The sequence below is a fragment of the Candoia aspera genome, chromosome 3, assembly GCF_035149785.1.
Source record: "Candoia aspera isolate rCanAsp1 chromosome 3, rCanAsp1.hap2, whole genome shotgun sequence".
Taxonomy (NCBI): Eukaryota; Metazoa; Chordata; class Lepidosauria; order Squamata; family Boidae; genus Candoia; species Candoia aspera.
Window position 1 is genome coordinate 94,907,802 of NC_086155.1, and position 144,179 is coordinate 95,051,980.

General features: G+C 41.6%; 3 protein-coding genes and 1 pseudogene across 4 annotated transcripts; all 4 read left to right on the forward strand.

Moving 5' to 3' along the window:
• The first annotated feature begins 11,805 nt into the window (after positions 1 to 11,805).
• LOC134493672 (complement factor H-related protein 2-like) lies at positions 11,806 to 54,551 on the forward strand. 2 transcript variants are annotated; one of them, XM_063298392.1, is made up of 5 exons: positions 11,806 to 12,014; positions 14,350 to 14,532; positions 16,212 to 16,408; positions 16,737 to 16,791; positions 54,526 to 54,551. In XM_063298392.1, the coding sequence occupies exons 1-5, from the start codon at positions 11,948 to 11,950 to the stop codon at positions 54,534 to 54,536; spliced, it is 513 nt and encodes a 170-aa protein (XP_063154462.1). In that variant the 5' UTR covers positions 11,806 to 11,947; the 3' UTR covers positions 54,537 to 54,551. The 2 variants fall into 2 exon arrangements, with proteins under 2 accessions (XP_063154462.1, XP_063154463.1); XM_063298393.1 differs by lacking the exon at positions 54,526 to 54,551 and adding an exon at positions 17,972 to 18,689 and having other exon boundaries at positions 16,737 to 16,821.
• Positions 20,961 to 94,909, forward strand: LOC134493669 (complement factor H-related protein 5-like). Its single transcript, XM_063298389.1, has 12 exons — positions 20,961 to 21,108; positions 23,133 to 23,300; positions 24,643 to 24,828; positions 28,764 to 28,940; positions 30,890 to 31,063; positions 42,096 to 42,278; positions 43,173 to 43,352; positions 44,418 to 44,582; positions 45,520 to 45,690; positions 48,823 to 49,005; positions 88,620 to 88,816; positions 94,433 to 94,909. Exons 1-12 carry the CDS (start codon positions 21,045 to 21,047, stop codon positions 94,529 to 94,531), a joined length of 1,947 nt encoding a protein of 648 aa, XP_063154459.1. The 5' UTR covers positions 20,961 to 21,044; the 3' UTR covers positions 94,532 to 94,909.
• Positions 60,450 to 93,455, forward strand: LOC134493671 (complement factor H-related protein 1-like). Its single transcript, XM_063298391.1, has 10 exons — positions 60,450 to 61,000; positions 63,636 to 63,992; positions 64,353 to 64,526; positions 66,534 to 66,722; positions 71,189 to 71,371; positions 71,645 to 71,851; positions 79,536 to 79,715; positions 83,070 to 83,246; positions 87,429 to 87,611; positions 93,188 to 93,455. The coding sequence occupies exons 2-10, from the start codon at positions 63,929 to 63,931 to the stop codon at positions 93,322 to 93,324; spliced, it is 1,494 nt and encodes a 497-aa protein (XP_063154461.1). The 5' UTR covers positions 60,450 to 61,000; positions 63,636 to 63,928; the 3' UTR covers positions 93,325 to 93,455.
• Positions 94,910 to 117,658: 22,749 nt separating the features above from the next.
• On the forward strand, positions 117,659 to 133,163 carry LOC134494633 (complement factor H-related protein 5-like; annotated as a pseudogene).
• The last annotated feature ends 11,016 nt before the right edge of the window (positions 133,164 to 144,179 follow it).

The window sequence follows — 144,179 nt, forward strand, 5'->3', positions numbered from 1 at the left end:
TGAATTGAAGTATATTAAATGAGCAGACCCAAAAGATACTGTATCCCCTAGAGGGTAATAAAAGAAAAACAATTGAAGCCAAGAGACTCTAAGAGGAACAGCATGAAGCTGTCCAAAGTAAGTGTATTTGATCTCAGTGGGCCTGGGATTTTCTTGGGATGTGGGAAATTTGTGGCAGTTCGTAGGTATGCTTGTGTGTTCCATAGAGTTAATTAAGGAAGTTGGTGGAGAGAAACTTGGCATAAAGGAGTTGAGAGATGGAAGCATTTTAAAGTAGGAATACAGAAAAATAACTTGGAGAAAAAATTGCAGACCCATAGAGTGCTTGCAAATTAGTAGCTCCTAATGTGATTGATGAAAATTCTGTTTTGTCTTGTCCTCCATAATAGTTATGTGTGTGAAGTGAGAAGATGATGGAAGAAAGAGAAGAAAAACATAGCATGATGGTGTCTGAATTAAAAATGTTAATGGTGCAATTAAAGCCATGTCTGGAAACACTTACCAGGTAGTACAAAGTTAGAGAGAGAGAGAGAGAGAGAGAGAGAGAGAGAGGGAGAGAGGGAGAGAGGGAGAGAGGGAGAGATGATGGTTTTAAAGTGTCATCCCCTGAAATCAGGCATCTAGAAGCATCTAACATGATTGCTTTCATTAGAAATATTAGAATAAATATTCTGAGGAAAGCACCTAATCTTACCCCCATGATTCTGTATAATTATATATGCCTATAGCTCAGAGCAGTATAATATGGGCATTTAGCATTGCTTAAGATGCCTCTGCCTTGATTATTTTATTTTATTTTCTCTCGCGCCTTTATTATTTTTATAAATAACTCAAGGCGGGGAACATACCTAATACTCCTTCCTCCTCCTATTTTCCCCACAACAGCAACCCCGTCAGGTGAGTTGGGCTAAGAGAGAGTGACTGGCCCAAGGTCACCCAGACGGCTTTCATGCCTAAGGCAGGACTAGAACTCACAGACTCCTGGTTATGTAAGAGTCTTTGAGAATGAGTGACAAACAAACAAACAAACAAACAATATCACTCATGCCTTCACTCTTACTACCACTAATTAAAGCAAAAATAACCCTACCAATTTAGCAACAGTTTGTATAGGAGACATTAGTTACAATGCTTATTGTCTTGAACATGAGCACACAACAATTGTCTGCACAGAAAATAGCTAGTCAGTTCCTCCAACATATGAGAGGAAAGTTATGTTGTTCTTTATAAACATTATAAACTAAATGATCATTTTTCTTGAGCTTGGACACTATTGAATCCATCTGAGCTCTCTAAAAAAGAAAGGGACTGTCACATCATTTCTGAGATCAAAAGACTGATGAAATCTGCTGTTCTTACTTTTTGCTTCCTAATTAATTAATTGATTATAAGCTGTATTAATTAATTAAGCTTATAATTAATTTGTTTTACTTTAAAAAGTGTGTTTTTAACACTTTAACATTTTTAAGCAACCCCAAAGTAGTTGTAATAATTACAGCAAGATACTGATACCTGAAACTCTTTAAGACGCCCTACTGGTGATGGGGATACAATCGGATTGTGTAAACACTTTGAAAGAGGGGCTATGAATTGTGCAAGAGTACAGATAAAGCATCTCTTTCCAAATGGCCAAGGTAAATACATATTGTTCCAGGCTTGCATGGCTGCTTTGAATCAGCTCCAGGTGATTTCTGCCAAGGGAAGTGGCTGTTTACCCATAAATAAACCGCCCAGAGTCCCTCTTTTGGGGGAGACGGGTGGTGGCTAAATTTGATAAATAAATAAATAAATAAATATGCAGAGCAGACAGGAGAAGGTTCCCAAGCAATAGTGCAGGCCTGGAAAAAGACAGATTGACTCTTCTGACTTGAAAATAAGTGCTCTGCATGCACTCCCATGTATTCTAAAGTACGTCTTTCACAGGATTTGCACAGCCTTGGACTGTTTATAGTTTCGGCATATGCGGAGTAGGCCAGATAAGCACCAAAAGGGTAGGAAGATTGGTATTGCTAAGGCAGAATCCTGAATCCAACAGTGCCCTGTGTGAACAGGAAGGCACTTTCTTTTGTACAAAACTGAGGGACACTCCCATTTCTATGGATGTTTGCTTCTGACTATAGTTGACCGCCCTACAATTTATATTATTCCAGAGATTTGCAGTTTAGGAGTGTTGTGGGACGAGGTGAAGCTCAGATTCAGTCCAAGAATGGGAGCAATGCATACATGCTTCCATTTCCCATTAGCAGTGCCAGAGTGTAAAGCCACTGACATTGACCGAATTGTTATTGTGATGACTCTGTAGGTCCATTGCATCATGGTGCAGGACACGGGTCTGTCTTCATCTGTTCCCTATGTTCCAGGAAAGTCCCTGGCACCTGCTATTTTAACAGAAAGCAGATCATTATTCTTTTCTGTCTAACTACTTCCATTTCATCCCAGCCACTGTGAAGATTTGATCTGTGTTCAGAATGGAGAAAGGTAGGGGAATGCCAGGCAAATTAAATGGACATTCCACCACTTTGGTGCATTCATCAAATTGTCATGGTCCCTGTTCCAGTGTTCCTGGAAAACATCGTAACGGGTTCCCATGCCATGGGGCTGACACGAGTTGCTGTACGGGAGGAGGCTGCTCCTGTTCCTTGTACCAGGCTGCGATGCGAGGAGTGAAGAATGCATGTTTGGGTTATCTCGCCTTGTCAAGGACATTTTGCTCTTTCCTCCTTGGAATTACAGCCCCTTCTGTTGATAGATAGGTGTAGATGTAGATGTAGATGTAGATAGCATACTATCAAGTCAGTGTAAGTGGCAACTTAGATAGACCTTCCCCGGAACAATTGTTAACAGAAAGGTTCCTTTTTTATCATGAAAGTCTGCCATAGTATCCAACTAACTTAAGATATTTTATAACAATTAGCTTTGATATGAAAAAACTTGGGAGCATTAGGTTTTACTCTGGCCATGAAAAATGTGTAATAGTTTCAGTGCAAATGGAATGGAGAAGTGGCCAGAGAGATTATATATACAAACAATGTAGGAAAGCTTGGGCAATTTATTTTTTCCCCTTTATCATCTGCTTTTAGGAAGTGGTATTTCTTGTAAATTAATCAGTTTCTATTCTTCCACAGTTAGTGGGGATTTAGTTATTCTATACCTGATTTTTGGATTCTTTCATGTCAGTCTACTCAAAAGGATGGGAAAGAAAACTAGTAAATTATAAAATGAGCACATTAGTGCTAATTCTGATGGATATATACCATTTGAAAATGATTTTTCATGGAGTTCAATCTACCTGCATGAGATAATTCCTTCGGTATAATTTAGATTTGTTCATAAAGGATAAAATACAAGATATAGAAATATTTGTATTTTGCAAGCCTAGCAATTTAAAAACTAATCAAGAAAACTTATAACAGACATAGGATGTTGCTATTTTAATAGAAAGCAGATCATTATTCTTTTCTGTCTAACTACTTCCATTTCATCCCAGCCACTATGAGGATTTGATCTGTGTTCAAAATGGAGAAAGGTAGGGGAATGCCAGGCAAATTAAATGAATATCTTTAATAAATAATGGTGATCTGTTTGTAGTTTTGTTGTGATCATTTTTGCTGTACTTGAATTTATTATTTTTAAAATATAAAAAGTGAGACTGAATAAATAGGAATCTTGAAGAGCTGAAGCTCAACTCATCTGTCTTAAATAGTGAAATAGTATAAATAGTATTCATATTTAATGAATACTAGCTTTTCATCAGATTTCAGTTCCTTTCCATAAGATTTATAGATCAAATTTTCTTTTTTAATTTTAATATAATTTTTACTGAAGAAATTTTTAACAAGATAAAAACAATACAAATATTAGAAAAGAAACAAAGAAAATAAGGAAGAGTAGTGAATAAGTAAGAAAGAAAATTGAAAAAGAAAAAGAAAGAAAAAAGAAAACAAAAAGAAAACAAAAATGATTATAAGGATGTGGCTTCCGATCTTTTTGACAGTGGTTATAAATGCATTATATTTTACCCTCTCTAAGGTTACATCATAATTTCCTTCTTTTCATAAGCTACCCTTTCTCTAATCTTCAAACCCATATATCACAAGTTCATTTTTCTCTTTTTCCAGCAAAAAGTCCATATGGAGTTTCCAGTCACCAGATGATTCCTATAAACTGAAGCTACAGATATTTATCTATCTAAGCAGTTGTATTAATTATTAACCCAGAATTCTCACTAGCAGAGGCTAGTTTCCAGTCACTAATAAATGTAGTTGTTGATCAACAACTATAGATCAAATTTTCCAGTATTGTTTGCAAGAATTCTATAATTCAGCAAGTAGAAATTTTATGTATTGATCCTTCAATGACTTGTACTGAATGATTTTGAACAAAACCAACACACATGTAATATCCACAAATAAAAAGTTATATAAACATTCACAAAACTAAGCATTCAAAATAAAATAAAATTTATTATCAATTCTTAAGACATTTTATCTTCAAAATACTGCTAGAAAGTACTCTGATTTCAGAATTAAGAATTACAGGGTTGGAAGGGAATCTGAGGGTTAATTTTGATGAGTGCCTATATTATTATCTGTGTTTTGAGTTCTTTTTTCCCTTTCTTTATAGGTTGAAGATAGTTTAGAGCTCTCCTTCCAGGGAGGAGGAGATGATGTGAAGCTTGACATTTTTTTCTTCTATGAAGAGGATGACCACATGTGGAATGGAGGAACCCAGGCCAAATTGGGCAAAAAAATTAAGTATGACTCAGAGTTGGTGTCAGATTCCCTGATAAAAGGTTTCACAGAAACCCTTATCAGGGCATCTCCCATCATGTCATTCTCTAGGTTGCCGGATGGGACGGGGTGTGTGAAGTTGGAGTGTAAAGGGGTTGTTTTGGCTATGGAGCACATCAAGGACGTGAGGTTGAGATATGACAGGAATACCATCTGGATGGGAGGGGGAGTGACACGCTTCGTGGAAAAGGGAACTAGCTAAGGGAATGTAGTTTAAATTAGGTTTTGGCGGGAAGTCTTTATTCGCAGCTTGCCTTCTGTACCGTTCATTACGCTTCAATGAAACAGTTCAAAGAAATCCAGTTTCTTGACTGTGTGTGTGTGAATGCTTGAATGAGCAGGTGCTGACATTAAGCTGTGAATCCATAATTCGAAAACTCTTCCTGAAAAAGCAATCAGCTGAGAGTTAACAAACCATGCCTAAACACAGAAAATTCCGGGCTAAGCAGCCATCACCTCTGCCATCATCAGAGAGAACCATGCTGTATGCCAGAGTGGCAGAAGAAAAAATTGAGACAGAGGAGAGTTCAAGAAGTGGAGACAGCGAGTGTGAGGTGGAAACCCAGCTCAACCAGATGGAGTTGGAAAGTGCCCTCCACTCCCTAAATTTTGTGGCAGAACCCCAGATGCCGAGCGTTATTATTGAAGAACCACAGGCAGCACCTTCCCAGGTCAGTGCCAAGGAAGAAGAGGCAAGACCTTCTCTACCTGTGGATGCGCAAATAAGAGTGCGAAGCCCGGGGTTGCATGGAACCATTCCAGATCCTACTGGAACTCCCCAAGACATCTGCAATTTGGAAGCTAAGATGTCTGCCATGGAAGTGGTCTTGCAGCAGGTATTGAGAACTCTGGAGACCATGGCATACCCCTTGGCAGAAATCTTGACTCAGCTGTCGAGAGCAGAGTCGCCAATCGGGCGAGGGAGATGGCGTACCCTAACCCCAACCTGGGATTTCGAATCTCCAGTGAGACGCAGGCAGAATGCAGGCCACCCAGAGAGCCAAGGAGATGGGGGAAAGCACTAGCCAGCGGGGCAACCCAGGGTGCAGCCCCAAAGGATATACAGGTCAAGTTTGATGGCAACCCACGACAGTTGGCGTTTTTCCTGACCACAGTTTCCATATACATGAGAGAGTATGGTTCCTGTTTCCCCACGGAGTACAAGAAAGTTAACCAAGTGGGTGCCAGGCTCAGAGGGCCAGTGGTGAGTGGTTTGTGCAGTTGCACGATGCAAGTGCCCCAGAACTGGGTAGCTTGCAAGAGTTCATGAAAGCCCTGAGCGACCACTTCGAGGACCCACTGGATAAGATGAGAACAAAAACCACTTAGGCAAGGGGGCGAACTGTGGCAGAGTATGCCATGGAGTTCAAAGCCCTTGCTGGAAAAGTTATGGACTGGTCTGAAACCACTAAGATTGACTACTTTAAGGGGGGATTGCAGCCAGAAATTCTTAGGTGGGCACTCTGCCACAGAGACCCCCCCACTCTGAAAGATTGGATCTGCCTTGCAGGTGAGGTAGAGAATACCCAGTACCAATTCCACTGGCAGCTTCGAGCTTAAGCGATGGGAAAAAATACAGTGGCGCCAAGTCAATTTCCTTTTGCCCAGCAAAGACCTTTCTGTGAGAGGGATGATTGGAAGGACAAAACTGGAAAGAAAAGCACCTGCTTCAAGTGTGGGAAGGACACACACAGAGCAGCCGAATGCCCAGAAGCCATAAAAGGAGCAATTAAACCAACTAAAACCCCACCGCCCAGATGCAAGGCGGCAGCTGCAAGCATGCTGGCTCGAAAAGAACCCAAAATGGAAGCTCAGCTGGACTCCGGAGAAGACTCCGAACAAGAAGTTCTGGAGCCGGCGGGAAATGAGTTTCACCTGTTCTAAAGCAGGTGGCAACTCCAGGGCGCAACACACCTACTTCTGACATTGTTGACAAAGAAGACCCTTTGGTGAGTGATGATTGTCTCACCTTACTGTTGAAAGTAGAGTTAAAAAACTTAAGAACCAGGCACAAAGCCATTTTGATGGTAATGTTAGACTCTGGGTACACCAAATGTTTAATACACCCTGCCCTCCTTGACACTCTGAGTCTAAAAACCAAGAGACTAAAAAGTCCTATTATTTTCATGCAGATGGATGGGTCAGTTGCCCACGGGGATCCCTTGGAATTCAGGACAGAGACTTTAGCCATGCGCCTGGGGGGGCATAAGGAAACCTTGCAGTTCATTGTAGCCCCTATTGCCAACTACTCTATCATACTCGGACTCCTGAGGCTAAAAAGCAGAAAGCCACAGATCGATTGGGACTCAGGTGCTTTATTGTTTAACAAAGGAGTTGGCAACCTTTTTCGGTACTCCAACCAGGGGGGAGGTGGCTGGAACCCTTCTTAACCAATCCCCCTTGCCTGAAGTTTTGCCACAATCTGGCAATCCACCTGAATATGCAGACTTTATTGATGTCTTCGATGAGAAAGAGTGCGATCTCTTACCTCCTCATAGAAAAACTGACTGTGCCATTGAAATAGACCCAAAGGCTAAACTACCAAAGCCTAAAATGTATGCCATGTCAGAGACTGAAAAAAATGTCCTAAGAGAATTCATTGACAAAAACTTGGAGTGGGGGTTCATTGAGCCTGCCAATTCACCTTTGGCTGCCCCTGTGCTTTTTCGGGCGAAAAAAGATGGTTCTTTAAGACTTGCATGGACTACCGGGGAATAAATGCCACCTCAATTACCAATCAATAACCCCTCCCCCTAATGAAAGACATGCTTTCGCACCTGTCCAAGGAAAAATTGTTCATCAAACTTGACCTCAGAGAAGCCTATTTCCGAATTCGCATTCAGGAGGGGGATGAATGGAAAATGGCATTTAACTGCCCTCTTGGTTCCTATCAGTACAAAGTTCTCCCATTTGGGTTGGCAGGGGCTCCTGGCATCTTTATGCAATATATCAATGAAGTCCTTCATGAGCATTTGTACAAGGGAGTCCTGGTTTACCTAGACAACATTTTAATTTATTCTGACAATTTCAAGGACCGTGTTAAACTTGTGAAAAAGGTTTTGACCAAACTGAGAAATGCTAAACTGTATGCCAAACTTTCTAAATGTGAGTTCCATAAGTCACAACTGGACTATTTGGGCTACCATATATCCTCAAAAGGGCTTGAAATGGATCCTGCAAAGGTCCAAGACATCATGGGTTGGGAACCCCCACGCACCCACCACCAACTTTAAAGTTTTCTCAGTTTCACCAACTATTATCGAAATTTTATCCCCCAATTTGCTCAAATTGCTTTACCACTCACTGACTTATTAAAAACCAGGGGGAGGGGAGAAACCCACAAAGTTACCTCCCCTAGGGCCAAACTTACATGGACTTCTGACTGCCAAACTGCTTTTGACAATTTGAAACTGCTTTTTACTTGTGAACCTATTCTCGCCCACCCAGACCCAACTCGCCCTTTTTTTGTTCAAGCTGATGCAAAAGGATGACACAGGTTTTCCTTGTCCTTGTGCTACCTATCATGCAAGTTTTCTGACGCTGAGCGCAATTGGCCAATTTGGGAAAAAGAGGCTTATGCTGTAAAAACTGCTCTTACACACTGGAGGCATCTCTTGGAAGGTGCCCTTTGTCCCTTTGAAGTGTGGACTGATCATAAAAACCTCCAAGCCTTGCAAACTCCCAGAAAATTGAATGGGAAACAAACTCATTGGGCTCAATTTTTTAACTGTTTCAATTTTACCCTTAATTTCCTTCTGGGAAAAAGGAACTTTTTGGCTGATGCACTTTCTTGCCTCCCTCAATATCACACACCACAAACACAAATTGTAGACACTGTTTTCTCACAAAAGCAGCTTGGAATGGTGTGTGTAATGTGCAAACAAGCAGTAGCCGGGAAAGTGAAAGTGCAGGCTGACTTAAAAGAGGAACTGCTTCAGGTGCTGCCTAACGATCCCTGTGTCAGCACCTCCTCATTCAAGCATTCACACACACACAGTCAAGAAACTGGATTTCTTTGAACTGTTTTATTGAAGCGTAATGAACGGTACAGAAGGCAAGCTGCGAATAAAGACTTCCCGCCAAAACCTACTTTAAACTACATTCCCTTAGCTAGTTCCCTTTCCCACGAAACGTGTCACTCCCCCTCCCATCCAGATGGTATTCCTGTTGTATCTCAATCCCCTGTCCTTGAGGTGCTTATAGCCAAAACAACCTCTTACATTCCAACTTCACCCACCCCCTCCCATCTTCTTCCCATCCTGCAACTAATGAGAATGACACAATGGGAGATGCCCTGATAAGGGTTTCTGTGAAACCTTTGATCAGGGAATCTGACACCCTGGCTACAATGTACAAAGCTCAATTGACTGAAATTGACAACATCTGGTACTCTAACTGCAGAATCTACATTCCTGAGTCTCTTCGCAAAACCATTTTGCAGCATTCCCATGATAGTAAATCTGCAGGTCATTTTGCCTTTACTAAAACTCTGCACTTGGTGAGATGCCAATTTTGGTGGCCCTCCCTTCGGGCTGACGTGCAATCGTATGTCACATCATGCCACATCTGTGCCCAGACAAAGAGGAAGGGGGGGAAACGGCAAGGACTGCTCCAAACGGTAGCCTCCCTGAAGGCTCCCTGGAAGGAGATAGCCATGGATTTCATTGTGGATTTACCTGAGAGTAAGAATAAAACTGTAATTTGGACTGTCATTGACTTGTTTTCCAAGCAAGCTCATTTTATACCCTGCACTAAAATCCCAACAGTTCAGCAATTGGCCAAGCTCTTTCTCACTCACATCTACAAAATTCACAGGTGTCCCACGCGTGTAATTTCAGACAGAGGAGTCCAATTTACTTCTAAATTTTGGCACACATTTTTGAAATTAAATGGAGTCCAACAATCTCTCAGCTCATCTAGCTATCCAGCCACTGACGGGGCCGCTGAATGGGCTCAATCTACTCTAGAGCAATTCCTGTGCTGCTACATTAGTTTTCAGCAAGATGACTGGGTAGACCTTCTCCCTTTTGCTGAGGTTGCTTACAATAATGCTGTTCACCAAAGCACTGGGTTTTCTCCTTTCCACATTGTTTATGGCCAGGACTTTGTTCCTATATCTGAACTCCAGCTGCAGTCCTTGCCTGACTCCTCCATGGCAGACTGGGCTGCACAAATCTCCGCTAATTGGCGTGTCATCCGCCAGGCACTGGATCACACTCATGAGACTCAGAAAAGTTTCGCTGACCACCACAGACACCCTGAATGGAATTTCAAAGTGGGAGAGCTCATTTACTTCTCCACCAAATTCTTGCACTCCCAACAACTTTCGAAAAAGCTTGCTCCCAAGTTTGTTGGACCATTTCCCATTACTAAGATTATTAACTCTGTGACTGTTCAATTGCAATTACCCCCCCCCCTACAAAGACTTCACCCTGTTTTTCATTGCAGCTTGCTTAAACCTGCACCGGACCGTTCTAAGTGGCACCAGCCTGCAGTAACTCCTCCACCCATCATGATTGATGGCCACCAACATTTGGAAGTTAAAGACATTCTGGACTCTCGTTTCTTTCGCAAAACTTTACAGTATTTAATTCAATGGAAACATTTTCCAGATCCTGAGTGGGTTAATGCATGTCATGTTAATGCTCCTCTGTTAACCAAAAAGTTTCATGCTAAGTATCCTTCTAAGCCCTCTCCTGCTTAGTCTTATTATTTCATTTAATTAACAAAGTGCAAACTTTCAAAGTGTCTTTGAAAGATAAGCTGACTCACATTTATCAGCCTACCTCTGCAGATATTTAACTTCTGCAAAGTGTCTCCTTCTGCAGATACTTTGCAGAACTTCCTACAATATGTATGGTGCCTTCCTCACAGGTATGATTGTTTTTGGTTTTTGCATCATTTTTATATATTCATTTTAACTGTTTTATATGTTTAATGTTTGTTCATTTGGCCTTGAATTGTAAATTAATAATATCAATAACGACAATAATAATAAATACATAAAGTTTACTCTAATGTATATATTTCATTTGAGAGGACTATTCAAAGAAAGAAATTCTGCCCAAGTTCAGTGCAGTGTATGCTATAATAAAAAAGCAGTTATATTTATTTAGTTGTTTGTTTATTCATTGATTATTTAAATGTATATGGACACCCTCTGAATCAAATAACTCTGGGCAGTTAACAAGCATAAAAACAAGAACACACCTATAAAAATGATAGGGAAAATAAAACAATAAAGGATGCTGAGTAAAAAATCTCAACAATTAACTAAAAGCAAAACACAGACTGGGCTCCATTAACATCCTGGCCCTGAAGCTTGAGGGAAGAACCAGGTTTTTAAAACTTCCAGAAAGCCAAGTTATTTGAGGCTGTCTGAACTTCTGCAGGAAATTTATTCTACAAAGCTTGATTATCTGTTAATATTTCTAGATCAGTGTGCTATTAATGAACAACTACAGCAGTAGGTTTGCAAGCTAGCAATTTAGTTTCCCCACCCCTCCTGTGCTTCTGTACAGTGGGCAATTCTGAGTCTTAATACAGTTGTTCCTTCAACCAAGATCACAACACAAAATTCATACTCCTGTTGCAGGAATCTTAACTGAGTTGAACATAAGCCTCATCATAGTCATTCTTATCAGGTTGCTATAATGGAAAAAAATAAAAAAACAAACAAAAAACAAAAAAAGCAACTAAATTTTGCCGGAGGGAGAGAACTGGAACTTGCAATAATATGTTGCAGTATAGACTGTCCCTATTTAATGTTTTGGGCAATCATTCCCTTCCCTTGCCTTTATTTTCCTCCCTCTCTTGAGCCAGCATTCCACGCCCACACAGCATGCTCAGTCTTCAGTGAGCTGTTTCAGCATTTCATCCTTAAGGCTTTTCATTGCTATATTGTTAATTGTCTCAGTCATTACTGTACTTTTGCAAATAGTGGGGATTCCCTGGCCTTACTGATGCTTCCTTCTTGCTTGTGGGTGGGACCACTTTTTTTTCTATTTAAGAACCAGGACTCAAACACCTCAAACAAAAGATACTTGGTGTCAACAAAGCAAAAGGTTTTGCACTATTTGTTCTTAGAAAGTAACAATTAGGGCAATTAATTATTGACTATAAATATTCTGTATTACAGATCAACCCTTGAAACTGCAATGAAACAGGACTGTCTGCTCTGCCTTGTTTCATTTCTTTTATGGATATGCAGTTGTTCTCCAAATGGTAAGTGATGGAAATACAATTATACAATGTTAATTTTTAAAATTGTAAATTTTTAATAATGAACTAATTGTAACTGAGAGACAGAATATAACTTTTCCCCACATACTTAAGAAACTAAATTACCAGGAAAAGAGCTGTTAAGAGAGGAAGTAATAGCAATATCAGAATTCTTAAGTTCATTAGTTGTTGTTGTTGAAAGATTTTAAACTATATTTATTTATTTATTTATTTATTTATCCAATTTGTCCCTGCCCACCTCCTCCTATCGGGGGACTCTGGGTGGTTTACAATAATCAATTAAAACAACAATCACACAATAAATAAAATATACAGTATAAAATTACAGTAATAAATAATATAAATAAGAGTAAAAATAAGAGTAAAAAATAAAATAAAATATATATTAAATAATCTATATCTAGTTTATCAACCACAAAGATAGATTTTCTCCAGGAAAATCTGTCCTCAACCTGGTTCTTCAGATCTTCGAACTATATACTTGTTGCCACTCTAACCAAGTCCATCAACCTTGCTTCTGGTCATTCTTTTTTTTTTCCTTCCACCTTTCCCAGCATTGCAGATTTCTCCAGAGAGTTAGATCTTTGCCTAATGCGTACAGCAAATTACAGTAATCTAATTGGAAGATGAAAAGGGCATAAGTGACTGTCCTCAGAGCATCCTGTTCCAGGAAAAACCACAACTGGCATATCAACACTGGCAAATGCTTCCTTGGCCACAGCTTCCACCTATTCCTTGTGCAGGACCTGTCAGACCAGGAGAACCCCCGGGTTATGAAACTGTTCTCTCTGGGAAAGCAAAACCCATTAACAGTCAAATATGATACAATCCTGGAATAAGAAGGCTTCTGAATTGACAGCCATTCCATCTTGTCTGGGTTGAATCCAGACTCTGATTATGTCCAGGCCTCCTGCTGCATCTCCCATTAGACCCAGCATGGAGATGTGCAATTGAGGCATCATCAGCCCATTGATGGATGACCTGTCCCAGACATTTCAAGTAGATGTTAAACAGCATAGGGGAAAGGGCCGAACCATGGGGCACCCCATAACAAAGTATCTGAGGGTCTGACTTTTCTCCCACCACTCTCCCACTCAAGTAGGAGTGGAACCACTGCAACACGATCCCCTGATTCCCAACCCTTGCAGGTGGGGAATGATACTGTGATTGACAGTATCAAAAGTTGTTGAGCGATCTAGGAGGGCAAGGACAGTTTTGCTCCACCCAAGCCCCTCCACAAGTCTCCCATGAGAATAACCAATTCACTTTCCATCTCATACCTCAGGTCTGAAACCAGACTGTCTTGTGTCCAGATAGCCTGTTTCCTCCAGAGTTCTCTTTAATTGCACCTTACTGTTGGCAGGCTTATTTGCCCAAATGTTTGTTGGAATTAATTGGGTCTCTTTACAAAACAAACAAACAAGCAGACAAACCCTAAAGAAATTTATTCCTTTCACTATTGCTTAAAAGATAGCTGAATTAGAGTTAAATTCATATTGATGGTTTGAACTGGAGAGAAAATAAACACCCAGTCTTTCAAAAGCATTCTTTTGATAACCTAATTCTTTTATTACAAGTGTGAGTGATCTTACTCTAAGAATTCATTAAGGAAGTTTCTTCAAGTCTGCTGAACGGATGAAAAACTGACTTTCCACTTGCATAGGGTGGTCTAAGGGTCTATCATTTTTGGGTAATCTAGGTATCATCTAAGAGTTTCTTTGTTAGAAACAAACTATAACTCAGAGTAAGCATGAGCCCAAAGCAGATTCAAAGGGAATAGAGCTAACTTCCCATTGGAATCTGGTATCTTCCAATGGTGTCCTCTAGTCTTATCTGCTTTCTGCAGACTTTTTCTTTGGGGGATAACCTGCATCTCCCATTAAATCCCTATAGCTAAGAACCATTGAATCATAGCAGTGTCAAGCTGGAAGGTCCACAGGATTCAATGCTTTTATCAAAATGATGCAAACAGCAGCACACCATTATGATGTAAACTTCATAATGCATGGATATATGTTTGTATGGATATATGTTCATTTTTTTCACAGGTCTGACTGAAGTACTAAGAAAGTGCTGAAGGAATACGTCTCATAGTTGAAAGATAATACAAATGACAATTTTTTGATCGTTCTCTGTCCATCACTTAAACAAGGAATACAATACAACAAAGCTAATCTTTTTATCTGATGTAATTCCGTATTATTCTGCTGAACAAAATAAACCTGTAAATGTGTGTGTGTGTATCAGCATGCATTGATACACTGTAATATTAGTGATTGTGATAGGAATTTCTCAACAGATTCTCTATCTCATGTAGATCTTGGAGGAACTTGTGGACGCCCACCTTCTGTGGACAATGGAGACATCTTAGAGATAGCCAAGGTGCAATATTTCTCAGGTGAACTTGTGACTTATCAATGCCAAAGTTACCATAGAATGGAAGGATCTCCAAGAGTGACTTGTCAAAATGGCCACTGGACAGAAAAACCATCATGCAGAGGTATAAATAATTCCTGTAATTCTGTATCCATTTATACTGTAACTATTTATTCATTCTTTATCAATTTATCAAATATTATACTTCTAGAATTGTATAAATTTTGTGATGGCCCAGCTTTTGTGTCAATATGTTATTGTCAGAAGATATATTTATAGCCTTGTAAGGGAGCTAGGAGCTGCTAGGCAAAAAATTTTCACTAGTTGCAGATGAAGATTTTGAATGCCTCATAATGAAGCAGAGCCAAACAAGACATTTTCCCACATGCAGATCTTTTTCTGATTTTATGAAACTTCCTGTGAAATTCTTCTTTCCCTAAGCTGCACTTAATGCAACATTAGTTACGTTTTAATCAGTGACCTGATTTAAAAAGTGTGTCAACATTCAGATTTTGATTTATTAAATAAAAGAATATTTTACTACTAGTGATGCAGTCTATATTGTCTCCTTCTTAGTGTAATAGTATAAGAAGATTGTCACACTACAGCATAAGACAGGGCACTCTAACCATCATCCCCTCCCTCCTTCCCTCCCTGAATAGCCAACTTCTATGATTGAGTGACTACAAGTTGGGAACTATACAAACTCACTCAGAAATACGGGAGTAATGTTTATTTGCTTGAAAGATTCTGGGATGTTCAGAAATATGTTTGTAAGTCAAGAGAATTTGTAAGAAGCCCAGTTGGCTAACAACCACTGGGCTTTTTCGAAATTAATAAAATTTAAATCTATAGAGAGCAAAAATGGTTTGTGAAACCCAGAAATTTTAAATATGGATGGCAGACCTGCTACCTACTTTGGTCCAGTCACTGCTACCCTGATCAGTCTATGTTGAAAGAAAAGATTTACAATTACATCGCAGTAGCAGTTGACTGAACCTGGTCTTTGTATAATTCAGACTTTCCATTTCAACATGGCTCTGTTCCCAGGCCTGGGGTTAGGGTGTCTGTGGAGTCCCTGTCCAGTCATTTTTCTGAACATTGGGAATGCTATTTTGGTCCAGGCGGTCATGTTGCTTTAGCTGTGTTTTTTAAACTTATATATTGGATATATTGTAAGTAACCCAGAGTCTTTTAGGAGTTGGGTGGCCTTAACAAGTCTAATAAATACATAAGCAAATTAATTTTTAGTTCGGTCTAATGGTTAAAGGAATGGGCCAGAATCCAGGAGACTGAGAGTTCTAGTCCTGCCTTAGGCATGAAAGTTGGCTGGGTGACCTTGGGCCAGTCACTCTCTCTCAGCCCAACTCACCTCACCTCATGGTGTTGGTATTGTAGGGAAAATAGGAGGAGGAAGGAGTATTAGGTTTGTTCGCTGCCTTGAGTTATTTATAAAAGGTAATAATAAATAATAAAAATACATAAATATATAAACTGGAAGAAAAAGGCTAAAATCACTTTCTTCTTTATATATTTATAACATTGTCTTGCTTAAAAGAGGTTTGTGTGAGTTAGGCAGTTTAGTTAATGAATGATAACAGCTGAAAGAGAAAAAGAAAACGGGAGGGGAGGGGAGGGGAAGGGAAGGGGAAGGGGAAGAGAGAGCAAATTGATTTGCTCAAATCTAACAGCCTTCACCCTATTCCAACATAGACTTTTCATGTATAAACTTTTATCCCATTCTCCAACAAATTCTTTGTGTAAAATTAATCTAAATACCATCTGATTTGTGCCCTTCTGCAGTTCCTTGTACAGCAAATGAAGAAGATTTGAAGCGACACAATATAAGCCTGAGATGGAAGTCAGATGTTAAAATATATTCTGAGGATGGAAGTACAGTTGAATTTGTATGTAAAAGAGGCTATGGGCCACATCCAAATTCCAAACCATTTAGAGTTACTTGCATAAATGGGAAAATGGACTATCCACATTGCATTAATGTACGTATTTTTTCATAAAACCCATTTAATTCATAAATACTGACTTTTTTCCTTTTTCTTTTTCTAAACCTGTACAGAGACTTGTGCCTTAAAAAAGATATTATTACTTTTTGGTTATATATGTCTCAAATCTGGAAACTCTCTTGAACCTCAACCTGGAAAATAAAGCTAACTTTATAAAGTCATTATTTTCATTAGCTCCTTCTCTTTGTGTTCTTACAAGTCTCATTTATTTATTTATTACTCCATTCCTATCTCATCCTTTTCTCTCCATGTTTTCTTCCTATCTTTTATTAGCAGAATGTGAATAAACTATTCTGATTTTCAGGCAACTGCCAGTTGTCGTCACTGCCTAAGGAGTTGCCTTTCTGTATCCCACTCTGGATAGAATGGCTCATGTAGAAAGGTGAATGGTGAGTGATTCATGCCCAAACTAGCTCAGTTTCCTTAAATAACTTGGATAGAAGATTATTTTAGTGATAAGCCTCATAAGGGGAAGAAGATGGCTCCTCCTCAGTCTCCTTGAGCCAAGAGGTCTTCTTCAGATAAAAGAGAGGGAGAAAAGCTGGACGAACTCACACAGTTTTTATATATTATATGGGTATTTGTGGGTTGAAAAGCACCTGAAATATTTAAAAGACCCAAAAAGAGGTCTGTGGATAAAATGGATTCTAAGCCAACTTGGCCTTCTGCAGTTGTTCTAAACCAGGGAGCCCATGACGTAAAAAAGTTTCCTTCAATTCCGAACAACAGGAGGGAAGTGTGGGGAGGAGGTGGGTACATTTAAAAACAATTAGGAATGGGACAGAGAGATACAAAGAGCTGCCATAATTTCATCTCTACTAGGTTCTTGCTGAATCCTGGCAGATTCCAGACTGAAGACCAGGAGATTCCCCTGTCCTGGGACTGAAAAAAGTAGAAACTCTAATTTAGCCTCAATGGAATATTCTCGCTGATTTCAGTGGTCTCAGCGTAACAAATTTAGTCAGCGTACAGCCTGAATATTTCAGTATCAAGCAAGTAATTCTTGAGTTGGATCCAATAGTCCACTGAAATCAAAGGCATTTCAATTAGTAATAACTCAACTAACTTATCCAATTGATTTCAGAGGGTCTGCTCTGAGCAGGAGTAAATTTGGATTCAGTTCAGTTCCCCTACTCATCCTGAAGGTTGGGCTTCAGGTTCACTCTGCCTGCCAGAGTTTATATCCTAAATTATCAACAATGTCTGATTAGTGTCAATATTCTTAAAATATTTCCCCCTTTATTATATCAGAAGTGATTTTAGAGAGGAAGAAAAGAAGCAAGCAATTGCTTAGTGACAGTATAATCTAGAATCTGCTCTAGAATGAGTCACCATTTTAGCCATTTGGTTTAATGTACTGAGATAATGATAATGATATCTGATATTTCAGACATATTGCCCATATGTGGAATCAGTTTAATATTGTAAAATTATCAAGGGTGCATTCTGCTACAAATGAAAAGCTATCTGCTTAAGAAATAGTTATTTAAAATATAACTTGCAAATTCATCTCTTCATTCTTCACATTGTATTTTGTAGGTCTAAGTAAATGAATGACGGGAGCCTTTTTAAACCGGCATATGAATGTCAGTAATCATGGATCATTCCCCCCTAATAATGCTACATGAAACTTAATTGTGTTTGGAAAATGTATTTTCTCTGGATTGTCTGCAGCTGTTCACTTGAAGCTAAAAGCCTACTTTATAAAAGCCATATTTTAGCAATTGTTATCATTGTTAAAATGATAATGCAGTTATCAACAAATATATAGGCCATCTTTAAGTCAGTTAAAGTATTATAATGTAACATGATCTATTTTTTAAAAAATGTACCTGAAATCAAGCATGTATACCTTTTACGTATAAATTGTTAGCCAAAACATTTGATTAATGAGAATTACCAGTCAGCAGCACTTCTTATATAGTGGCAACAGATCATTGAAATTGATATTTTCAGCATGACGAAGTATTGAATTCATTAAATGAATAAAAGACCTCTGCAAAAATGATTTTCATATTTTATTTTCAAAAGAGATATAAATTCTCATAGATATTAGCCAAGATGAGTAGATGTCCTGATGCTGTTTGGGTTTAATGGTTTCATCATGGCTTATGCCTACAAAGCTCTTTCCGAAGTGCAACAATTTTATTCACAAGAAACATTCACTGTCATGTGTGATGATTTACACTTTCATGTATATCGCATAAACAGCCTTTTTCGCTAGTTCCTGGAAATAAACTTTGCAATGTTTACCAAAGCTGTGGCTTGAAGTCCAGCTCAGATGAATAATAGATGCTATTCTTGCAGGGGTAGGACTATGACTTACTTCATTGACCTTGCAAGAAATTATCCTGCTTTTCACTTTTCTAATCATCCTTATATTTGGGAATCTATTAAGTGTCCTACCACAGACAAAGGAGAAACACATGCATTCTTCTATTAGTAAAGCTGTGATAAAGATATATTGTTGGCTACCCAGAGAGCGTTATAGGAAAGGGGCTGATTTTTCTGGAAATAGTTGAAGGTATTCCTTCTCAGGACCAGCCACTTCTTCAGCCCTTCTACATGATGTAGGAATGGATGCTAACTGAGGCTCTTGGCACATTCTGTCTCTTTAGACATGAAAGGTGTAAAGAGACAGTAAAGAGTAATAAGGTACATGAAGAGAACTTCCAGTTGCTGATCATGGACAGTTTGGTCTAGTGGTTAAGGCAACACACTAGAAACCAGGAGACTGAGAGTTCTAGTCCTACCTTTGGCATGAAAGCCTTCTGGGTGACCTTGGGCCAGTCTTTCTCTCTCAGCCCAACTCACCTCACAGGGATGCTGTTGTGGGGAAAATAGGAGGAAGAAGGAATATTTGGTATGTTTGCCACCTTGAGTTATTTATAACAATAATAAAGGCAGGATAGAAAATAAATAAATGAATAAATAAACAAGGACAAAGAAGTAGATGGATATTTGCAGAGAGACAAGGGGTCTGGACATCAGGTGCACATCATTATGCAAACATTTGCAAATTATTCATTTCATCTGCACAATACCTTCATGGCACATGTAACGTAATTGTGGATTCTGCCAGATGCCCTTTGATATTGGATTGGCTAATTTTGTGAACGCTGGCCAAATGATCTATGGATGGGACTAGGGGAAAAGGAATGCAGACAAGACCATTTTAAAGGTGGTGGGGGAGAAGAACACTGTTTACACTAAGAGAAAGATGAAGGACTGTTTTTGACTCAGTTCAAATTGTATATGCTAGATAATATAACATACTGTTTCTTCAGAAAAGGTAAATGCTGTTGGCAGCAAGGAAGCCTTCTTATACAGAGCTGTACAAAAAGTGAGAATTTTGAATTTCAGACAAAATTATTTCAAATTGATAAAATGGGGACACAATGTTGTCTCTAGCAGCAACTGTAAAAGGAGGTTTTCCTGGTAATAAGGGAAGAAGGGCAGATGCTGTGTCCTTCTGATAGGGAGGCAATGCCTCTCTTATTTTTTCTGTTCTTCTAGCCTCTAGGGGTTGATGGGATTTTGAACTTCTGGATATTTGTAGAAGCGCAACCCAATTCTACACCTGCAATCTGAAAAAAAAACCCAGACTGTACAAACAGTCTCCCTGGTATGATTAGCTAATCATTAACTCCTGTTCACTGAAGATGGTATAACTTCAGAATAATTTAAGGAATGTATCAGATATCTGCATGGTCCCTATAACTATGGACACAATAAATGCCAAATAGTTATGTCAGATATCAAAAGTAATACCGTGTTAAGACCTGGAAGACTGAGAGGACTGAGTTGCCAGGAATCTTTCAGTGATGTCATGTCTAATGGCATGATTTGTTTTCTCTGCTGAGGGATGATTCCCCCTGTTGCAGGTTTAGTTACTTTGTGATTTAATCTTTTCAGAATCTTTGAACCTGGAATTTGACTTCTGGACGGAAACAGTTGAAGGTTACTTGCTTGAACAGAATCTTTGCTTCAGAGTTTATGCTGTGATGGTGATGAGGATGATGGTGACACTGGCAGCAGCAGCAGTGGTGATCACCACCACAACAGTTAGGCTTCCTAATTGGATCTTAGCAAGGTGCCAAATGAAAAAGCGCAGAACTCTTACAAGTAATGAAAGGCAGCCTCTTAGTAAAGGCTACTTTTCCTTGGATCCAGTGGTGGTCCTTCAGCAGCATCTGTAGCAGAATAGGGGCTCAGAAGCAGATGGGTGGAATACAGGGAGAGCCTGTAGGTGACATTTTCCAAGCCACAGAAACAGGATTTATGGCCTGCTCATAATTTTGCTGTTAGCTGCTGCTACTGAAGACCTGGAATGCAAGTGGTTATTTTTCCTTCAATTGGAAGCACTACCTGAAAAGTTGAACTATTGCTTTATTTGTTTGCCATTACCATTGCAACACAAAGCCCACAAAGCTCTTGTGGAGTCCTCGCTTAGCTTCCAAGGTCATATCCTTATTCTGGTAATACTTCCTCCTCTCAGGTTCTCTAAAACAAAAACTAAACAAACAAAAAGGGATCATTGCTGGGAGAAATCGGTTGAGATAGCAAAGCTGATGAACTGAGGTTTGGTGGTTCGGACATTGCCTGAAGAGCTATGAAGAACCCTCTGTTCCTGGTTGCTGCTTTTCTTCTCTGGCCATGTTGCTCTTCTCAAAATGGTGAGTTAAGAAGTAGAGAAATCAGGTGGTTACTAAAGGAAATGGTTTCTGCTGCATTCATTAAAGCAGCCTTTCTCAACCTTTTGACCCTGGAGGAACCCTTGAAATGTTTTTCAAGCCTCAGGGAACACATTCAGGCTCAAATTTAGGCCAGAGGTTACAAAATTTTTATATTCGTTTCATGTATAGGCCTGTATATATGCATTAACAGTATTCTTAAACTGAAAATAAAGACTGAAACTTACCACTTTAATGTGAAGTTGCCCGAATTTGAAATAATTTTTTAAATAAATCATGATCTCCCAAAGAACCCCTAGTGATCTCTCATGGAATCCTCGGGTTCCATGGAACCCAGGTTGAGAAACCCTGCATTAAAGGAACAGTTATTTTGGATCAGGTTTAATGCATTCCATTTTTTATTTTTCTCTATAAACATGTGGCTTTCTGGCAATTTGTAATGGCAGATTCTTCAAGAGCACCAGAGATGTATAATTCCAAATTCCTCATCAAATATTGCATTATTTGATGAGATTAGAATTGAATGAGATTATTAAAACACTTCCAGCTTTGTGAATTTGTACTAAATTTGAGTGACTTTGCTTCACTTAACCAAGGAACTAGATATCATAATATCCAAGTAGTTACTACACCATACTTCAATAATACTACCTGAAATTGATGCAGACATATGCTCTGTACAGGTAATCCTCACTTACTGCCCCCAATTAGGATCAACAGCTCCATCACTAAGCAATGTGGTCTTAAAGTGAAATGTCACGGGACTGCACCAATTTACAATGGCAGTTCTGGCTGTGTTCATTAAGCGTGACATCATGTGACCATGTCTTGTGACTTTCTGCCAGCTTCCCCATTGCCTTTGCTTGTTGGAAACTGGATCTGAAGGTCACAAATGGTGATCATGTGACTGCAGGATGCTGCAACAGCTTCAACTTCAAGAACTGGTCACACTGTAAATCTCCTTTTTCAGTGCTGCTATAACTTCAAATGGTTGCTGAATGAATGGGGTTAATGCCATTGAAATACTTGTTTTTAAAGTTTTCTAAAAAGCCTCCTAAGATATTCTTCCAAAAAAATATAAAACTAGGTAAAGTACTCTAGTACTGGAATATCTTACTGCTGAAAAACTAGTATGGTCAACAATATTTCATGGATTATATATTTGCTCTGTTTTTAGAGAGTGCACCCAATGCGCTTTGCCCAATGGGCAGCTGATTAGGAGATCTCTGCACTTTCTCCAGTTGGGAAGACAAAGGTCATTTCTAACTAAATCATTTGTGTGGGTTTTACATGGTGATGCACCCCATATTTCCTGCAGCTGCCACAGTCAGGGCAGGCACAGAGTGACTCCAATCACCTTCTTTTTAATATGTCTTTGCCCATTAGAAGAAGTGCATGGTAGACAATCTAGGGCAAGGAGGGGGGAATGTAGTATTCATCTACAGGGAGAAATGGATGAGGGATGAGGGATAATTCCCTGTGGCTGGGATTAGGATTTCCCCACTATACATCCCACCCCTTGGTATCATCTGGCCCACTACAGCATGTGGGGCTCGATTTGCAATCTGGAACAGGTGCAGCTCTCTGGCCCTGCTCTACATGTTGGTTAGAATAAAATCCCCTTGAATCCAGTGGGACTGAATAGGAAGTATCGGTGTATCAGATGGTAGCTTTACATTTCAATTCAAAACCAAGCTGCAGGGGAAGGATAATTATAACAAGTTGCTGAATTGATTTACAATCTTCCAAATAAGTACAAGTGTACTAAAATACTTTCAATCAAGATGTAATTCCACAATAGGTTTTACTGTAGATATTAACTGCCAGTTTTAAATTAGTTAGTGCCCATCAGAAGACATACCTGCTTCATAAAATGGTCTCACAGGGCTATATATAGTTTAAAAATAATAATGATATTGTTTTCTGTGCTAATAGGAAGCAATACCCATAATCTGATATGAGCACAAGCTTTTTAAAATATGAAATATATGATTTATTTTCTCTAGAAATTACATGCAACCCTCCAAGAATATCTAATGGTTCTTTCCGACCTCAAAGAACTATATACCATGATGGGGATCTACTTCGAATTCTGTGTAATTTTGAACCAGATAATGGAGAACAGGTGGTTGAATGCACAAGGAATGGCTGGTCACCTTCACCAAAATGTGTCGGTAAGAACCACATATCCAGAAAGAATCTTTTCAAGGTAAATGTGTGGATGCATTACTGTGATTACAGAAGGGCTGATCTATTTAATTCTGTACAAGTCTATTTTTTATGTTATTCTACACGAATTTCCAATTGTCTGCCTAAGGCACATATCTCACCCAGGATATTTTAGCAGAACTTGCACATACTGTATCTAAAGTACTTACTTAGTTGCAACAGGATACTGGGCAGACATGATAGGTGGGCATGCTGTTTCAAACAGAGAATAGACAAGATGCTATCACTGCATTTCTGCGCATTCACCTTGAAAAGATTCTCTCTAGATATGTGGGAAGTATACAAGAAATGTATATCAACAAAGCTTCTTGTCAAATGAAGAGGCATATATTATTTCTTTTTCACAGGCAGATAGGTACACATATTACAAGAGAGAAAAAGAACTTGGCCAGTATTCCTTTCTCTTAGCAAATGAATAGTCCTGCTGTAAACATAGATACAAATCATAGGTTGGTGAACTTAAGGTTCCCTACATTTTGAACAGAAGTAACAGCAGGGCAGAAGTTTCTAAGCAGCTGGAAATGTTGAATGTTACAGGTATCAAATGAATAGCTTTAGAGAGGGAAAAGAAAAGGCAAAGCATAATTTATGTATAACTGCTCTACAGCTATAGATACTTAAGCTTTCTTGAGACGTGCAGTATGTTGCTCAGAGGTTATTGATGGATAACATATCGAAAGATACCGAACAAAGATTCAGCCATTGAAGCCAACGTAGCTTGGTACAAAACTGAATCTTAAAAAAGGCTGTTTCTTTTTTAATATGCAACAAACGAGCATATTAACCCAAGAGAGGCAAGCAAACGAGAGAAAAGAGGCCATTAGTCACTCCAGAAAAAAAGTTAGCGTAAAGTTTTAAAACTTAGCTAAGCAGCTGAAGCTTGCTCACGTTATTTTGCAGCAGCTTTCCAAAGTCCTCTAAAGATCTTCTTTACCACTGGGGTATGACTTAAAATAGGCAACAGATCTCCAAAATGAGAAATTTCAAAGTAAACAGGACATGCCAATAATTCTTTTTTAAATGCTGTTTTCTTTCAAGTAAGGTTAAAAATACAGCAAATCACAGCAACCTCAGTCACACTTGGGCTCTCAGACTTCATGGTGTGAGGAACAATTAAAATTTTACTAGTTCAGCTACAATATCAAATTTATTGGCTACACTTCTGCTTAGAATTGGGTGGAAGTGATACAATTTAATGCTATTGTGATTGAAGCGTCTTTGCACCATGGTTAGAGGGCATGCAGAAGAGTTCATATTTTATACCAATGACTTCCTTTTTCCCCTTAGCAGTTCAAAATACCTGTGAGAAGGTTTCTGTACCTCAAGGGTTTTTTGTTCAGCGACAACAGCATTTTCTGATCAATGAAGCAGCAAGATATTTATGTCATAATGGCTATACAACTCCAGAAGGAGGGACTGAGGGACAGACACGGTGCCTTGAAGAGGGCTGGAACCCAGAGCCAAAGTGTATCAGTAAGTAGATACAATTCCATTGGAAGACAGATTGAAACTGACTGGCACAGACCAAGACATGGAAAGTTAGTAAGTGAAGTTTAAGACTAGTCTGATATAACATCCATTTGTAACCTGTATCCCTCTACAAAAGGACTGGACACTCAAACATAGCATATCTGACCAGGAATTGAAGAAATGACTTGCAACTTAAAATTTACACATTTTTATTGTGAATGGAAGACGTTGTAGAATTCACATATTCTTTACTACTTTCCAAAGAGCAAACACTGCAACACAGAAGATACTGAAAATGGGAATGGAAAACATGCAGTGCTGTCTATAGATCCTCTTTCTGTTCCAGAGCATGGGGAGGTTATGAAAAGCTGATGCTTCCAAATGCAGATAGGGCTGTAATGAAAGATGGCATAAAACAGTCACTCAGCACCAGGAGACCATATATTCTGGTTTCTCTTCAACCTTAAATTACAATCCAAAGGAGAAATGGCAAAATAGAAGAGATTGGAAGGGAGGAAGCAGCAGCAGCCTAGGTTCTTGATTACGAAGGTTGAAGTCAGAGGGCATACAGAGTCACATCATCCCACAGTTTCATTTAATTTATTTCCATATTACATGTATTAACAGCAAATCTAATTTCCCCTAAATGCTTTTGAGTTGCTATCATTGCCCAGTAAGCCCTTCAGAGATGTAAAATCTATGAGATGCTCCTAAATGTCCTGCCAGAAATCCAGAGAGACCAGCTCCATTTAGATCAGGAGCAAGTGATCTTTAGGCGGCTTTGAACTACAATATCTAATATCTCTGTTGGTATTTGAGGGTTGCAAGGGTTATGACAGGGACATAACATCACTGGAGGGGACAGACCTGGAATACTTGACCTCTTTCCACATTGGCGGGTATGTGTGTGTTAAGATTAAAACTGCATTAAGGCTGTAGGAACTTAATACACCATTGTAGCTTGTTTTCCACTGAAAATTAGCAGGAAATCATGTGGTTGTTATTCAGCTGCTGGACATTAAGCAGAGAAACTTTGGGGGTTCCTAAAGCCAAATGAAGGAGGTTGTGTGTGGCCACAATCCATAGCTTGTCTTAGAGAGTCCTGAGCAGTTTATTAATGTTCTGCATTTTTCACAAATTCCTCATGGTCAAAGTAGTTGACAGAGAGTAGAATTATACAATAGTCATATTAATATTCAGAAGGAAAATGGAAAAAGCTACTCCTAATTTTAAGCAGGAGTGTGTAAAGTGGTTTTTTTCGGGGGGGAGAGGGGAACTGCCACTTCATTAGCTCTGACTTTTTCAACAAACCTGGGTGGCAAAACAAGGTTTATTTAGTCAGAAATAACTTCTGTTGTTCTAAAATTATTTTGGGGATAAATAAATGCAGTTTAATAATTTTACTCCCGGTCCAAATGATAAAGCTAAGAGTTCTTATACTGACGTTACCCTCCTTTTTACCACCTTGTTTTCTGATAATATGGTACTTTAGGAACTATTACCATGTCTCTCATATACTTGGAGGACCCAAATTCTTTTAAAACAGTGCATGAACCAATTATATGGGTATATGGGGATTGTGTTTACAGGTATCAACGACTGTGCTTATTTATAGGACAAATGTTTTCTTTTTTGCAATGCCTACTGTTGTTTCTCTTTTATTTTTCAGATAAAAATGAACACTGATAATCTCTTTTTAAAATTTCCTTTCTGAACTTCCATCATCTGACAGTTCTTCTGTCCATGATCCAGTCTCTTCTATCTGCCGCTATATCTCTCCTTCAGTTCTCCAAGCTCTCCATTTTCCTTATAAAGGATGACTGAATGAACTCTTTATTTGCCTTTCACCCATGCAACCATCTACCATTCCATTTATAATATCTGCATTTTTCTTCTTTTTCTTAAGGATTTGGCAGATGGGCAACTCACAAGTCTTATTAGCATTCCAGCAATGATATACCAACAAAACCGTTCTTTCAGGGGACAGATTCTGTTTTGATCATAACCAGCAAAAATCCTTTGAACCATGGGAGATGCTCAGTACAAGGTTACTTGAATTGAAAACATCATCTCAGAGGCATGCCTGCGTTTGTGAAGCCTTTGTGGGCATTTGGCTGTACTTGTTAGTAGATTTCAGCTGCTGAGGAAGATAACCCATTTTAAATGGTAAAATCTAGGACTGATCCATTGCCCTTGTATTAAATTTCTAAAGAAGAACTTCAGATAAAGCATAACCATAAGAAGCCAACCCCATTACAGAACTTTCTAAAATTCTATAGTATTTAGAACATTCTAAAATACCATAGAAAATTATTAGTCAGTTCACTGTATTGTGATTTTGCTAGAAATTAAAGGTTCTATCATGATTATAAGAACATAAGAAAGACTGTTGAATACTGCATAACCATTCATGTCGTTTCCTATCAGATTCAGAAAGATTTTCAATTTAACTATACCAAGAGAAACTTTGTTATATAGGCTCAGTAAATGATGGATGGTGAACAAAAGTTTTATCAATGTCTTTGCATTGCATTAAGCATTAGAAAAAATGTCATCATTGCAAATTGCAACACTAAAAGAATCCTTTTCAAAAAGATGCCTATAGCTTGGGCTGGAAGAGATTCTTCTGCTTACACACTCAATATTGCAAGAAAAACTCTGAGGTTGAACAGCTGTGATTTCCTACCCAAATGGTATGACAGGGTGAGAGTTCGCTTCAGGTTGCTTTGGAACACGCAGGGTGCTCATGCACCACCTGTCTTCAATAACTTAAAGCAACCATACCTGCTCAGGATTGCACAGCAGTTCTTCACACCTGCAGCACTATCTTGAAGAAACATGCATCCGTGGTAAGGAGTCAAACCAAAGCAGCTTTTTGCCTTTGTATCTAAAGCAAAGGAAGTGGACAGGGCTCTGACAGCTATTAGTTTAGCCCCTCTATATTAGATCCATGTCCCTCCTGGTTGGCTAAGGCCTCCTGGGCGGTGATGTGTGGATGGGTCTTGGTGGTGGTTAATTCCTCTTTGAGAGAGGAGGTTGTTTCACCATCTCTCAAGGAGGCGGTAGTCTGCCCCCCTCCTCAAAAGGCCATCACTGACTCAATGTTCCTGGACAATTTTTATCCAGTTTCCAACCTTTCCTTTTTGAGAAAGTTTTTGTGCAACAACTTCAAAGGACTCTGGAAGAAGCAGATTATCTGGACCACTTTCAGTCAGGATTCAGGCCTGGGTATGGGATCTCCACAGCATTGATCACACTCTTGGATAATCTCTGGCATGAGTGGGACTGGAGTCGTGTGCCTGTCCTTGTTCTTCTTGACTTCTCAGCATCTTTCAATACCATTTATCATGATATCCTTCTGGACCAGCCCGGAAATTGGGAGTGTGTGGCATTGTATTCTGCTGGTTCTCTTCCTTCCTCTGGGGCCAGTTCCAGTTGGTGTTGATAAGGGGAGGAAAGGTCCATCCTGTGCCTAGAGTCATGTATTTGAGATGGGTGCCCATATACATTAATTAATTAATTAAATAAATAAATAAAATATTGTCCTCTATTCCTTGTCGAAGGATTTCAAAATCAGAATCTTGTGCATCATGATATAGAAGGAAACTCAGATATAAAATCAATGTGTTAATCAGATGCTCAGTATGGCCCTGTGGATATGCCAAGAGATGCTAGAATCATGAAAAGGGCAGTGAACCAGTCGGCAAGACCAAGTTGTTTATTGTCGCCTCCTGGCCCAGTTGAAGAACAACTAACCATGTTTGCCAAAATCACCAGCGTGAAGCAGTGGCAGCTTATTTATAGCAACTCACCAGTTACTTCCTGCACGTGCCTATGCCTGAGAGGTCACTCTTCGGTGGGAGTTTTTGAGCTTATGGCCGGCACTCATGAGAAAAGAACAGCGGGTCATTAATAATATCCACTCTTTGATTCCTCAGAGACGTGTCCAAAGCCATCTGCAGATCTGTTTATCCTCAACTCAACGAAGTCGGTTTTCTTCTCTGGGGATGAACTTCAGTATGAATGTAAAGAGGGGCTTGAAACCCTTAAAAAAACCACTGGTGACACCGTTGTGTGCAGTGAGGAGGGATGGCAGCCAACTCCTGCATGTCTGCGTAAGTTCCTAAAATGCCATTCTAATAATACAGTTGCCTAAGTCAGTTCCTCAAGAATGTTGTTCCTGATGATTTCCATAGTGCCACATTCACACTTAGGTATCCCTAATTCTAAATTAATTCCCAGAAATTGGCTTTTCAAATATAAACTAAAAAAAAAGTAGAATAATTAAATCATGTATTTAATTTTCTCCAATATGAACTTCCAGTAATTTCTAATTATTAGTTACAACTTCCTCAATAATAATCTGTTTGTCATATATTCACTGATTTAAAAAAAATGCTGAACAGTAGCTGGCAGAACATGTTTAACCAGAACTCGAATCTGTCTTCCAGCAGTTTTCATTAAAAAAAGCTGTTATTAATATGTTTATGTGTGAGTATGAGTATATATCTTATATGTATAAATGTTGATATAAAAGTTTCAATAAAGGATAATCATATCTCATTATAATCATTCATCCATAGTCTCTGTTGGGAGAGCCAGCATGGTTGCACCTTGCTGGACTAGGTGCAGGGAAACCTGGTTTCTAGTCTTCCCCTCAATGCAGAAAGCAGCTCGGTGTCCTTGGCCAGTCCCTCCCTCTCAGCCCCAATAAGCGTCAGCCTCTGGGACAAGCTGGCTGAAAAACAAAACCCCTCATTGCATCATGCATTGATGGCTTTACTGGGTGACTAGGTGAGCATGGTGCAAAAACAAGCAGACTTTGCAACCAAGTGGGGCAAACCCTAAAAAGAAAAACACCACCAGTAACATGGCCCATATCTGTAACCAATTCATGTATAAGTCACAAATAACATCAGCCCTTCAGGCTACTGAGTAATTGGGGCCATAAATGTATATCTCCAAATCTGAAGGAGGACTCTCTTGAGAAGGGCACGGAGAATCCGGTTCTGTGGTCTGGCCATCAAACCACTACATAGTTAAGTAATTCAAGAGAAAATGGACATCTAAAAATATTCAATTTGCCTCAAAGTCAAATTAATATATGTCATGATTTCTTCCTAGAATTTAATGATTCTAGGAATAATCATTGCAAAAACATGTTTAAACGAATACTCTGATTTAATCTCCAACAATAGGTTAATTTACCCATTCCTTTTCTATACAAATGCAATGGAGTCCAATAAATCCAAGGTATTATTTTTATTGAATAAATCAAAGTTTAATATCTGTTGAAATATTGGAATCCTTTGTTAAAACAGCTTCCCAAGTTTAGACAACATGGGGATCTCCAGTTCCTTATTCCACCCAGAATATTTGATATTAATATTTATATCAAATTGCTTTTTTTGAGAAGTATTTATAAAGATTAATCACAAGATTTTTAGTTTCTTAAGATTTGAGAATCACTTATAATAATTTAAGTGCCACTAAAGATGAAAATCCTGCTGGTCCGGATCAATGTATCAGTAGTTGTATATATTGCCAGTGGCCAGTGAAAAACAAATCATATTTACTGTATAACATAGGAAGTGATAAAAATCTATCACAATCATTCAGTAAATGACCTAAAGTAAAAAACAAAGAAACAAACAAACCACATTCCTCCATATCTTTCATATAACATGCTATTAATCAATTTTAAGGTCTGGGTTATCTCATAATATTCATTTAACATGAGAAAATATATCAAAGTGGGATTTTCCAGAAATGGTGTAATGCAATTTTCAAATTGGTTTGTTACATGGATTGTGTCTAGTCTGTTTTATTTTGGACTGCAGAATAATGACAGCTCATTAGAATTTAAATTTATTTACACTGGGAAAGTCAGAGGAAAACAGGACTCATGTTGCAGTTAAGGAATACAACATAATGTTTATTTTTATATCTTAGTGCCTCAAACTTGCAAAGACAGAATTTGTACAGTTGAGGAAACATTTTATAATTTTGACAAGCAGTTTCATTCTGAAAAACTCTTATTCTATTTTATTCAACATTTATTTAGCAATAGAATGTCAAACTCCATTTCTGGATAATGGCATGATTCACCCAAGAGAGGACAAATTCCTGCACAAAATGGTGGTGCATTTTAAATGCCATAGAGGATTCACAAGAGTTGGGTCTGAGTCTGCACAATGTTACCACTTTGGATGGTCTCCACAGCCTCCAATCTGTAAAGGTAAATATAGGCAATCACTGTAATTGAGGGGGGGGGGGAAGGAGGTGAGGGGCAGGTTTTTAAAAAAGCATTGTTTTCTAGATTGTGTGAGGAAAGCTAATCACTGGCCAGTACATAAATTTCTCTTAGCAATATGTGTTGAATGAGTCTCTCACATCTTCATTTAATTTGCCTAGACTAGTGGTTTTTACACTGAGGGTGATTACCCCTAATGGGATAATTTGGGCATATCCTGGGGGTAATGGAGCAATTTGTATTAGTTTGTGAGTTGAGAATCCAGTAAAGCAACAGACTGGTTTTTTTGGGGTGGTGGTGGTGGTAATGACTGTTGGCAGAGTGCTAGAAAGCATTTGGCCCAGGAGAGATCAGAAAAGTCACACACCAGGCATTTCTATAAAAATAAATTTATTTACAGAAAGCACAAAAACATCTTCAGCAAAGGATCGTTACCTTGTCGTGGTGCTGGAGCTTGAGCACTTCAATGATGCCATGAGCTAAACCGTGAAGGGCCACCCAAGATGGGAAGGTCATGACAGAGAGGTCAGACTAAATGCGATCCCTGGGGAAGGTAATGGCAACCCACCCCAGTATTCTTGCCATGAAGACTAAATGGATCGGTACAACCAGAGATATGTCGGTATACCATCGGAAGATGAGACCCCCAGGTCGGAAGATGGTCAAAATGCTACTGGGGAGGAACAGAGGATGAGTTCAACTAGCCCCAGATGTGATGACGCAGCTAGCTCAAAGCCGAAAGGACGGTTAGCAGCCAACGGTGCTGGTGGTGAACGGCGAATCCGATGTTCTAAGGATCAACGCGCCATTGAAACCTGGAATGTAAGATCTATGAGCCAGGGCAAATTGGATGTGGTTATTGGTGAGATGTCAAGATTAAAGATAGACATTTTGGGCATCAGCGAACTGAAATGGACTGGAATGGGCCACTTCACATCAAATGACCACCAGAGCTACTACTGTGGACAAGAGGACCACAGAAGAAATGGAGTAGCCTTCATAATTAATAGTAAAGTGGCTAAAGCAGTGCTTGGATACAATCCAAAAAACGATAGAATGATCTCAATTCGAATTCAGGGCAAGCCATCTAACATCACAGTGATCCAAATATACGCCCCAACCACAGATGCTGAAGAAGCTGAAGTAGATCAGTTCTATGAGGATCTGCAGCACCTACTGGACAACACGCCTAAAAGAGATGTTATTTTCATCACGGGAGACTGGAATGCTAAGGTGGGCAGTCAAATGACACCTGGAATTACAGGTAAGCATGGCCTGGGAAAACAAAATGAAGCATGACATAGGCCGATAGAATTTTGCCAAGTCAACTCACTCTGCATAACGAACACTCTCTTCCAACAACCAAAGAGACGGCTTTATACATGGACTCCCCCAGATGGACAACACCGAAATCAGATTGACTACATCCTTTGCAGCCAAAGGTGGCGGTCATCTATACAGTCGGTAAAAACAAGACCTGGAGCTGACTGTAGTTCTGATCACGAACTTCTTCTTGCACAATTTAGGATCAGACTCAAGAGATATGGGAAGACCCACAGATCAGCTAGATATGAGCTCATTAATATCCCTCAGGAATATGCAGTGGAGGTAAAGAATCGATTTAAGGGACTGGACTTAGTAGATAGGTTCCCGGAAGAACTCTGGACAGAAGTCTGCAACATTGTTCAGGAGGCGGCAACAAAATACATCCCAAAGAAAGAGAAAACCAAGAAGGCAAAGTGGCTGTCTGCTGAGACACTAAAAGTAGCCCAAGAAAGAAGGAAAGCAAAAGGCAAGAGTGATAGGGGGAGATATGCCCAATTAAATGCAAAATTCCAGAGGTTAGCCAGAAGAGATAAGGAATTATTTTTAAACAAGCAATGCGTGGAAGTGGAAGAAGACAATAGAATAGGAAGGACAAGAGACCTCTTCCAGAAAATTAGAAACATCGGAGGTAAATTCCAGGCCAAAATGGGTATGATCAAAAACAAAGATGGCAAGGACCTAACAGAAGAAGAAGAGATCAAGAAAAGGTGGTAAGGATATACAGAAGATCTGTATAGGAAGGATAACAATATGGGGGATAGCTTTGACGGTGTGGTCAGTGAGCTAGAGCCAGACATCCTGAAGAGTGAGGTTGAATGGGCCTTAAGAAGCATTGCTAATAACAAGGCAGCAGGAGATGACAGCATTCCAGCTGAACTGTTCAAAATCTTGCAAGATGATGCTGTCAAGGTAATGCATGCTATATGCCAGCAAATTTGGAAAACACAGGAATGGCCATCAGATTGGAAAAAATCAACTTATATCCCCATACCAAAAAAGGGAAACACTAAAGAATGTTCAAACTATCAAACAGTGGCACTCATTTCACATGCCATTAAGGTAATGCTCAAGGTCCTGCAAGGTAGACTTCAGCAATTCATGGAGCGAGAATTGCCAGATGTACAAGCTGGGTTTAGAAAAGGCAGAGGAACTAGGGACCAAATTGCCAATATCCGCTGGATAATGGAAAAAGCCAGGGAGTTTCAGAAAAACATCTATTTCTGTTTTCTTGACTATTCTAAAGCCTTTGACTGTGTGGACCATAACAAATTGTGGCAAGTTCTTAGCGGTATGGGGATACCAAGTCATCTTGTCTGCCTCCTGAAAAATCTGTATAATGACCAAGTAGCAACAGTAAGAACAGACCACGGAACAACGGACTGGTTTAAGATTGGGAAAGGAGTATGGCAGGGCTGTATACTCTCACCCTACCTATTCAACTTGTACGCAGAACACATCATGCGACATGCTAGGCTTGAGGAATCCAAGGCTGGAGTTAAAATCACTGGAAGAAACATTAACAATCTCAGATATGCAGATGATACCACTTTGATGGCTGAAAGCGAAGAGGAACTGAGGAGCCTTATAATGAAGGTGAAAGAAGAAAGTGCAAAAGCTGGCTTGCAACTAAACCTCAAAAAAACCAAGATTATGGCAACCAGCTTGATCGATAACTGGCAAATAGAGGGAGAAAATGTAGAAGCAGTGAAAGACTTTGTATTTCTAGGTGCGAAGATTACTGCAGATGCTGACTGCAGTCAGGAAATCAGAAGACGCTTAATCCTTGGGAGAAGAGCAATGACAAATATCGATAAAATAGTTAAGAGCAGAGACATCACACTGACAACAAAGGTCCGCATTGTTAAAGCAATGGTGTTCCCTGTAGTAACATATGGCTGCGAGAGCTGGACCATAAGGAAGGCTGAGAGAAGGAAGATCGATGCTTTTGAACTGTGGTGTTGGAGGAAAATTCTGAGAGTGCCTTGGACTGCCAGAAGATCCAACCAGTCCATCCTCCAGGAAATAAAGCCAGACTGCTCACTTGAGGGAATGATATTAAAGGCAAAACTGAAATACTTTGGCCACACAATGAGAAGACAGGACACCCTGGAGAAGATGCTGATGCTAGGAAGAGTGGAGGGCAAAAGGAAGAGGGGCCGACCAAGGGCAAGGTGGATGGATGATATTCTAGAGGTGACGGACTCGTCCCTGGGGGAGCTGGGGGTGTTGACGACCGACAGGAAGCTCTGGCGTGGGCTGGTCCATGAAGTCACGAAGAGTCGGAAGCGACTGAATGAATAAACAACAACACAAAAACATATTTACAGTCTTCTGCATTCTCATGGGCTCTGTGAGAGCTGTTTACTCTCTACATGCCCCCAAAAGAAGGAACCGAAAAGAAGCTAACTGCCCTTGCTTCAGGCTATTAACACCTGAAAAGAGGACAATTAAATTCAACCTCTTCACCCTGCCAGAGTGATTAGTTACCATAGTAACCTTAATCTGTAGCAGAAAGCAATATACCAAACACTCCCCTTTTTATGCTACAGAATGAGATGCAGACCAATTTGCTTTGTTAACTCTTTGTGTCTTGGTACAGCAAGAGGTTTGGTTAAAATATCAGCAATCATGTCTTTTGATTCACAATATTTCAACATTATTTCTCCTTTGGCTATCATATCTAATATCGATATGTTTTGTCCTATTCTTGCAGGCTTTCAGATTTTGCCATAGCAATGCAAGCTTGATTATCCTCATAAACAGTTATAGGCTGGTTCACTTCCATGCCTATGTCTTTTAACAAATGTTTAAACCATATAACCTCATTACAGGTTTGTGTTAGAGAATAAAACTCTGCTTCTGCAGTGGAAAGAGCAACAAGTGTTTGCTTTCTAGAATGCCAGCCTAAGCTTGACCCAGCAAATTGAATTAAAATCCCAGAAGTGGATTTCCTGTCACTGACATCTGCTCCCCAGTCAGCATTGGCAAAAGCCTGCAATTTCTCTGTTCCACAGGCATTTAGCTTCAGGCAATAATTCTTTGTTCCTTGCAAATACCTCATTAACCTCTTCAATGCTGCTTTTCCAGTAGATGTAGGCTTCTCTACCTGTCTACTTAAAATGGCCACAGAATTTGAGATATCTGGGCAAGAGTGATTTGCAATGTACAGTAAACTTCCAATTGCAGATCTATATTTCTCTGCCTCAGTTAATTGAGTTTCTCCTATATCTTGCTGAAAATCTGTTATCATCGGAGTAGAGACTGGTTTACAGTCTTGCATATTAAAATCCTCTAGGAGCTTTTGAATTTTACTATGTTGGTTTAACAAAAAGCTACCATCCTTCTCCCTGTGTATTTCTAAGCCTAGGTAATTTGTTACTGTTCCAAGGCTTTTTAATATGAAATGGCTTTTCATGCAGGCTTCAAAATCAAGCCTTTGTTTTTCTGTTGATGTGAACAGCAGCAAATCATCAACATAAACGCACAGATACATACAGCCTTGTTTGTCTTTCTTCATATATACACATGGATCTGCTTTTCCTTTTTCAAAACCAAAATTCTACAGTTTTTCATCTACTTTTTGGTTCCAGGATCTAGCAGCTTGTTTTAACCCATAGATTGACTTGTGCAGTTCACAGACTAGATTCTCCCCTTTTTCATAGCCAGGGGGTTGCTGCATGTATAATTTGTGGTCTAAATCACCATAGAGAAATGCAGTTTGAATGTCTTAGTGGTGAACTGACATTCCTTTGAGTGCAGCAGTTTTTAACAGTAATCTAATTGATTCACCTTTAGTAACTGGTGCAAAAGTCTTGTCAAAGTCTAAATCTTTCCTTTGAGTGAACCCTTTTGCAACTAACCTTGCTTTATATTTTTGGATTTTGCCATCAGCATCCCTTTTCAGTTTGAAAACCCACCTACAACCTAGACAGCGTTCATTGGGAGGTAGATTTACCAGTTACCATCTTTTATTTTCTGTCATGGATGCTAACTCCTGTTGCATGTCAGAATGCCAATTTTGTGCAATCTCAGGTGGTAAAGCATTCACTTGTTCTAAAGACTCAGGTTCTGTGAATACGTGAAAAGCCTTTACTGTTTCAGCCTGAAAACGTGATGGAGGAATGCCTTTATTACTCCTCTGAGATCTGCGAGGTAATACAGGGCTTAAATTTTGACTCCTATCACTTTCCTGAGAAGCATCTGTCTCATCAGACAGATCTTCAGTTTGCTATTCTGGTTTAACGTCCTCATCAGGCAAAAGATCACCATCAGCAAGTCCTTGCTGTTCTCTTGTGGTCAGATCAACTGGAGAGCTAGAGTTTAATCTCCCCCAGTTTTGTTCAGCAAAAGAAGCGCTTTTGCTAATTATCAATTTCTCTCCCATTATGAACCTGTAGCTCCTTTGGCTTTGTTCATAGCCAACAAAGATGGCTTTCTTTGTTGTGGGGACTCCTTTCCTTCTCTGTTGTTTTGGAATGTGAACCCATGCAGTGCTACCAAACACTCTAAGATGGTTTACCTTTGGTTTCACACCATAAAAAAAATGGAATGGAGTGTCCTGAATCACAAAGTTATACACTCTGTTTTGTACATAACTGTCATGAGCACTGATGGTGAGCAGGAGGGGGCCCCTATCCAGGGGGGAAAATGCATGCATAGTAGTGAGGAGTTGAGCAGTCATTCAAAGAGACACAGAACAGACCCGCCTTGACTTTTGGGGTTTATCTGTATGGGTTTTCTCACACTTCTTCAGTTTGTTACGATTTTCTGTCTAACATAGCAGTAATAAAACACTAGAGACTTATTCCTTGTCTCAGTGTGGTTCCTGACTATTAGGACAATAACAGGCAGTAGATATTGATTCTGCCCAATACTTAAAGGATAAATGTGAATCTTTAAGCATGCATTCCATTGCATTTTGCAAGATTCTGTTTGCAATTTCTTCTATCCCTTTTTCAGCTAGGAACCTTTTGAATTTGTGAGAAAGGTACTCTCCTCCTCTATCACATTGGAGTGCAGATACAGGCCTAGGGAATTTTCCATTTGCCCATGTCACAAAACCTTTAAATTTCTCAAATGCCTCATCTTTTTGTTTTAAGATGTAGATAAGTGTGTATCTTAAGAAATTATCAATGATGGTCATTGCATACCTTGGTTGTCCAAGACTTGGAGCAAAAGGACCAATAATGTCAGAGTGTACAATTTCCAAAGGTCTAGTTGTAACTCTGTCACTGTGCTTACTCACAGGAGCCCATAGTGTTTTGCATTCTTTGCAAACTACACAATCTAAGAATTTGCCACAGGGTTTTATCTTTAGGTCAGCACACAGCTGTGGCATTTGTGCTATATACTTGAAATTAGCATGACCAAATCTTCTATGCATCAGGTGTACACATTGGTCATGATATGGAGTGCTGCCAACTGCAGCCTTGCAGTTTGGCTTCCTTGCATTTTGCACAATGTATAAGGAGTCTTTTAACATACCAGTAGCACACAATTTTCTATTCTTACAGATCTCACAACCATTTTTCTTAAATGTTATGATATACCCTGATGCAGCCAATTGTGCCACAGACAAAAGGTTTGATTGTAAATTTGGCACATACAACACACCTTTTACAGTTTCTCCCAAGCAGGATAAATACAACTCACCTTGTCCCATAATTTTGGTCAGAAACCCATCAGCCAAAGATACACTTTGTCTTTCAGTTTTAGACAGTGACACAAAAGAGCTTTTACAATTACATAAATGACAATTGGCCCCAGAATCTAACACCCATACATCAGAATTACCCTTCTCAGCAACCTGTGCAATTTGGGTTGTCTGAAGAGCCTTCTTCTGTGTTGCCCTTGTGTTCTTCTTCTCTGTCTTTCTACTCTTGGGTCTCAAGGCACAGTCTTTCTGCAAATGTCCAGCTGAACCACAAGTGAAGCATCGCTGGCTGGCTGGTGCTGTGGCCTCAGCTTCCTTTCCCTTCATCTCCCTTGTTTTCTGGTACTGCAGCTTTCCAGGGGAGATGGGGGGGGGGATCTTTCCTCTCTCTTCTCCCATTCAGCAAGTAAGTGCTGTGTAACATACAATGAGGTGAGGTCTGCTTCAGGCATAGCCTCCAGGGTACAAATCAGTGTGTCCCACATTTCATTCAGTGAGGACAGGAGGATATAGGATTTTGTGAGGTGTAAATTCCATTCCTCTCTCCTGCAACTCAACAAACAGCTGCTGAATATAATGCAGGTGCTCAGGAAGGCTATCTCCTTCTGCAAGGTAGGCTTTGTACAGCTTTTTTGTCAGGGTAACTTTACTCCCTGCTGTTGCCTTTACATACAAGTCTCTCAAAGCATCCCAAAGTTGCTTTGCAGACTGCATGCCTCACACGTGGACTAGCTGATTGTCCTCAACTCCCAGGATAATGGTGGCTCTAGCCTGCTCATCCTGTCTAAGCCATTCAGCACTGGGATTTTGGAGGGTTTGCTCACCAATTGGCAGCCAAAGATTGGTATGCGAAGATACCTCTCCATCTTCAGGGCCCAATTCAAATAGTTGGTCTCTGATAGGTGCTCCAGAGGCATTGCTGAGGGCTGGGAGGTAGCCATGGCTTCTTCCTTCTTTTGCAAGTCACCTCAGCTGGCTTCTTTGTCCTGTAGACCGGCAGTTTCTGGAAAATCTCCAGGTGGCTCCAAAGAAAATCTTCACATGTCTTTGCTACCTGCCTTTAAATTGTGCATGAGGTGTGGAGCTGATCTCTCTATTCTCTCTGGGGTTTTACTGGGCTTACTGGGCCCATAACCTGTTGGCAGAGTGCTAGAAAGCCTTTGGCCCAGGAGAGATCAGAAAAGTCACACACCAGGCATTTCTATAAAAATAAATTTATTTACAGAAAGCACAAAAACATATTTACAGGCTTCTGCATTCTCATAGGCTCTCTGAGAGCTGTTTACTCTCTACATGCCCAAAAAAGAAGGAACTGAAAACAAGCTAACTGCCCTTGCTTCAGGCTATTAACACCTGAAAAGAGGACAATTAAATTCAACCTCTTCACCCTGCCAAAGTGATTAGTTACCATAGTAACCTTAATCTGTAGCAGAAAACAATATACCAAACAATGACATCATTCAAGATTGGGAAAAGGGATAATTGGATCAAACAGTTAAAGAACCACTGGCCTACACTATAAAGACCACAATCTCCAAAGTCTTGGCTTAACATGGTGTATATCAATATTTCTTTATATTGTACTAGTTAACAATGAAAAAAAATCCAGATTTTTAGCCTCCACAAAGATAGGATAAAATTCCAGAAACCCCCAAAATAGAAAAACTACTGCATAATCTCATAATCCAGCCCTCAGTTTAACAACCCCTGAATGAATTAATCTGTCTCTTTCTCCCGCCTTTACATGGCAACAGACTTTTGTGTCTGTCTATATAAAAGACAAAGTCAGATTAAGACTTTCAGGAGCAGCATAGTCCCCAAATCATGGGAAGTCCACATTTTACATTTGCTTAAAGTCCTGCTCAGTTTCTTTCATGGCTATTTATCTCTGCAGTTCTTGCTTTCTTTCAGATGAGCCCACCATTGTCCCTTTATTGCCTTACTCTTGGAATTCAATCCCTTTTCTTAAAACTCAAGACTCACTCATATTCCCTTTGCTTTTATATTTCTTCATAAATTAAATACTATTTTAATTTTTGATGCCATGTTGTGCCTTGGAGGTTGCAATTTGGTAACATGTGTCCTACTTCAGGTTTTAGCCTTGCACACACACGGTTTATTGGAAGATTGTTGGTTTTAATTTTAGGTAACAGAGTTAGCAATGTATTCATGAATGCACAAACAAAACAAAGGTTTGCCTATGAAGTATAAAGTGATGGAAATTTGAAAAACAAACAAATAAATAAATAAAGTTGATCCAAGATTCAAGAGCCAAGTCAAGGCTGACAACCAGTCCAAGGGTCTAAGGTTCAAGAGTGAAATTCCTACACAGGGGTCACGCTTGAGCTAGACGTAGTTTCCAGCAAAGAGAACAGAGGTAGCCAAACATCTTATGTGGGCGGCAGCCAACTGTCACTAACTGGATTTTTTACTTCGTTGCTTGGCAAATAATCTAATAGAACCTCTGTTCTGCTCTCTTTTCTACTGGGCCATGACATGTGCCCCTAAAACTGATTACTTGCTGCTGGCCTGAAACTGTCCTTGGGCAAGACTTTGAGCGTGTGTATGTATGTATGTATGTGTATATATACCATAGAATCTTGGTTAACCAGCACCCATGGGGATTGGGAGATGCTGGATAAATGTAGTTTCTGGTTGCTTGAGGGTTACTATTAAAGATAGGCCACCAAGTTTAAACATACCTTTCTGCTAGAAAGGGATTGGCGCAGTGAGCCAAGGTAAGTTTAAACTTGGCACGCTGTGCCTACCCGCCCCTATCCTATCCCTTTCTAGCAGAAAGGTAAGTTTAAACTACATGAAACTTAAAAGGGATTGGGGCGGCTAGGCACTGCGCGCCAAGTTTAAATGTACTTTGGTGCACCACACTGATCCCTTTCTAGTTTAAATTTACCTTTCTGCTAGAAAGGGATCAGGGCAGCACGGCACAGCACGCCAAGTTTAAACTTACCTTTCCACTAAAAATTGATTTTATTTAAATTTTTATTTAACATATTATTTCACTTTTTTGCCGGTTGCTTGAGAGTGCCGGTTGCTTGAGTTCCAGTTAACTGAGATTCTACTGTGTGTGTGTGTGTGTGTGTGTATGTGTATCTGTGTATAATACAAAGTATATAAAATATCAAAACACACAGACACACACAATCTTACTGACTCTAGAAGTCAGGCTGCATAAGAATTTCCACTCTGAACTCTGAAAAAGTTCATAAAAACTCAGAGTGAGCTTAACTTCTTTCTCCTTCTTCCAGGCAGGTGTGCATCTGGGAAGACTCAAGAACAAAAGCTATTTGTTCCTGAGCTTTCTTCAGTATTTAATCTTAAGGACAGAGCTGTGTTTGCTCAGAGATTTAGCCAACTGGCCCTCTTGGGTTTCCTTACTAGAAGTCTAAGATATATGTTTGATTATGTTCAGCTTTACTTTTTCGTAAAATTCAGGACTTGGCTTTAAATATCACTTTGCCCCAATGTCTCTGGTATTTTCATTCATTGTTCATTCCCCTGTTCATTTATTCATTGTTTTTCCCCCTTGGTTGGTACCAAGTCAGGATAGTTGATCCTCTTGTAACTTTCCACATCCTCTGAAGAAGACAATTGTTGGAAAATCGTATCTAGGCTTCACTGAAGTGACCATGCTTGAGAGAGCTTCTCCCTATTACTACATTATATCTCTTTGAAAGATTTGCAAGCTGAATCCACATCTTTTAAAATCTTTTTGGGGGGAGAGAAGGGGGGAATGAGTAGCTGATACCAATTATATACTATATTTTTTATCTGTTCAATCATGTCTCATGTTCTTGGAGACTGCCTGGACAAGTTCAATAGTAAATCTACTTATTTATGTTTTTTAGGTATAACAGGTATGGTCCTTGGATATCTGAGCTATATTGCTTTTTTTCTGTGGTTGTTGTAATGCTTGGAAGAGTTGGAACAAAGTTCAATTGTTAAGGATAATATTCAAATATATCCTTTTGGGCCTTTGAGTAAACACTGAAAATGAGAGTGATATTCTCTTTTTTCTAGAAAATGTTAAAACTTGTCAGGCACCACCCAGCATTTTACATGGCATGGTTATTGGTGACCTTAAAGAGGTATATCAGCATGGTGATAACTTGGAAGTTCAGTGTGACATCTCATTTGCACTTTATGGATCAAAAATCATAGAGTGCGTGGATGGTAAATGGGGACCCTTACCATCATGCACAGGTAAGCTAGAATTGCCTGAAAGGTGTGTTCACAGGAAGAGATATGAGCAGACAGAGTTGTATATGACATGGTAGTTGCTGTTCTTGCATTTAGCTGGGGTGTGGGGGTTCCTTGTAGTGCAAACTGGAATCTTCCTTCATAACAGATTCCAATACATTATTAATAGAGAATGGAAGGGGTGAGATTCCTTGCCAGTGTTTAACACATTTCTGACTCTACTACATCTTAGCAGGCTCAGGACGCTAATAAAATTATAGAGGAATTAAATTATTCTGATTCATCCCAATAATCTCTTTAATGTATTCCTGTGTTCAGTTCTAGCACTTGAGCCCTTGATGCTTGCAACAGGAAATAGAAATTGAGAGCTGCCCTTCTCCTTGAAGCTTTTTCTATTGTTACATCAGTACAAAGGGTAGAACAATACATTGCTAGAGATGGGATGACATTCTGAAAATCTGGGAAAAAGTATTGAAAGTAAAATGAGTGTGGGCTTAATGTAGCTAGCCGGTTTATCGACTCTTGTTAAAAATACCATTAGAGATTTTGAGAGTTTACAATTGCAAATTAAATAATAACTTGACAAAATAATTATACCGAATGAATAAAATAATTAGCATGAAAATTATGTAAGTCATGGTAATATAGTACAAACTGAGGGTTAGCTGGAATGTAGAAGTCCAAGTATATTTGCCAATAACACATATCTCATTTGATCATTTTTTTCAGTAATAGATATTAAAGGCCTCTAGCAAAAATGAAAAACTAAAAACTGTCCTTAATTTTTTTTATAATGGAATTATGATAGGAATATGAAATGGAGGGACAGATAGTTTGGAAGAAGCTAAATAATTAATACCTTTATGTAATAATACCTTTTAATGATGCTTTCAACAGAAGAAGTAAAAACTTGTAGACCGCCCCCAAATATTAGAAACGGGACTGCTATCAATGTTGAGTCATCCACATACCGGCATGGTGAAACTGTGGAATATCAATGCCAACCACTTTCTGTTATTACTGGGACCAACCCAGCCAAGTGTCTCTATGGGCGGTGGGAAGTACCGTCATGTCTTGGTAAGCTGGAGTGTTATGGGTAAACCTACAGAAATGAATTTCAGGCCTGTGTTGGAATACATCAGTATTTAATATTACCATGATTGCTGAGAAGTGTGATTCAATGGGGGGGAAAAACTGGACCAGCTGCAAGGAGATCTAGGTTATACTGAGTTGGTTTATGCCAGCCTGGGCCATGGGCACATTATTTTTCCAGCCAGACCCCTGTCTAAAATGGGAGTTCTCAAAGATAATGGGGAGGATACATAGAACATAGCAACCCCCAGTTTGTAGCTAGTGGTATTTATTAAACAGTACTAGCAGTGGTTTTACTTATTATGCACTTATGACTAAGCTTTTAAGGTCCTTCAAATAATTGGGTATGCCCTTATGTAGGCCATGATGTCTCAACATCATCAATTCATATGGTTATCATTCTTAAATTCCCAACCAATATAACAACTGGCAATAAAAAGATGAGGGGTAAAATAAGGAAGGTTCAATATAGTACAAACAACAGCATTCTGGACACAAATCAAAGGGCAAAGTGAAGTCATAGGTAACTCAGCCAACAAACTGCTATAATAGTCCAGGGCCTGAACCAAGAGCGTGGCCATCTCAGTAGTGAGGAACTGCCAGATTCTATAGGCATTTATTAAATGCAAAGAGAGTTTCCATTTTTTCAGTGAATGGCTTTAAAGACAGTCTATCGTACTGTCATACTACATTTCTCCAAGCTGGGGAGACCTATAACTGGCAGCCTTGAAACTCAAGAAACAGGAAGGAGAGGGATAAGATTATCAGGGTGAACACCATAATCTCTGCCTTATCCATGTTTAGTTTAAGTTGAGGAGCACAACAAATCTAAAATCCTACCTAGGAAGTTGGAACAAGATGTCTACAATGTGTCATCCAGAATAGGGACAGACAGATAAACCAGAAATTCATCAGCATATATGTGGTAGATGAACTTGGAATATGAAGTCAGATATCCTAAAGGAATAATAAGGGATTTATTATATAAATAAAGAGAAGAGTAATGGATTTATTATATAAATACTTATATAACAATTTTTGAATTGTTAGTTAATCCACGAAAATGTAGACATCCATGGAAAGCAGTTTTTGAACCAGGCGTTAGTTTTTTCAAGCGGTTTGAGATCAATGAAGTTGCAACCTACCGCTGTGGTTCCAATCTACATGAAACAAAATGCGTTGATGGAGTATGGTTTCCCGAGCCACTATGTAAAGGTATCATTTGCATGCTATGTACAGTTTATGGTTTCTTCAGTAGGATGGCATTAGTCATCACCAAAAGCAAAAGTGGGGCACACCTCAGGATTGTCTTCCGACATAACATCTTTTGATGGCACACAGTTTCTTCTGAAAAGACAGGCAGAAGACTAGCAGAGCGCATCCATGAACACCAGCTAGCAGTCAGAAGACATGATGAAAATTCCTTAGTCTCACAAAACATGGACAGACTAAACCATAGTTTCAACTGGGAAACTGTGAGCTTCCTAGACCAAGCTAAATCCAAAAATGCTAGGGAATTCCTGGAAGCTTGGCATTCAGACAAATCAGCCATCAATAGACACATAGAGATAAACCACATTTACATACCATTCAAAGGAGACCAAAAAAAGCTAAGAAGGAAACAAAAAGACCAGAACATCCTCTCCAGCAGCCAACAGCCAGATAAGCAGGGATTAACACCAGGCAAACAATCAGGCAGAAAACAATACCCTAATCCAGGAACCACCAAGGAGAAAACCACACCCCCACCAATACTGGCAGGACAAGCTACTGTATATAACCAGGGAGCAAACCCCACACCCACTAGCACTGATAATGTTACATAGCCAGGTAATGAAATGTCTGCAAACAAACATCCAAGCTCAGAGAACACCAAGGACTTGACTTTCCTTTACTGTTGAAGTTCCAAACATAGAGGGTTGTTATCCACATTAATATATCACTCCAGCAGGTCACAGTACTACAAAGGTAGAGGACTGTTTAGATCATCACTACCAGAATTATCTAAGGACTCTTTGAAACACATTCAGGGGTCAAAATACTTGGGGGAAAATTCTCTTTTTAAAATAGAATTAAAAATGTTCAGTCCTTTTAAAGTGCTCCACCAAATGTTGCAGAATCAAGCTCTAATTGTAAGATGTTTTTGTTGAAGAAACCTGCCCTCCACCACCTCAGCTTCCCAATGCCATCAATATAGCTGAGTTGAGAATCTACAGGAGTGGAGAAGAAATCAGCTTCAGGTGTAAACAGTATTTCTTTCTTCGTGGAGCACAAAAAATAATGTGTGAAGATGGAAAGTGGCAAACACCTCCACACTGTCTTGGTTTGTATGCCCAGTGTTGCCTTCGTTTAAAAGAAATGGGACATTACAGAAAAAGTGTAAACAGGTGTTTGAAAGAAGGTTGGGAAAGCATCCAAAGTGAGGTTGATGGAATTCTTCCCGGCCATTTTTCAGCAGTGGCCTCTGGGTGTTTGGGTGCACTCTCTTCCAAGGGACTGATCCGGTTGTGGGCATGCTGTATGTGTTGCCTCTGTGTGTGTTTCTGTGAGAGTTGGATCAGGGCTGGAGCATGGATGCTGCCACGTTTTATGTGTGTTTCTGCTCTGCCCGGTGTCTGTGTGTACTGGCAAGCATACAGGGATTGCATAAGCCCCACTCTGGATCACGTGACCAAGAGGGAGAGGCTTGGGTGGAACAGCTGTCAGCATCTTGAGCCTTTCCCAAATGCCTCTCCCATAGGGACTGGGGGGGGGGGGGTTGCATAGGTTTTCTTTTTCCTGAATGGTCTCTCATTGAAAGGTAGAGATTTGCTGATAATATTTTATTAGAGTAAAAAGGAGAGTTAAGATGAGACAGTCCGCTTTAGATCAAGGCTTGTTACTTCAGTACTTGGTAGGAAAATACAGGAACTAACCAAAGTTGGCTTTATATGAAACTTTTGTTGACTTTAAATTGGTTTCATTTGTAGAGTTAGATTGGGCATCAGTTGGAGATATCTTCTATTAACCCACTTTTACTGGGGCTTATACCAAAGCTATACAGTAATATATCTCTCCCTGTAAGAAGCAACCCCTTCGGTCCGTTAATGTATCCGGTCAAGCCTATGGAGGGGTGAAAGAAGGCTGCATCTCTGTCTTATTTGTAAGGCAGAGATGCAGCCTTGCAAATAATTTATTTACAAACAAATGCCCAATATTTGTAAGAATTTCCTTGTGGAACACCCGGATAATTCTGATTTCCATCCTCCCATTATGCATATAAATATGCAGATTTGCATATTTCTGTGGTATTACATGCTGATGATGTAGTGCTGGTGTCAGCCACTCTAGCTAGGCCAGGTGTGGAAAGAGATATCACAAGAAATCCCAGAACTCCGCTCTGCTGAGGTAGGCCACAATAACAGAACTTTGAAGACCTGACCGCCTTTCTCTTTCCCTCCCTCTTATAGCAAGAGAATTAAGGGGAGGAGGACACTTCAAGTCTCTTTCTCAATGCAGTCTTGTTTTCCCAGATTCAACTCATATTTTGCTATCTTCTCCAAAATGATCTCTGTGCCTGTCCACAATATGAGAACATTACTAAATCAATTACAGTTTGTTGTTCTGCTTATCCTATTATAGGTTGGGGTGCAAATGACATAGACATGGCCTTAAAGATGATGTGTCATATAGAAGGGCTATTTACCTGCTAATGTTCATGCCTAAATGGAGCGACTCTCTTTTTATTTTCCTATTCATTTACTTTTTCCCCTCACCTCTTCTCTATCCAGTTTTTTTTCTCCCTTTTTCCCTCCCTTCCCTTCTGTTCATCTTACTTGCCACTCCAGTACAGCTGGTCCTCATTTAGCAACTGTTTCCTTTAGTGATCATTTGCAGTTACAACAGTGATGAAAAAGTAACTTTGTGACCAATCCTCACATTTACGACCTTTGCAGGTATGTAAAGCAAAGAAAATCTGAAGTAAGATCATAAGCACAGTCATGGTTTCACTTAGTGACCATTTCACTTAACAACCAAGTTGCCAGCCCCTGTTGTGATTGCTAAATGAGGACAACCTGTATGCTTATTTCTTCTCTTTTGTTCTACAAGTAAGGTTTCCATGTGTGTTTCTCTGTGAGAGAGCACTTGATGTGGTAGCTATTTATTGACATGGAATCAGTTAATTTGATCATGTGGTAGCTCATTTTATGGCAATGGTTTTTTTTTATCAGAAGTTACTAATGAGAGACAGAGAGAGAGAGAGAGATGGGGTGTCCCAAAAGACTTAGCACACTTTGAACTTTAATAACTTCACAAGCATACTTGCTATAAACTTTCAAACACATTATTTGAAAATTTATTTATTTAAATTTCCTTTTATACTTATTTAGTCTTGTGATTTGGGAATAATAAATTTTTAATTTTTTGTTTCAGTCCCACTGATAAAAGATGGCAAACTCTGAAGAAAAAATCAACTGTGTTCTCTGGTTACCTGAACTCAAGTCCACCATAGCAGTAAGAAGAACATTTGCTTCCTATTATAAGAAGAAGGCTCCCCACAGAAATTTAATTAATGACTGGATGAAAGAAATTCAAGGAAACTGGCTCAGTTCATGATAAGCCTGGATCTGGGAGACACTGAGCAAGTGAGGAGACTGTGGCTAAAATTCAAACAACGAAACTTCTTAAGCAAGCAGTCAAATATACAGATGTTCAAATGCTACAGGAAGAAGATTATGATGCAAGGTTACTGTCCTAACAACCATGACAGTTACGCAGTTGACTTTTTCTTCACTGTTTGCCAACAAACGTTCTTCCGCAAAAATATACACAGATACATATATGCATGAACAAGTGAGTCATATGCACGTATTCAAAGAAGGGGAAATCTCTAGGATTGTTTCTGCTGAAGCTAGGAACCCAAGAGTAACAGATGAACAGGTGGAAAATTACACAGATTTTTTTTAAGGAAGCAGAAGACCTTCAGAATCAACACTACAGACACTGTAAATTTCTCTTGAACCCATTGTTAACAACTAGAATCTTATTAGTACAGGATTCTTCAAATAGTCCCTGGATCTGAATACTTATTAATAAAAAGTAAGTGATAAAATTCAGATACTTACCAAGGCAGCTGCTATTCATTTTCTCACAGGTCTGACTGAGGTACGAAGAAGGTGCTGAAAATATTCGGTACCTGTTAGCGATGAAAGATGATACAAGAGACACCTTATTGATCGTTCTCTGCCCTTGAGTTAAACAACCTCAATGCCATTGTTTCTTTTTCAGAAAATGAATTCTTAACTTTTTTACGATGTAATCCCTTATTGTCCTGCTGGACAAAATTGGATAAGCTTATAAATGTGTGTGTGTGTGTGTGTGTGTGTGTATGCACACAAGTGCACCTGTGCGTGGATACACTAGAATATTTGTAATCATGATAGGCGTTGCTCAATATGTTCTGTATGTAATGTAGATCTTGGTGGAACTTGTGGACGCCCACCTCCCGTGGACAATGCAGACATCTTGGAGACACCCAAGGCAGAGTATCACGCATATGAAAGTGTAACGTATCAATGCCAGAATCTCTACAAAATGGAAGGAACTCCAACAGTGACTTGCCAAAATGGCAACTGGACAGAAAAACCAACATGCAGGGGTATAAGTAATTCCTATAATTCTGTATTTATTCTGTATAGACAAATATTATACTACCAGAACTGTATACATTTTATGGTGGCACAGCTGTTGTGTCAGTATCATATTGTCAGTAGTTATTTTTACAGTCTTATAAGGGAGCTAGTAGCTGCTGCATCATGAACAAAGATAAGGGGATTATTCCTATTGGGTTTGATGGACACGGAATAGAAAAGAAATATGGGAAATTAATATGGCATATGGTAACCAAGGCAAGATTATTGTATGCAAAAAGTTGGAAAACTAATGAAATACCTACAGTGGAAGATTGGATTGTAAAATTAACTGAACTTGCAGAAGTGACAAAGCTGACAAGTCTGGTCAGAGAAAAAATGACAAAGATTTTTTTTTTTTTGGAAAGACTGAAATCTTTATATGGACTTTTTGTTGAAAGAAGAAAGATAGAATTGATGATTTCTAGATTTGGGGATTAAAAAGGGCCAAAGAAGATGGGGAAAGAATGAGATAATTTCTTGATAGAAAGAAGGGTAAAAGGCACAACTACTTTCTTCTCTTTTCATTCCTTTTCTTTTTCCTTTTTCTTACTTTCTATTTTTTTGTATACTTTTACTTGTATCAAAAAATTACAATCAAAAATATACTTCAAAAATGAACAAAGCTAAGGAAACTATCATAGTCAAAAGGTGTTGGATGCCTCATAATGATGGAGAATTGTACAAGGTATTTTCCCATATGCACATGTTTTCCTCATTTTATACAACTACCTTGTGAACTTCTTTGTCTCCCAAAGTTGCAGTTCATGCAGCATCAGTCACCTTTCTATCAGTGACCTGATTGAAAAGCATGTATCAACATTCAGATTTTAGATTATTAAGTGCAAGAGCTTCTTACTACAAGCTATGAAGACTACACTTTGTCCCTTTTTTGGTTTCCTCGCTGAGAACACAGGGCACCCTCTTCCTCCCTCCCTCCCTCCCTCCCTCAACAGCCAATTTCTATGATTGGATGCCTACCAGTTGGGAACTATAAAGACTCATAAATATGAGGGACATTTCTATTTGCTTGAAAGATTGCTGGTATGTGCAGAAATCTGTTTTTAACTCAACAGAATTTGTAAAAAGCCCAGTTGTCCAACAAACTCCATCTTTTAAAGATGGACAAGGAATGTCATATTATTTACAGTCTCCTGCATCCCATTCCCTGAGACAAGCTTTTACAGAACTTCATTTTCAAACAATGCCAATAGCCTGTTTGGATGGAAGATATAAAGAATTACCAACTACACACCAATTATGCATTTGTAATAACTCACAGGTGGAAGACTTGAGCCATTGCTTATTATTTTGCAAATTATATCAGGAACCTAGAGCTAGGTTCATCCTGCCTTTGTTAATCCAATTGAATCATGCTGGCTTAGTAGAAAAAATCTACTATCTGTTGACTGATGGTGATGAACATGTAACTAAACAAGTTGCAATGGCCACAAGGAAGATACGAAAGCAGATGTTGACAGATACTCCCGTTAATACTAGAGGGGATGTATTTAACTGATACGGATTGTGTAATTGTATATGAATTTTGCTAAAACCTATGGTTGCAGGTAAATGTAATGTTTGTGTGTGTGTGTGTGTGTGTGTGTGTTAGAGAGAAAAAGAGAGAGAGAGACTTTCCACTTCAATGTGATGGAAGAAGAAGGGGAGTAAACTATGCATTCCATCTCTCTTTTACACTTACAATATTGTCATGCTTAAAGGAGGTTGGAGTGAGTCAGCAATTTAGTTTGCAACTGATAACAGTTGAGAAAGAAAAAGAAAAATGCAGGGGGGGATAAGAGAAAATTGATTTGCTCAAATCTCTAACAGCCTTTACCATATTGCAACAGACTTTTCATATCTAAACTTTAATCCCTTTATCAAAGGAATTCTTCAGTGTACAATTAATCTTCTAAATAGCATCTTATTTGTGCCCTTCTGCAGTTCCTTGTACAGCAAGTGAAGAAGATTTAAGACAACACAATATAATGCTGAGATGGAAGCAGTCTGATAAAATATATGCAGAGGATGGAAATGTGGTTGAATTTCAGTGTAAAACAGGCTATCAGCCAGATCCAAATTCCAGACTATTTAGAATCCCTTGTATTAATGGGAAGTTTGACTATCCACATTGCAGTAAGGTATGTATATTATTACAAAATCACTTTAATTCACAAATACTAACATTTCTCTCCCCCCCCCCCAAACCTGTAGAGAGACATGTGCCTTAAAATAAGAAATGGCTGTTTGTATGGTGATATATAACTAGCCCCAGACGTGATGACGCAGCTAGCTCAAAGCTGAAAGGACGGCTAGCGGCTGATGGTGCTGGTGGTGAACGGCGAATCCGATGTTCTAAGGATCAACACACCATTGGAACCTGGAATGTAAGATCTATGAGCCAGGGCAAATTGGGTGTCGTTATTGGTGAGATGTCAAGATTAAAGATAGACATTTTGGGCATCAGTAAATTGAAATGGACTGGAATGGGCCACTTCACATCAAATGACCACCAGATCTACTACTGTGGACAAGAGGACCACAGAAGAAATGGAGTAGCCTTCATAATTAATAGTAAAGTGGCTAAAGCAGTGCTTGGATACAATCCAAAAAATGACAGAATGATCTCAATTTGGATTCAGGGCAAGCCTTCTAACATCACAGTGATCCAAATATACACCCCAACCACAGATGCTGAAGAAGCTGGAGTAGAGCAGTTCTATGAGGATCTGCAGCACCTACTGGACAACATGCCTAAAAGAGATGTTATTTTCATCATGAGAGACTGGAATGCTAAGGTGGGCAGTCAGTTGACACCTGGAATTACAGGTAAGCATGGCCTGGGAGAACAAAACGAAGCAGGACATAGGCTGATAGAATTTTGCCAAGACAACTCACTCTGCATAACAAACACTCCCTTCCAACAACCTAAGAGACGGCTTTATACATGGACTTCCCCAGATGGACAACACCGAAATCAGATTGACTACATCCTTTGCAGCCAAAGGTGGCGGACATCTGTACAGTCAGTAAAAACAAGACCTGGAGCTGACTGTAGTTCAGATCACGAACTTCTTCTTGCACAATTTAGGATCAGACTAAAGAGATTAGGGAAGACCCTCAGATCAGCTAGATATGAGCTCACTAATATTCCTAAGGAATATGCAGTGGAGGTGAAGAAGAGATTTAAGGGACTGGACTTAGTAGATAGGGTCCGGGAAGAACTATAGACAGAAGTTCGCAACATTGTTCAGGAGGTGGCAGCAAAATACATCCCAAAGAAAGAGAAAACCAAGAAGGCAAAATGGCTGTCTGCTGAGACACTAGAAGTAGCCCAAGAAAGAAGGAGAGCAAAAGGCAACAGTGATAGGGGGAGATATGCCCCATTAAATGCAAAATTCCAGAGGTTAGCCAGAAGAGATAAGGAATTATTTTTAAACAAGCAATGCGCAGAAGTGGAAGAAGACAATAGAATAGGAAGGACAAGAGACCTCTTCCAGAAAATTAGAAACATTGGAGGTAAATTCCAGGCAAAAATGGGTATGATCAAGAACAAAGATGGCAAGGACCTAACAGAAGAAGAAGAGATCAAGAAAAGGTAGCAAGAATAAACAGAAGACCTGTATAGGAAGGATAACAATATGGGGGATAGCTTTGACGGTGTGGTCAGTGAACTAGAGCCAGACATCCTGGACAGTGAGGTTGAATGGGCCTTAAGAAGCACTGCTAATAACAAGGCAGCAGGAGACGACGGCATCCCAGCTGAACTGTTCAAAATCTTGCGAGATGATGCTGTCAAGGTAATGCATGGCAGCAAATTTGGAAAACACAAGAATGGCCATCAGATTGGAAAAAATCAACTTATATCCCCATACCAAAAAAGGGAAACACTAAAGAATGTTCAAACTATCGAACAGTGGCACTCATTTCACATGCCAGTAAGGTAATGCTCAAGATCCTACAAGGTAGACTTCAGCAATTCATGGAGCGAGAATTGCCAGATGTACAAGCTGGGTTTAGAAAAGGCAGAGGAACTAGGGACCAAATTGCCAATATCCGATGGATAATGGAAAAAGCCAGGGGGTTTCAGAAAAACATATATTTCTGTTTTCTTGACTATTCTAAAGCCTTTGACTGTGTGGACCATAACAAATTGTGGCAAGTTCTTAGTGGTATGGGGATACCAAGTCATTTTGTCTGCCTCCTGAAGAATCTGTATAATGACCAAGTAGCAACAGTAAGAACAGACCACGGAACAACGGACTGGTTTAAGGTTGGGAAAGGAGTACGGCAGGGCTGTATACTCTCACCCGACCTATTCAACTTGTACGCAGAACACATCATGCAACATGCTGGGCTTGAGGAATCCAAGGCTGGAGTTAAAATCGCTGGAAGAACCATTAACAATCTCAGATATGCAGATCGTACCACTTTGATGGCTGAAAGCGAAGAGGAACTGAGGAGCCTTATGATGATGGTGAAAGAAGAAAGTGCAAAAGCTGGCATGCAGCTAAACCTCAAAAAAACCAAGATTATGGCAACCAGCTTGATTGATAACTGGCAAATAGAGGGAGAAAATGTAGAAGCAGTGAAAGACTTTGTATTTCTAGGTGCGAAGATTACTCCAGATGCTGACTGCAGTCAGTAAATCAGAAGACGCTTAATCCTTGGGAGAAGAGCAATGACAAATCTCGATAAAATAGTTAAGAGCAGATACATCACACTGACAACAAAGGTCCACATAGTTAAAGCAATGGTATTCCCCACAGTAACATATGGCTGCGAGAGCTGGACCATAAGGAAGGCTGAGAGAAGGAAGATCGATGCTTTTGAACTGTGGTGTTGGAGGAAAATTCTGAGAGTGCCTTGGACTGCAAGAAGATCAAACCAGTCCATCCTCCAGGAAATAAAGCCAGACTGCTCACTTGAGGGAACGATATTAAAGGCAAAACTGAAATACTTTGGCCACATAATGAGAAGACAGGACACCCTGGAGAAGATGCTGATGCTAGGGAGAGTGGAGGGCAAAAGGAAGAGGGGCTGACCAAGGGCAAGGTGGATGGATGATATTCTAGAGGTGACGGACTCGTCCCTGGGGGAGCTGGGGGTGTTGATGACCAACAGGAAGCTCTGGTGTGGGCTGGTCCATGAAGTCACGAAGAGTCAGAAGCGACTAAACGAATAAACAACAACACACACACACATACAGTATATATATTCATTCATTCATTCTCAGATCTGAAAAACATCTTGCACCTCAACCTGCAACATAAAGCCAACTTTTCAGTGTCATTATTTTCATTCATGCCTTCTCTTTGTGTGCTTACTTTATTCTTCCCCATTCCAGTCTTATCCTTATCTTTCCTCATTTTCTTCTCATTTTTATAAGCAGGATGGGGGAAGAAATCTGGTTTTTAGGTATCTTCCAGTTTTCATCGCTGCCTAGATAGTTGCCTTTCTTTAACCCCCTCAGGATAGAATGACTTATTTAGAAAGCTGAATGGTGAGTGATTTATGCCCAAACCCGTTCCTTTAATAACTTGGATATAAAAATATTTCAGTATTTCATTGATAAGCCTCATAAAGTGAAGAAGATAGATCCTTCTCAATCATCTTGAGCAAAGAGTTCCCCTTCAGGTAACAGAGAGGGAGAAAAGCAGGATGAACTCATGCACTGTTTTTGTATACAGGTGCTCCTCATTTAGTGACCACAATCAGGACCAGCAACTCAGTCATTAAGCGAAGTGATCACTAAACTGTGACTGTGCTCATGATCTTACTTCAGCTTTCCTTTGTTTTACAGACCTGCAAAGGTCATAAATGCGAGGGTTGGTTGTAAAGTTACATTTTATCACCGTTGTAATTGCAAACAGTGGCAAAATGAGGCAGTCACTAAACAAGGGCTACCTGTATTATATGTGTATCTGTGGGTTGAAAAGCACCTGAAATATTTAAAAGACCCAAAAAGAGGTCTGTGGATGAAATGGATTCTAAGCCAACTCGGCCTTCTGCAATTGTTCTAGACCAGGGAAATCCTTAGGGGTCCCATGACCTAAATAAGTTTCCTTTCATTCAGAGCAATGGGAGGGGAGTGTGTATGTGTGTGTATTTAAAACAGTTAGGAATGGGACAGAAGATACAAACAGCTTCCCTCATTTCTTTCTTCTGGGCTGTTGCTGAATCCTGGCAGATTCCAAGACCAGGAGAGATTCCTCTGTCCTGGGACTGGAATTTATGGAAATGTTTTGTGTAAAGCAAGTAATTCTTGGGTTGGAGCCAATAGTCCATTGCAATCAAAGGAATTTTGGTTAGTGATGACCCGTCTAACTTGTCCAATTGCTTTCAGAGGGTCTACTGGGAGTAGGACTAAATGTGGATACATAAATGCACACAGAAGTGAGTCACGTGCACATGTTCAAAGGAGAAGTGAAAATCTCCAGGACTGGTTTCTGCTGAAGTTAGGAACTCAAGAGTAATAAGATGGACATGTGGGGCATTTCACAAAGTTTTGTACTTATAGAAGAAATTATTTATATCTTGAGTACTCATCTGCCTTTTAAAAATTTTTTGTGGGAGGCCCCTCTTAAATTTGCAGTCACCTTCCTTTTAGGCAATGACAGGATCCATATTAAAGCAAAACATTAAATGAAGAGCCGCTAATCTACGGGTATGACTGTAACAGACCCCAGAAGATATTTCATAAGAAAAGTGTTAAAAAAGAAAAGGAAAAAAAAGGATAGTGAATACTTCTTTAGAAAGCTAGATGTATTTATTTTTATTTTATTTATTTATAAATTTATTCACCATCCATCTCTCCCTCATGGGGGACTCTGGGAGGTTTACAATAAAATGCAGTTAAAACTTAAAACCATTTCAGTATAACAATACAATAAAATAAGAATATAGTAAAATCTAAGTGGCAAGAGATTTTAATCAGTCCATGAGTGTAGGACGCCCCTCAAAATCACTTAGGGCACTAGCCAGCCCCAGGTATAACTATTCCCCCTCCCATTCCAAGCCTGATGACAAAACCAGGTCTTTAGTTGTTTTCGGAAGTCCAGGAGCGAAGGGGCCTGTCGGACCTCTGGAGGAAGGATGTTCCAAGGTGGGGGGGGGGGGGCTACAGCAGAGAAGGCATGCTTCCAAGACCCTGTTAGATGAAATTCTTTTATAGATATGGTCCGTAACATACCCTCCCTGCATGACCGGGTGGGGCGGGTCGATGTAATAGGGATGAGAAGGTCCCTCAGATATCCTGGTCCCATGCCATGTAGGGCTTTGAAGGTAATAACCAACACCTTGAATTGGACCCGGAAACAACTGGGACCCAGTGGAGCTCACGCAACAAAGGTGTTACGTGTGCAAATCCTGGAGCACCCAAAATTGTCCGCGCGGCTGCATTCTGAATCAGCTGAAGCTTCCGGATACTCTTCAAGGGTAACTCCATGTAGTGCGCGTTACAGTAGTCTATCTGAGAGATGACCAGGGCATGAGTGACTGTTCGAAGGGCCTCTCAGTCCAGGAAGGGGCGTAACTGGCACACAACACGGAGTTGAGCAAAGGCCCTCCTGGCCACGACTGCCACCTGCTCTTTGAGCAGAAGTCGTGAGTGCAAGAGGACCCCCAAGTTACGCACCGAGTCTGTCTGGGGCATTGCAACCCTATCCAGCACTAAAGATGAAAAATTCCTGGAATGTGAGGTGCCATTAATCCACAGCCACTCTGTCTTACTAGGGTTCAGTCGAAGCCTGTTACTCCCCATCCAGGCCCCCACAGCCCCCAGGCACTCAGAAAGGGTGGTCACAGCATCACTTACTTCACCAGGGATGGCAATATACAATTGGGTGTCATCAGCATACTGATGATACCTCATCCCATGGTGACGGATGATCTTGCCCAGCAGTTTCATGTAGATGTTAAAAAGGAGAGAGAAGAGTACTGATCCCTGCAGCACCCCACAAAGAAGGGGCCATGGGGCCGACCTCTCCTCCCCTATTACCATCGACTGGGACCAGCCCTGGAGGAAGGAGGTGAACCAGTGCAGAACTACACCACCCACCCCCAGCTCCCTGAGCCGACCCAAAAGGATACCATGGTCGATGGTATCGAAAACCGCTGAGAGGTCAAGAAGAGCCAGGATGGATGCACTCCCTCCATCCTGCTCCCACCAAACATCATCCATAAGTGTGACCAAAGCCATTTCTGTCCCATAACTGGACCTGAAACCTGACTGAAAGGGGTCTAGATAATCCATTTCATCCAGGATCCTCTGGAGCTGCAGCGCCACCACTTTCTCAACCACTTTCCCCAAAAAGGGGAGGTGGGAGACTGGGCAAAGGTTGTCCAATATGCTAGGGTACAGTGATGGTTTCTTGAGGAGGGGGCACACCAATGCCTCTTTGAAGGCTGCCAGGAATACCCCCTCTCTCAAGGAAGTATTTACCACCACTTGGACCCAACCACACGTCCCCTCCTGAGCTGCCTTCACCAGCCAGGAGGGGAATGGATCTAGTTGACAAGTGGTAGCGTTTACAGTCTGGAGGATCCTGTCCACTTCCTCGGGCTCAACAGGCTCGAACCGTTCCCAGATAACAGAGTAAGAATGTCCCCCGGGTATCTCCCCAGACACTGACTCACGCTCAGAGTCCAACTTGGAACGGATCTGAGCTATTTTATCCTGCAGATGCCCAGAAAACTCCTCAGCTTGGCCCTGTAGATGGATCTCTGGATCCCCTTTCCCCAGAAGGGAACGGGTAATCTTAAACAGGGCCGCTGGGTGGCATTCTGTGGATGCAATAAGTGTGGAGAAATACTGACATTTCACCACTCTTACCGCCACAAGGTAGGCTTTAATAGCAGCTCTAGCTTGCGTTCAGTCAGGTTCGGTCTTTGTCTTCCTCCAGCAGCACTCTAGGCATCTCTTAATCCTCTTCAGAACCCTGAGCTCCTCCGTAAACCACGGGGAGTAGCGGGTTCGATGGGATGAGAGGGGCCGCACGGGCATGATCTTGTCCAAGGCCCTAGCCACTTTCCTGTTCCAGGCCGCCACCAGGGCCTCCACTAGACCGTGCATCAGATCCTCGGGTATAACCCCCAGTTCCCTCTGAAACCCTAAGTGGTCCATTAGTCGCCGGGGGTGGACCAATCGAATAGGTCCTGCCTCTCTGCGGAGGGGGGTGGCATGGGAGAATCTCAGGCTCACCAGGGTGTGATCTGACCATGACAAAGGGAAGAGATGTACTTCTCCCCTCAGATCACACCACCATTGCTCTGACAAGAAAACTAAGTCCGGGGTGAGGCCACTGTCCTGAGCTGAGTCTCGGATGATCTGAATCAGGTCCATGGCCACCATGGTGGTCATGAACTCCCGAGCTGCCTCCGAGGCCCGCCCCAGGGACGGCAGGTTGGAGTCCCCCAGAATCATAAGCTTGGGGAACTCCACCGCCAACCCCGAGGTAGCCTCCAGCAGCCCAGGCAGGGAGGTTGTTATGCAGCAGGGAGGCTGGTACACTAGCAACACCCCCAACTGTTCCCGAGAACCCAACTTGAAAAACAGGGTCTCACACCCGGCCAGTTGTGGAGCATGGCCCCTGAAAGCCACAAGGGATTCCCGGATGACAACAACCACCCCTCCTCCCCTGCCCTGGGGTCTCGGCTGGTGCCATACTCGAAACCCAGCAGGGCACATCTTCGAAAGAGGAACACCTCCTTCCATGCCCAGCCAGGTTTCAGTAATGCATGCCAGGTCGGCGCCCTCCTCCAAGATCAAGTCACCGATGAGGGGGGCCTTGTTGTTAACAGACCTGGCATTGCAGACCAGCAGCTGAAGCCCAGGGCCTCCATGGGTCTGCTGACCAGGGTCTGGGTTTGAGCATGGAGGGCCGGAACATGCCACCGGTAATAAACACCAGGGGCATCTTCCCCATAGATGGCCCGCGCTCCGGTTCCTGTCATAACATCCCTGACCTGTCACCACCTCAATCCTCTGTCCCGCCCTACAGTCCCCAGAGTCTCGCCGTCCATTTTCCCCCAATCCTGGACTCCGAAGACCCCTGGTTAAAAATAAAGATTCCTCCATCCAAGCATACACTCACTCCCACCCTCACATTCACTCCACCACAATGCGATGGTGGGCCCTTCGAACACACCAGCTCCTGCTCTCAGTGTTGTCAGGGCCTCACCATCACCTGTCCACTCATTCACTGCCCCCTCCTTGGCTTCTCTCACTAGTCCGGAGGGGGCACACCAGCTACTACTCCTCGCTCCCCTGCCTCTCACTCAGGGGGCGAGTGTATCCATACAGTCCATACAGTCTTCTCAGCCAATAACCCATACCCCTCACATGCCTCTCACACCTGGAGGGGGTACCCCATACACCTGGAGGAATCTTCACAAGGCTGAAGATGACTAATGATAGCTAAAGGTTGCGGGGGGGAGGTGGCTAGAGTTAAAACCCAAGGAATTCGGCTCTTAAAGTTAGAATTCATGCCCGCGGGCCAGTTCTTCTACAGAGCGCTAGATACCTGCTCAGTCCAATTATCCTGTGCTGTCGATGTAGTTGCGCCCAATCTGTCACCTGCGCCTGATGTATCCTCCAGGCCAGTCTATGGTCGCGTAGCTCCCATCGACTCCCCAGACTTCCCCCGGCAGGAGACAGCCTGTCGTCTGGGTCCACAGCGCTGACGGCGTTCACCAGCCTTCCCACTCTCACCAGAGTAGGCTGCCACTCCCCAGCTCATCTGGGGGGCTTCAGCGCACCTCCCAGCCGCAACTCTGGCCACGACCCTGGCCACTTGAGGCCATCTGCATCAAGCCACTCCGACTGCAGCTCCGGCTGCGGTTCTAACAGGGGCCCACCATGCCGCCAATATCCCCCGATAGATAGTGTCAATGCACTGATAATTTGTGGATATTCATTTGGATCAAATAATTGCTTGTTGAATTGGCTCCTTATGAGTATGATACAAATCAGAAATTATTGTATGATATATCTTGTATTCAATATTACTATTAATACAAATAGTATTACTAAAAGTACCAATCTATGGTATTTACTATCATTGTTTTGTGTAATGGACATTTTATTTGAATGTTTTTTTTAATGAGCAGATAAGGAAACAGTGGCTGTCTAAGTGTTGCTAGACTAGTTCCCAGTACCCTTCACATTAGCTGGATTTGCTGGGGAGAATGGAATTTCATTTATTCATTATATTCATTGGTTTAACATACTGAGAAACTGACATTTCGTTGTTGTACTGCCCATTTGTAGAACCAGTTTAATACTGCAAAATTATCAAAGCTGCATTCTGCTAGAGGTCAGGATTAGAAAATAGTTAGATAAAATGTGCAGATAGAAATTCATTTTTTATTGTTCACATTGTATGTTATAGGTCAAAGGAAATAAATGAAGGACACATATGGACACCTTTTTTAACAAGAATATGGATGTCAATAATTCTGAATCAACCTCTTCAATAAGATAGCGTGGAGCTGGATTTCGTGTGTTTGGAAAATTTATTTTACCTGCAGCGGTTCACAATGGATCACAACCTAAAAAGCCTAATTTATAAAGGCTAAATTTTATCAATTGGTAAAATGACAGCAGTTATAAACAAATATATAGATCATTTTTAAGTCAGTTTGTACACAGACAGAGAGACACATCTGGAGTCAGGAATGTAGCTCTTTTCCATACTGTATATATTTTTAGCCAAAACATTTTATTAATGAGAATTATCAGTGAGCAGCCTCCTTAAAGCAATGCAAAATAGATCAATGAAATAGATATTTTTAGCATGAAGAAGTGTGGAGTCCATTAAAAAAAATAAAAACTGAAATGCAAAAATGATCTTCATCTGCGATATACTTTCAAAAGATACAAAGGTGTACAAAACACACTTGATCCAATTCAGGGTCCGGCCCACACTTCAGAACCATCTTGATCCTGCCTGAGCTGCTCTACAGGTAATCCATTCTGACTTGATGCTCAGAACCAGTGAACGATTCAGCAGATCAGAAGTTCTAAGTCTAGCAGGGTACAGGAGTCACTTTTTCTGCTTTTCTGCCATACGGGAATACATTGATAAACGATAAGGGATGACGCAAAGCTCATAAGTTGGTGCAGGACTCTTCAATTTACCTTCCCTCTAAAATGTTTTTCCTTTTAAAAGGTCCCATAAGTTTATGATTTGGAACAGAATAGAATTCAATTTGGAATGGAGAGAACTTCATAAGGATTTTGATCCCCCCCTTCCTAATTGGTAGACAACTAATTGTCGGAAGTTAAGAGAGAAGTGTAATTCTGTTTATATTTCTTAGGCTGCTTCAATCATCAGGCTTCAAATGGCATATAAGAATAGCATACAAATATAACACAATGATAAACACACATACACACACACACATATGAATTTTTAATCCCACCTTAATTATTTTTATAACAAACTCAAGGTGGTGAACATACCTAGTGCTCCTTCCTTCTCCTCTTTTCCCCACAACAACAACCCTGTGAGGTGAGTTGGGCTGAGGGAGAGTGACTGGCCCAGGGTCACCCAGCCGGCTTTCATACCTAAGGCAGGACTAGAGCTCTCAGTCTCCTGGTTTCAATTCTGGTATAATAATCAAAGTCATTAAGATATGGTGCCATATATCACCAAACAGAAAGATTCGTCTCATACAGGGATACCTCTACTCACTCTCACCACACTCCCCAAATCTGTCCCCAAATCATCTGGCTGAGAAATATAATGATACATTTAGATTCCCCCCATATGTGACCTTTGCTGATTTTAAGTCAGTGTTTGACTTAATTTCGAGACTTCATATATGGGAAAAACTCAGGGACACTGATATTGACCAGCTCCTGTTCTTCTTACTAAAAACCTGCTCAGAGAAATGCAACCCACAACGCACATTATCAGATCAAACCGTTGTACTGGAGGAAGTTACACAAGGTTACATTTCCACCCCTTCTCTATTCAGTCTATGTACAGTATGAATTCATTTGCCAAGAAATTCTCAGATTGGAACTTCCATCTTCTCAAAATAATAGATAATTCCTCCCAGTCCAGGAATGGGCAGAACTGGTGCACAACATGAAGTTGAGCAAAGGCCCTCCTGGCCATGGTTGCTACCTGTTCTTTGAACAGAAGCCATGAGTCCTGAAGAACCACAAAATTGTGCATAGGTTCTATTTGGGATGCCACCCACATCTAACCCACAGAGTCAGTCCAGAAGAATACATGGTCAATGATATTGAAACCACCCACATGCCATATCCTGGGAGGCCTTAGGCCCCAGGGTGCACGGATCTAAAATACAGGTAGCTGAGCTCACAGTCATGAGGACCCTGTCCACTTCCTCAAGCCCAACAGGATCAAACTCCTCCCCAGTAATGAGCAAGACTGTGCCCCAGGCACCTCCATAGGCTCTGCTTCAAGGCTGGAGTCTAACTGGGAGCAGATCCAAGCAATTTTATCTGACAGATTCCCAGCATATTCCTTGGAATGGCCTTGCAGCTAGACCTCTCAACTTAATCTGTCCAAAAAGGCTTGGGTCACCCTAAACAAGGCTGCTGGACTCCATGGATGCAATAAAGGCAGAGAAATATTAGCATTTTGCCACCCTTACTGCCACAAGGTAAACCTTAATAGCAGCTTTAACTCATGTTTAGGCAGATTCACTCCTTGTTGCCCTTCAGCTACACCCTAGGCATCTCTTTACCTATATCATCTCCCTCAGCAACTTATCTATTCCAGGAAGCCCCTGGTTTTGGCAGTACACTGACCTCCTGGATATTTGTAAAGTTATTTGTTGAAATAAATTCTGCAGAATCCCCCCCCCCAAATCTGCAAACAGTTTCCATGATATAATTGGTTAACAATTATCTACCATTGGCTGAAGACTATACTCCAGGATAATGTAATGAAAGCGCCAGACATTTGCAAACTTATAGGCACCTTTTTATTATTTTCAGAAATAGTTAAATATCAGACCTAATACAGTGTAAACTCTAGAGGAAAGATCCATCTGGATTGCCACTAATCCATAACTCTCACTAATTGCACATTTAATAGTTTACAGTTTCAGTGTATAACTGCTTTCTCTACTAAGGGATGATTCCCCCTTAGTTGTAGTTTTAGTTCCTCTATGACTTAATCTTTCAGAAATGTTAAAATGAAATTTGACTTAATAGGTTGAATCAATTGCAGGTTATCTGCTTAAAGAGAATCTTTAGCTGCAGCCTCTAAGTGCAGGCTGTTGTAGAGGGGATGATCAGGAAAAATGAGCCCCTGGTTCCCTAAACTGATGTTAAGAATGTCTGAATGAGAGTGAAGGTCTCAACTGTTACTGTTATTGTGAAATTAGTGAAGTGAACCTCTTAGCAATAATTAACTTTCCTTTAGTCTGGTGATTCTCAATCAGTTGCATGTGAAACACAGATGAGACAAAAATGGTGTCGGTGGGGCACGGTAAGGCTGTAGCTCACACTTTTAAAGTGATAGCAACATGATCCTCACCATTAGCTGCTCTTAGTGACTATTAAGGCTGGTTCAAAATTTATTACTTCTGATAGGCAGTTTCTAATTTTTCTTTCCAGGTTGTTGTATCACTTCCATAAAAGCTGAATGATAGCTTTTGGCATTCCTACCAGAATTGCAACACAAAGCTACAGACCTACGGTGAACTCCTCACTGAAATGTAAAGTTCATAGTCTCATTCCAGAAACTCTTCCTCCTCTCAAAGTTCTGGGATACACAGATGAAAAAGAAAAAAAAAGGTTGAGTAATTCTAGGCCACAGGACAAAGCAAAGAAGAAATGACTTTGGATAATTAGGTTGCTGAAAGCAGAGGGTTTGCAGTCAGGAACATTCGTTAAGTTGCTGAAGAGCAATGAAGAGCTGGTTGTTCTGGGCTGCTGGTTTCCTCCTGTGGATATATTGCTCTTCTCAAAGAGGCAAGTAAGAAGTCAACGTATTATCGAGGGAGATTATTGTTGCCATTTTCAGAAAAGGAACAACTGGCAGGATTAAAGAGATCAATTTTTCATTTTTATCTGTAAGTTTGAATTCTTTGGGCAATCGGTTTTGTCCAGATAGCATTCAGCAGCAGTGTCCATGATGTGTTCGTTATATGTGTGTATATGTATGTGTGTGGGTGTGTTGCAGTCAGTAAAATGTGAATTTACATAACAGAAATTGTAAATTCAGGCAGAAAATGAGAAACTTGCATTCTGCAGTTAGCATCCAAGAAAATAATAATAATAATAATGATGATGATGATGAAAACTTATTTTTTAATGTAAATATAATTTCAGTGTGTGAAGAACCACCTGACATTAATTTTGCGGAAATTGTAAGTGAGAAGAAAGCCACGTATCTGGAAAATGACCGAGTACAATATAGGTGCAACCCTGGATATGTCTTGGAAGGGTCTGAATGGATTCTGTGTAATGGACAAGAGTGGACACCGCGTCTCCCAAAATGTTTGGGTAAGCCTTCGTATTCTCTCTGAAGATTGCAGATTTGGCACAAGCCACATCCACACAGCTGCTTTGCTGTCCTCTCCTTCCATCCCAGATCCCCCATCCTAAATGTTGCTGCCTCCACAGCACATCTCTATCATGCCCCCAGAATGAGTCCATGCTGTGGTACTCTATGCACAGCTTTTACACACAATGTCCCAAGGACTGTGATCTGTAGTTCCCTCAGCTGAAGTTCCAGCCCTGCCTAATCATCTACCATGTGAGAAACCTTCTCAGGCTGGCATGCACAATGCTCAGGTTACATGTTTCTCTTTTTCTTTCCTGTCATACCATCCACTGAGGGCTTTTCTGGGGGGCGGGGGAGGGGATTAATAAAAAAACCCTGTAAAGTGAGACTCAAACCCAACATTTCCTAGTAGCAATCCCAGTTGAAGAAAAGTTAGCAACGTTCATGGAGATACCATTGTACTGATCCACTTGTAAAAAATGCACCACCTCCTTTTCAAGTCAGTCCAAACATAGTAGAGAAGGGGGTTATTCAAGTGGGAGCCACCTAGAAACTGCAATTATTGCAAAATGCAGTAGCCTGTATGTGAACTGGGACAACCTTCTATTGTCATATAACACCAATATTGCGGGACCTGCATTAGCTGTTGGATTTTTACTGGGTGCAACTCAAGGTGCTGGGAAGCACTTTCTGAGTCCTACATGGCTTGGGGCCTGATAAACTTTGTCAGATTAGAATTTTTCTTAGAATTTTTCTGCCCTGGGAGGATTCCTTCTGAGAGTCTCCAGCCTGGGTGAGGTGCAATAAGTGGATATTCACAGGTGAACATTTTCTTCAGGAGCTCCGCTCCTGTGGAAATGCTCTCCTACCAATTGTAAGAACTGCCCACTCACTCCTAGTCTTTAGAAAGCTTTTAAAAATGTGGAGTTTTAAATGTGCATTGAGGAACTTAGGCAGGGAAAAGAAATGTTACAAAATGAATATGATTTAAAGTTGTGAATGTGCTTTTGAATTATATACCATGGATATTGAATTTATCATACTATGAGGAATTATGGATTTCCCAGCATGAGATGCAACAAAAAGTTTATTCTTCTGGAAAAAGAGTGTTACTCCACAATTATACTGTAGTCTTGAATTGGTGATATGTGTTGATTTTCTGTCACTAAAACTATGAACTGGTCTCTACCAATGTAATATAAATTGATTGATTTATTGACTGGTTGATTGATCATGTGTCATCAAGTTATTGTCGACTCTTGGCAACCATAGAGATAGATTTTCTCTATGATGATTCGTACAAACCTGGTCTTTCAAGTCTTCCAAAGGTGCACTCATCGCCGTTGTAACTGAGTCCATCAATGTTGCTCCTGGTCATCCTCTCCTTCTCCTTCTTTCCACCTTTCCCAGCATTAGAGCCTTTTCCAGAGAGCTAGGTCTTTGCATAGTGTGTTCAAAGTAGCTCATCAATATTATTCTGTGTGGCCAGGATGTAGCCGTCTGCTTAGAAATAGGATGAGCGACTTTTCCATTTATTACAAAATGTGTTTTTGTTGTTTTTTTTCTTTTTTGTTGGTTTTAATTTCTATTTCATTCTTCTTCATTCCTCTTTTTCTTTGTATATTAAAACAATTTTTTTTAATTAAAAGAAAAAATCAGCTTACTTTCACAGTCATGAAAGATGTTCAGGAGGTTTATAAATTTTATTTTATTTTAATATAAAGGGAAGAAGTAACTGTACTTAGTGATTTTTATTATGTGTTAAAGTGAAATGATTTATAGAAATAATGTGGTGTTTTGGCTGAATATAGAGTAAGAGATTGATTATGGAAACTTTGTATATCCTTACTGTTAAAAGTCGGAAGCCACATCTTCCTGTAAATCTATTTTTTTCCTTCTCTTCCTGCACTTTTTTAGTTTTTTCTTTTTTTTTCTTTTTTGTTTTTATTGTAGTTTTTATTCTTTCTTTGAAACTTGAGATTTACTTTGTGGTTGTTCTTTTTAAGCACCCTGCAGCATCACAAAAGAGCAACTAGCAACAGAAAACTTGTTTTTGTTTGGTGGCCGAAGAAGAACTCAACTAATTCAAAGTAACCGTTCACTGGTATTCCAGTGCAGTGAAGAATACATTCTCACAGTTCCTTCAGTCAGGAAGTGTGTTGATGGTCATATGGATTTGCCGTTATGTATCTCTAGTAAGTATGATGTGAATATTGATAGATTCCTCTGGGATTATTTAAATATTAAAGTTCTATAATTATCATTCTGTCTAGGATTTTTGAAGTTTGCTTCTAAAGTTTCTAATCCTCTTGAAAGTAGTTCAGTAGCCTTCCAGTTTTGACTCAGTGTATTGCGATCGATAACTTTATTTGGTAATTGAACATGGTTCCTTGCATTTGTTCTTGCTTTGATGTTCAGTTTCTTAAAGCAAAACATTACACACAATTGTTCTCTTTTTTGGTCCCTTTGAGTCAGTCTTGACTCCTGGTGACTGCCTGGACAAGTCCCTGCAATTTTCTTGGCAAGTTTTCAGAAGTGGTTTGCCATTGCCTGCTTCCTAGGGCTGAGAGAGAGTGACTGGCCCAAGGTCACCTAACTGGCTTTGTATCAAAGGCAGGACTAGAACTTATGGTCTCCCAGCTTCTAGCCTGATGCCTTAACCACTACACCAAAGTGGCTATCTCAAGTATTCATAATAAATTAATATACAGTATACTAGAAAATTTAACCTCAGAGACATTTTTAGTTCTCGTTTACTTATTTGTGCTTTACTCCTTTATTCTCTTTACCTTCTTAAAACATCTGTGTTGTTTATGTATCTTCTCTCATTACTTTTTTTAAAAAATGTAATTCAGTAGCCTATTAAATCATTCACATTTTGGTTGGTGATTTTATAAGTCATATATTGTCTCCCAATATCTCAAAGGCAACCAATTGGAATTGTCCTGTTCAGACTACACACCAGACAGGTTCTCAACAAATACTCTTTATTAAATAACTATTTACAATAATTAAGTCCTTGAAATACGAAGACTTGGTTAATGAGCCCAACTGGGCCTCAGCAAAGCAGCGGACAGGACTTCTTCACTGGAAGGGTAGGCTGGATTCAACTGGAACACAGAGACTGGAGGCAGCAGTTCTCAAACTGGAATGGTACTGCAACGGTAATGGCACTGGCTCACTGGCTCACTGGACCTTGGAGCAGGACTACAAACAGGGATGGACTGAAGACTTGGAACAGGACTTGAACTCAGAGCAAGGCCAGACTCGGCTGGTGGCTCTGGAGTAGGCTGGATTCTCTGAACTGGAGACTTGGGGACAAGGCTTGGAACTTGAGCAAGTCTGGACTTGTCTGGAAGCCCTGGACTCAACTGGGGTCTCTGAGCTGGAAACTTGGAGCAAGGCTTGAAACTTGGAACTAGGCTCAACTTGGCTGGAAGCCCCAGACTAGGCTGGATTCTCTGGACTATAGACTTGGAGCAAGGCTTGGAACTTGGAACTAGGTTGGACTCAGCTGGAAGACCTGGACTAGGCTGGATTCGCTGGACTATAGACTTGGAGCAAGGCTTGGAACTTGGAACTAGGTTGGACTCAGCTGGAAGACCTGGACTAGGCTGGATTCGCTGGGCAGGAGACTTGGAACAAGGCTTGATACTCGGAACAAGGCTGGTCTCAGCTGATGTCATGAGTAAGGATGGCAAGCAGGGGGCTCCCATCCAGACTGTTAAGTGCATGCGTAGCACTGAGGAATTGGGCAGCCATTCAAAGAGACACAGATCGGGACCGCCTCAACCTTTGGGGTTTATATGGCTGGGTTTTTCCCACGCTTCTTCAGTTTGTTAGGATTCCTGTTATGTACAAGTAATAAAACATTAGAGACCAGTTCCTTGTCTCAGCGTGGTTCCTGGCTGTTAGGACAGCTGGAAGCTCCAGACTAGGCTGGCCACCAGATCCTGAACAAGATAGATGTGAAATTCCCAAACACGACGGAGCATATGAAATGCAGTTGCACAGGACTGAAGGCAAAGAGCGGCACTGGATTGTCAAGGCTTGACCACGCTGCTGAGGAGATCGCAGAGTTTCAAGGCTGGAAGCAAGTCAAAGACTGCTGGGCGTGGCTGACGCTGATTCCTTGTTGGCAGCAGATGTAGGGTTCAATTCCTCCTCGGAGTGGAGCGAAGGCTTTGGTTCCTCTTCGGCAACAGACGCTGTCTCCGACGCTGGTAAGGACTCTTCTTCTGAAGCTGCAGGCTTGGAGGATTGGTTGTCTCCAGCAGCTCGCTTTTCATGCGGCTGCCTTTTATTCCGTTCTTTGGCATGCTTGGAGTCTCCTGTAGCCAATCGGGCTGCTTTCTCCTGTGTGTGCTTTTCAGCTCATCGTTGGCACGTGCTGACTGGCGTATTCAAATCCTCCTCCAAATCTTGCCCAATCAGTGCCATGGATTCTTCCCACTCTGCTGACTCAGCCGGGAGTTTCGTTTTCCCAGTTTTGGCCCCATAAGTTTCCAATTCCTCCTCTGACTCTGAAAGAGTTTCACTTTCTGAGTCAGAGGCAGGCTTGGTTCTGACAGGAATTAGCTGTTCTGGCATTTTCCCTACCCATGTGATTTGAAATAGTGGTGGTTTGTTTTTCCCTTATTAGGCAAGATGGGGGAGCATATAGTGAAAAATATATCAGTAGCTTACATTTAGTGGGAAACACAACTGCGCTCATGAGCTGAATGCTATGGTTATATCAGTATGGTTTCCAATTATTGTGTAAGATTTCAGCTGGCTTCTGACTCAGAAAGCAAAACTCATTCTGAGTCAGAAGGGGAAACAGAAACTTACCAGACAGAAACCAGGAAAGCAAAACCCAGAAGCGACCCATCCAGCCTTGTCCAGGAACTCCCGCCCAGTCCTGTTGTGCTCCGAGTTCTCAGTCTTGCCCAGAATCTCCAGTCCAGTCCAGAAGTTACAGATGCTGATTGGCCAGTCTTCGGAGGAGGATTTGAATCCATTAATCAGTGTGCAGGAAAGACGTGCAGAAAAGCACGTGAAGGAGAAGGCAGCCCAATTGGCTGCAGAAGGAAACAGGTGCGCGGAGAATTGGCATAAAAGGCAGATGCATGTAGAGCAAGCTGCCAGAGACAACTGATCCTTAAAACTCACAGCCCAAGCAGAAGAGTCCCTACCTGCATTGGAAACCTCGTCTGTAGCCAGAGAGAAATCAGCACCTGCATTTCCTAGCGTCGAGGACCTGCCCGCTGTGCAAGTTGCCATAGAGGATCTTCTTTCTGCCAATTCTTGCCATCTCAGCCTTGCGTCCAGTTCCAAACCTCGCTGCTGCCATTCAGTGCATTCCAAGCACATTCCCAGCCTTGTCCCTAGCTCTCAGCCTGGTCCAGGATCTCCAGCCCAGTTTCATCATGCTCCAAGCTTCCAGTCTTGCCCAGGATCTCCCATCCAGTCTAGTTGTGCACTAAGCATCCAGCCTTGTCCAGGAACTCCCACCCAGTCTTGTAATGCTCTGAGTTCTCAGACTTGCCCAGAATCTCCAGTCCAGTCCAGTCTTGCTTCAAGCTCCCAGCCTTGCCTCGGACCTCCAGCGAAGTCCAGCCTTATTTCAAGCTTGCAGTCTTGCCTCAAGTCTCCAGTCCAGTCCGGCCTTGCTTCCAGTTCTCAGCCTGCTTAGAATATTCAGTCAAGCCCAGCCTAGCCTCCACAGCCAAGCCTTGTCCAGTGTTTCCAGTTTGGTCTTGCCTAGCCTGCATGTGCCAGCGCAGTTCGGTCAGTGTTCCAGATTGTGGACTCTCGTCTTCAGTTCCAGCCTTGCCATGTTTCCTAGAATCATTCAGTCTCACAGTTCCGGTCAGCGAATCCTGCCCTGCGGTTCTGCCACAGTGTGATCCTGCAACCTTGCCTGGTCTTCTGTTGTTGCCTGGGTGGTCTTGATCAGGAACAGTCTTACCTCATCTATCACACGGACTTATTGTTGTAAATAGTTGTCTTAATGAAGAGTTGTTTTTGATAATATTCCTGTCTGGCCGCCTCATAGTCTGAACAGGACATATTGCTGCTAAGATGGAAATAGCAATGGTGGTGTTTAAAATATTCCAGAAAGAAGGGGGAAATTAAGACCTACCTCATTGCTATAATGTATAAGAAGTAAGGTGCCCATCATTTTTCTACAGCCCTTCATTCTTGGCCTTGGCGGCTGGCTGGCTGGCTTATTTATTTATTTGATTGATTGATTGATTAATTAATTAATTAATTACTGTGGTAAAAAAGGTGCTCTCATATCTTTTTCCCTTGATGTATTCCGTCACTGGAATTTGAGAAGCAGAAATATTAAACAATGTAGTTTTTCATGCCAATGTAGGCTAAGCAATAGACCTAATCAGAAAATATTATTAAAATAGCAACTGTAAAATGCATCGCATCAAGACGTGATCCAACTAACAACCTTTTCACTTATAAAACATGTTTGCACTAGCAAATAGTTTGGTTCAGCTGATAAAATGGTTTTGCTGTGCATACTCATCTCCAATGTCAGTATGCCATATGTAAGCTTTTTAAAATCTTAGTCATCAATCAATAAATACTGATGGATAAAACGTAAAAGCTATAGCTTGGATGACATAACCAGATTCATCATTCTTATTGCTTTGACATTTAATAGAAAGTGGAAGAAACTGCAGTGGTTCACCCAGGATTGAGAATGGAGACATTATTACTTTATCTGAGCAGCAGTACAGATCTGGCTCTTCAGTAGAATTCAGATGCCAAAAATATTATGCCATGGAAGGCCAGAACAGATCCTTTTGTGACAATGGGACCTGGACAAAAGTGCCCGTTTGCCTCGGTAAGAAGAAAAGACAGTCTTCACCCAATTTTCATGAGCATTTCTAATCTTTAGGATTCATTCACTGCTTTCTTTCTCTCTTGCATAAGGGTGATTTAATTGGTCTTGCCTGCAGCAGCTCTCCTTTTTAGACGATTTGAGTTCTGTATCTGATGTCGACCATCTAGTAGATGAAAGCTAAATGCTATTATTAGATTTCTGCAACAAGGTAATAGGATGCATCTGGATCCTGATTGCCTTCTCTAACAGAAGTCATTTTCTTTTTCATCTCAGATCCCTGTACGATCCCCAGGGCTAAACTGGAACGCCAGAAGATAGAAGTTAAAGTGGGAATGGATGTGTCTGAAAATATATACGTGCAACACGGTCGTTCTATGGAGCTGACCTGCAGAACAGGATATGTCCTTGCAGCAAACTCTTCCCAATCAGATTCCATAATCCATTGTGATGGGACACCACCCGTGATTCCTAGATGCAAAGGTGACTCAAAGAGTTTAATTTTAAAAGCCATCTATCACCAATCCGGAGCGATACATGTTACATCACACTGCTATCTGTCTCTGTAAGCTTTCCATGAATGCTGTGCTTCAATCTTCCTTGTGAGTTTTCCAAATATTTTCTTCCTTGCAAAAAAGACTTCTGTTTCTAAGTCTTCACTGCAGTGTCTGGGATTTCCCCCCCAAAATTTCTCAATGAGATCTTTAAGCTTATTTCTTGTTGCAGCTGGAAAAAGGTGCTATTATTAGTGTCCTTGCCTGGTACAGATATTTTTATTCCTCTGAAACCTCCCTGGCTGGATTGCACTTTTCTGAAAGGGCCCAATGGGAGCCCTGGGGATGTAGTTGAAGTAGGAGAAACCCAAGAGGCTGCAGATTGCTGGAGAGAGAGTCGTGCAATGAAAGACACACCCTTTGGCCATGTCATCGCAGAGTTAGTGCAAAAACAGCACACTGTTGCATCCTTGAGAATTTTTCCAAAAAGACTGCTCTTTCATCAGTGCTGGGTAATACATCTGCATGGCATTACTTCTTATATAATTGAAGAGTAATTGCTGTTGTGAAACTCCTTTACTGACCGGTAAAGAGTATTGTCCTGCATTTGGTCTTGGGACTATAGGTACTCCTCATTTAGCAACTGCCTTGGATAGCAACCTTTTGCAAATACAACGGTAATAAATGGCAGTTAATGGTGGTGAAAACAAATAATTTTCTGACTAATGTGCATACTTACACCCAAATTTCTGCACCTGACAACAACGCAGGCCAGACTGAGAGCAACACTGGTGTTGCTGCATGAGAGAACTTTATCTAAATGAGACAGCAGCAACCAGTGATCTTCGCAGCCTCTCTCTCTCTCAGTCACATGATTCACTCAGTGACCATGTCACTTAGTGACCATTTTCATGCAGCCAATTGCGGTTGCTAAATGAGGACTACCTGTAGTAGATTGGAGGATGCCTAGTGAAGGACATTTCACAGTTCCACCAGTTCAGCCACACCCAGAAGTAGTGGTTTCACCACAGACATCAGAAGAGCTTCATGGAGATGTTTATCTATTAATTAATTTATTTACGCTAACGTGTATGCATGCAATTTCCCTATCACCATTATCCTGGTAGATTCTAGGCAATTTACAGATACTAAAATAGCAATAAAATTAAATAAAATTACACTTTAAAACTTCAATAACATCATGACTAAGGTCAAATAATGAGAAAAATGCACACACACACACACACACAGGGCCCTGTTGTTCTACAGTCACTACTAGCTTCAGTAAGACCAATAAAGCACTCATCGTAACAGGGAACATGACACCATGCAGGCGGCTTCCCTCCCCACCTTAGGGCTGCTGTTCCAGAGGAGGGCAGCTGCATGGAGAATGCTGATATCACTTGCTGACCAACCTGATAGTTGGGGACATTCAGTAAGTGTTGTCTTGCTATCCAGGTCCGACAAACGAAGAGTAGTTGGGAAACTCAGTCTCATAGATACCCAGTTCTTGAGCCATATCCAGCTATAAAGGCAGTGAGCAGCTCCTTGGAAAGCACTCAGGGACACACTGGTAGCCAGTGCAGCTCCTGGAGAAGTGGTATAACAGCAAAATTAAGACCACACAGTGAGCATGCCGGCTACTGAATTCTGGACCTGCTGAAGTTTCCAGGGTACCCCCAGCACAATCCCATAAAGAACAGATTGATTGATTGATTGATTGATTGATTTCATGCCATCAAGTTGGATCACCTCCTAGCAACCACCTCTTAGCAACCACAGAGATCAATTTTCTCCAGGACAATCTGTCCCCAATTTGTTCCTTCATTTTTTAATATAATCTTATTGAAGTTTTTAATAAACATAGTTTATTAAATACAAACTAAACTAGAAGAAAAAAGAAAAAGAAAAGTTCAGAAGGTGCAGAAGAAAGACAAAAGGAAAAGGAAAAAAAAACAAAAGAGAAAAAGGATTTCTTTTGTTTATATGTTTATACCTCTTGCCTGTCAGCCAGGAAGTATTTCTGTGAGACAATACCAGCAACCCTTGTCTCCCTTCCCACATCACAACCACTTATCCACAAGTGGATGGCCTTGGCAAATCATTCCTAAAACAAAGAGGTCGTCAGTTTTGTGTAGTGGTCAATATCAACCCCCAGGTGTCAATGGGACTGTCCAAGTGGTCAGTAGCATGCCCTCTCTGCATGACCAGGTGAGACAGGCCGATGTTATGGGGATGAGACGGTCCCTCAGGTAGCCTGGCCTCATGGCATGTAGGGCTTTAAAGGTCATAACCAACACCTTGAATTGGACCCAGAAGCAAACTGGCACCCAGTGTAGCTCACGCAGCACTGGTGTCACATGTGCTGATCTTGGGGCACTCATGACTGCCCATGCGGCCGCATTCTGGACCAGCTTCCAGATACACTTCAAGGGTATCCCCATGTAGAGTGCATTGCAATAGTATAAGTGGGAGATGACCGGGGCATGAGTGACTTTCCGGAGGGCATCTCGATCCAGGAAAGCATGTAATTGGCGCACAACACGAAGCTGTGCAAAGGCCCTCCTGGCCATGACTGCCACCTGCTCTTTGAGCAGGAGTCATGAGTCCAGGTGGACCCCAGGTTCTACACCGGTTCTGAATGGGGCAGTGCAACCCATCCAGAACTAAAGATGATAACTTCCCGGATACCAAGGCTCCACCAACCCACAGCCACCCTGTCTTATCAGGGCTCAGCTGAAGCCTGTTCCCCATCCAGACCCCCACAGTCCCCAGGCACTGAGAAAGGGCAGTCACCACATCACTTACTTCGCTTACTGCAATCTGCTATTCAACCTATTTTCACAATGTTAAGTAGTGCTGCTATACCTATCTAATAATGTCCTTGTATCTAAACGGCCCATGTTTAAGGATGGAACTGGAATGACAAATAAGGAAGAAAGAAGAAAAAGACTTTCAGGATGTGCAAACATTCCTGATGAGACAATCAAAGAGTCATTTTTTACTGGAAAGAGTCATTTCTTGAAATATTAGCTGAGGAAAGCATTTTCTGTTAGGACCAAAGCAATATAAGGTAGTTCTCAGCTTATCATTGGTGCAAACCTTGAAAGGAAGTCCTTGGTGAGGATTATTATCAGAACTTGTGATCATTTCACATTGTGGGATTCAGTAGGCCAATCAAAGATGTGTGTGCAGGTTGGCCTTATTGCAATAGAAACTAAACAGGGAATGAAGCATCTGAGTACATCCAGAACCAAATGCCCAGTATGAAGAGATGAAAGCCCCACACATGCAGGTTTCCTCAAAAGCGACGCCTATGTGCATCAGCTGAAGTTCATCCCTAGGAAGGTTTCACTGTTTATATGTCATTCTACCACAATTATCCATACCTCTAATTCAGCACACTTAATTGTTTATAGCTGTTGCTTGTCAGCCAGGAAATGTTTATGTGAGACAACATCAGCAACCCCTGCCCCCCTCCCCAGATCACCACCACTTATCACAAGTGGATGGCCTTGGCAAATCATTTCCAAAAGAAAAAGGTAACACTTTTAAAGTAGAGTGCAGGAGAAGATGAGGAAACAGCTAACCATGAGAAACACCTGGGGTGGGGAGAAGCTTAGAGGCTTAATTTTAGAAATCTGAGCCTTTCCTTAGCCATGCTCTGCACAAGAATACAGAGGAGAAGCCACTGGTGCACGGAGCACAGAAAGCCAAGCACACAGTGAGAGGGCTCTTTTGGAAAAGTTGCAGATTGCCAACAAGGAGAGGACTGTTAGTGTCTCCAGGAAGGCTTTAATTATACAAAACACTTGACAGACTTACTTCTTTCTCAACTTCTCACTTAACACCTCTCAATAAACCTATACTCCAGAGCCAGTTTGGTGTAGTGGTGAAGGTGCTGGCCTAGAAGCCAGGAGACTCTGAGGTCTAGGCCTCCCTTAGGATGAAAGCCGCTGGGTGATTTTGGGCCAGTCACTCTCAGCCCAACCCACCTCACAGGGTGTTGTTTTGGGGGATATAGGAGGCAGGAGCATTAGCTATGTTCACTGCTGCCTTGAGTTCTACAGTATATGAGAAGGCAGAATCTTCACTGTCATCCCCCAGTGAGGCACTACCTTGATGCGGTTGTGGGGTTGCGTGCTTTGAGGAGGAGGAGAGCTATGCCCGAGGTTCAGCCATACTGGGCAGGTCTCATCAGAGGATCCAGACAAAGAATGCCTCTTCCGTAAACCATATGGTGAGACCTAACTTACAGAAACCTATACCGGATCGGCCGATAATGAAAGATCCAATGAAAGGGGCAGCACCAGGCCAATTACCTGCTTACCAACAACTTTCAAATTGCTAACAGTTGTGGCAGCTGATGCAGCTGAACAGCATCTAGTTAAAAACAAAGTTTCTCTACCTGAGCAGAAAGGTAGAACTGCCCAAACAGCAGAGGCACAAAAGATCAGCTCCTAACTGGCAAAATTATTTTGGAAAATTGCAAGAGAAGGAAGACCAACCTCAATGTAGCTTGGATTGATTACAAGAAGGCATTTGATTCCCTGCCACGTGACTGGATAATCAAGTGCCTAGAAATAACAGGAGTCAGTAGGAACATCAGAAGCTTTGTGCAAAGATCAAGGGCAGAATGGAAGGCACAGTTTCTGGTCAATGGTGATAGACTGGGAGAGGTTAACACCAGGAGAGGAATCTTTCAAGGAGGCTCACTCTCACCACTACTGTTTGTCACTGCATTGATTCCTCTGTCAACAATACTGAACAAGTCCGGCCGTGGCTATCAAACATCAAAGACATCTGCCAGGCTACCCCACCTCCTTTACATGGAGGATCTGAAGCTGTACGGAAAAACACCATCTGAAATAGTGCCCCACACTGTCCGAACGTACAGCCAAGATATTGCAATGGAGATTGGACTGGACAACTGTGCCACCCTTACCAACGACAGGGGGAAAATAGTGAAAACTGAGGGAATCAAGATGCCCTATGGAAATAACATCAAGAGGCTGGAGGAAGAAGATCACTACAAATACCTGGGCATCCTTCAAGCTGACAACATCAGGCACACTGAAGTCAAGAAGAAGATTAGTAGTGAATATATCATGAGAGTGAAGAAGATCTTAAAGTCCAAACTCAGTGGAGGAAATACCATCAAGGCGATTAACACCGGGGCAATTCCAGTCATTAGATACAAAGCTGGAATACTGGACTGGACTCAGGTAGAACTAAAAGCCCTGGATAGGAAGACCAGAAAAATAATGACAATGAACCTTGCCCTTTATCCATGCAGCTACATTGACAGACTCTACTTACCAAGTGTCATGCTCCACGATCAAACATTCCCAGAACATCTGATTGGACTCGCATGCATGAATGAAGTCAACACGTGTCAAGACTTGCGAGTCGGTAGGGTGGGAGGGAGAACATTCCGGAGTAAGAATACATCATGTTTGGACTACCTCTTATACCCAAGGTCAACTGGCTGAGCCGTTGAAGACACCTGCAGGGAGTCAAGAGACTGGCTCCAACTGAAAAAGGGAGGTTACATACTAGAGCAAGGGAGGGGAAATCATGCACTCATTGGGCTGTTTAAGTTAGGGAAAGTGCAAGAACTTTCATTCACAACTTTTTTGCCATTCGGTATGCTTCTTCCATTAAAGCGATTTCTACTATATTTATGGATGAATTGGATTTAATGGTGATAGACTGCTGCAGTCATTACATAAAATTGCGAATCACCTTTAATTGGACTCTACTTGGAGACGTTTATACCCAGAAGAGAGTTCAAAATCTACTAAATGTCAAACTTGACATCTGATGATCCAACCCAACAGATGGAGAGGGAGACCGCTACAACTCAGGAGCTGAGAGATGGATTGAATGGAGATTTGGAAACAGAAGGAGCTGTGGGAATCTCCTTACCTCCACAAAGCCATACTGTGGAGTTAGACATGGAACTGATTCCACTGGATGTTACCAGAGGATCTGGAGTACAGGAGTCCTGGCTCCAGCAGTCCAGTCACCCAGACCTCAAAGAAGTGGATTGGACACCACTGGGTGATGAACAATGATGCCACCAAGACTGGGCAGATAGGACAGAGAGTGAAGTCACCTCCACCCCTCACCAGTCAACTGAGGTGTGATGGAAAGGCAGGAGAACCAGACTCCAAGACTCGGGGACTGAACAAGAGATTACCCTGGAGAAGATACAAACCGTCAAAGCCCGAGTAACATCCATGGAGACAATAGTGCAAAACCCATCATTGTCTCTGGATCAGGTGTCTTCCAGGAGGTCCACACCTGAGCTGATGCCAAGAAAAGGACAGCCGTCCCCAACCGGCAAAGCCAAGAAAAGCAGTAGACCCTCTGTAACATGGGGAGAACCCCACGAAGGACACATAAGTCTCCCCTCCCCCTGAGTTGGAAGCTGAGATTTATATGTAAAATTTAATGGGGACCGCCAGCAATTGTCCTGTTTCATGACAAATGTAGGTGCCTTCATGGAAGAGTTTGGGGACACCTTTCCCCAGAAAATTCTAAAGTAAATCTAGTGGGATCCAGATTGAAGGGACCAGCAGCTGACTGGCTAGTGTAGCTGCATGATGCTGAAGCTCCTGAACTTCACCACCTGATAGTTGGGGACGTTTAGTAAGTGTTGTCTTGCTATCCAGGTCAGACAATGCAAAGGTGACTCAAAGAGTTTAATTTTAAAAGCCATCTATCACCATCCTTTAGGACTTCAGCATACCAATTGAACTCAATACCCTAGGAATGAGGAATCTTTAGTCCATGAGCCTAAACAAAGCTACTATCACCTTCTCATCCCCATGGGCACCCAGTGCATTTTGCCTAATGGGGGAGCTGACCAATTATTCTAGGAGGTCTCTGCACTTTCTCCAGTTGGGAAGACAAAGGTCATTTCTAACTAAATCATTTGTGTGGGTTTTACATGGTGATGCACCCCATATTTCCTGCAGCTGCCACAGTCAGGGCAGGCACAGAGTGACTCCAATCACCTTCTTTATAATACGTCTTTGCCCATTAGAAGAAGTGCATGGTAGACAATCTAGGGCAAGGAGGGGGGAATGTAGTGTTCATCTACAGGGAGAAACGGATGAGGGATGAGGGATAATCCCCTGTGGCTGGGATTAGGATTTCCCCACTATACATCCCACCCCTTGGTATCATCTGGCCCACTACAGCATGTGGGGCTCGATTTGCAATCTGGAACAGGTGCAGCTCTCTGGCCCTGCTCTACACGTTGGTTAGAATAAAATCCCCTTGAATCCAGTGGGACTGAATAGGAAGTATCGGTGTATCAGATGGTAGCTTTACATTTCAATTCAAAACCAAGCTGCAGGGGAAGGATAATTATAACAAGTTGCTGAATTGATTTACAATCTTCCAAATAAGTACAAGTGTACTAAAATACTTTCAATCAAGATGGCTAATTCCACAATAGGTTTTACTGTAGATATTAACTGCCCGTTTTAAATTAGTTAGTGCCCATCAGAAGACATACCTGCTTCATAAAATGGTCTCACAGGGCTATATATAGTTTTAAAATAATAATGATATTGTTTTCTGTGCTAATAGGAAGCAATACCCATAATCTGATATGAGCACAAGCTTTTTAAAATATGAAATATATGATTTATTTTCCCTAGAAATTACATGCAACCCTCCAAGAATATCTAATGGTTCTTTCCGACCTCAAAGAACTATATACCATGATGGGGATCTACTTCGAATTCAGTGTGACCATGGATTTAATTATGAACCAGATAATGGAGAACGGGTTGTTGAATGCACAAGGAATGGCTGGTCACCTTCACCAAAATGTGTCGGTAAGTAGAACTTGCATTCATTATTACAATTACAGAAGGGCAGATCTAATTAACTAACTCTGCACAAGTGTATTTTTTAACAACTGTTTTTGTAACTTTCCATAAGGAACATATCTCACCCAGGACATTTTAGTAGAAAGTGCACCTATCTGGAGTACTTAGTTGCAACAGGATACTGGGCAGGCATGATAAGAGGATGTACTGTTTCAAATGGAGAATAGAAAAGGTTGTATCACTGGACTTCCACACATTCATCTTGAACAGCTTCTTTCTAGATATGTGAGAAGCATGCAAGAAATGTGTTTCAACAAAGAGTGGAACAGCTGCTTGTCAAATGAAGAGGAATAACCAAAGTTACACTGTTTCTTTTTAACAGACACATGTTACAAAAGGGAAAGATGACTTGGCCAGTATTGTTTTCTCCTAGCAAATGAATAGTCCTGCTGTAAACATAGATACAGATCATATATTGGTGAACTTAATGTTTCCTAAATATGGAACAGAAGAAACAGCAAGGCAGCAGTTGCCAAACAGCTGGAAATGTTAAATGTCACAGTATGCAATGAATAGCTTTAGAGAGGGAAGCAAAAAGACAGAGGATAATTCTGTTCCAGAAATGCAAACAACCTCACTTCCTGGTTGAGGTACAGATGCTTGCTTGCTCGCTTGCTTGCTTAAAACTTTTCTATAGCTGCCCATCTTGTACCAAACTCTGGGAGGCTCACAACCAAAATATCAAACTACATCTATCTACAATAAAAATATGAAAACCAAAAATCCTGTCACCATAACCAACTTAGCTCACCGTAACCTAATGCTTGGGGAAAAGTTGAGTAATTTCTGGAAGGTTAAAATTTGGGGGCCTGCTGAATTTCAGGGTGAAGAGTGTTCCAAGGACAGGGGCTGCCATGGAAAAGGCACGCTTCCTAGGTCCCATAAGATGGCAACATTTAAGGGAAGGGACCAGGAATGTGCCCAACCTATCCAATCTAGAAGGAAGGGCAGATGTCATTAAGGAGAGGTGGTCCCACAAATAACTGGTCCCATGCCATGGAGGGCTTTAAAGGTAATAACCAGCACCTTGAATTGCACCTGGAAGGAAACTGGGAGCCAGTGCAGCTCATGCAACAGGGTGTAATGTGGGTGAACCTAGAGGCACCCATTACTGCACATGCTGCTTCATTCTGGACCAGTTGTAACTTCCGGATGGTCTTCAAGGAGTCGCGCACCGTGGATTCGATTACTGCATGTAATGAGAGACAGATCAGTGCAATTGTTGTGCCTGGAAATAGCATGTGTGTCTGTCTTGGTCCCTTTGAACGATCAAGTATATTTTTCTTTCTCTCTGTCTGTCTGTCTCTCTCTCTCTGTCTCTGTCTCTCTCTCTCTCTCATCTTCCCCACTTCTACCTCACCACAATCCAGAGATTCTGAACTGCTTATATAGAGTATAGAAGCCAAATAAAATATCCACAGTATTACCCAACTATAAAATCAGTAAAAGAACAGCACCGAAGCAGAAAACTACAAGCACTTAAAAAGAGAAAAGGAGACTGACTAGCCTTCATCTCAGCCTCTTCTCTCCCATCCAGATCTGACAGCTTCCAAGCACCAGGAAAGGACGTTGAGGGCATCTCCCTCACAGCCTAGGTAGCTGATGATAGCACACCCTGCACTGTCAGATGACCTTGCCCAGTGGCTCCATATGGATTAAAGGGCAAGCAGAGAGGACTGGCCCCGATGGAACCCCCAGAATCAGGGGCCTTTGAGCCAACCTCTCCTCCCCAACCAATCCAATTGCATCCATAGCTTTGATATCCAGCTTCGTGAGAGACTGATGGGAAGGGAGAAGGCCAGAGTAGTTCATCAAGCAGAGATTCATTCGGCAGCTTCTCCTCTGCATGTAGTTCATAAAGGTTTTATCTGATTAAGTGTCATGCTCCCCAATCAAACATTCCCAGAACATCTGATTGGACTCACATGCATGAATGGTGTCAACACGTGTAGAGACTTGCGGGTCAGTCGAGTTGGGAGGGGTGTGATGGTTGCCTTATTCCAAAAGAGACACAGACTCATTTAGTCAGGGCTAAGGATTTCCGGTTTATTAGGAGTAGAATGCATATACAGAAAATGAATGGGAATGAGCACATGGTGTGCGAGGTAGCCGGTAAATACCCGCGGTGCGGACCCGATCCTTCCCCACCCCCTATTGTCCCAAAATCCTGATCCGGAGTCTTGATGGACGATCAGGGGCGATTCCGGAGTCTTGATGGGCAATCGGGGGGATTAGCGCTGATTGCCTCTGTCCTTTTCCTGTGTCCGGAGCAGGTGTGTCCCCCGTGGTAATGCAGAACTGTCAGGGAGATAAGATGATGGTTTTCCCGGTCAGGACAAAGTTATGGTTCCTTTGTAGTTTATTTGTATTTGACTTTCGTGCTTATAAGATTATCACTGGTTCCTTCCTCCTTCCTCCCCTTCCCTGGGAAGGCATGTTCCCCGTTGTGATATATGTATACATTGCAATGGGGGACATGACAAGGGGGAACGTGCAAGGAGGGAAAAGCATCTTGCTTGGACCATCTCTGGCATTCAAGGCCAACCTGCTGAGAGCTGCTGGGAACATCTGTAGGGAACCGGACTGACTGGCACAAAGGGGCGTGAAGAGGGGGGTTGCATGCCTGAGAATGGGGAGGGATTTTAACTCATTGGGTTGTTTCACTGGGAAAGCATGGGAATTTCATTCACAACTTTTTCACTGTGCTGTATGCTACATTCCATTAAAGAGATTTCTGAGTAAACACTTGTGAATCAGATTTAATGGAAAGTTGAGCATCGCAGTAATTACATTAAGTTTCTTGCAGGATCATGCAGTGTTCAGGACAACATTTCGGAATGGCTCTAAAGCACAGTTACCCAACTTTCATCTGTATTCTTCTTTAGCTTTTACAAACAAAATTAGACAACAGATTGCATGCTTTACTGGGGTGCCCCAACCCCCAAGTTAATGTTCATCTTGCAAAGGAAGTTTCAGGGCAAATTATTGACACAGACAACCCACCACCGTTGATCTCAGGCTGAGCAGGTATCATGACAGCAATTAGTGAAAGCACCAATTTCATCTCTGCGCGATGGACAGAAACAGTCACTGCTGGAGGAAGAGGAGATCCCATTGTATCCCACCCAAGTCAGCGGGAAGCACCTTCAGGCCTGCAGGGCCACCGTTCTATTTTCCATTCCGTGTGATGTGGGCTGTCAGTCCTGATTTTAAAAGTGGGGGCATGTTTAGACGAGTTTGCTTCGGGGGCATGTTTAGATGAGTTTTACTGGAATGGGACCATTTTTTTTACCATTTTAGATGTAAGATGTCCTCCTCCCCCTCAACTCCCAAATGGTCAGATTAATGGTATAATAAAGGAAAGGTATTTGCCCATGGAGAGGGTGAGCTATCGATGCCGCTCGGGTTATAGTCTTATTGGACGTGCTTTCATCACATGTTTGAAGCAACGTTGGACAGAAGCACCGCGTTGTGCAGGTATTTATGTACAGGTCTTTACTGTGTAGAAATGAGGACAGAATTGGAAATGAATTTGCTTTCGCTATACCGGGTCCTGCGTGTCATTTTGGAAAGGTTCTAGCATGCTTTTTCAATATTTTACTGCTAAAATTATGTGCTGTTCCTCAGAATTTGATGTTTCTTGCTGGACTATGAAGGTAGAACATGTTTTCACTCTTCTCGAAAAGTTTTGAATTTCCACTTATATAAAGGAGCTCAGTTTCATTTTCTTGCTAGAACCTTTTTCTCATTTGGGAGGGTATGTGTCTCCTGGAGCACACAGACACAGCTCCAATATAGAGTTAGCCTCTTTTAACTCTCCCTTTCAGCCCTGTAACATTACGTGATACGAACTTGGTTGTCATTTTAAAAATCTCACATATAGTTATTTATGACAACGTCTCCCTCCATTTTCCCACCCTTAGTCCTCATTCTGTCAAGGTAGACAGATCCGCCTACTTGCTTCATTTTCCCCCATTGATTAATAATGTGTACTCCCTTTCCCCTTTCAAATTTAGCTATTTCAGTGATCACTATATACTCCGCATTGCATCATTCACGTATCTAACAGTCGTTGCAGATCGTTTACCTTCTCAGCCAACAATAAGCCTCCACCCATAAACAAGAGTAAGGTCGCATTCACGTCCCCAGGCATCCTTACAAGCGCTCAGGATGCTCTCATACAGGAACGTGTAATAGTTAAGCAACGCAAAGAGCGTCACATACCCTTGTCTTCCTTCCTGCTTGGTTAAGGGTTCCCTTGATTGTCATGCTTGCCTTAGATCTCTCCACTACCACTGTTACCACATTCAGCAACCAACTTCCAACTCCACATTCACACAAAATGTTCCGTAATTCAAGCCTGTTCCCTTTGCTATAAGCTTATCCTGAATCAACAAATGTACAATAACGTTCCTTTCTCACATCCAAATATTTCCCAGTGACCAGCTAAAGGGCAAAAATATGGATTGTGTACCCCTGCCCAGCATAAAGCCACGATGACCTTCCCCAATTTTGCTCATTGTCACATCTTGTATTCTCTCCCGGGTGCATTCACAGGAACCATTAATAAGCTAATCCCCCTGTAGCTTTTTCACTCACCCTGGCTACCTTTCCCTCTCCATGGGGAGCAATAGCAGCATTCTTCCAATTATCAGACACAGATGTGTTGAAACGTGCGTGCGTAATAAGCCACATAGCACAATTTCCTTGTTTGTTAGATTTACATCCCACCTTTCCTGCCCTTTGTAACAGGAACCACTCCTAGCCATTCTCTTTGGCTATATTTTTGGCAACTCTCTTTTTTCTCTCTAGGCACGTTATAAAATGTCTTTCTCTCATCCTTATTTTTTTCCCTCACAATCATTTCCCTATATGACTTTTTCTTATTTACCAACTCTTCCACTTCATCCCACTAAGCATCTTCTTTCCTGCTTCCTATGATCATAACTCCACACACTTTTGAAGCACACCGTGATGTAGTTTTTCAGCCTGTTGCTAGCAACTTTCTTCCAGTAATTCTGGTAGGAGATTACTCTAACTGCTAATAATGTGACCTGCAGGGCTCATACTTTCTCTTGCTGCAGGCCTGCTACTTTCCCTTCAGTTACTTTCACTTTATTAGTAATATTATTTTCTTCTATGTCCATCATTTTTTTCTGAAGACCAAAAAGTGTTCCGCCCAAATTCAGAGACTCGTCTTGCGCTTGTATGCTTCAGTAAGTCTCTCGTACTTTCACCATAAACAACCAAACGGTGCTTTTAGATTCTTTTATGCTACACGTATGCATGAGTAGACATATGCTTAACCCACGTATTCAAAACAGACAGATATATTATTAACAGATATTCACCAAATAGTGACATTTTTCATTCATTCTTGGGTCTCTGAATGATCCAATCACTTTTTCTGTAATCTTTCATTTCCTTCCATCCCTTCATGCTACCCAATATTTTTTGCCCTGGATTGCATTCATTCCGAATGCTGCACACCTTTCCCCAAAATCTGTTCCTTGATATTTCATTATTACCATTCACTGGAGCATAACATGCCACTATTATCAACCTACGTGTTCCTACTTTCATACACACCCACAACACTCTAGATGACAGAAATCCATATTTTCTCACTGGTTATCCTTAACTGTCTTGAGCAGAGGACCTACTATATTCGTAATTATCTTTATAAAAGGAACTGGAATCTCAGGCTCTTTCTCCATAGGATTCCTATCTGCCACCCCTTTTGGATTCAATATTTGGCATTTGGGACAAAGTTGATAAAATGGTACCTCTTCCACTGAAATCCCTAGCCAACAGAATCTAACCAAGGTCCAGAAAGCAGTCCAATCATTGCCAAAATGTTCTGCCAATGATTGATTCGTGTCTTCTACTTTGAGTATCTCGGTCTTACAGTTGTCTGGCACTCTGGTTCTCCTGTAAGAGTGTGTTATTGCACTCTTCAAATTCTGGCTTTTCTTTCTATCCTGTAGGAGTCTCCATTTCCTCTTCCCACATGCCTTTAAGGATTTATCTTTGGTTGTATTGGGACTAAGCCCACCTCCCGCTGGATTTCTTTCTCTTCCAATGGCTGCACTCTAGCCTTATCTGTTTCCGCAAGCTTTTCCTTTACAGGGACAGCCCACACCTCCCATTAATTCCCTAGTTAGATAGAGCCAGGAAGTGATCTTTGAGAAAGAATCCAGAGGCCGTTAGGGAAACTCCACATGCAGAAGAAATATGTGTTAAGTCCAGAGAGGTGGGACAGTGTTCTGAAGAGATTCAGCCTACCCTCCCACTCCTCCTCCTTGGGGTATAAGAGGAAGGGAAGGGAAGACAAGACACAGTGTTATTGAGACTGCTGGTGAAGAAGAAGGGGGCCCTCTCCAGTGGGAAAAGCACACGGGTAGTGTTGAATCTCTTGAGCTCCCAGCCAAGAAGGCCAGAAAAGACCTGCCTTAGGTTTCTGGGTTTTTTTCTGGTAGAGTTTGCTAGTGCCTTTCAGTTTAACAGGATTCTGTCTAGTAGAGTAGAACAATAAAGACTAGAGCTTAAGCTTCTGGTCTCAATGTGGTTCTTCACTCTATATCCTGACACACAGACAGACTTGCAAGCTTCTGTTACTAAAACCTGTCTCAATAAAGCATATTTCCAGTCTTCCTGTGGAGTCTGTTTCCTGATCTGGTCTAACTTGAAGGGATGACACTATAGCTAAGAACCAATGAATCCTAAAATTATTGAATTGGAAAGTTCACAGGATCTAATGCTTTCATCAAAATTGTGATGGGTCTCGGAGCTGGAGGAGGAGGGGCTGCATTTCAGGGAGATAAGCATTCTCACCATGTTGAAAGCCTTGACTGGCTGACAAAGAAAGTTAGGCTGGCCCCGCCTTAGATTCCAGGAGTAGTTTTCCCCTTAGAGCAGTTAGGGTACCTTCAGTCTAGCAAGATTCTGTGTATGGTAGGAACAGTAAAGAAACTAGAGTGCAACTCCAGCTCAGCGTGGTTCTTGCCAGTTCTGCTGAAAAAATGCAAATTCCACCCCTTTTTACGTCTGTGCAACGTCATGACACTTGTACAAAAAGGGCAGAGGTAATACACTGTTTTACTCATCCCCCCACCCATCAACATCCTCCCTCCTCATAGATGTCTCCCCCTAGAAGTAAATCGAAGCTTTCATGGAAAAGAGTCTAATTAGAGGAACAGGTAGGAGTTCCAGACATCAGGATCAAAAAGGACAAAGCTTTTTTAGGAAGCAGAAGACTTTCGGGTATTAGCACTATACAACATTCTGTACAACAACGACACATCCTATTAGTGGAGGATTTGAACGGTTATTAATAGAAAGTGGGTAGTAGAATTAAGAACCCCTTGTAGGGAGATCCCATGTATCTCAGTGCCACGGCTATTCGTGTGATCACAGATCTGATTAAGGTACTACGAAAGTGCTGATGATATACTTTCTAAAGTTGAAAGACAACAATAGGGACAACTGATTAATCATTTTCTGCTCATCTGTTAAACAAGCTGTATGACAGTGTTGCTTTTTCAAAATTATTTTGCAATGTAGTTCCTTACTGAATAAGCTTATAAATATGTCTGTGTGTACACTATAATATTTGTAATCATGAGGGGTGTTGCTCAATAGATTCTGTATCTAATGTAGATATTGGGGGAAGATGTGGACGCCCACCTCATGTGGATGATGGAGACATCGTGGAGATCCCCAATTCATACTATAACACAAATGACAGGGTAACTTATCAATGCCAACATCGTTATAAAATGATAGGATCTCCAAGAGTGACTTGTCAAAATGGCTATTGGTCACAAACACCAACATGCAGAGGTATAAGTAATATTTATAATTCTTTATATATTTATTCTTTATAGAGAAATATTGTACTTCTTGAAATGTATAAATTTCATGACGACAGAGCTGTTGTGTCAGTATATTATAGTCAGAAGGTGTTTTACTGCCCTATAATGGAGTGAGAAATGATTGTGTCATGAACCAAGGGAAGGGAACTATTTCAGAGAGAAACTGCCTCATAAGGGGAATTGTACAATTACCATTTACAAATGTTGTCCTCATTTTGTGAAACCTTCCGGTGAAATGCTGCTTCCCCTAAGCTGCACTTCATATCAGTCCGTTTTTCAATCAGTAACCTGACTGAAAAGAACTTGTCAACATTCAGAATTTAGCTTACTTGACCTCTGCAGTCTACATTTTCTCCTTCTTAGTGTTTCACCGCTGAGAAAACAGGGCGCTCCAATCATCGTTGTCATCACCAATCATTCCGTGAACAGAAATTGTAAAATGCCCAGTTGCCCAACACCCGGCTAGGCTTTTCTGAATGCTAGTAGTAATTGAATCTCTGGGGAGCAAAAAATAATTTTTAAAAATAGAAATTTTAAGTATGGATGGTAGACTCTGCTCTCTTTTGACTCAGTCACATCTACCCTGACTAGTCCATGCTGAAAGAGAAGATCTGAAGTGACGTCCCAGTAGCAGTTGGCTGAACCTGTTCTTTGCATAATTCTGACCTTCAGTATGAGGAAATCTGGAAGAAGAAGGGGACTAAAACGTTTTCCTTCTGCCTTTTAGACATACAATTTTGTCTTGCTTAAAAGACGTTCGTGTAAGTCAGGCAGTTTAGTTCATGAATGATAACAGTTGAAAGACAAAAGGAAAGTGGGGCAGTAAGAGGGAAAAAAAACATTTACTCAGATCTCTAACAGTTTTTACCCTTTTGCAACATAGAATTTCATGCCTAAACTTTAATCTCTTTATCAGAGAAATTGTTCGGTGCAAAATTAAACTTCTATATGTCATCTGATTTTTGTTCTCCTGCAGTTCCTTGTACAGCAAGTGAAGAAGTTATGAGACAACACAATATAAAGTTGAGGTGGAAGCCAGATGATAAAATATATTCTGAGGCTGGAAAGGTGGTTGAATTTGAATGTAAAAGAGGCTATCAGCCAGATCCAGCTTCTGGATTATTTAGAGTTCCTTGCATAGACGGGAAATTTCAATATCCACGTTGCATTCATGTATGTATATTCTCAGAAAAACACTTCAATTCACCAATATTAACATTTCTTTTCCCTCCCAAACCTGGAGAGAGATTTGTGCCTTAAAATAAGAAATGGTTCCTTTTGTGATTACATATGCCTTTATTGTCAGATCTGGAAACCATCCTGAACCCCAACTTGCAACATAAAACTAACTTTGCAAATTATTTTCAAATTATTTTCATTAGCCCCTTCCCTTTGTGTTCTTACTCCTCTTTCTTATCTGTCTCCTTTCCCCTGCTATCCTCATCTTTCCTTGTCTTCCCCCCATATTTTATAAGCAGTTTTGAAAAAGAAAAATCATTTTCTTCTGTTTTTCAGATGTCTTCTATTATTCAGCACTGCCAAGGTGATTGCAGCTCTTCCTCCTAGTTGGATAGACTCCATCATTAAGCTAGATGAATGGTGAGTAATTTATGCCTAAACTTTTTTCAGTTTTCCCTGGTTAACTTGGATAAAACATCATTTTGGTGATATGTCCCGTAAAATGAAAAAGGGCTCCCTTTCAATTATCTTGAGCCAAAAGTTCCCCTTTCAGATAACAGAGAGGGAGAAAAGCAGGATGAGTTTGTGTACTATTTTTGTATATTATATATGTATCTGTGCATTGAAAAGCCCTTGAAACATTAAAAAAGCCAAAGGTCTGGCAGTTAAATGGATGAAATGGATTCTAAGCCAACTTGATCTTCTGTAATTGTTCGAAATCAGGACAGTTCTTAAGCTTCCTGTGATCTAAATAAAAGTTCCTTCTATTCAGAGCAATGGCAGAGAAGTATTGTGGTGGTGGTGGTGGTGGGGTGATACTTAAAAACACTTAGGAATGGGACAGGGAGATACGAACAGCTGCCATTGTTTCATCTCTTCTGGTCTGTTGCTGAATCCTGGCATATTCCAAGACTGAAGACCAGGAGATTCCTCTGTCCTGGGGCTGAAATGGGTGGAAACTCGACTTTAGCCCCAGTGGGCTGTTTTCACTGATTTCAGTGGTCTCAGTGCAACAAATTTAGTCAGTTTTGTTTATTCATTTAGTAGCTTCTGACTCTTCGTGGCTTCATGGGCGAGCCCATGCCAGAGCTTCTTGTCGGTCTTCAACACCCCCAGCTCCCCCAGGGACGAATCCATCACCTCTAGAATATCATCCATCCACCTTGCCCTTGGTCAGCCCCTCTTCCTTTGGCCATCCACTCTCCCTAGCATCAGCATCTTCTCCAGGGTGTCCTGTCTTCTCATTATGTGGCCAAAGTATTTCAGTTTTGCCTTTAATATCATTCCCTCAAGTGAGCAGTCTGGCTTTATTTCCTGGAGTATGGACTGGCTTGATCTCTTGCAGTCCAAGGCACTCTCAGAATTTTCCTCCAACACCACAGTTCAAAAGTATCGATCTTCCTTCTCTCAGCCTTCCTTATGGTCCAGCTCTCGCAGCCATATGTTACTACGGGGAACACCATTGCTTTAACTATGTGGACCTTTGTTGTCAGTGTGATGTCTCTGCTCCTAACTATTTTATTGAGATTTATCATTGCTCTTCTCCAAAGGATTAAGCGTCTTCTGATTTCCTGACTGCAGTCAGCATCTGCAGTAATCTTCGCACCTAGAAATACAAAGTCGTTCACTGCTTCTACATTTTCTCCCTCTATTTGCCAGTTATCAATCAAGCTGGTTGCCATAATCTTGGTTTTTTTGAGGTTTAGCTGCAAGCCAGATTTTCCACTTTCTTCTTTCACCTTCATCGTAAGGCTCCTCAGTTCCTCTTCTCTTTCAGCCATCAAAGTGGTATCATCTGCATATCTGAGATTGTTAATGTTTCTTCCAGCGATTTTAACTCCAGCCTTGGATTCTTCAAGCCCAACACATCGCATGATGTGTTCTGCGTACAAGTTGAATAGGTAGGGTGAGAGTATACAACCCTGCCATACTCCTTTCGCAATCTTAAACCAGTCCAATTTTCTGTGGACTGCTCTTACCATTGCTACATGGTTGTTATACAGATTCCTCAGGAGGCATACAAGATGACTTGGTATCCCCATACTGCTAAGAACTTGCCACAATTTGTTATGGTCTACACAGTGAAAGGCTTTAGAATAGTCAAGAAAACAGAAATAGATGTTTTTCTGAAACTCCCTGACTTTTTCCATTATCCAGCGGATATTGGCAATTTGGTCCCTAGTTCCTCTGCCTTTTCTAAAACCAGCTTGTACATCTGGCAATTCTCGCTCCATGAATTGCTGAAGTCTACCTTGCAGGATCTTGAGCATTACCTTACTGGCATGTGAAATGAGTGCCACTATTCAATAGTTTGAACGTTCTTTAGTGTTTCCCTTTTTTGGTATGGGGATATAAGTTGATTTTTTCCAATCTGATGGCCATTTGTGTGTTTTCCAAATTTGCTGACATATAGCATGCATTACCCTGACAGCATCATCTTGCAAGATTTTGAACAGTTCAGCTGGGATGCTGTCGTCTCCTGCTGCGTTGTTGTTAGCAATGCTTCTTAAGGCCCATTCAACCTCACTCTTCAGGATGTCTGGCTCTAGCTCACTGACCACACCATCAAAGCTATCCTCGATATTGTTATCCTTCCTATACAGGTCTTCTGTTTATTCTTGCTACCTTTTCTTGATCTCTTCTTCTTCTGTTAGGTCCTTGCCATCTTTGTTTTTGATCATACCCATTTTTGCCTGGAATTTACCTCCGATGTTTCTAATTTTCTGGAAGAGGTCTCTTGTCCTTCCTATTCTATTGTCTTCTTCCACTTCCGCGCATTGCTTGTTTAAAAACAATTCCTTGCCTCTTCTGGCTAACCTCTGGAATTTTGCATTTAATGGGGCATATCTCCCCCTATCACTGTTGCCTTTTGCTTTCCTTCTTTCTTGGGCTACTTCTAGTGTCTCAGCAGACAGCCATTTTGCCTTCTTGGTTTTCTCTTTCTTTGGGATGTATTTTGTTGCCGCCTCCTGAACAATGTTGCGAACTTCTGTCCATAGTTCTTCTGGGACCCTATCTACTAAGTCCAGCCCCTTAAATCTATTCTTCACCTCCACTGCATATTCCTTAGGAATATTAGTGAGCTCATATTTAGCTGGTCTGTGGGTCTTCCCTAATCTTTTTAGTCTGATCCTAAATTGTGCAATAAGAAGTTTGTGATCTGAACTACAGTCAGCTCCAGGTCTTGTTTTTACCGACTGTATAGATGTCCACCACCTTTGGCTGCAAAGGATGTAGTCAATCTGATTTCGGTGTTGTTCATCTGGTCAAGTCCATGTATAAAGCCGTCTCTTCAGTTGTTGGAAGAGAGTGTTTGTTATGCAGAGTGAGTTGTCTTGGCAAAATTCTATCAGCCTATGTCCTGCTTCGTTTTGTTCTCCCAGGCCATGCTTACCTGTAATTCCAGGTGTCATTTGACTGCCCACATTAGCATTCCAGTCTCCCGTGATGAAAATAACATCTCTTTTAGGTGTGTTGTCCAGTAGGTTCTGCAGATCCTCATAGAACTGCTCTACTTCAGCTTCTTCACCATGGGTGATTGGGGCGTATATTTGGATCACTGTGATGTTAGATGGCTTGCCCTGAATTCGAATTGAGATAATTCTATCATTTTTTGGATTGTTTCCAAGCACTGCTTTAGCCACTTTACTATTAATTATGAAGGCTACTCCATTTCTTCTGTGGTCCTCTTGCCCACAGTAGTAGATCTGGTGGTCATTTGATGTGAAGTGGCCCATTCCAGTCCATTTCAGTTCACTGACGCCCAAAATGTCTATCTTTAATCTTGACATCTCATCAATAACCACATCCAATTTGCCCTGGCTTGTAGTTCTTACATTCCAGGTTCCAGTGGTGTGTTGATCCTTAGAACATCGGAGTCGCCGTTCACCACCAGCACCGTAATTGTTCGAAATCAGGACAGTTCTTCAGCTTCCTGTGATCTAAATAAAAGTTCCTTCTATTCAGAGCAATGGGAGAGAGTGTGTGTCCCAATAGCAGTGACAAGTGATGTCCCAGTAGCAGTTGGCTGAATCTGTTCTTTGCATAATTCCGACCTTCAGTAAGAGGAAATCTGGAAGAAGAAGGGGACTAAAACGTTTTCCTTCTGCCTTTTACACATACAATATTGTCTTGCTTAAAAGACGTTCGTGTAAGTCAGGCGGTTTAGTTCATGAATGATAACAGTTGAAAGACAAAAGGAAAGGGGGGCAGTAAGAGAAAAAAAAAACATTTACTCAGATCTCTAACAGTTTTTGCCCTATTGCGACATAGAATTTCATGCCTAAACTTTAATCTCTTTATCAAAGGAATTCTTCGGTGCAAAATTAAGCTTCTATATATCGACTGATCTGTGTCCTTCTGCAGTTCCTTGTACAGCAAGTGAAGAAGATATGAGACAGCACAAAATAAAGCTGAGGTGGAAGCCAGATGATAAAATACATTCTGAGGCTGGAAGGGAGGTTGACTTTGAATGTGAAAGACGTTCAGTTAGTGATGGCTAACCTCTCTTGTCCAACTGAGTTCAGAATCCATTTTCTCCATTTCTTCTAAGCTTGGAATCATTTCATAGGATACCTTGTTTTACAGGCAATGAATGGTTATCAGTAGTTACTAATTCAGTTAATGCTTATTTTTTCTTCTGGTCCTGTGGCTTCTGACAGATATGTCTGTGTGTATGTATGTATGTGTGTGTGTGTATGTAAGTAGGTATGTATACACACACACACACACATACTGTATACACATACACACAAACAGACACATATAGAAACATAAGTGAGTTTCATATGCACGTTCAAAGGGGAGGGGAAAATGTCAATATCAATGCAAATGAAATAAGTAAAATAAAATTTAATGGGCGTTCATTTGGCACCAATCACTTTGATTCTAGAAATCAGGAATTATTGTATCATAGGGCTTGCATATGATATTACAATTAATACAAACGGTATTGGTGGAAATACCAATTTGTGTTGAGATTTACATGTAAATATCAAATATTTCCCTAGTCGATATTTTACTGGAACTTTTTCCTTCCTAGCCAATAAGGAAATGGGGGCTTTCTTGGTATTGCTGGACTACAGCTCCCAGTATCCTTCCTGCTGGCTGTGTTGGCTGAGGATAATGGGAGTTTGTTTATTCACTGCATTTCTATTCCACCTTTCCTCAAGGCCACCCCCTGTGAGGGTGAATTGGAGTTTGGTAGCATCTAATTCCCCACTCCTATTTTTAAAATGTTGGACTTGAGGATCACTCTGGCTGCCAGAATTTATATCCTGAAATATCAAGAACATTGCCTATCAAACATTCTTAAAGTTTATTACATTTTATTGTGTTAAAACTAATTAAAAAAAACAAAACAAAGAAATTGCTCAGTAATAGAATGATCTACAACTTTTGAGTCACTTGAGTAATTTTAACCATTTGGTTTAACAAATTGAGGGACGGACATTTCAGAAACTTCTTGTCCATGGGTGGAATCAGTTTAATATCTTAAAATTATCAGAGGCCGCCTTCTGCTGCAGATCAAGACGTATCAGTTTAAAAAGGAATTACATAAAATGTACACATGCCAATTTATTTCTTCATTGTTCACATTGTGTTTTACAGCTCCAGGTAAATGAACAACAGGACATATACCGCAGCCTTTCTGAACCAGAAGACGGATGTCAGGAATCATGTATCATTCGCTTTAATATGACCATGTGAAACTGGATTCTCCTTTTTGAAAACTGATTTTATCTGGATTGCCTCTTAACAGTGGGTCTGAACCAAAAAGCCTACTTTGTAAAAGCCAAACTTTACCAACTGTTATTACTGGGAAAATGATAACATTTATAAACAAGTTTATGGACCACCTTTAAGGCAGATAAAATATTATAATGTAACTTTATATAACTCTTTAAAAATACATCTGGAATGAGGAATGTAGATTTTTTCTATATACATTTTAGCTGTAAACATTTGATTAATCAGAATTATCAGTCATTAGCCCTTGTTAAAGCAATGACAATAGATGATTAGAATTGATATGTTTAGCATCTGGTTGTGTTGAGTTCATTAAAAAAAAATTTAAAAATCTAGAAATGATTTTTATTGCCATACAATTTGTAACATGTTTTGTAAAGAAACAGAGGCATACAGTAAACACTCCAATTCTCAGTCCAATCCAATAACCAGAAACATTTTGGTCCTCCTCATGTTGCTCTGTAGGTAGCATATGTTGGCGGAGTGCTAGAAAGCATTTGGCCCAGGAGAGATCAAAAAAGCCACACACCAGGCATTTCTGTAAAAATAAATTTATTTACAGAAAGCACAAAAACATATTTACAGGCTTTGCATTTTCACAGCCTCTCAGAGAGCTGCTTACTCTCTGCAACCATAAAAAAAGGAAAAAAACTAACAAGCAAAACTGCCCTCTCTTCAGGCTATGCAACTATTAACACCTAAAAAGAGGACAAATAAATTCAACCTCTTCACCCCGCCAAAATGATTAGTTACCATAGTAACCTTAATCTGTAGCAGAAAACAATACACCAAACAGCATAATCCAACTCCGTGTTCAGAATCAGAGGGAGGTTCCGCAAAATGGATTTCTGCTATCCTAAAGTCTAACACGGGGAAATCACCAACAGGTACAAGGTTGTTTTTTTTTCTTTTCTTTTTCTTCCCCCCCCCCTTTTTTACAGTATGGAATTATATAATGATTTACAAACAATTAAAGATTAAGCTAAATCTTAGAAATTGGTGCAGCGCTTTCCAAACTACATTCCTTCAAAAATTGTTATTTGTTAAATCCTCTTTTGGAGGAGATGGGCAGTGATGAAATTTGATAAATAAATAAATAAATAAGCAAGTGTTGTTTTGGGGAGAGTTGTTCAGGTGGTCTATATATTTTCTTTTAATATAAGGGGAGGGAGAAATTGCATTTAGTGATCTTTACAAGATGTTAACGGAATGATTTATAGAAATAATGTGATTTTGGTTTAATATAGAGTAAGGGATTATTTAATTTTTTAATTTTTATTTATTTATTTATTTGATTTCTATAGCCGCCCATCTCAGCAAGTGACTCTGGGTGGCTTACAACAATAAAACCATTGAACAATTAAAACAATTACAATTAAAACAGTTAAAATATAAAATAAATACAAAATAAATATACATGGCTGCCAAGTGAGCAATGTATGAATGTTAATACAGCCAAGATACGGGACCATCCACATGCTCGAGGCCCCAGGCCTGGGCACAAAGCCAGGTCTTCACGGCCTTACGGAAGGCCAACAGGGTCGAGGACATCCTAATTTCTGGAGGGAGGATGTTCCAGAGGGCAGGCGCTACGGAGGAGAAGGCACGCCTTCTAGTTCCCACCAACCGACACTCCCTGGCTGACGGGACCCACAGCATACCCAACCTACTAGATCGAATTGGATGGGCAGAAACAACTGGGAGAAGGCGGTCCCTTAGGTAACCCGGCTTCAAGCCATGAAGGGCTTTAAAGGTGACAACCAGCACCTTGAATTGCACCTGGAAGCACACCGGCAACCAATGCAGCTCACGTAGCAGTGGTGTTACATGTGTCGTGTACCCGACACCATTTACTATCCGTGCAGTTGCATTCTGCACCACCTGAAGCTTTCGAATGCTCTTCAAGGGCAGCCCCATGTAGAGCGCATTACAGTAGTCCAGACGGGAGGTCACGAGGGCATGAGTGACTGTGAGCAAAGCCTCTCGGTCTAGGAACGGGTGCAGATGGCGCACAACCCGAAGGTGTGCAAAGGCCCTCCCAGCCACGGCTGCCACCTGCTCTTTGAGCAGGAGCTGTGAGTCTATGAGGACCCCAGATTGCGCACCGGGTCCATCTGGGGCAGTGCAACCCCATCCAGGACCAAAGGTGGAAAGACCTTAGCCCCAGGAGGCCCACAAACCCAAAGACACTCAGTCTTGCTTGGGTTGAGTCGAAGCCCATTGCACCCCATCCAGGCCCTTACAGCCTCCAGGCACTGGGTCAGGAGCATGATGGGAAATTCCCCTCCCTGTAGAATAGGTGGGTTGGCAAATCTTTGAGAATAAGGTTAATAGAGGGAACCATTTCAGGAGGCCAATGCCCATCCATACCTTTAACTATGGACTGGGAGTCTCAAAACATTCAGTGAGTAAGGGCCCTGCTTGATGGCATTGATGATACTAATGCATGGCAACCCAAGACAACAGAGGAGGCCTATAGTATACATTAGTGCTTATGGAGATGGGGAAGGGTATATATACAGTATACAGTCTGTATACAGGTAGTCCTCACTTAACGACCACAATAGGGACAGGAAAGCTGCTTGTTAAGTGGTCTGGTCCTTAAGTGAATCACCATGTGACTGGACCCAATTTTATGTCCATTTTTACAATGGTTGTTAAGGTAATCACAGGTCATTAAGCGAATCCAGCTTCCCCGGTGGACCTTTTTTGCTGGAAACTGGCAAAACGGTCGCAAATTGCAATCATGTGACTGCAAGATGCTGCAACTGGTCGTAAATATGAGCTGGCTGCCAAGTGCCTGAACTGCGATCAGGTGACTATGGGGGTGGTACAATGTTTTCTATGAAGGTATTGTGCAGATGAAATGAATACGTAATTTGCAAGTGTTTGCATGATGATGTCATGACACACATGAAGTCACGCATTCCTCCCCCCCAGCTTTATTTCTATATACTTGGCATTAGAAAAATCTACCCAGCCCTCCAGTCTAAATAGCACCTCCAGTTCAACCTGTTGGTATTTGTTTTGCTTCTGCTTGGAGTAAGACTCAAAGATGCCCTGGTTACCATGGTAACAAATCACTTGACAGGGTGAGAGGGTCAGACTTAGTTGTCCTCAGGCTGGGGTGTGGAGAAGGATGACCAAATGAACAAAAGCTGCTGCTTGCCTGATTGAATTTGCCTGGATTTGCCACCAGAGGTTTCAGTTTCAGTTTCTGTTTCTGTTTCTGTTTCTGTTTCAGTTTCAGTTTCAGTTTCAGTTTCAGTTTCAGTTTCAGTTTCAGTTTCTGTTTCTGTTTCTGTTTCTGTTCAGCCCAGCTCAGCAGCAGCTCATTTGCTCAGCGCTTGTGTGTGCGTGTATGAGCTTGTAAATATGATTCTTTGTATTTAAGGCTTTAGCCCATCCAGCTCTGGATGAGGAAACTGTTTATGTTTTATGCTTTCTAAACGTAGTTATAACAATACATTTTTTTTTATAGAAATGCCTGGTGTATTCTTTCTGATCTCTTGGGCCAAATGACTTCCAGCACTCTGCACAACTGCCAACACAATGGAAAAAGGAAGAAATCATGGGAAATCATCTCTGCTCTCTCTTCATGCTGCTCATTCCTAAAGAAAATGACGATCGGCCACAATTAGGCTGGAACAGGGGCTGCGATATGGCATAACAACAATAGCTTCCTTGCAACTGACCAGCTCAATGGCTGGAAAATGAGATAATCATCAATAAACACAAAAACATGCAATCCCAAGGAAATACCAAAACAAGTATTAATGTTAATGTGTAAGATGGAAAAACTGTCATCTGAAGTGGGTTACTGTGGAATCCAGCAGTGATTATTGACAAAGAAAACAGTATCTTGTGGGTTTCTATTGTCAGAGTGTGCTGGAAAGCGTTTGGCCCGAGAGATCAGAAAAAACACACACCAGGCATTTCTATAAAAATAAATAGATTTACAGAAAGCTTCTCACATAAACGTATTTACAAGCTTATGCATTCACACGTGCTCAGAGAGGACTGGAAGGAGAGGCTACAGAAAGGAAACTGAAACTGTAACAAGCCCAGTCAAATTCCTCTCCAGGCAATTTCCTTATATGGTCATTCTTTTCACACCCAAAATGGGGATACTCAGGTTTGACCTGTTCACCCTGCCAGAGGGATTTGTTACCATAGTAACTTAATGGCTCTACAGCTAAAAGCAGAAAAAACAAATACCAACATCTATTTCTTTGTCTTTCACAGGTACTGGAAATTCTTGCCGGAACTCCTTAACTTTTCCCATGTTTCATGTCCAAAGAGACAGAAATGTGTCCACAGCCTAGGAAGCAGCAGTTAGCATTCGTTGAAGTTTTGCATCAGTTCTCATTCGTTTTTGTGTTATGTAGAAAGACTGTAGAAGAGGCTGGCCCTGAGAAGGAATGCCATCAGCAACTTTCAGAAAAATCTGTCCATTTTTCATAATGTTCTCTGGCTATGGCACAATGCAAACAGTGCCTCTTTCTTTTTGTATCTCTTCAAGTACCACAACTTTGATAATAGCATGAGAAATTTGAAGAATACATGTGTTCATCCTATGGCTGTGGCAGGAGGATTAAGAGATGCCTAAATATCAGGATGTTTAGAAAAGCGATTATTCCTCCCAGGGTGGATGAAGTAAGGCTAGCCATAGGCCTGCAAAAGCAAAAGCAACAAAAGAACATGAGTTCAAACCAGAATGTTGGTAAACGTTGCAAAGTTTAGTGTCAGGAAAAAGATTCATAAATCTACATGAAAATGTGAACAGTCACACGTTACAACTTTAAGACATCTTCCACTCCAACTGGGCTAATATTCATGGGACATTCCGTGTGTTCCTGCAGGTTGAAGTATCCCATGACAATATAACTAGAGAGGGATGCCTTTAAATGTGCACATCACTGTCTTTTAATGTTTGATTTGTATCATTTGTTTCTGTTCCCCATGTAAAGACTCGACCCTGCCTTAATAAAATGCCTTTCGCTTTGCCTGAAGTACTTGTGGTTCATCTTTTCTTGGGTGTGTTTGTGTGAAAGCCACTTTGCAAAGGTTTTGGGCGTTTCTCTCTCAAATTCAGGGACTAGTTTTTTTCCAGCTCCACACCAACTCAGGTGCCTGAGTTTTATGGGCAACACTAGGACACGGAATAACAAAGGAAAGATGAGGCTTCTGAAGCTGTCATTATAAAGAAAACAATATAGGAACATGTGGAATATGAATTCAACAGCAGCAGATCTACGTACAAAGGTAGGTTTCGTAAGCTATAGGGACTTTATTTAATTTCCAGTATCAAACTCCTAAGGCTAAGAGATTAAACTGGTTCGAAAATACACTTGGTTAGAATGAGGAAAAGTGATGCAACATAATGACTTAATAATATCTAGAGCAGAGGTTTTCAACCTTTTTTTTTACCTCATGGCACACATCTCATAGGCAGACTTCCTGGTTGTGAAACTGGAAGTCCCGTGATGTCACAGGTTGTTGGGACTCAGGAGGAAAAAATGGAGGCAGTCCGTCCCCAGTGATGTCACAGAGGCAGATGTGGCACCCCTGCTGGCCTTTTGTGGCCCACCGATGTGCTATGGCACAGCGCTTGAAAACTGCTGATCTAGAGTGTTCCATTCATTTTCTGTGTTCTGAGAACAGACTGGTTTCATTTTGGTATTTGATGTCTCCAAGCTTTCCTCTGATGATTCTCATGGTTTGGGCAAATCATAAAAGATGGAGAAACTCTACAGAGAGGCCACTTGGTAAAAAGGAGACAAGTTGCAGTGTCATCCCACTGAGAAGTCGTATATTTCTTTCCAAAACTGCTTGAGATGAAGATTGAAATTGACCAGACAGGACAAGTGGCCTTTAAGCCGATAATTAAATATTAATAGCCTGTTTTATCTCAGTCTTCAGCTGGCCCTCAGGGCTGCACTGGATACACAATTGGTATTTGACATGCTGTTCTCATGAACTTAATAAGGACCTACAGGGGAACCATAGAACAATTACCCTAAAGATCTAGAAGCACTTAAGTTCAGAGTTGCGGGAATCCATTTTCTGCTTTACTTGCAGAAGAATTTTAAAATAACTGACACACTTCTCTGAACCTGTAGGACTACAAAGGACTACAAAGCCAGCAGGAAGTTGAAAGTCACTCCCTCTCCCGCTGCTGTTTGGCTGCCCATGGTCATTCTGTTCCTCTGTTAGGTAGGGAAATATATCTGAGAGACTGCTGGTTTGGGATGGCGCTGTAGGCACGCCTCTTGCTTTTCTCTTGATTAAAGGGCTTTTAAACTCCTGAATTATCGGACTTTGTGCATAAAGGTTTTGTTTACTAGGTAATTATTTATTTTTACTACATATTATCTTGTTTTTAATGGCATGGCATGGCATGGCAACTAGATCTAAACACTCAACAGTTAGTTGAACTCTCACTGTGTCACTATCTGCTGAGCCAGGAAAGATGGTGGAGGAGGATTCTGTTCCTAACTTGTTAAAAGAGATCCTGGCTCAGGTACAAGTTCAAAAGACAATGCCACAAGATCTGGCTGACCTTAAGAATGAGCTTCAGCAGATGCAAGAAAAAATGGCTAGGCATCGATTACATGCCTACGAGACCATAATGCAAGCGAGGCATAATATTTTGGATAAACAAAATACTTAGGATCTCAACTGCACAGGAAGAATTTACCTGTGATGGGTATAGACAAGCCCCCAAATCAATCAAACCTGGCTGAATTTATGGAGGGTTTTTTCAGAAAGCTCCTCTCTTTAGGAACAGATTTTCCAATCGAGATTGAACACGTGGTGAAAATTCTTCTGACGGGACGAACGACTGGAACTAGTTCCAGTATCATTATTGTGCAGTTCCTTCATGTTGCCACCATTTTATGTCTTGTGATTTCATGTATATTTTGCCAGGAATCAAGAAAGTCTCCACTAAAGTGCGGTTCCAGCCAAAGTAAGATATCAATCTATCCTGATTTTACCAAGGAGGTTTCTGATAAGAGAAAATTGTTTACAAAAGGCTGAACATTTGCTAGGTCAGCACATTTTCAAGTCTTCATGAGCTTTCCAGCAACAGTCTGCCTTAATTATCAGGATCAGGCGCACAAATTCCACAATCCTTTGAATGCAGAGGCCTTCATCTTATTGTTGAAAGCTGATGGAAAAGCCTGATTCTGTTTCACTTCATAGCAATGGCTAAGGGAAAAAATTGAGTCAAGCCTCACTTTAAAGGACTTTCAAGTACGCACTTTGTTTTCTGCATTCCAGCCAAGCTCATGATAACGAGTCTGGGCATATTGCCAATTCAAGCTTTTATCAGTATATTTTGCATGTTAGCTTAAATGACCAGTTTGATGCTGTTCTGTACATTGACCTATAATAAGAGAGATGCGTTGAAGTGTCATCCCACTGAGAAGACCTGTATTTCTATTTCTTTATTTCTCTGTTTATTTTTCGGGTTTCTTTCCAGTTTTTTTATAATAATGCTACTTGTTGGTTGTTTTATGTTTTTGCACTTAAACATGTTTTTCTTTTTCTCTTTTAAGTATAGATTTTATATAGTTAAAAGTATATAAAATCTATATTTAGTATATATATTCCTGTAATATATATCTTACAGTCATAGACCAGTACAAGCAGAGTGCTTGGTGAATATATATAAATCTATCTTAATAGGGGTGGTAGGGGGGATAGCCAGTCATGGGGGTGGTTGGCTCCTTGATGGGGCCAATGATAGCATCGCTATTCAACATCTTGAATTTTATATTATACATTTTATATTATATTTATATTCATATATATATATATATATATATATTTATATTTATAATGTATTGTTTCAATGACATTTTATTCTTCATTTTTTAATCGTTTATAAACCGCCCATGCTGATGCTAGGAGAAGTGGAAGGCAAAAGGAAGAGGGGCCGACCAAGGGCAAGATGGATGGATGGATGGATGATATTCTAGAGGTGATGGACTCATCCCTGGGGGAGCTGGGGGTGGCGATGACCGACAGGAAGCTCTGGCGTGGGCTGGTCCATGAAGTCACAAAAAGTTGGAAGTGACTGAATGAATAAACAACAACAACAACAACAAACCCCCAGATCATGATAGTATGAGTTGGGTGGTAAACAAATATGACAAATAAATAAATAAAAAATGGATAATAAATGAAATAAAATTTAAGACAAAGTTAAAATACATTTATAAAATAACCTAACTAACATCTATGAGTGAGGTCCAGGGTGCAGTCTATATTTAAGTTATAAAATAGACACTAAAATGATATAAGTATAATAACATCTAAAATTACAAAGAAGTGATCATATCTAAAAGTTGAATGAATTGTAGTTGCATAAAATGTGTTTGGCTAGTGGAAAATTGGCCTATCAGGGTCATACTTCCCTAACTCTTCTTCTGGTTCCTCTCCGATGCCCAGGGACCATCTCAGCTTGGGGAGCTTCAGTGCTGTGCTTTTCTTATATTCTTCTGGCTCAGAAGGTCCTGGCTGGGCCTCCTCTGGTTTCTTCGCTTTCTTCTTTGCCCCTCTATCAGCAAACTTCAGTGGCCTTCGCAGCCTGGGACCGTGTTAACATCATTGCTGAAGTACCCTGAACCTCCTCCTCATCCTGGGATTGCTCAAATCCCAAGCGGGCAGTACCCTCCATTCCATCGCTCTTGACTGTGAAGGGATGCCTTCTCAATTAGTAAAAATCAGCGTTAAAGATTTCAGGCTTTTCTCAAGAGAGCTTTTTCTCTTTTTCCTGGGCAAGGTCAACCAAAAAAAAAAAGAGGGGGGGGGGTTGCAGCTATTTGTAAGAACTGCAATGCTCAACTTCCAGAATCAGAGCTTTCAGTCTATATCTATCTATCTATATGCAGAAAAGCCTTTATTGTTGGAACGACACATCCAATTCAAAAGTCAAGCTGCAACTGGTTTTAGGGCGCTTATTTTCCTAATTAAGAAACTCTCTGTATGTAGATGATATAACATATTGTTTCTTCAGAAAAGGTAAATGCTGTTGGCAGCAAGGAAGCCTTCTTATACAGAGCTGCACAAAAAGTGAGAATTTTGAATTTCAGACAAAATTATTTCAAATTGATAAAATGGGGACACAATATTGTCTCTAGAAGCAAGTGTAAAAGGAAGTTTTCCTGGTAATAAGGGAAGAAGGGCAGATGCTGTGTCCTTCTGATAGGGAGGCAATGCCTCTCTTATTTTTTCTGTTCTTCTAGCCTCTAGGGGTTGATGGGATTTTGAACTTCTGGATATTTGTAGAAGTGCAACCCAATTCTACACCTGCAATCTGAAAAAAAAAAACGGAGCTGTACAAACAGTCTCCCTGGTATGATTAGCGAATCGTTAACTCCTGTTCACTGAAGATGGTATAACTTCAGAATAATTTAAGGAATGTATCAGATATCTGCATGGTCCCTATAACTATGGACACAATAAATGCCAAATAGTTATGTCAGATATCAAAAGTAAAACCGTGTTAAGACCTGGAAGACTGAGAGGACTGAGTTGCCAGGAATCTTTCAGGAATCTATCTGATTTTTTTTTTTCAGATTGCAGGTGTAGAATTGGGTTGCGCTTCTACAAATATCCAGAAGTTCAAAATCCCATCAACCCCTAGAGGCTAGAAGAACAGAAAAAATAAGAGAGGCATTGCCTCCCTATCAGAAGGACACAACATCTGCCCTTCTTCCCTTATTACCAGGAAAACCACCTTTTACAGTTGCTTCTAGAGACAACATTGTGTCCCCATTTTATCAATTTGAAATAATTTTGTCTGAAATTCAAAATTCTCACTTTTTGTGCAGCTCTGTATAAGAAGGCTTCCTTGCTGCCAACAGCATTTACCTTTTCTGAAGAAACAATATGTTATATCATCTACATACAGAGAGTTTCTTAATTAGGAAAATAAGCGCCCTAAAACCAGTTGCAGCTTGACTTTTGAATTGGATGTGTCGTTCCAACAATAAAGGCTTTTCTGCATATAGATAGATAGATATAGACTGAAAGCTCTGATTCTGGAAGTTGAGCATTGCAGTTCTTACAAATAGCTGCAACCCCCCCCCCCTCTTTTTTTTTTTGGTTGACCTTGCCCAGGAAAAAGAGAAAAAGCTCTCTTGAGAAAAGCCTGAAATCTTTAACGCTGATTTTTACTAATTGAGAAGGCATCCCTTCACAGTCAAGAGCGATGGAATGGAGGGTACTGCCCGCTTGGGATTTGAGCAATCCCAGGATGAGGAGGAGGTTCAGGGTACTTCAGCAATGATGTTAACACGGTCCCAGGCTGCGAAGGCCACTGAAGTTTGCTGATAGAGGGGCAAAGAAGAAAGCGAAGAAACCAGAGGAGGCCCAGCCAGGACCTTCTGAGCCAGAAGAATATAAGAAAAGCACAGCACTGAAGCTCCCCAAGCTGAGATGGTCCCTGGGCATCGGAGAGGAACCAGAAGAAGAGTTAGGGAAGTATGACCCTGATAGGCCAATTTTCCACTAGCCAAACACATTTTATGCAACTACAATTCATTCAACTTTTAGATATGATCACTTCTTTGTAATTTTAGATGTTATTATACTTATATCATTTTAGTGTCTATTTTATAACTTAAATATAGACTGCACCCTGGACCTCACTCATAGATGTTAGTTAGGTTATTTTATAAATGTATTTTAACTTTGTCTTAAATTTTATTTCATTTATTATCTATTTTTTATTTATTTTTTTGTCATATTTGTTTATCATCCAATTCGTACTATAATGATCTGGGTGGTTTGTTGTTGTTGTTGTTTATTCATTCAGTCACTTCCAACTCTTCGTGACTTCATGGACCAGCCCACGCCAGAGCTTCCTGTCGGTCATCGCCACCCCCAGCTCCCCCAGGGATGAGTCCGTCACCTCTAGAATATCATCCATCCATCCATCTTGCCCTTGGTCGGCCCCTCTTCCTTTTGCCTTCCACTTCTCCTAGCATCAGCATGGGCGGTTTATAAACGATTAAAAAATGAAGAATAAAATGTCATTGAAACAATACATTATAAATATAAATATATATATATATATATATGAATATAAATATAATATAAAATGTATAATATAAAATTCAAGATGTTGAATAGCGATGCTATCATTGGCCCCATCAAGGAGCCAACCACCCCCATGACTGGCTATCCCCCCTACCACCCCTATTAAGATAGATTTATATATATTCACTAAGCACTCTGCTTGTACTGGTCTATGACTGTAAGATATATATTACAGGAATATATATACTAAATATAGATTTTATATACTTTTAAGTATATAAAATCTATACTTAAAAGAGAAAAAGAAAAACATGATTAAGTGCAAAAACATAAAACAACCAACAAGTAGCATTATTATAAAAAAACTGGAAAGAAACCCGAAAAATAAACAGAGAAATAAAGAAATAGAAATACAGGTCTTCTCAGTGGGATGACACTTCAACGCATCTCTCTTATTATAGGTCAATGTACAGAACAGCATCAAACTAGTCATTTAAGCTAACATGCAAAATATACTGATAAAAGCTTGAATTGGCAATATGCCCAGACTCGTTATCATGAGCTTGGCTGGAATGCAGAAAACAAAGTGAGTACTTGAAAGTCCTTTAAAGTGAGGCCTGACTCAATTTTTTCCCTTAGCCATTGCTATGAAGTGAACCAGAATCAGGCTTTTCCATCAGCTTTCAACAATAAGATGAAGGCCTCTGCATTCAAAGGATTGTGGAATTTGTGCGCCTGATCCTGATAATTAAGGCAGACTGTTGCTGGAAAGCTCATGAAGACTTGAAAATGTGCTGACCTAGCAAATGTTCAGCCTTTTGTAAACAATTTTCTCTTATCAGAAACCTCCTTGGTAAAATCAGGATAGATTGATATCTTACTTTGGCTGGAACCGCACTTTAGTGGAGACTTTCTTGATTCCTGGCAAAATATACATGAAATCACAAGACATAAAATGGTGGCAACATGAAGGAACTGCACAATAATGATACTGGAACTAGTTCCAGTCGTTCGTCCCGTCAGAAGAATTTTCACCACGTGTTCAATCTCGATTGGAAAATCTGTTCCTAAAGAGAGGAGCTTTCTGAAAAAACCCTCCATAAATTCAGCCAGGTTTGATTGATTTGAGGGCTTGTCTATACCCATCACAGGTAAATTCTTCCTGTGCAGTCGAGATCCTAAGTATTTTGTTTATCCAAAATATTATGCCTCGCTTGCATTATGGTCTCGTAGGCATGTAATCAATACCTAGCCATTTTTTCTTGCATCTGCTGAAGCTCATTCTTAAGGTCAGCCAGATCTTGTGGCATTGTCTTTAGAACTTGTACCTGAGCCAGGATCTCTTTTAACAAGTTAGGAACAGAATCCTCCTCCACCATCTTTCCTGGCTCAGCAGATAGTGACACAGTGAGAGTTCAACTAACTGTTGAGTGTTTAGATCTAGTTGCCATGCCATGCCATGCCATTAAAAACAAGATAATATGTAGTAAAAATAAATAATTACCTAGTAAACAAAACCTTTATGCACAAAGTCCGATAATTCAGGAGTTTAAAAGCCCTTTAATCAAGAGAAAAGCAAGAGGCGTGCCTACAGCGCCATCCCAACCAGCAGTCTCTCAGATATATTTCCCCACCTAACAGGGGAACAGAATGACCATGGGCAGCCAAACAGCAGCGGGAGAGGGAGTGACTTTCAACTTCCTGCTGGCTTTGTAGTCCTTTGTAGTCCTACAGGTTCAGAGAAGTGTGTCAGTTATTTTAAAATTCTTCTGCAAGTAAAGCAGAAAATGGATTCCCGCATCTCTGAACTTAAGTGCTTCTAGATCTTTAGGGTAGTTGTTCTATGGTTCCCCTGTAGGTCCTTATTGTAATGGTTGCCTATTCTAAAACATACTCAAGCTTACAAGCAATGGCTTGAAACAAAACTGGTTTATTTAGGAAAAGTGTGCAGGTACAAAGAAAGCTGAGAATGAGCAAAAGCGCGCCAAATACAAACTAAAAACCCTCGGTGTAAAAGTAAGCCCTCCCCCCGTGCAACGGTTTCCAATTCCCCATCCCAGGTGCCCCTAACGTGTTCTGTTAATCAACAGGCAAAAAGACCTTGGACACCAGTGATAACCCAAACACATTCCATCCTTAAGAAAACAGATAGACAGCCTGGTACAAGGTCCCTCAGCAGCTCCCTCCCAACTGGAACGCACATCAGCACCATGGCATGCAAAAGGTTACGATGTAAAACAAACATCGCAATGGTGAACATGACATACCGCCCCCCCAAGAAAAATAAACATACAAGCATACGTATAGTAAAAGGTAAAATTAACAAGAATAACAAGCATAATCACGGCACAGGCTTAAAAGGATAGGCAAGATGAAAGTGGCAAACTAAGGCAGGAGCATTGACGTGTCGAGCGAGCACCCACTCAGGGTGGGGGAATTGCTTCCAGCAGACTAGGTACTGCAGGGAGTTGCGAAGCTTGCGAGAGTCGAGGATCTCCTTGATTTTAAAAAGTTGCTGGCCATCAATCATGATCGGTGGGGGTGGGGGAGGCTGGGGATGCCAGTGAGGAGAGGAGTGAGCCTGCGTGAGCAAGCTGCAATGGAAAACAGGGTGCAAACATTGTAAATTGTGAGGCAAGTCAAGTTTTACAGTCACAGGGTTGATAAGAGCAACAACTGGGAATGGTCTGATAAATTTAGGGGCAAGCTTCTTGGAAGGTTGAGGGGATTTGATAAACTTTGTGGAGAGGAAAACCAGATCCCCAACAGCAAACGTGGGATGGGGAGAACGGCGCTTGTCAGCGTGACATTTGTAAGATGCCTGGGCATCACCCAAAGTTTGCCGAATGATCGGCCAGGAGTCAGCAAGCTGCACAGCCCAATCATAAGCTGAGCAGGGGTTAGAAGGGGGTTGAGGCAATTCAGGAATAGGAACAAAACCCTGGCCAAAAATGACCCGAAAAGGGGTTTGCTGTCATGAGTAAGGATGGTGAGCAGGGGGCTCCCATCCAGGCTGTAAAGTGCATGCGTAGCACTGAGGAATTAGGTAGCCATTCCAAGAAACACAGATCGGGACCGCCTTAACCTTTGGGGTTGATATGTCTGGGTTTTTCCCACGCTTCTTCAGTTTGTTAGGATTTTCCTGTTATGTAGCAGCAATAAAACACTAGAGACCTGTTCCTTGTCTCAGCATGGTTCCTGGCTGTTAGGACGTCAATCCTAACACACTCCTACTCCCATCGAAAGAGGGAGGAACAAGAATTTAAGGAGAGACATTTGGAAATGTCTACAGAAAACCAAGAATTTCGGCTCGCCATCCAACAATTGGCAGCAGCCCTGCAGCAACACCAACAACAGGTAGATCTACAGGTTAACACATTACAAGCTGCCATGCTACAGCAGTTACCACAACCAGTTCCGATTAACCCACAACCAGTGCCAGCAGCAGCAGCAGCATGCCCGCCAGTAGTCCTGAGATCCCAGGGCAGTCTACCAGAGAAGTTTAGAGGAGAAGCAGGACAGTTGAGAACCTTTCTCACACAGTGCACAATGTTTTTCGACAGCAGACCGGCAGAGTTCCCCACAGACAGAACCAGAGTCACCTTCATCCTAAGCCTGCTAAAGGGACCAGCTGCCAAATGGGCTATTCCCATGGTGGAGAACAATGACCCGATTCTCAACGACTACCAGAACTTTTTGGCAGGGTTCTGAGCACAGTTTGACGACCTGATCAGAGAGGCCACGGCCAGCCAGGAAATTCGGAAGCTCAAGCAAGGTAACAAGAGGGTGGGAATCTACATTGCTGATTTCAAGTTGTTAGCAGGAGATCTGGACTGGAATGAGAGTGCATTAAAAGACCAATTCAAACAGGGGCTGGATGAGGAAATTAAGAATGAATTAGTGCGCCAGGGAACACCAGCTACCCTAGAAGCCTTATATCAGTTGTCTGTAGTCATAGATGCCAGGCTAGAAGAGCTCAGACAGATGCAGCCGGGGAGAAACAGGGCCCTCAGAGCGTTTCCAGGATTTCCAGCTCTCTCCGTAGCATCCACTCACTCAGGACCAGAGGAGCCGATGCAGATTGGGGCAAGCAGGAGGCTGATTTCCGAGGCTGAGAGACAGAGAAGGAGAGAGAGAGCCCTCTGTTTCTACTGCGGAGCCCAGGGGCACATGGTGAGAGCTTGCCCAGCGAGAGGCCAAGCAACTTCAGTAAGACCCCCAGGGCAAGCAGCTGAAACAAGAGCCATCTCCGCCTCTGCTTCCAACCAGGGAAACTCCATCGGTCTCCCTCCACAGAGCTCAGCAGGGAGACCATCAATCAATTAAGGAGGGCTCATTCCGAGGATTCCAGGCAAGCCTTTTACTACTTACCCATAATAATGCATGTCAGCCCAGCGCACCAGGTCAAGCTAGAGGCCATCATGGATTCCGGAGCTTCAACCAATTTTATTGATGTGCAGACCGTACAAGACTTCAACATCCTGACCAGAGAATTGCCATGTCCCATAGAAGTGGAGACCATTGACGGCCAGCCCCTCAAGGCAGGGCCAATTAGAAGGCTCACAGAACCAGTGCAACTGACAATGGGAGACCACACTGAGTGGATCCAGCTTTATGTTACTGCATCGCTTAATGTGCCAGTAATCCTACGCACACCTTGGCTGAGGATCCACAACCTGTTGCTGAACTGGACTATGGGAGCAATCTCCTTCCCAGCTAAGGAATGCCAGCACCACAAGATTCAAGCCACTCTCCGCTCTCCAGCAACCAACACAGTCACGGAAGCAGGGGGGGTTCCAGTTGCCAGCCAAGTATGCAGATTTCGCAGACGTTTTCAGCGAACAAGAGGCCACAGCACTACCCCCCAATAGGGACTGTGATTGCACCATTGAGTTGATACCAGGAGCCAGGGTTCCAGCAAAGAAACAATATCCCATGTCTCCCAAGGAACTAGCCACCTTAAAGGATTACTTGGACTCTAATCTCCAAAAGGGGTTCATCCGACCATCTACTTCCCCAGCCTCTGCTCCTACCTTCTGAATTTACAGCTTCTACAAAACACCAGATCCCTCACCCCATGCCAAATCAGATGGAGCCAGTTTTTCTCCCATTTCAATTTTGTTATTTCTTATGTGCCCAGGGAGGAAAACCGCTTGGCAGACGCCCTGTCTCGATCCTTTCAGGCAACCCCCGCCACTCACAAGGAGGTACAGGCTACTATATTACAACCTCACAACTTTGATCAGTCTATGAGGGGAAACCAAACAGAGATTTTAACAGCAGGCAGACAAGCAGAGGACCTATTTACAAGAGTCAGAGCTCAGCAGCAACAGGACCCATATGCCAGGGCCAGGATGGATGACCTCTAGAGGGGCCCGCAAGACACTGCCTCCCCATTCAATTTGGAGGCAGGAATCCTCTGGCATAGTGGGCGATTATATATTCCCCCTTCATTGAGGGAAGAAATACTGAGACTTTGCCATGACCATCAAACGGCAGGCCACGGAGGTGTTTTCAAAACTCTCCATAGAGCTCTGAGAGACTACTGGTGGCCTAGGATGGTTGCAGACATTAAGGGCTACGTTGCTTCTTGTCACACCTGCAGACGAGCCAAGCCTCTCCCAGGGAAGCCCACAGGACTCTTGCAACCCCTACCCACCCCCAGTAGGCCTTGGGATACGATCTCCATGGATTTCATCACTGATTTACCCCCAGTCCAGGGCCTGACTTCCATACTGGTGGTGGTGGACCTTTTCACAAAGATGGCACATTTTATTCCTTGCAAGGGCCTCCCATCTGCACCAGCCACAGCGCAGTTGTTCATGGACCACGTTTTTAGGTATAGAGGCAGGGTGAATCACTTGGTGAGTGACAGAGGCCCACAGTTCACTTCCAGGTTCTGGAGGGCCCTTTTCCAGTCATTAGGGGTCCAGATCCACCTGTCATCAGCGCATCATCCTGCTAGTAACGGGCAAGCCAAGAAAATTAACCAATGGTTACAGCAGTATCAGGTGTTACACCACTTATCGGCAAGACAATTGGCCAGCCCTGCTGCCCATGGCAGAATTTACATATAATAATTCTGTACAGTCCTCTACCAAGATGTCTCCTTTGCAGGCACTCTACGGGGTTAACCCTCGGGTGTTGCCCACCTCCTCCCAGCAGGGAACTGTTCCAGCCGTGACTGATTTTCTTAAAGAGCAACAAGCCGCACAGGAGTTGTTAAAGGAGCAGCTGAACAGGGCAAAGAGTGCTTACAAGAGGGCAGCAGATGCTCACAGACAGGAAGGGCCAGCGATTGCAGTAGGAGACAGAGTGTGGCTCTCTACCAAGCTTTTGATCTCTACCAGACCCTCCAAGAAGTTGGACTCTAAGTTTGTCGGCCCTTTCACTGTGGTGCAGCAGATAAATCCAGTAGCTTATCGTTTACAGCTCCCACCATCCATGAAAGTCCATCCAGTGTTTCACAGAGCCTTGCTAGCCAAAGACCCTCCCCCAAGTAACTTGCGATCGCAACTGCCCCCCCCACCTCCAGTAATTGTGGAGGGAGAGGAAGAGTACGAAGTGGAGGAAATTCTGGACTCTAGGAGGAGGGGAAGGGGCATCCAATATTTCATACACTGGAAAAGGTACCCCGAGGAAGAGCGCACGTGGGAGAATGCCAGAGATGTGCATGCACCAGCACTGGTTCATCGTTTTCATCAGCTTTTCCCTCACAAACCCAAGCCTCGCATTTTACCCGAGATTCCTCTTTCGCCTGAGCAGGCTGAAGAAGCCCAAGCTGAGGAGTTTGTGAGTGTGTATTTCCCCCCCCCCCCACCTGAAGCCTTCACTCCAGTTACAGAGGAGGCGGGAGAACCGCAGCCCTCCACCTCGGGCTTGCATTTCCCAGGGGGGAGGGGGGATGACTTTTCTAATTATCTAGATGTTTTCCAGCAGCAGCCACCTGGCCCAGAAGCATTATCAGACCTGGAGAGCAGCACTGATTTGTCCGTGGAGGAGTTTTCCTTTGAAGACTTTCCATCATTGCCCAGTTCCCATGGGACCTTAGAAGGAGACGTCAAATCTTATCCAGCCTCTGGAAGGGAGGGAGCTGAAATGGAATGTGAATCTGGAGGGGAGGGTGATGTCATGAGTAAGGATGGCGAGCAGGGGGCTCCCATCCAGGCTGTAAAGCGCATGCGTAGTACTGAGGAATTAGGTGGCCATTCAAAGAGACACAGATCGGGACCGCCTTAACCTTTGGGGTTTATATGTCTGGGTTTTCCCACGCTTCTTCAGTTTGTTAGAATTCCTGTTATGTACTAGCAATACACATTAGAGACCAGTTCCTTGTCTCAGCGTGTTTCCTGGCTGTTAGGACAGAATATATATATTGAATATATTTCCACATCAATTAAATATTCAGATGCTAGTGTTCTAGAATCATAGATTACAGACAAGGAGGATTTCTGCTGGCAATAAATCTGACTGAAGCTTTCAGACTCATTTCTTTCCCTTGTATATGTAGAAGAACGTGTTGTCAGTACTGCGACTATCTCTACTTTCCCCCAAATTCACAAGAGGGTTTAAACTAGAACAAGTTCTTTTTCTCTCTTCTTCTCTCTAGATGAGGTGATTTTATGAGATCCTCTATTATGCCCTGGTCAGCCACTACAGCCCATAATGTCGGCATAATGGCATTGATCATTTAGGGACCACGTCTGTGGCTTCTGTTACCTTGTATGCCAAGGAGTCTTCAGAGGTCAGAAGTGTTTGAAATTTTGGAGATTTGTCTCAGTTCAGATTGCATCAGGATAAAGACAAAAACAGTTAGTAGATGCCTACATTCATGGTGATAATATCCTTCACAAGAAGAAAAGCAGGAAAATGTTCAGTTCACAAGACACTGAAGCTAAGACTACATTTGCATATACTCATATGAATTGAAGCATTGAGCCAATCATTCATTTATCACTGTTCTTGCCAGGTTTCCTGGGACTTGCTAGTGCTGAGATTTCTTGTTTCCCCTTTTTAATCAATGAGTTTATGCCCACTTAATTGTTTACAGCTGTTGTGAGACAATATCAGCCACTCCTGCTCCCCTCCCCACATCACCACCACTTATCACAAGTGGAGGGCCTTGGCAAATGATTTCCAAAAGAAAAAGGTAACACTTTTAAAGTAGAGTGCAGGAGAAGATGAGGAAACAGCTAACCACGAGAAACAGCTGGGGTGGGGAGAAGCTTAGAGGCTTAAGTTTAGAACTCCGAGCCTTTCCTTAGCCATGCTCTGCACAAGAATACAGAGGAGAAGCCACTGGTGCACGAAGCACAGAAAGCCAAGCACACAGTGAGAGGGCTCTTTTGGAAAAGTTGCAGATTGCCAACAAGGAGAGGACTGTTAGTTTCTCCAGGAAGGCTTTTATTATACAAAAACTTGGCAGACTTACTTCTTTCTCAACTTCTCACTTAACACCTCTCATTAAACCTATACTCCAGAGCCAGTTTGGTGTAGGGGTGAAGGTGCTGGCCTAGAAGCCAGGAGACTGTGAGGTCTAGGCCTCCCATTTCATAGGATGAAAGCCGCTGGGTGATTTTGGGCCAGTCACTCTCAGCCCAACCCACCTCACAGGGTGTTGTTTTGGTGGATATAGGAGGCAGGAGCCTTGAGTTCTACAGTATATGAAAAGGCAGAATCATCATTGTCATCCCCCAGTGAGGCACTACCTTGATGCGGTTGTGGGGTTGCGTGCTTTGAGGAGGATGAGAGCTATGCCCGAGGTTCAGCCATACTGGACAGGTCTCATCAGAGGATCCAGACAAAGAATGCCTCTTCCATAAACCATATGGTGAGACCTAACTTACAGAAACCTATACCGGATCGGCCGATAATGAAAGATCCAATGAAAGGGGCAGCACCAGGCCAATTACCTGCTTACCAACAACTTTCAAATTGCTAACAGTTGTGGCAGCTGATGCAGCTGAACAGCATCTAGTTAAAAACAAGCTTTCTCTACCTGAGCAGAAAGGAAACTGCCCAAACAGCAGAGGCACAAAAGATCAGCTCCTAACTGGCAAAATTATTTTGGAAAATTGCAAGAGAAGGAAGACCAACTTCAATGTAGCTTGAACTGTTTACAAGAAGGCATTTGATTCCCTGCCACGTGACTGGATAATCAAGTGCCTAGAAATAACAGGAGTCAGTAGGAACATCAGAAGCTTTTGCAAAGATCAAGGGCAGAATGGAAGACAGTTTCTGGTCAATGGTGATAGACTGGGAGAGGTTAACACCAGGAGAGGAATCTTTCAAGGAGGCTCACTCTCACCACTACTGTTTGTCACTGCATTGATTCCTCTGTCAACAATACTGAACAAGTCCGGCCGTGGCTATCAAACATCAAAGCCATCTGCCAGGCTACCCCACCTCCTTTACATGGAGGATCTGAAGCTGTATGGAAAAACACCATCTGAAATAGTGCTCCACACTGTCCGAACGTACAGCCAAGATATTGCAATGGAGTTTGGACTGGACAACTGTGCCACCCTTACCAACAACAGGGGGAAAATAGTGAAAACAGAGGGAATCAAGATGCCCTATGGAAATAACATCAAGAGGCTGGAGGAAGAAGATCACTACAAATACCTGGGCATCCTTCAAGCTGACAACATCAAGCACACTGAAGTCAAGAAGAAGGTTGGTAGTGAATATATCATGAGAGTGAAGAAGATCTTACAGTCCAAACTCAGTGGAGGAAATACCATCAAGGCGATTAACACCTGGGCAATTCCAGTCATTAGATACGGAGCTGGAATAGTGGACTGGCCTCAGGTAGAACTAAAAGCCCTGGATAGGAAGACCAGAAAAATAATGACAATGAACCTTGCCCTTTATCCACGCAGTGACATTGACAGACTCTACTTACCAAGGAGCATAGGTGGGCGTGGAACATTGCAAGTACAGCAGACAGTTGAAGAAGAAAAAAGGGTATTGGAAGAATATCTGAAGGACAGTGTGGAAGATGCCCTGAAGCTAGTAGACCATGAAGGCCTCCTGGATACCAAAGAGACCAAACTGGCCTACAAGAAAGTGAGCAAATGATGAACAGAAAAGAGACATGGCAAGGCAAAGTATTACACGGCCAGTACATGAAAAACCTAGCAGGCAAAGCAGGCAACAAGAAGACCTGGCAATGGCTAAGGGCAGGAAAGCTGAAGAAAGAGACAGAGGGGCTAATTCTGGCTGCACAGAACCAAGCCTTACAACAAAGGCATATAAAGCCAGAATTGAGAAGACAGCAACAGACAGCAAATGCTGCTTCTGCAAAGAAGCTTAGGAAACAGTGGAGCTCCTAGTTAGCTGCTGCAAGAAGATTGCACAGACTGACTACAAACACTGGCCTGACAAAGTAGCAATGATGGCCCATTGGCATATCTGCAAGAAATACCAGTTGCCTGCAGGCAAGAACCGGTAATAGAAAGTAATGGAAAATGAAGAAGCCAAAGTGCTCTGGGGCTTCAGAATTCAGACAGACAAGCATATGCTGCACAACACCCCAGGCTTAACAATTGTGGATAAGAAAGACAATAACGTCTGGATAGTGGACGTTGCAATACCTGGAGACAGCAGAAGAGAAGAGAAAGAACTGCAGAAAATCACAAAATACAAAGACCTGCAAATGGAAGCAGAACGACCGTGCCAAAAGAAAGCAAAGATAGTGCCCACAGTGCCTTGGGTGCAATCGGAAAACGTCTGGGGCACCACTGGAACACCACCAGCATTGCCAAAATCAGCATCAGTCAGTTGCAAAAAGCAGCTTTACTTTCTACCGTGACGATACCTTTTACACCATCAAAGAACATCTCCCTACCCTAGGCCCTTGGGAAGGACTCGATAGGTGGGTCAAAATGCCAAATCCAGTCTAAACATCGGGCTGACTGTGTGGCCAACCATAATAATAGTGCTTTGATAAGTCACTTTCCTAAAACAGGAAGGTAGAAAGAAGTTGCAAAAACCTTGAGTACCATTCTACAGTATCTCCACTTTAAGATCTACGGCGTCAGGCCATCATCATTCCATTCTCCCCACAGCCCAAAAAGATGGTAAGTGGAAGAAATAAGGGCCTCTTCTCCCATCCCCCATTGACACGCTGTGTTTCCTTCTTCCGATGCAGGGGAGAAATCCAGGCCAGACTCTGATATTGTGCTAGAACAACAACATTAATAACAGGTTCATCCCTGATGCTAGCACAGACTTAAGCAAAGCACATGAGCTAATAGAATATTCTGAATCTGGGGGGTGCCTTACTTTTTTCTTTCTCCTCTTTTCTGCAGGAAAGGGTTGTGACTATATCCGTATAGAAAATGGAAGAATGACTGATTATTTTGACCGGAACAAACCATTTCTAAGATGGGAGGGACAAACTATTGACTTTTATTGTTATCGTGGATTTCTGCCTGAAAACAGACAAATATGGCAGAGGGCTACATGCATCAATTCTAGCTTTGTCCCAGAACCAAAGTGTTTCAGTAAGTAATTTTTTCCCCTTTGCATTTTCTGTTGTGATGAGGAACACAGGAGATACCGCCAAGCATAAACAGAACAGGCTGGGGAGATGCTACTCTGACCTCGCTTTGACCTGGGAGAAGCAGCGCGCAGTAGCAATCTCAGCCTGTTCCTCGATTCTTCTGCCTGCTCGGTGCGACTTCTACTGCTGTCTCCAGGGGCCCTCAAGGCTGTTTCAGAGTCTATGGTTTGCAAAAGTCCGTGTACTAAAACCTTAAATGAGAGAGGTGAAGACCTGGGTCATTTTTTAAAACAAAAACAAAGAAAAAAACAGAAAAATAGAGTTTTTCCTCATCATCTTCTTGACATCTCTGTGAATTAGCTATCAGGTGGAGTATGAATTGCCTTCCAATAACCATGAATTATGAAACTAACTGCTCCTTTTGCTTTTAGAAATATGTGATCCTCCTCCACATTTTTGTCATGGTTACTTCGTTTATACTTATCAGAACAACTACATAGAGGGTGACAACATTACATTTGCTTGTTACGATGGATATTCTCCTGCAGAGCAGCAGTCAACAGTCAGGTGCACAAGAAATGGCTGGTCACCTGTTCCAAGGTGCATCCAACCAGGTAAGCTTTAGGATTGTCAGCTAAAAACTCCTGACCTGAAATTACTTATCATGCTTTGCTGTAGATATTTTTCTTGGTGCTTCCCACAATGGATCTATAAATGAGAATTTGTGATAATTGGCTTCCGGGGGAAGATGGCGGACTGAAGACAGCTTTGCCAACAAACAGAGCTGATGATTAGCAGCACAGTGTAAGGGAGCTGAAGCAGATCCACTCCCTTTGATCCTCTCTAGAACACAGAGAGAGACATGAGATTGCCCAAGCCATTCCCCCCCCATGGTTCCTCCTCTCCTCATGAAGAAACCGCAAGACAGAGGTCTCGGGGGGGGGGGGTACTGGGCGATGAGGGAATTCCATCATTGCTCCAGCTGCAAAATGGAGCCTTTTGAGGACAATAAGGTCATGCACTTTCCCTGCTAACTGCTTTGGGAAATGGCTTATTAATATATTGAAGGAAATTAGACTGCTTCGGAATGACAAGATTGGGAACACCATGTGAGTGAATGCCCTTAATCCTCAGTATAAGACTATGAAGATTCATTTTTATAATCTCCAAGAACTTAAAACAAACAGCCAGAAGTAAGGTAAGCCCTCTTCCTTAAGGGCTCCCCTGCTGCTCCAAGGAGCCGACTCTCCCACTTCTTCTGCCAGCCCCGCCAGTCCTGCCAGCCGATACCCAAGGCTTGCCAGGGCTGAGGGAGATGGAAGGGGTCATGTGTGAGGAAGGCTATGGAAATGTTGGAGGTCTTGGACTTTGAACATTAAGATTTTGAAGCTTTTTAAAAAAAATAAATGAATATACACTTGTAGAGAAGGGGGAAAGTTGAGTTTGGAGTCATAATACAAGCAATTTATAATGGCGTTTAGAGACATCTTTGAAGAACTGCATAGAGATCTGCGTCTTGGAATGGAAGTTCTGTCAAATATTGTTTCACAAAATCCATGTATGCAACCTTATTCTATCATTTTTTTTCTATCATTTTTTTCTATTTAACGGTAATAATGTGAATGGGAAGAAGCCTTCAACAGATCTTTTGAACAAATATATCTTCCATCATTGTTGGTTACTTATTTTTAATATCAAATCCAGCTGTTTGTTTTACTTTGTTTTCCTCAAATATATTTTCCATTAGTTATATGAAGCTGCAGCTGCTGCTGGAACATCATGAAAAAAAATTGGGATTTCAGAATTTATTATTACTATACAATAAAGTTCTTACATGGAAGCCCTCTGATTTCTCTCTTGATTGTGAACATTTCATTAAGGATATACAGTGCAGAACAGAATCTCACATTCCTCAGCCACAGTTCTCCAGATTATTCTGGTTTATGCATAGCACTGTTCCCAGAATCACATATGCTGAAGTTCATTCCACTGATGCAAGAAAGCACAAAAAGTTCATGCACACTGTGAGGGGGCTCTTTTGAAAATATTACAGATCACCAACGAGGAAAGTATCATTATCTTCCCTGTGTTTCCATCCATCCATCCATCCATCCATAAAACTGTTTTATTATAGAACAAATTTACTTCTTAACTTCTCACTTAACACTTATCTCTAAGCCAACTCCCAGAATTCTGGGAGTTGAAGTCCACCTATTTTAAGGTTGCCAAGGTTGAGAAATGCTGCTATATACTATACTATCTATATTAGTGCACTTATACCAAATCTATGAATCTTGCTTAAGTGTGTATCTGATTCCTAGAGAGTCTTATAAATTGTTCTTTTCTCCTGTGTTGCATCAGCTACTGTATAATGAAGTCATTAGTTCTCATTTAGCTATCTTGAAGGGAGGGGACAAGGAAGATGCTTTACCAGCTGCAGTCTGCCTGTAGGCTGCCAGCTTCTCTGCTGGAGTGGAGCAGATTGGCTGCTGTCCTACCAACAATTATTTCCCTTTCTGCTCTCCCACCTAACAAGAATCTCCTAATATATATCCACACTCAGGTGCTACTGGCATTTTCAATTTGTAATTGGGGACCAGGTATGGTCTAGTGCTCCTCAGGCTGCCTTAAAGTCTTGGAGGGGCAACACAATAAACAGAAGGAAAGACGCACATGACTGCCACAAGGCTGTCCTTCCACATGTACCATCTACTCCTCACCACTGCAATAGTCTCCTGCAATCATAATACATAAGGGAAAAATGATACCATTTTTGCAACCAAAGGCAACAGTGCTGGACAACATCATGTTTATTTGGTCAAAGACTAGCACAAAATAAAAACAAAGCAACAAACAAATAGAAAATACAAAGCTACAACCCCCAACCCAACCCAAAATACACCTCAAGAGGGAGAAGGAACTAGCATAATAGTGTATTATGACATATACACTCTAAGAACAGAGTTATTCTCCAGAGGATAATATTTTTAACATTAAAACTATAATATATAAGACTAAGGCACAAAGAACCTAAAACCATTACAAAATAGTTGCTAAAATTGATAATGTAGTATTTTAACAATATAACTATAATCTATAAAACTGAAAAATGATGCAACTGAAGGAAAGATGACAATACTGATCCCTAAGTGGAAGTCAGTACTATTTTAATCTTCTTTCCAAGTCATCTGGCCAGCCATTTTGTAACACCAAATGCTGGTCCAGATGGGCCTTTAGACTGAGCCTTGCCCATTCTAATTAAAATATTATCCTTTTCTACACCCAAAGTTCCCAAATTAATGGGCAGAAGCCCATTAATTTGGGAACTTTGGGTGTAGAAAAGGATAATATTTTAATTAGAAAATGAAAAAGAGCGCCTGTAGTCATGGAAAAACTTAACTGACTATCCCAGAAGGCAAGTGAGAAAAAGAAAGAGTGATTAGCTTGTCACTGTCCATATTATCCCAGATGTCACTCACTCTTTCCTTATTCTAAAAGGGTGCTTATGCTATTGGCTCATCTACTTAAGCCAACAGAGATCCTCCATTGCATCCTAGCAGCTCTTAACCAATCTTGGCTGAATTCAAAACATCTAAGTACAATTGGACCTGGTTAATACTTATGCAGAAGACTATAAGGACTGTAGGCTAGAAAACTCCTTAACCCATGTGAGAGGGTTCATGGATGAGTTTGAGGCAGTATTCCCCACAGAAGATGTCAAGGTGTGGCACATCTCAGCTCAGCTCAAGGGAGAGGCAGAAGACTGGCTTGTCAAGTTGCATGATGCCGAAGAGCCAGAATTAGAAGACTTCCCAAGTTTTATGAGCACCTTGAGGGAGAGGTTCAAAGACCCACTCTCCAGGATGATAGCCAAGACGAGCTTATAGCATATTAAACAGGAAACCCATCAGTTTCTGAATATGCCATGGAATGCAGGAGATTGGCAGGGAAGTTGACAGATTGGCCAGAATCGCTGAAGACTACTTCCAAGAGGTCTTGCACCCCAAGATTTTAGAGTGGTCCCTAGCCAGAGGGAAACCAGAGTCCCTGAGAGGTTGGATCTGCCTTGCTGGCAAAGTAGAAGACATGAGGCTTCATGTTAAGTGTAAACAAAGAACCTAACCGATCGAAAAGAAACAAGGGTCTCCGGTCATTTCCTTTGTGAGGAAAGAGGCGTGTGGGCTTCGGGACGACAAGAGGGCACCCTGGATGAGAAGAGGATTATGCTTCAAGTGTGGCAAGGAAGGCCATCGCATTACTAATTGCCCACTGTACACAACCCAGGTGAGAAGCAAGGCCGGAGACAACAATGCTAAGACCAAAGAGCAGAGGAGTGGCCACCAGCATAGTCAAGGAAAGAGGTGGCCACATGTCTTGTGGAAAGGGGGATGTGACTGAGGAGGAAGCTGAGCTGTCGGGAAATGACAAGAGCCTGTTCTAAGCAGCACTGAAGGGCAGGCTGTACCAGGTGGGTGCGTAGATCCAATGGTGAGTGGAAGTTGCCCAACGATGCTTGTGGGATTGCAATTAGAGTCATTAGGGGGTCATGGCAGCATGGAAATAGTAGGGATGCTGGACTCAGGGTGTACCAGATGCCTCATGCATCCCATCTTCATAACTGGGCTATGACTGAGAGTGGGGAAACTGAGAGATCTCATCAGTTTCATCCAACTTGATGGGATGGAGATGAAAGAGGGCCCAGAAGAATATTACACTGAAGAGGTTCAAATGTGAATAGGAAGCCATGAAGAGACTTTGAGATTTATAGTGGCTCCTATCTCTAATCAACCTATAGTATTGGGGCTGGCTTGGCTGCAAACGCAGAACCCCCAAGTGAATTGGGCCACTGGGCAATTAACTTTTACTGATGGGACCTATAAGGGTTTAATCCTTAGAGAGCCGAGAGTTAAATCTGAACTAATAGGGGCAGTATCCGAGATGTGGGGGGAAGTAACAGAAGAGGAGGATGACTTTGTTTCCATGCAGTACAGAGATTTAAAAGAGGTGTTTGGGGAAGTAGAGTTGAACCTGCTCCTGCCCCCATGGGAAATCAGACTGTTCTATAGAACTGGAACCAGGGGCCAAGTTGCCTAAGACTAAACTTATTCCATGACTCTCAAGGAGATGGAGGCTTTGTGGGAATTTGTTGACAAGAACTTAAAATGAGGTTTCATCCACCCTGCCACTTCATCAATGGCTGCGCCTGTCCTATTCAGAACCAAGGAGGATGGATTGCTGAGACTACGCACTATATAGGGCATTGAACACTATGTGTACTTCCAATAAATACCCCTTGCCACTGATGAAAGACATGTTGGCTCACCTATCAAAAGGGAAGATTTTTATCAAATTAGATTTAAGGGAGGCATACTTCCGAGTTCAAATCCAGGAGGGAGATGAGTGGAAATTGATTGCCAATTTGGTTCTTTTGAGTATTTAGTAATGCCCTTCAGATTGAAAGGGGCCCCTAGGGTCTTCATGCAATTAATAAATGAAATGTTACATGACTTGTTGTATTGGGGGTGTTAGTCTATCTAGATGATACCCTGATTTACACTGGAAGAGCATGTAACTTTGGTTAGAGAAGTACTAAAGTGGTTATTACAGAATCAGTTGAATGCCAAACTGTCAAAATGTGAATTCCATAAGGAGCAATTAGACTGTCTTGGATATCGGTCATCACGTAAAGGGATCAAGATGGATCCAGATGGATGCTTTGAAGAGTACAGTAGGTATTCAATCGTGGTTGTTCAGTGGACCATTAGACTGCAATCCTATGCATCATTACCTGTAAACTATTTGGCAGGGAGGAATTGTTGTAATAGACATGCATAATCTTGCCTTGTGAGCATATTACTTTCTCATAGCACAAGGTTCAGAGTAAACATTTATGAATGAACAGAGAGATTTGAATGTTGCTGTGTGGAGGTAATCTGAAGATTCAGAGCATTCTTGTCACAATATGGCAACCATTTCCTAGGCTATGTGTATTTCTCATACTGCAGTTGCAGTGAAATCAAAGCACCAAGCCTTATGCCAGATGTCAACATAAATAAATTCTTTTTTATAAAGCTTTATTAATTTTCAAGATATAATTAAAACACAAAATACAGAATATAGGACAGATAGAACACAAATCTAAAAAAGAAACAGGAAAGACTAAAACAGTGCAAGAATAGACAGAAAAAACATATAAGACAGGTGGCTTCTGACCTTCTCACACACAGATACAAAAGTACATAGAAGTCAATCTCTTACTATTAATTAAACATTTACTAACATTATTTCTCTAAAGTCCAACAATTTAATCATCAAAACCCAAAATCAAAACTTCAGTTTTTTGTGTTACAAGCAAATAGAAACAAATCCAGTTACCGTATTTTCTCTTATCAATGCTGTCAGTTTAGCCATTTGCGCCAGTTCCGTCAACTTAATCATCCAATCCTCCACTGAGGGAATTTGTGCATCCTTCCATCTTTGAGCATATAAGAGTCTTGCTGCTGTTATCATATATAAGAACAGAGTTCCATGTTGCTTCTCAAGCTGTTGGTCCATCAAACCCAAGAGAAACAGCTCTGGTTTCAATTGTAAGTCCACTTAAAATGAACCAAAACATCTCTTGGTTTATTATTTACAGCTGCATATCTTGAACTGATGCGAAAATTTTATCTAATTCATCCTCCATTCTATCTTCCTCCCAATCCAATAATTTTGCCAAAGGCGACATTTTTTTTCCTTTGAAAAAATATTTTTTTCAACAGTATTCTCCCCTTTCACCTCAGGAACTCCTCTCAGTCTCAGAGAAAAAAAATCCAGGTCCCTAAGTTCTAACAGAGCCATTTTATCAAGCTCTTTTTCTCTCTCTTGCTCAGTATTATCCATCTTAGTTTCTAACACCTCCACTTGATCTGTTACTTGTTTCATCTCTCCAGCAGTTTTTTCCATGTGATATTCAATCATTTTCTCAAAGTGTCCATATTTATTTTCCATCTGTTTCTCAAAGTCAGAATATATTTTTCCATTTTCTTCTCAAAGGCATCAAAAGATTGTTTAAAGGTATTAGAAATTTCATCAATCATATTCCTCATCATCTTCCCATCATCAGAACCACAACAAGGTGGTCTCCTAGAAGCCATGATTAGTTCCCTCTGATGGCTAAATTTAGCCAATACAACCAAATCTTAAAGTCAGTGGAAAAATACTAGAGACTGAGATTGTTCAAAAGTGGAAGTCTTGCCACTAGAGGTGTTTACAGGAAGTATCCAATTAACTTGTTAAGAAAAGAGCAACAACACTCACTTTCTCACGATAGCCATGAAAGTTACGATTCCAAAAGGAAACAGTAAAAATACCGCCAATTAAATCCAGAAACATATATAGTCCTTTGCGTCTATAAAATAAATCCACAGTTCAGCTTCCAGTTCTTCTTGCCCAAAACCAAGTTCAAGTGCTCAACATTTAAGTTTCAGAAATAGTGTAAAAGTTACCAAGAGAAATCTCATCTCTGTGTTGGAAAAAGCCTCCTTTGAACAAAGAAAAGGCAAATAAATTTGTGCATTAAGAAATGGGGTGGTCAGTTTTAGAGTCCATTTAAATGGCTGTAGCGTGGCTTGGGAAAGGATGACACTCCCACCTCCCAGCTGATCACTCACCACTCCATCTATAAACTCCATTTACGATCTTCTGGCTATGATCAGCCATCCAGAGGGCACAGGGGGTAATTCCTGGGGTTTCCCTTTATCCAGGGAACACTTTTGGGCTCCAGAGGATCCTGCCTGAGCCCTAAAATGCCCTGCTGCCAGGTCTACTTGCAAAGCCAATTCTCAAAGAGACACTATTCGAAGCACTGTTCCCACCGGAAGCCCACATCAATAAATTCTGTGAATGTCTCTCCTTTAGAATGCTGTGCTAAAAGCAACCCAAAAGAGAAAGAATACTCACAGTTCTAGAAATGGCCACATTGTATTATTAAAACTGAATTGGAAAAATGGCAGAATGAAAAATAATCAAATTGTTCTCAATAGTTTGGAATCAGAAGAGGAAATAATCAAGAACTTCCTCTGCATATCTGTCTCTAGTCATAGTTCTCTGAGAAGCATTTTAGCCTAGCCTTGCTCCCCATCTCTGCCAGTATTAAAACAAAAGGGGAACTGCTTTTCTAAATAGCTGAAATGTTCCATGCAAAGAGAATTTCCCAGCTTCCTTATGAGGGTGTTTCCTGGGAAGACACAACAGTAGAAAACACTGTCAATCACCTGTGGGTACTAGATGAAGCATATATGGGAGGAGACATCATTTCAGAATTCAGAAGTTTGTAGCTAATAGCTGTAAAGATTAAGCCCGTGTACTTTCTGGGTAACTGGTAGTTGGGTTCTCCTTTCCTAATTAACAATACATCTAAGCATTGTTTAAAGGAAAAGGTGCTATATGTAAGACAATTTTGCGCTCTGGCCCTTAATTTAACAAGATATATGTCACATGGGGAGATCTTTATTTTCCAAGAGTGAATTCAGCTTGCATATCAAGTTGAAGAAAGATTGTCCTGAGTTCTGACAACAAATGTCATCTGAGCTTCAGGCACCAGAGCCAAGCCCAAACTTTGACATATGATTTATTCAAGTCTTACTGATTTCAGTTAAATCTCTTCTGAGCATGAATAAATCTGCCCCTAGCTCATTTTGTCTGTGTGCGTATGCAGTTCAAAGGGAGCCTTCACATTGTGCTTTAACATAGGACCTCTTCAATGCAGCCCCAGAATGTTGTGGATTCTCCATCAGAGCCATCCCCTTATGTCACACTGGCTTCTTGGCTGGCTTTTGACAGCTGCTGAGGAAGTGTGCACATGCAGAGAAGACATTTCCACAGAAGCAAAGCTGCTGTGCAGCTGCCTCCCTCAGTGTTTCAGTTGGAGGCATCAAAGCAGAACCTCTGACTTTCCCAACTGAGGGAAAGCAGATTGCTCCAAAAAAGTCAAAGTGGTTCCACCAAAGAGTGCCAATTCACAGAATCCTAAATGAAAGACTATGAAGTTGTTTAATTAATTTTGAAAAAAAAAGCATGCACTGTTTATCATTTCTTTGTTTGGTTTTTACAGAGATCTGTCCAAAACCCATTGATGAGAATATAATCTTTAATGCAAGTAAATCAGTTTTCTTCTTGGAGGAAAATTTGTTCTATGAAGTAAAGATGGATATGAAACTATTGAAAAAAACCACAAGGGGCCACTCAGTATGCGAAGAAAATGGGTGGGACCCAAAACCTGAATGTGTGTGTAAGTTGATAAAGTGACATTTTGTAAGGCAAATTAGAAGGTTAGCATTTGTTTTTACAAAATCAGACATGTATAAAAATTAACAAGATGGCCAATGGAGCATCATAATGCAAATCCCTTCTCTTGCATCACCATGCTGTGTCTGCCATCTTGACAATTTTGACCCCAGCCCCATGAATACCACTGAAGACTTTATGGAGTTTTACATATCCATTTTCAGAAGAAAATGTCATTGTTTGCTTTCCCTACTTGTACAACTGTGAGTTTGTATGTAAATAAAAGTATCCATCACTTTTGGCCAAACTCTAAATCCCTAGGTTTCTAATTTTCTGTCCTGAGACGCATTTTGCAAATATTTTGGTGAAAATATTGATTGTAGATACATTTCTTTAAAATGCAGTTAATTTTTTTTTTGGTATTCTGTTGAACATTGTCTTTAGCAATAATCTGTGAAGTTCTATTTCTGGAGAATGGAGAGACAATGCCAAAAGAAGATCAATTTCTGCACTAAACTGTGGTGCAATTTTCTGGTCAGGGAGGATACACAAGAGTTGGGCCTGACTCTGCTCAACGTTATCACTTTGGATGGTCTCCACCACATCCAACCTGTCAAGGTATACATTATGCAGGAAGCTCAATGACAGCTACACCCCATTGGGATTAATAGAGCAGGGGACAAACAATCTAAGACAATTTTAGGGATAGAATGGCATCAGCAGCATATGTTCAATTCTCCCGAGTGCCATCCCTATCCCATGTTTTATCCAATAAATAGTTACTTTTCTATTATTTGAAACACAGATTAAATATTGGTGAAGTAGAAGCCAGGTGGCAGGGCCTGATCTTTTATGTCTTTTCTGCTTCAATATTGATTCTAGGTATCATATACTAAAACTGACCTGTGGACTTAACTTGTAAAGCTACTTATATGGAAACACGTATCTATTATGAGTAAAGAGATTCAAGATTGGAATGATAATGCTTTTCTAGAAATCGTCTGCTCTTCTCAGCTGCCAGGTAATATTTCACATGGTAACCTTATTGGTAACATCCGTGAAGAATATCAACATGGTGAAAAATTGGAATATGGATGTGATATCTCATTTGTAATCACTGGACCAAAGGCAATAGTGTGTATTGATGGGGAGTGGACATCTTTACCAGCACGCATAGCTAAGCTTCAGCTGCTAGAAACATGTGTTCAGAAGGAAACATTATATATGCGGATAAACCAGAATTTCTAACTCAGCCGTATCCATTGCTGTATTCTACTAACACATTTTTGCTGATGGCATCCTGGAATTTTCCATCAAATGAGATTCAAAATTAACAGTAATATAAGAATGTCTACACTGAAGGATATAGAACAAGCACATACTGTTGGTTAATTCTAATAGTATGAATAATACCTGAGTACTTTACATGTCTTAAATAGGTTACAGTTTGTTTGTTAACAATGTTTATAGGCCATTCCAATCAAATGATTCTGGATGGTGAATAGAAGAATCTCAGAATACCAAACTCCTCAAAATAATGATGACTAAAACCCACATGGATCAGGTAGCCCAGTTCTATTCTCACTAGGCATACAAACATTGAGAGCCCTTTCAAAAAGAAAGGCTTTTACAAGCTTCTTGAAGGTCATGCTCAGGGGGCCAAATGTATCTTTGGGGACAGTGTGTTCCTACTGAGAAGTCCTCACTTCTAACCCATATACCTCGTAATTCACACAGGGGCTGTATCTTAAGCAGGATTTCTCTAGATGATCTGACAGGATGGGCACAATTATTTTGGTCAAGGTGTTTCCTAAGCTAGCATCCCTATAGAACTTTAGAGGTAATAATCAAAATTTTGAATTCAGCCTGGAAGCCTGCTGCCAACCATGTAGTGACTGTAAGATAAATTTAATTCTGCACTGGCAGAGCCCACCCACATTGAATTTCGTACCAGGTGCAACTTCTGGGTCAGCTTCAAAGACAGCCCATATAGAGCACATTGCAGAAATCCAACTGTGTCATGGTGAGGATGTGAGTCATTGTTGCCTTGGTCCAGGCAATGCCATAAGTGGAGAAAGAGCCAAATCTGGGGAAAGTCCCCTTTGGCCATCTGCTCAGGTTACAGATTTGCTCAAACCTTGAGTGAATATGGCCACCTTTATCAGCAAGAAACCTGCAAAAGAAACCTGCAAAACCCGCAAAAGAAACTTAATCAGCAAGAAACCTGCAGAAACAAAAACAAAAAAAGTTTCAGGATGAATATCCCTGGAGTAGGTTTTTTCATACTGATATTTGAATGTTGACATTCAAGAGTTCAGGCAATAGCAGTCAATAGTCATTGTTTATATTACAGCCATAATGAAATAACCATTTGTACAATTCCAAGAAGTATCCAAGAATTTACTTGAAATGTAATGTCATGTTCCCCGTTGCAAGGCATATGTGCATCACAACAGGGAACATGCACATCAGGAAAGAGGAAGAGAGAACCATCATCCCTTAAACACACACATCACCCCTTAAGCACCCAAACCCATAAGTAAATCACCAGGACAATAGAAGGGCACCTCAGACTGGACATGGAAACCATCAGCAAGATCGAGGGAACTCCCACCCATTACCCCGGGGGACGCACCTGCACCGGGCGAAGGCAAGAAGACAAAGAGGATCGTCGGAGATCGCCCCAATCACCCATCACCGAACCCATTACCACTCTAATCCCCCATCCGGACCTGGCTTGGAGGACAATAGGGGGTGGAGGGGGACAAGGTCCGCCACTGGGGTATAAACGGGATGCCCTGCCACCCCTCACATATCCCCGTCTTTCTCTCTGCATGCATTCCGTTTCAATAAAGCCGGAAATCCTTAGACCCTCTAAGTGAGTCCGTGTTTTATTCGAAGCGAGGCTGCCCTGACATGTAATCATATATATATATTATTTATTTATTTGTGTGTGTACATATACACAACCTCATCCAATTTAAGCAAACTTTTTTCATTTAAAAAAAGTTTATTTCATGTGAATTGCTTTGAAGGAATTAAAGGTTTCACGTTTTCATTTGTAATTCCTTGAACAATTTTCAACAGAGGAAGGACAAACCTGTGGGCTGCTGCCAGATAGTCTAAATGGATTTCCCTTAACTAGTGCAGCTGTATACCAGCATGGTGAAACAGAGAGATATCAGTGTAAACCTCACACTACCCTTGTTGGAACCAACCCAGCCAAATGCCTTCACGGTCAATGGGAATTACCTTCATGTATCAGTAAGCTACAGTATTGTAAGAAAAGAAGTTCAAATGAGTAGACAGTTCCTAAATTGCACTGGACATTACTTGCTCATGAATGAAATTAGTGTTGGTGAGAGCAAACACCACACGTTGCATAGGAAATTGGGTCTGCTAACTCGAGTTTTGATTTAACGCTAAGCCTTTTCTAAAGAGCAGGTCATTATTTCTTTGACCTCCTAGTCATCCCTCAGCCTTAGTGGCAGGAATGGAGAAATGTTCCATCGAGGCTTCAAGCATTTACTGCAGTACAGTCCACAAAACATTTTCTATATTAAAATTATCCTTTGAATTGAAAAGTTTTAGAAATCCTAGAGTACCACCAGGTAGTAATTCACCTGCATCATGTATTTCCAGTGAGTCCCCAAAGCTAAGCTGCTCAGCATCCTCTAAGGTGGTCTAGGAGAAGCTAATTATGAGAATTAGATTCTTTATGTGGACACACTGCCTTGTCCTGGGCTAGTCATGCCAGAGGTATGTAACTCATTTTCTTTATTAATTACCAGAAATATTTGACTGTGGTCAAAAACCATGATCAAGTTTTGTTTTGACTTTATTATTGGAACTTGAATCCTATTTGCATTTTTAGGTTACACAACAAAATGTACACACCCAAAGAACATTGTACCAAATGTTCTTCTTGCAAAGCAGTTTAAGACCAATGACATTGCAACTTACTGCTGTGGTTCCAAGCATCATAAAGCAAAATGTGTTGATGGAATATGGTTCCCCGAGCCAGAGCACAAAGGTACTATTTATTTATTTATGTATTTTCTATCCCACCTTTATTACTTTAATAAATAACTCAAAACGGCGAACATACCTAACACTCCTTCCTCCTCCTATTTTCCCCACAACAACAACCCTGTGAGGGGAGTTGGGCTGAGAGAGAGGGACTGGCCCAAGGTCACCCAGCTGGCTTTCATGCCTAAGGTGGGACTTAGAACTTTTATCACATATCTGAAAGAGTGAGGTCCAGCTGTGGAAACAGCAGTAAATGACTATTGATGAATGAGGCTAAACAAATTTAAATCCAGGCACTTTGTAGAGAAACTCTATAAATAATTCTTGAAATAATTATTAGATTCTCTATTATAGACAAACATGGAAAGACTCCACTGCAGGTAAAGAAATGCTTTATAGGTAGTCCTCATTTAACAACCACAATTGGGACCAGCACCTCTGTCGTCAAGTGAAGCAGTCACTAAGTGAAACTACAACTGTGCTTATGATTTTATTTCAGCTTTTCTTTGTTTTACAGACCTGCAAAGATTGGTCACAAAGTTACTTTTTCATCACCATTGTAACTACAAACAGTCTCTAAGCAAGGCAGTCGCTAAATGAGGACTACCTGTATCTGATTTAAGATTAATCCTTGAAGTTTAAGATATACTTGCTGATTGTGTTACATAATGTAATACTCTATTTTGGACTAGACTGAAGGGAATTCAAGAATATAGCTCTGTTTACACTACTCATTTTATATGTTTTGTATATTTATTTATTTATTTCCAGTACTTCTGTACTATTGCAGTTACATTCCTTTAGGCAAGTTACAAATAAGAAAACTAAGAAGAAGAAAAACCCTAATTTTTTTAATAGCTTGTCAGGATGGAGGCCGAGTCCAAGGTAGAGGAGGGTGAGCCGTTGATAACTAAGACAACTAAGATGTCTCCATTTCTTGCTAATTGGGGGTTCCACCCTTGTTCCTTTCCTCTGGAGCCCCAGATTCATCGGTGCTGGCCGCCAACCAATTTCTACAAGAACTTCAGGCCAGTCACCAGGCTGTCCAAGAGCAGCTAGATAAGGCAAAGGCAGACTATAAATGCTTCACAGACCATCACAGGCAACCTGGACCACCTCTAAAAGTTGGTGACGTAGTCTGGTTATCCACAAGACACCTAGTGTCTTCATGTTCTTCTTGCAAGTTGGACCACTGTTTCCTGGGACCATTTCCCATTGTGGCTATTGTCAACCCCATCACCTTTCGGGTTACCCTGCCACCACACATTCGAGTGCACCCTGTCTTTCACTGGTCCCTGCTCATTCCAGCCTCAGAGTCTAGCCCCCTCAGAACCAGGAAACAACCACCCCCTCCAGTTGTGGTCAGTGGTGAAACCAGGTATGAAGTAGCCAGGATTCTGGACTCACGCGTACGCCATGGCTGCCTCCAGTATTTAATTGACTGAGCAGAATACGGACCAGATGAATACTCATGGGAGGATTCTTCAGATATGCGTGCCCCGCTACAAGTCTGACAATTCCACCAACAGTATCCACGTAACAGACCTCAAACTTGAGGGGAAGTGGGTCCTGTGGGGGGGGGGATAGTGCCAGGATGGAGGCAGAGTCCAAGGTGGAGGAGGGTAAGCTGTTGAGAGAAAAAGAGGGGGTGAAATTCAAATTGGAGGATGAGCTGCCAATTGGAGACAGTCAGGGGACAGGCTCACTGCCACCTATCAGCGCATGTAAAAGAAGGTTGGAGAGGCAGGCCGAGCAGAGAGAGGCACAACTGGCTCCCACTCAAAAATGGCAGGAAAATCACTTAAAGGTGCCAGAAGCAGGAACAGGTTGCTGGAGACAACTGTTCATGCAACCTGACCATGATGCCTCTTGTTGCCATGAATTGCGACTCCACGCCAGACCTCGCACCTGAACATCGCCTTGCTGCCACACCAGATCTCACACCCGAGCCTCGCCTTGCTGCCACACCAGACCTCACACCTGAGCCTTGCTTTGCCTTGCCGCTGCACGGATCTCAGCCTCCAAGACCAGCCCTGCTGCTGAACCAGCCCTTGTTCTTGAGGTTTGCCTTGCCTTGCTGATGCGCTGAACTCAACCCTCAAGACCAGCCTTGCTGCTGAATCAGCCCCTTGTTCTTGAGACTGCCTTGCCTTGCTGTTGTGCCTTCAGATTCTGCTGAGGCTAAGTCAGTTGTCACCTCAGATCCACATTACCATGCATCTGGAAGAGCCTGCCCCTTGGATGCAGGACTGCTGGCTTGTTGACTCCTGCTTGTTCCAGGTTAATCAGTTCAGTTACTGTGTAATAAATAAAATTGTAAATAAATAGAGCTTCTTTCACACCTCATCCATGTCCAGTCTAGTTGGCCAGGACATAGCCCTAAAACTAATTAAAATTTAAAATAAACCATTGCCAATTGAATAGGAAGCAAAGGATACATGTTAGTCTCCAAATTTAAGTTATAAAAGCCATGTTTTAATCTTTTGCTGAAAGATGACAAAATGTGAGCTAGCTTGTTTCTCAAGGAGGACTATATTGCAGAAGATCAGGACAGTAACAGAGAGGCTCCCTACACTTCCTGACCCCTTCAACTCCTAATCTTCCAGAATCTGGAGTATGCCCTATCAAGCAGAATGGACAACCTGTTCTGCTTTGCCTTTACATGTTGCTTGTAATGATCGCTTTCTATTTCTCTATTGGAATAAAATTTATTATATGAAGACACAAATGAAGACCCATATATTCTCTCTTGTACACTGGATAGCAGACATTTGCTACTTTTGCAGTCGGCTGAAACAGCAAACTGGGTGAAATAATCAGAATTTATGTGTCACATTAGAATTGCTACTAAGGATCTTTATGCTCTGAGTCCTTATCTGCTTGGCCACTAGTATTATCTTGTGCCATACAATAAGCATGGAAATCTGGAAATAACACAATGTAAGAACTGTCACCTTTTAGTTCAATAAAAACCCAACTCATGCATAATTAGAAAATGCAGATTCCAGGTTTAACGAAACAAAAGTGCAGATCGAAAGAAAAGCTGTGATTGAAAAAGCGCACCAAGAATTGCTCCTTAAAACATTCCAGTATCAACCCTCCCCTCCCTTTCAAGCCTCTTCCTCATCCGTCTTCCAACGGTCAGCCATACTAGGCACAGATGTCTCAGCTGGAGTGACCTTGGCTTCCTCCATCTAACCAAAACAAAGTAATTCACACTCTTGCCAGTTTTCCCCCTCCCATGTTCCAACTTGACATATGTTGATTCATCTTGGCCGACAAACATGATCAGGCGTTCAGCAATCGTTTGATTGTGGAGTCTGACACACAAATTCCAAAAGCATTATCTTAAAAATATATGCTTATTAGTACAGTTTTTAGAAGTCCAGCTACCTCAGAATCTTGTTAAAAGCTATTTATTGCATGAGGAGACTTAGGAACCTGTCAGTTTTGATTAATTATGAAATACTCTATTCTTCAATGTTTTGCATATAATTTTAAAATATGCAGCCTACTTTTTTAATGTTTTTGTTAAGAATCCTGCCTTCCGCCACCTTGGCTTCCCAATGAGATCCATATAACCGAGATGAGAAAATATGAGCATAGAGAAGAGATCCACTTCAGGTGTAAGGAACATTTCCTCTTTCAAGGGCCAGAAAAGATAGAGTGCGAAGATGGAAAATGGCAAACACCTCCATGTCTTGGTTAGGATGCTTGACTTTTTATATTTAGCTTTTTAGACATGGGATGTGAAAGGAAGAATAAAAATCAAAATGCTGTAATATCCAGCCTCCTTGAAAACTCTCTGGGTAAGGAGAGGACGGGAGATCTCCCACATGTGTGTCATGGTTACTGTTCCAATGTTCCTGAAAAACATCATAATGGGTTCCCATGCCATGGGGCTGACACGAGTTGCTGTACGGGAGGAGGCTGCTCCTGTTCCTTGTACCAGGCTGCGATGCAAGGAGTGAAGAATGAGGAATGCATGTTTGTGTTATCTCGCTTTGTCAAGGACGTTTCCCGCAGACCAGCAGGAACCGTTAGGGGCACCTGGGGCATGGAATTGTACTGACTTTGGGGGGAGGGATTGGGAGTTGCTTGGGGATTTATTGGGAGACATCCCGTGCTTTTACTATTCTCAGCTTTGCTTGTGATCCTGCATACTATTCATTATTAAATCAGATATCCATGAAAGCCCTGTGTGAGTCTGATGGTCATTTTGAATAGGCAATCATTACATAAAGCTGAGAATCCTATAAAACTGTTAGCTCCTACCAAGAACCACTTCTTGTGAGGAATTATAGCTAATGATGGCTGAATGCAAATTCAGTGCCGAAGGACCTGAGGAGCCCACCAGCTCAGCTGCTGAACCTGCAATCGGGAGTGGAAGGCAAAACACTTCCTTGGAGCCGTCTGCTGCCCTGAACCCTCCAAAAGAGTCGTCGGATTCAGATTCAGATTCAGGGGAGTCAGAGAGCAGTGGGGTGTTGAAGGCAGGACCAGCAACCGTGGACTCCATTAACGAGCTAATTGACTTGGATGAGGTGGATGACCCACAGCCGGGGACATCAGGGGCATCCTGGAAGTACCGATTGGCACTGACACCAGAGAAGGAATCCACCACGCTGTCAACAGATGGGACACAAGGAGGGCAGGTGAGAGGGGACTCCCCAAACCCCCAGAGGCTGCAAGTGCTAGAAGCAAAAATGGAATCCCTGGAGTGTTTGTTAAAGAACCTGTCCATGTTGATGGAGAGCCAGGGGAGATGAGGGGTGGATACCCATCAGTACCCTTCTCCCATACCTCTCCTGAGGCCGGCAGCTGATCAGGGACAGAAGCCTACCAGGGGTGGGTCCCCACCGTGCAGAGCCCGGCCTTCCATATCCCCACCACGTAGGGCCAGACCTTCCGTCACTTGGAGTGACAGCCCCCAGGTGGCTGCAGGACCGGATCCAGCCAGGGGAGGAGTGAGAAACGTTTCAGTAAAATTTAATGGAGACCCAACAAGGCTGTCATTCTTTCTGACCAATGCCAAGAGTTATATGAGAGAATTTGGTGCACGCTTCCCCACAGAGGAATCCAAAATTAACGCAGTTGCCACCAAGCTCAAGGGTAGAGCAGCAGACTGGTACATCCAACTACATGATGCTGATTCCCCTGCTCTAGATAGCTTCAATGATTTCCTGTGGGTGCTGAAGCTGTGCTTTGAGGACTTGCTGGCTAAGGAGCAGGCCAAGAAGGCATTAAAGGAGCTCTCCCAAGGCCAGATGTCAGTGGCTGATTATGTGTTAGAATTTAAGGCACTAGCTGGCAAAATCACTGATTGGTCAGAGCCAACCCTGATCGAATACTTTAAAGAGGACCTTCACAGAGACATTCTGAGGTGGGCATTGGGTAGAGATGACCCCACTTCACTATACAATTGGATTTGCTTGGCTGGGAAGGCTGAGAATGCCCAATATACTTTTTTACAAACCCGTAAACCTGAGAGAGCTCACCCGACTGCCAGAGGCCCCAGGAGTGAAGCTACAGCTGTTAAACGGAGCCCCAAGCCCTGGGACGAAGAGAGGGAGCACTGCTATGCCAGGGGTCAGTGTCTTCGCTGTGGGAAGGAGGGGCACTGTGCAACTGAATGCCTGAGGAGAAGAGCTGAGTCCAAGCAGGGGAAACCACCAGCCAAGTCACCACCAACCACATGCAAAATGACAGCTGCAAATGGGAGCAATAGAGGCTGAGGATTTGGTGTATTTCTCAGGGGAGTCAGAGGGCGAAATAAAGGAACTGGCAGGAAACTCCAGCCACCTGCTGTGAAGGGTGCCAGTGAGCAGGTGGAGGATGATGGGTGTGAGGACTCTATGGTGAGTGACGATTGCCCCACTTTGATGTTGAAAGTGAAACTGGCAGCCCAAATGGAATCTACCAAAGTTTGGGCTTTGGTTGACTCTGGATGTTCCAGGTGTTTGATTCATCCCGATCTAGTCAAGGCATTGGAACTTCCAAGCTTCCCTCTAAAACACCCATTAATATTCACCCAGCTGGATGGCTCAGAAGCTGGGGGGAGGTCTGGCCACTCATTCCACTGGGGCTGTGACAATGCGAGTGGGCAGCCACCTAGAGACTTTAAAGTTTGTGGTAGCCCCAGCAGGAAGCCCTTCAGTAATATTGGGCATGCCCTGGCTGAAACATCAAAATTCTTATATAAATTGGGAGCACAAGACTGTGACTTTCAAAGATGGATTTTACAATGGCCCCACAGAAGTGGTGGCCACACGAGTCAGAGTTTGCAAGGTGGGGGTTGGCCGGGCACTTCCTGTACTGCCAGGGCTGGAGGAACTGCCTCATCAATATCGTGAGTTTGCAGATGTATTTGGGGAGATGGAGGCAGATCAGTTACCCCCTCACCGGAAGACTGACTGTGCCATTGAATTGGTTCCAGATGCACAATTGCACAAGCCCAAAATTTACCCCATGACCCAAAAGGAGTTGGATGCTCTGAGGGACTTTATCAATAAGAATTTGGCACGCAGCTACCCCATTGAGCCTGCCAACTGCCCGGTGGGGGCACTGGTATTATTCAGGGGGAAAAAGGATGGCACATTGAGACTTTGCACAGACTACCAAGGGTTAAATGTGCTTTCCATCATGAACAAATACCCTCTCCCTCTCATGAAGGACATGTTGGCTCACCTCTCCAAAGGAAAAATCTTTTCCAAATTAGATTTGCAAGAGGCATACTTTTGTATTCGTATAAAGGAAGGGGATGAGTGGAAAACTACTTTTAATTGCCCATTGGGATCATTCCAATACAAAGTCCTCCCTTTTGGGCTAGCTGGGGCACCCGGAGTGTTCATGCAATTAATCAATGAAGTACTACATGACCATCTGTTTAAAGGGGTGTTGGTCTACTTGGATGATGTTTTGATTTACACCGAAACAGAGGAAGAGCATGAACTCCTTCTGAGGCAGGTCCTGAGCAAGCTTAGGGAGGCAAAGCTCTATGCAAAACTGTCTAAATGTGAATTCCATAAAACACAGCTCAACTACCTTGGCTATAGGGTCTCTGTACAGGGCACTGAGATGGATCCAGCCAAAATACAAGAAATTTTGGCTTGGGAATGACCTCATACTAGAAGGCAATTACAAAGTTTTCTGGGGTTCAGCAATTTCTACAGACAGTTCATCCCAGGGTTGGCGGAGATAGCGCTGCCTCTAACTGACTTATTAAAAACAAAGGGGCAAGGTGAAACCTGAAAAGTTAAAAATCTCAGGGCTGTGCTTCACTGGGCTGACAATTGTCAGGCTGCATTCAAGAGACTCAAACTGCTTTTTACAGCTGAGCCTATCTTGCAGCACCCAGATCACAATCACCCCTTTGTGGTGCAAGTGGATGCTTCTGACACCTCCACTGGGGCTATTTTGTTACAAAAGGACCCTGAAAATAAATTGCAACCCTGTGCTTATTTGTCCAAGAAATTATCTGAGGCAGAGCAACACTGGCATGTTTGGGAAAAGGAAGCTTTTGCTGTTAAGGCAGCTCTAGAGACTTGGCGCCACCTACTGGAGAGTGCCAAATTTCCTTTTGCGGTGTGGATGTATCATAGAAACTTAGAAGCACCCTGCACACCTCTCCGACTTAGCCCTAAGCAAATTCATTGGGCTCAGTTTTTCAGCTGTTTCAATTTCCAGTTAAAGTACCTCCCAGGGTGAAGAAACTTTCTAGCTAATGCGCTTTCTCATCTCCCTCAACATGATGGACAGCCAGCTGACATTTTTGACACCTTTTTAACAAAACCTCAGCTGGGCTTGGCTGCTGTAACCCAAAGCCAGTCTCGCTTGCAACAAACACAGCCCCAAAGGCAGAAAGCAAAGGTTCCTAGTCAATTACATGCTGAGTTCATTCAAGCTTTGAAATCTGATACTTGGTTGCAATCTCATAGAGACAAAGTAACTTTTGCTGATAGCTTATGCTAGGTGGAACATAGACTCTATGTGCCTGAGGCTTTACGTGCCAAAATTTTATACCATTCTCATGATGATAAAATGGCTGGGCATTTTGGATTTGTCAAAACTTTGCACCTAATTTGCTGGCAGTTTTGGTGGCTCACACTTCGCAGTGATGTAAAGGAATATGTGGCCACTTGTCCTGTGTGTGCCATGTCTAAACATAAAGAAGGCAAGCCACAGAGACTGTTACAAAAGGTGGCTGACCCCACGAGACCCTGGGAGCAGATCTCTAAGGACTTTATTATAGATTTACCCCCCCCCCCCAGCCAAAAGAAAACAGTCATTTGGGTGGTTAAATACTTTTTCTCAAAGCAGGCAATCATTACAATGTGTTCTGGACAGCTGCTTCTTGGAAGGAGACCACAGGACAGTGGTTTTCTACTGATTTGAACACAGGTCAATGAAGGGTCCTGGGGTTAATGTTTTTGTGGAGTCCTTGGTGTTCTCTTAACCTTGTTGTTTTCTTGCAGAATGTTGTTTCATTGCCAGGCTAGGCAACATCTGAAGAGCTACAAATTTTTGCTTCAGTTAATGTTTTTGTTGATAAATTTGTGAGGCCCCTGTCATATTTGTATGGTTTATTGTTTTGGTTGTTTTAGTCAAGGCTGTCTGTTTATATGTACTTAATTGTTTTAATTGTATTTATTAGTTTCTGGATTTTGTAAGTCACCCAGAATCTAATGGAGTAGGTGGCTATAACAAATTTAATGAATTAAATTAAATTAAATTAAATTAAATTAAATTAAATTAAATTAAATTAAATTAAATTAAATTAAATTAAATTACATTACATTAGACAAATTTTGCACAGCATCTATCAGTATTTATAAACAAAAGACCTTGGGTTCTGTTGAGTAACAGGCTCATGTGGGACTCTAGGAAAATGTTTTGTTGTTGTTTATTTATTCAGCCACTTCTGACTCTTCATGACTTCATGGACCCACGCCAGAGCTTCCTGTCAGTCATCAACACCCCCAGCTCCCCCAGGGACGAATCCATCACCTCTAGAACATCATTCATCCACCTTGCCCTTGGTCAGCCCCTCTTCCTTTTACCTTCCACTTTCCTTAGCATCAGCATCTTCTCCAGGGTGTCCTGTCTTCTCATTATGTGGCCAAAGTATTTCAGTTTTGCTTTTGATATCATTCCCTCAATTGAGCAGTCTGGCTTTATTTCCTGGAGGATGGACTGGTTTGATCTTCTTGCAGTCCAAGGCACTCTCAGAATTTTCCTCCAACACCACAGTTCCAAAGCATCGATCTTCCTTCTCTCAGCCTTCCTTATGGTCCAGCTCTTGCAGCCATATGTTACTGTGGGGAATACCATTGCTTTAACTATGCGGACCTTTGTTGTCAGCATGATGTCTCTGCTCTTAACTATTTTATCAAGATTTGCCATTGCTCTTCTCCCAAGGATTAAGGAAAACGTTACATTGCTGATATTTAAAAATGATTTGATCTTTGTTTGTTTGTTTGTTTCTGATCCTTAATCAAATTGAATTAAATTGAACTGAATAGATTGATTGGTCCAAAAATTTGTCATACCTTTGGTGTTTTCTTCGGAATGCCCTGGTCATTAAATCCCAGAGCTGGCTACCATCACACAATATCCTCAAGAATATTATTGAAATATCTACATATTATTATGATTATTATTCTAATATTAAAATGAATGCTGAAATGCATTCCCTGCAGGCTTCGCACAAGCAAACTCAATGGGGAAGCTGGCAGGAAGTCAGAAGTCATGGTCACATGAGGTCCTTGCTTAATGACCCATGTGGTCCTTGCTTAGTGATGGCAACTGGGACTGCCAAAATTGCCATCACTAAGCTACACAATCAAATGGCATCATGTTTTACAACTACATCGCTTAGTGATGGCAATTTCCAATTGCCGTTGTAAGCTGAGGATTACCTGTAGGTACACATTTTCAACTGGCATGCTTGGGATGCTTTAATTTAGCAAACTGAGCAGCTAAGGAAGTGGTATGCTTTTGGCTGTTTCCTGGCTCCCCTGAGTGATTTCCAGGGCCTCCCTTAAAACAGCCTTCTATTCTTTAAAAGCAAGAATATCATCTGCCTTTTCTGTACCATCTTTTAAGTAGTTTCTAATTATTCCTACACATTATGGAGAGCAGTTAGAAAGATCTATTCCATTCCCTTCACTGCATTCTCCCTGCCAAAACCTGCAAGGATTTCACCACCGCATCGATGTAGCCCACCCTGCCCCCAGGTCACCCATCTTTGACTCCTATGACACTGGTGTGTGTGTGTGTGTGTGAGAGAGAGAGAGAGACTCAGTTCAGGATTTGAGCCAATGGTGCCCAGGCGCTTGTGCTGGACCAACCAGGAAGATGACTCACACTGGCATTCTGCATCCTCCGCTATAGAGAGCCATGCCATCCTTGAAGGGAATATTCAGAAACAGTTATAGAAACAACAAGGGCAGAAACTTTCTATAAACCCTGGAAAAAGAGACAGTCATTAGGGAAAGGTTGAGGCTGGCTCCTCCCTGGCCTAAGGCAGGGTGTAAGGAGGAGGGAAGGTAAAACACCAGCAGACTTGCAAGATGCTGCTACTACAGCCTATCTCAATAAAATCAAGTTCTAGTCTTCCTGTGGAGCTGGTTCTTGATCTGGGTTATCTCATAGGGTTCACATCTCCTCAGTTGAAATCTCCTCCTCTCCCCCAAACATTAGTGTCTTGGACTCCTGTTCAGGACACCAAACCTGTTGCCATCTAGTGATCAGCCAAGAGCTAATTAGTTCTGTAGGACCCAGAGCCAATATGCTCACACCAGGCTGAAATGCCAGAAAGGATTTTATGGAGTATTAAACATTTCAGAGAAAGGGGGACCCACTAGAATTAGCAGGTAGTCATGCAGCATCATTTCTTCCTGTGACTTTTCAGCCTATTCCAAGATTCCATCTCTGAGGCTTTTGCTACCTTTTATAGTTTTCTTAAGGGACAGAGAGTATAAACAGTGACCCTTGGAGATCGATTGGCAGTACATCGATTGGCATCAGGGACTCGGTCACAACTTTGGACAGTTGATTGTCTGACAAAGATATTGTCAGGGTTCACCCAATTGTGAAGCCCTGCCATGGGTTTGTACATAGGGGTGCAAGCAGAGAGTTGCAAGCCAGATGCATGTCATCACCAGAGACATGGAGGAGGGGCAACATTCCAGCAAAGACAGTTGGAGAATGTTTACAGAAGAACTTAGCAAGGTCATCCTGTCAGTGCCTTCTAGCAGCATCTAGAAGATGGACTGGTGAGGGTTTGTAAAGCTGAAAGGAAAAGTACTGTCTGATAAGAGACTCAGAAAGAGGGGCTGGCATGGAGGGGGAAAGTGTTTTATTCAAAGGTTTGAGCTGGAAAATCTCATTCAGGGCTTTGCCTAGCTTCCATGTTACTCTTTCCAAGTTACTTATTCCTAATAAAGAATTCTTCTATATCCTAAATGGATTGTACTGAGAATTTCTTAGTCTAGGATTTAAGAACTGATTTGGGAGCTGGAATCATCACAGAAAGCCCTGAATCTGACATTATGGAAACCTTACTGGAGAACTGTAAAGTTACTGAGGAAGGTCCAATTTCAGAATGTCCAGAACTCACTGAGCCTCTTCTTGTGCTATCTGGAGAAGGAGAATGGGCTGGAAGTGAAGAAAGACCTTACCAAAAGGCTCATGGGGACCCTGGAGGTGTCTCCTCAGAAGGGGTGAGACTTTCCCAGCAGCATCCTCAAGAGTCTTCAACACTGCAACTGGTGAAACCACTGAGCCCGAAGGTGCAACCTAGATGAAATCCTTGCAATGCCAGAGCAAGGAGGAGAAGAGACTGGAGTGGATGGAGATTCTGACTGTGATGAGAGCAAACCAGTGGCCTCAGATGCTGAATGGGTGGAAGAAGGAGAGTTGCTCGCAACTCTGCAAGTCATGAGAATCCAGCATCCAGTGAATCTACCCCTACAACTGGGAGCTCGACTGAAAGTTTTGTTCAACCCAGAAGGAAGCACTTGACCTAAACTCATGAAAGAGGCTAAACCGCATTGGTCCCAGGGGGTAGGTAGAGGTGCTGAGCCCCAGGACACCTGATTTGTGACTAAAGAAAAAGGTTCCCGTCATTGCAGAACAGTATCAGCAAACCGAGTCGAATGGATGGAAAGAGAGATGACTTCCATCAGAGATCAGGTGACTACCTTGCAGGGAGCAGTAGAAAAGTTACCACAGAAACTTGACTGTATGGCAGAATCCAGAGTACACTACAGCCCGGGGTCAGTTTCAGGGGCTGAAGGTGAGGGTTCAAAGGATTATTCTGCTAGAAGTAAGAAGTTGGTGATGTCATCGGATGCAGCGCACTCTGCCCAGAGGAGAATTCAAGCCGAGAACCCTCAAGAGCTGCAGAAGACAGAGGGCGTGTTCATAATATGGAACCTAAAGGTGAAATTTGGTGGGAACCTGAAACACTTGGCCTGGTTCTTGACCGATGTATGGGGATTTATGGAGGAATTTGGGAAATACTTCCCTAGTGATGAGGTTAAGATACAATAAGTTTCAGCTCATTTAGAAAATGAGGTAGATGACTGGGCAGTTGATCTACACAAGTCAGAGGCTCTGGAACTTGAGGACTTTTACAACTGTTACACCAAACTGCAGAAAACAATGGGGAAGGCATGGAAATCAAAAGGAACCTTGTGCAGGAGGAAGCAGAGCAGCTGATCAGTTTAGAACATGAGTCGGTTTGAAAGGAGGGCCAAACAAAGAGATTGGCTCTTACTCACCAATGGTACAAAAACCAAACCTATAAAAGTCGGAGAAAGACAGAGTGGGTCGCCGGAGACAACTGTTCCTACTCGTAACCTCTGATTCCCAGCCTTTAGGATCACACTAGCCAATTGGAGGACTTAAAGGAAATCTCCCAGCCATTCGTCAACATTGCCTCTGAGACCCTGCTCCTGCTTCAACTCAGCCTTGAGAATTGCCCTGTTGCAGAGCCTCCTGCCTCATCCTCCACTGAGCCGATCCTTGCTTCCAGTCCAGACTCTGTTGATGGTTTGTCTTCTTCTGAGAGCCCTTGCCTGGCTGCCAGGCAATTTCCAAGGTCCGTGTCCTGTCGGTCTGCCGAATCTCCAGCTTCAGAAGTGCCTTCATTGCAGCCACGCCATTTTAAAAAAGCTGCTCTTTGCTGTACTTCTGCATTGCCTTCGCCACTGTCCAAGGTCCTGATCCAGAGTGTTTTGCATGCCTCTTGCCGCTGTCCAAGGTCTTGATCCAGAGCCGTTTTCTTCTGTGGAATTGGGCTTTGTTAGAACTTCTCTCAGGTACTCCAGCCCTGCCTTGCTGCTTCACCGCTGACTACTGATGATTCCTGTGTTGCTGCTGCTTCACATCCTGAATTGGCTGAGGACCTAGTTGCCATGCCAGCCTTGGAAAAAACCAAGCCTAGTTGTTTGGTTGTTTTATGCTTGCCACCTTGTCTTGCCTTACAGTCTCCTGATTATTGTTGTCCTTTTAACATCTAAATCCTTAATTTACACATCTGAATCCTGTTAACAAATTAAGAATTAATTCTCCTTCTTTCTGATCTAGTTGCTCAATTAATTATAATATATCTTCTTGTTGTAAATAAAGATTTATTTAGAAAATTAGATATTCTTGTGTTAATATGCCAAACAGGACAGCTATGGAGTTCAAAAGACTGGCACAATAATTAACTGACTAGCCAGAATTGCTGAAGATTAAATATTTCCA

Excerpts from the sequence above, each read along its gene's own strand:
- LOC134493672 (XM_063298392.1), top strand. The coding sequence starts at position 11,948 with ATGAAACAGGACTGTCTGCTCTGCCTTGTTTCATTTCTTTTATGGATA. Across the intron at positions 14,533-16,211 it reads AGAAAAACCATCATGCAGAG|TTCCTTGTACAGCAAATGAA; the intron begins GTATAAATAATT and ends GCCCTTCTGCAG. Across the intron at positions 16,409-16,736 it reads ACTATCCACATTGCATTAAT|GCAACTGCCAGTTGTCGTCA; the intron begins GTACGTATTTTT and ends TCTGATTTTCAG.
- LOC134493669 (XM_063298389.1), top strand. The coding sequence starts at position 21,045 with ATGAAGAACCCTCTGTTCCTGGTTGCTGCTTTTCTTCTCTGGCCATGT. Across the intron at positions 42,279-43,172 it reads ACCCTTACCATCATGCACAG|AAGAAGTAAAAACTTGTAGA; the intron begins GTAAGCTAGAAT and ends TGCTTTCAACAG. Across the intron at positions 43,353-44,417 it reads GGAAGTACCGTCATGTCTTG|TTAATCCACGAAAATGTAGA; the intron begins GTAAGCTGGAGT and ends TTGAATTGTTAG.
- LOC134493671 (XM_063298391.1), top strand. The coding sequence starts at position 63,929 with ATGAAGAGCTGGTTGTTCTGGGCTGCTGGTTTCCTCCTGTGGATATAT. Across the intron at positions 83,247-87,428 it reads AGAAGCACCGCGTTGTGCAG|ATATTGGGGGAAGATGTGGA; the intron begins GTATTTATGTAC and ends TATCTAATGTAG. Across the intron at positions 87,612-93,187 it reads ACAAACACCAACATGCAGAG|TTCCTTGTACAGCAAGTGAA; the intron begins GTATAAGTAATA and ends GTCCTTCTGCAG.